General features: G+C 37.3%; 1 protein-coding gene across 2 annotated transcripts; it reads right to left on the reverse strand.

Moving 5' to 3' along the window:
- Positions 1-379: 379 nt before the first annotated feature.
- LOC145675870 (putative protein phosphatase CG10417) lies at positions 380-43,893 on the reverse strand. 2 transcript variants are annotated; one of them, XM_081746646.1, is made up of 7 exons: positions 43,574-43,893; positions 33,280-33,544; positions 22,810-23,734; positions 13,379-13,511; positions 11,661-11,895; positions 9,030-9,250; positions 380-1,686 (listed from the first exon to the last, which is right to left on the reverse strand). In XM_081746646.1, the coding sequence occupies exons 1-7, from the start codon at positions 43,682-43,684 to the stop codon at positions 1,450-1,452; spliced, it is 2,127 nt and encodes a 708-aa protein (XP_081602772.1). In that variant the 5' UTR covers positions 43,685-43,893; the 3' UTR covers positions 380-1,449. The 2 variants fall into 2 exon arrangements, with proteins under 2 accessions (XP_081602772.1, XP_081602771.1); XM_081746645.1 differs by having other exon boundaries at positions 13,379-13,514; positions 43,574-43,891.
- Between the last annotated feature and the right edge of the window lie 100,286 nt (positions 43,894-144,179).

The raw sequence follows: 144,179 nt of genomic DNA on the forward strand, positions 1-144,179 counted from the left end.
TCATACACTGATTTTTGACATTTCGGGAGCTTCTTTGACACTATTTTTTGCAGCTTAATGTTGGCGCGCGATAGACATTCTTAACACGTCCTCACTCTTCTGCCTCTAGAAGACAACATGTCACAACTAGTTCAAACTCGACACTGACCGTACCAGAGGTTTAGGCTAGCGGGCTTACTAGTTGACATGGATACGTCAATAGATGGCACTGTGCAACTATATTCACCGTACTTTTTGATCACACCTCGCATATTGCATTTACACAAAGGTTAACTACATATGATTAGCTACTTGGGCTTCACGGGAGTTACATATCAATACCTGGATTTCTAAATATTAAAAATATCAATTATTTCCTTAAGTAATGAAAAACAAACTATTGTTCATTAGTAAACTGCATTTATTAACAGCATTTTTTTTGTCACTTTATTTTTTTTCTTTATTATTAAAAAAAAATGCTGCTTTCGATGCAAGTAATAAAATAAAGAACTGGAAACAAGATCTGTGCAGCTTTCTCACATTCATATGCACGTGTCAGAAAAAAAAAAAATCCTGCTATACACAAATCATTTAACTTAGTAAAATAACAACGTATCACCAAGATGTACAAGTACGTGTACTATATATATATGTTATCACAGTATATAATAGCTAATGTCGAACTGAACCTTCTTCAATCCAATAAAACTGGACCATTGACTCAATGAAAACGGATCACTCTGAGTGTTCACTCTCTGAACACTACTTCTAGTCACAAAATTCTTCGCCTTTTGTCCAAAACAAATGCAAATGTTGCATTTCTTGTATGGACACTTAAAAAATATTTACATTACTTGTTTCTTCTGTTTTCTTCTAAATTCTTAATACAGTCAGTTATGGTTAATTTTGACCAATAGTAGTAATAATACTAGAACTGTTCTGGTTTTGTACAAAATACGAAGCAACACTGTACACTATTGTTTATATATATAAAGACCAAAAAAACTCGCAATGCAGTGTGCTCTCTCTCTCTCTATATATATATATAGATATACGAATTCATTTTTTTTTTTTTTTTTACCGTAGTACTCAAATATATATATCAGTAACCAGTCTGCAGTATCTAATTTACAAAGAAGAAAAACGTACATCACTGTTTTCATATATATTCGCATTTCCAGTTCATTTCGCAAAAAGACAAAAATCAACAACTTCAAGGAGGAAATAATAATTATGCCAAAATTCTACTTGAAGAAAATTATTATTATTTTAAAAAAAGAAATGTTTTCACTGTTCCTGAGTCACTATGTCCTCGATGCACTTTCGAAAGCCTTCTTTTCCAGCATTTACTTCCAGATATATGTAAATATATTTATATTTATGTGTGTGTGTATATGTATATTTATATGGAAGTCCAATACTTTTTCTTGAATTATTATCGACAGGTCCCATAGTAGCTTCTTCTCTTCTTCACACTGTGGTCGAAGTCGATGATGATGATGACGACTCTGGCGGGGTGTCCTCAATTTTTTGTCGTTTGCTACTCTCTTCCTCTTCATTGACAAGATTTTCACTTGAAGGATTTCGTTTCAATGAGTTTACTTTAAACTCTTTTAAACTGGGATGAAACTTAACTATGATAGCAGTCATATTATCACAACCAGTTCCATCACCTAACGTGTTAGGAGCTAAGCAGTGATCGAAAAGCTGGAAGGAAAGAAAAAAAAGTTACTGAGCAAAATATTCTAAAATCTTTTGAAAAAAATACAGGTGACTCGAAAGTAGGTATACACCCCTGCATTGATCAAGTATAACATTATAGCTTATGGGTTTATTTGCTTCGACTATTCCGGGCTTAAGGTATAAATAAAAAGGCTTTAAGAACAAATAAAGAAATTAAGTCTACCTGATGAATAACAATAGGAAATTATATAAAATACAGTGAGTTGATCAGTATGGGACTGTATACCTACTTTTGGGCCACCCTGTATTAATAAATTAACAAGTTACTGACATAAGCTCTATACAGTGCTTATTTCTGAAAATAAAATCTTACTTTGAACCTCTTACTCCGTTTATATTTAAGGTTCCATTTCGAAGATATTTTGGTCTACACTGACAAGGGGAGGGCACGCACTGTCTCTGCTGAGATCCGAATGAGACAATTGTGTTTGCATTTGATATGTTATAACTAGAAGAATCCCAAAGTTATACGTGCCACCGGTCACAATATTGTGAGTTACAGCATATTTTGTAATATACAAGCTACAAAGCTGACAGAATAGTTTGAACCGGGTCATTTATTCGGAAACGGTTGGGTACATGGAAAACTCGGCTAACACGTATCCAATCATTTTCAAGGGCACAATTTTTGCGGTAAAAAAGTTTGCAGGTCCAGCTCAAACCACTTTAGCTGGAGAAGCTAAATATTGTATTTACATTTACTGTCAACAGCAGGTATCCACAAAAACTCAAAGACCATTTGTAATCCAATATGGCTGCCAGCGTGAAAAATGAGTTTGTACAGAAATGTGCTATTTCCTGGAATAATGAACCAAACCAATAAAGTTTGATGCAGCTCAATCTACCGAAATGATTTATACGTGGGTCTGGTACTGCTCGCAAATCTTATAAATGAACGTTTTCTGTATATTAGGTATTGCTTGAAATATTGTAACCAAACCAACGAATGACACACAAATGTAACCACCCCGAATACGTTACAACAGAGTTCCCAACCTGATTGGTGGCCATGGACTTGGACTTTTTAATTAAGTTTTTGTTTACATTTTGACCCGCCGCCATTTTACGCAGAGTTGTCGTAGAGAGTAAACACTTGCTCCATCATTTTCCATTCCACAACAGCTTTCAAACGACATAATACTAACCCCCTTGCCTTCAGAACTTTTGAGTTGGATTCCATCTGGGATCCTGCGGGGGCCCTGGAACAAGACCTCTTTACTTTAAATCGTCGTACTTTAAAAATTATGACACACATGCTTTCCTATTTTCACATTTGTCTCACCATTTCCGATTACGATTACAATTTTGTTTCCATTTTGACCCGCCGCCATTTTGAACAAGTTGTTGTGGAGAGTCGAGATTTGCTCCATCTTCTTTCATTCCACAACAGCTTTCAAACGATGTGCTACGTAACCCCCCTTACCATTTTTTTAACTTTTGAGTTGTACCCCGTCTGGGACCCTGGCGCAAACTTTTTTACCGCAAAAAAGTATGTCCTTGAAAATGATGAGATACGTGTTAGCCAAGTTTTCCATCTACCCAACTGTTTCCGAACAAATGACCCGGTTCAAACTATTCTGCCAGCTTTATAGCTTTTACATTACAAAATACGCTGTTAACTCAGAATATTACAACAGGTGGTACGTATAACTTTGCATTTGACATGTTAAAACTAGACTAATCCCAAACAAAACTTGTCTCGTTCGGATCTCAGCGGAGCTAGTGTGTAGCCTTCTATTGTGAGACTATTGTCACGTGTCATACGCGATGTAACGAGAAACTATTCTTCTATTCTATTTTATAGACTGGTGCGTGATGGGATGTTACAGCCAGCAACTAATGGAATGAGTCAAAAAGTGGCTACTTAAAAAAAGAAAAGAAAAATAAATCTTTTAAGTTTTACGTCCCACGGTTATGCCGATTAGGCTAAAGGAGACGGTGATAATGAGAGATGAGTGAAATGAAGAAAGTGGAAGGAAACGGGAGAACCCCGAGAAAACCCACGAGCACGGTGTTCGTCCACCACAAAGTTCACTTGGCGGGGGCTGGGATCGAACCCGGGACCCCAAGCACCACAGGTGAACGCTCTACCACTGTGCTACCGCGCCCCCCTGCTACTTAAAAAAAAAAAAAAAAAAAAGCCTGAATATCTGAGTACGTCCGAATTCAAACAATTACTCACACGCATCGTTATGAGTTAACACTGAATTATATTTTCCCTTTAGTTTACGATCACTTTATATAAAAAAAAGATTGCATAGTAACCATATAGAAGTTTCTTGAACATTGAAAGTTACATCAAAAGAAGTACGGTGGCCTACCATTCCAGAGGATATTACGGCAATTGTAAAAAGATGTAAAGTGTGTCAGCTATTAGCTAACGTAACTCGTAAGGTGTAATACAGTAAAACCTGCCTTCAACGGACCCTTTATTAAACGGAAAACTGTCTTAAAGGGAAATATTTCATGGTCCCATGGATTTTGGAGTAAAAGACATGTAAAAGTCCCTTCATTAAGCGGAAACTGTGTTATGCGGACAACGGAAAGCAAAATAAATATTTAACGGAAAATTCTGAGTTTCAGACTACATCGTTTAGAAAATTTTTAAACATCCTGTGAGAGGATAAACATATACTGTCTGCGATAAATACTTCGTTCTTTTGTTAAATCTTTATGAGCAGTGTTGACCTTCGTCAATCACTACTCATATTCAGCTCCCACAATTTGTCGCTAGTCCTACGTAGCATGTCAGCTGTCAGTCTTCTTTGTAGGCGTACTTCTGTTCCGCTTGTGTAGCAACTAGCGACAGCCAACAAAAATGAGAAGAAAACTGACAAAACTAAGTTCTGGAAAAAAGGAATTGAGGTAAAGCAGAAGTTATATATCTCCATCACGTGTCGTGAAAACAAGGAGGAAAGAGTTCAGAGGACTTTCAAAATTCCAGAGAAAGCTTTTCTGTGTCCTGAAGTATACCGCAGCCAAGTAGTAGCAATGTATGCAAAAAAAAAAAAAAAAAAAAAAAAAAAAAAAAAAAAACCCTGCTTGACTATTGGGAAAAATAAAGGAAAGTGTGCACAGCATATTTTGTGTTTATTTTAAGTTTTTTTGGGTATTAATCCGTAGAAGGAAAAGTACTGTAATTGAACAAGTTGCGTACATCAATATATTTTCTCATTATGTCCGTTATAAGCATATATATTTTTATAACGGAAAGGTCTATCTCCATTAAGCGGAAACCTGTCTTTAACGGAAATTTTTGCGAGTCCCGCTCGATTCCGCTGAAGACAGGTTTCACTGTACAAGGAATTCCCATGACAAAGATTACACGTATATCATTTCTTTCTATTTGAATAAATTTGTATTATCTTAGTTGACCGTTTCTCTAATCAGATTAAAACTTTGAATGTAGAGCCCATTAACTCTCCCCCTCCACCCCCCCCAAAAAAAAAGCAGAAAATCTAGATGAAGTATTCAAGTTCTTAGTCTTCCAGACACTTTAATCCTTAACAACGGCCCTCCATTTCTTTCAATCAGAAACATTTCACAGATACTGCTCAAAGAGAAATTCTGGGCATTTGAGGACGCCTCCGTATAACCCTTCCAATAACGGGACAGCTGAGTACAAACAGTTAAATTATTTACGAAAAATATGGCATGAACTGGTTGAGTGTTAACTATATACTGTTCCATACTAATACTAGAGTAAGGAATTATTGTCCTATTTTTTAAACTTTTCTTCCTAACACAAGGATTTATTTACAAACTTTTGAGAGCAGATGATGATGATGCTACAAAATCCAAAAGGAGTGACGAAAGGATTAGGATTTATGACTGAATTAATTTAAAAGGGGATGAGATGGAAAAGCAATCGATTAAAGGGAGGAAGCCTAAAATTTTAGATTTGGTTCCACCGTTTGGGTAAGAAATGCGAAGTACAGTGGCATTAATCTGAAACAAAAGTGACGATGTTACTAATAATTATAGTAATTCTTTATAGCAACTGAAAATACATAAATGGACAAGTGTTGTAGGTTTATTTTCCTATAGATACAGTATTTTTTTCACAGCGACATTTTAGGGTATATGTGATGTTAATATGTTTTGGATAAACTGTCACTGTAAAAGGTTTTTTTTTTTTTTTTTTTTTTTTTTTTAAGTAAGACTGTTTTTACTAAACGAATACCTATGTTCACTTCAAAGAACTTTTTATCTTCCATACGGGTTCTCTAGTTTTCATGAGCTCCTGCATAGCTATGTGGATAGCGTACGTCTTTGACGCGGGAGACCCGGGTTCGATTCCTGGCTGGAGCTCATGTGGTTCAGATCTCACGTTAAGCTGTAGGTCCACGTCTCATATAACCTCACTGCTGAACGGGATTTCAATTCAATCTAAAATTTTCATTCCATTTCAAAGTATTATGATTGAAAACGGCTAATTGTATTTGAATGAAAAGCTTACAGTTCGGCAGAAAGAATTCATACACACATTATCTGATTTCAAAATGATACTGCCTTTACAAATCAGAATAAATTTGTTGCAAAATGCAAAATAATTGTAGCTACATCAAGTTTTCGGTTCACAAATGTTCAGCGTGGCCTCTTGAAAACGGCACGCTGGTGAGAGCACAGCTCACCAAGTCGACAGACCAAACCTTGAAACCGTAATCGTAGCCGAAAAGGTATGGATAGCATGCATCGCTCCAGCGCAAATGTGACATCTCCCGCCAAACCAACGAAGATCTCCATTGGCCATTGAACATTCCTTTCGACCTTATGGCATGTCATTGAAATGGATTAGTGATTTTCAAATTATAAGTACGAAGATTTTAGAAACAGACTGCATTTTTCTGATCCTTAGTTGCCACATTTTTATGTTACGATGGAAATATCCCCGACTGAATAACTGTTTGCTATGTAATTATGTTAATGAAAACTAAGTGTTTTTTAATAAGTCTACTGACATTAGGTTGGTGCAAGTGAAAAGTCCACTTTGGAGTCTGGTGAGAAACCTCAGCAACACAATAGGGATGGACTGAAGCGTCTCACGTCCAGCAAACAGGCTGGGGTCCCCAGACGGCCAAGAGGTAATGCATTCTTGAATAGGGTAGTATGAAATGCACCATGGAGAACACAAAACTGGCAAAGATACTTTGTACACGTCCACCAAAGAGGATGGGGTACCCAGAAAGTCAGGAGGTAGTGAGTGCGTTGTTCAAGGTAGTATAAAATTACACAATGGAGAGGAAAAAATGAAATATTTAACATAACGTCCCAATATTATGCTCTTAAGGCTAAAGGAGATGGATAATTAAGGCAAGAGAATGATGGAAGAATTGGTGGAATGAGAAAGTGGGGGGAAGGAGACCCCGAGAAAACCCATAGATACTATGTTGTCCACCACAAACTTACTTAGTCGGAGTCGAACAAGGGACACCGACGCACCATAGGTAAGCGCTCTACCACTAAGCCATCATGCTCCCCTTATGACCTTTAGGCTAAAGATGATGATAATGAATGAAACGACGGAAAGAAGAAAGTGGTAGGAAACGGGAAAATCCTGGGAAAACCTCCACACATGGTGTTTGTCCATCACAAAGCCCATCTGGAACGAGTGCACCATGGATAAAAAACAGTTGCAAGAAATTTTTTTTGCGAATTCGAACTGACATTCTGCACAGCAATCAATCAAGCGAGAAAGAAAGAAAGAAAGGAAAAGAATGAACGCACCATTCACCGTTAGTTCATCAAATTACGTTCCGGTGACACAGCATTATAAAATGAGTCTTTGGGCACCGACCAACAGATTCGGAGGAGCTCCTGAGAAACACCGTGTAAGCGAATTCTCGGAAAAGAGTTCGTCCTATTGCCGACGAGTTAGAATTACACAGAGTCAGGACAGTGGTTAGATATTGCCTAAATCTAGGACAGTTTCCTACCGTCTCTTCATCCACAAATGATACTGCTGGTAGAGACCCGGAAAAGTAGAAAAAGGTGTTATCTTCCATTAAGACAATATGCCCTGTCCCAGAGCCTATCACCTTTCTGTAAAACTACAAATCTGGCTCCGAATTGATACTGCATCCACTTTATTCAGCGGACTTGGTAACCTCTTACTACCAATTGCTCCCTACTGAATAAACTAAGGGAAAATATTTTCGTAGTGATAATGCAATCATGAAGGTTGTGCGTGTCTGGCATGAGGACCAAGAAGAATATTTTTTTCGTCAGTGGTTGGCAACACTGGAGCACCGCTCAGAGAAGTACATAATACTCTCGGGAGACTGTGCCTCGACACTCCCTTCCTAGGTAGGCTCAACACTTATCAAACGCTCCTAGTGTTTTCTTCAACCTTTTGGACACTAACTCCAAACTGCTAAGTAAGACCATTGGTACCAGGCCAACTTTTACAAACAAACAAGCAAGCAAAAAAATTTCATGATTACTTTCGAACATTCGTAGGTGATGCTCTAATTGCTCGACACACGGAAGAAGTACAAGATATGAAAAACAGAACAAAGATTTAGAAAACACAACTGGTTCACGTTCAGCGAAACGTCGCCTCGGATGGGAGGGGGGGGGGAGAGGAGTATTTTTCACGACTTGCGGCTGTCCGTACTTATAGGGAAAGACTTGAGTGGATCGTAGTCGATATACCTGGAGCTATCATGTAACAATCTATTAAATACAAAGCTACTTACTACGGAATGTCCTACCATAGAACGTTGTCATGTCCACGTGAGCTAGTGTCGTATACACAAGCTGGGAACAAACCGACTAACTCTGCATACATATTCAGGACCGCAATACAAAAGACAGGGTTATTTGCGACTTAGATTAGAAACTACTAATTACGTATCCAAAGTTTACTCTTAGAACGAGGAAGTGTTACAATGATTTTTCACCATTTCGAAACAATGCGTAACAAGTGAAACAATATGAACAAGTCATTCTACGACCCATTCCACTGATTACCTTAAATTGATGCCATCTTCGTAACCGTCGCAGGTATCCTTTTTTTCTTCTAATGAGACTGAACACAAGTGCAAAATTTGTCAATTTATTCCCGAGTTTACTGACATGATTGTTCTTCAAACGGCTTACACTATAATGATATTACAGTACCAATTGTTGCTCTTAGAAGTTTTTTATAGTATATAATTTGACTATTTAGTAAGTATGACGTCACGGTATTTCTTACTGTGATATTACCATAAACGTGAACAAGAATTTTAGGAATGATAAAAAAAAACCTTCTGCATTCATAAATTAGATCTGTGAACAGCCTCGTTATAGACATTTCTACTTACTTCTTCACAAATAGCGGACAATTTCTCTTTGCCTTCTTCGAGTCGTTGACGGACAAAATCTACTACATCCTGACTGGACATAAAATTCCAGATTCCATCACAGGCCAATACCATAAACTCATCCTGTTCTGGATCAACAGTCAGGGTTCGAACATCTGGCAAGGCCGTTATCATCTGTTCCTTCGCAGACAAACTAGTGGCTTGTTTGTAGGCATGATCACCTGAAAGAAAGGACAATGACTATGTACTCTTACGGTTTCATTTAACATGTACGGAATATATATATTATACAAAACGTATTATTTACCAATTCAGTGGTTTAAACTTGTGAAGAGTTTATTTAAGGATATGAATTCATCTTTGATTATAATAGTATATAAACGTACTCTTATTTACTGCGTCTAATATTGAATGTGCTGTTTCAATGTTCCTTAAGGTTGGTTTAAAGGGACAAGTTTTGGCGATAGATGGCACTACAATCTTTGTATCTCTCCCATATATTGTTTACTTTTCACGAAATTTCACGATTTCTCTTACAAATTTCAACCTACATACTTCAAATTTTTAGGAAAAAAAGTTCATAATCTATCGAAGGCAATAATCCGTGCCAATTTTTTATTTAGAATTTTCTTCATTATTGAAAGGCTTGATTGTTGAAATGGATATCCAAACCTTTAACAATGGAACTGTTTCAACAAAGAAGAAAATTCTAAATAAGAAATCGGCACGGATTGTTCCCTTTAATAGGTTATTAAGTTCCTTCTCTAAAAATTTGAAGTTCCTAGATTGAAATTTGTAAGAGAAATTGTAAATTTTCGTGAAAGGTAAAAAATACATGCGAGAGATACGAAGACTGTAGTGATATCTATCGGGGAAACTTGTCCCTTTACACTAACCTTAAGACCTTCTGCAGCAGACCATAGTAACTCTCTCATATCTCAGAATTTTCTCTGTCATTATTTTGTTAATATGATAATTTAAAATCCTTATAACAGAATCTTCGTTTGAAACGTTATTACTGAAAAGCCTAAGCAAAATATTTTTAAGAAGAGATGTAATTTTCTGTTTTGTAGCAGAATCAGTTTGATTTTGAAAATTTCCATCTAACTTTCATGTGTTTGGAATCCAAGCAGAGAAATTAGAGTCCCTTCCTATTCCTCCTAACACCATAACTGAACGGTCATATATTAGTATTGTCCACAAATTGAATGTCGCTTTGCTTAAAATGTGGAGCAATTTGAATTTTCCGGGCTTCATCTTAAAAAGTTTGATTCTGTAGATTTCTCCAGAATTTTTGATGTCAAACTCTCGGAAAAACTCATTACACCTACATGTCAAGAGAAGTGAGATCAATTTTCCTTCGAAGTTTTTTCAGATTTTCTTAAGATTGCTGCTGTATGCAATCAATTTGAATAATTGTCTAAGGGTATATGAATTAAGGCTTATTATAATTTGTAAACGTACTCTTTTATTTACTCTGTTTAATATTTAATATACTGTTTCGTCGTTCCCTGACACCTTCCTCAGTAAGTACTGGCAACACACGCAATCCAGGTAACTTCTCAAAATTTCCCCTTGCAATAAATTAACTTAATTGTAGTAAATGAAGAGGACGTTTACAAATTACTGTGAACAGCTTGTTTCTGTTGTTACTCCTTTTAGCCTGAATACAATTACAGCCAGGATTAAGATCGTTAAGCAGACTGTTCGAATGGAACGTGAGGACACGCAAAAATGATACAGAAAACGTTCACATTGTTGTGCGAGAAAGCCTAGAAAACCTCGAATCCGTTTCCCTACAGTACTGTACTTGCGATTAGTGGCCAAGAATGATCAGAAATATCGCATTTTATTTGTTTTAAGCTAAAGAAATTTGATTTAAATCAGATTTTTTTTTTTAAATATTAGATTTAAATTATTCAACCCTGCGTAATTCTCAAACGTCAATTTTACAGCTAAGAAAAAAACCGTTGTATCTAAACAAAGTTGGTTATCTGTCTGTCTGTGGGATTTGTAATGTTATTTCAATATTTATAGTATCAATTATGGTTGATTTTTTTTTTTTTAAATACACATTGCAATTACTATACATAAAAAATTAGCGAAATGAAATCTTTGGGCTTCACGTCCCACGTTTATGCCTTTTAGGCCAAGGGAGACGATGATTCAAGCAAGTGAATGAAGAAAGTAGGAGGAAACGGGAGTACTCTGAGAAAACCCACGTACACGATGTTGTCCACCACATACTTGACCGGGGACTGAACCAGGGACCACATGCATCACAGGTAAGCACTCTACCGCTGAGCCACCGTGCCACCCTTAAATCAAAAACTGACAATTTAAACTCATTTTGAGTTACGACAGTCTTATTCTGGAAGTGCGTCTTGCTTTCTACTGAAGTATTACGAATTAATTAAATAATAGATCTTTGATCTCCAAAAGTGACCAAAAGTATTTTTAAAACATCCCACGAATGACGTTAATTTACAGTTTAGACGAAAACCGGAACATTTGGAATTTTGAACAACTTTTGAGGGGACAGCTGATGTAAATTCGGAACTGTCTTGGCTAATCCGGGACATTTGGAAGCCCTATACTAGGATCAACACCATTCTTGAACTCAGCACTTACCAATTGCCCTGGATAAGTTTAATCCCCCATTCACTCTTCCATCGGACGTAACTTTTCCTCCTGCATTGACAATTCGCTGTAACTCTATAATATCCTCTGGTTTATGATCCAGGCTCATTTCAACTGCTTGACCTTTCCTGCAGACTACACAGCGAGAATCTCCTGCATTGGCAACATACAAGTCTCGGCCTTTCAATACTGCAACAACAGCTGTACAACCACTATCGGAACCAGGCTGAAATCAAAAACACCAACACAATAAAAACCTGTGAACTTCCAAACAAATTATATATTTTTTTTAATAGCATCCAAGTTTCTTAAGAGAGACAGTATTACATATTACTTTATAATGTTAGCTGCGTTATAACAACTTTATTCCTATAACGTTAAAAGTCAACTAAAAAACCTTTGACGTTTAAGAAATGATACTTTCATTTCCTAGAAACATTACCGTCACTTACTCTATCCATGTTATAAAAGATCAATGTGTCGGATGGGTAGCAAGTGAAGAAAAAACATATGCGAATATTAAAGTGATTACCTAGATAGGGTCGAACTACTCGCGTCAAAAATGATCAAAATTATTGACACAAGCCATTTACAAACAAGACATTTGATTATGGCAAATATGAAATACATCACTGTAGTTGTTGTATTGGTTTAAACTAACAGATATCCGTTCCTCGTACGGGAGAAAACTTTTCATTTTGGACAAAAAGGGTACCAAAACTGCCACCAATCAAAAGCTATGAATTCGACACTAATATCGGTCACTTTCGATCATAGATAGATAGATAGATAGATATGGTGTTTCAAAACAACACCGACAACGTTTGGGAGGTGATTCCTGACACCAAGATCAGACAAAAAGTATAGACCAACCTGAGTGCACAAATGCGTCCTTTCGGAGTTATAGGCTGAAAAAAGAAAGAAAGAAAAAAAATAGAGGCCTGTAACTTCAAAACTATGGGGCCTACCACAGTCGGGTGAAGACTTCACTTAAGAACTAATAAGTGCCCTATCCAAAAATCCGTAATTCAGAATCCTAACGAACTCACGCAATATTGTTTATAAAGGCTGAGAGAGAAATGAATAATAAAGAACAATTTGTAACAGAGATGAAGTATTTACGGGTATTATTTGTGAAATCTTTATATACCTAAACTTGTGAAAACTACATGTGGCATTTCTATCTTCTGTATATCAACTTGGTCTCATTATTTACTATCCTGGGTTAGGATCAATTCTTGCAAGTATAAACAAAACTTGAGATTATGTTAAAAAAATATAAGTTTTTAATTAAAATGATGCTTTTGATTCATTTCTTTTTAAAAGAAAACACAAATGTTAAATTTTAATACAATATACAACGGAAGCTTATGTGCTGAAAGGGTGAACGCGTCTTCTTACGTTCACTAGCTCTGTCTTTGACACATCCTGAAACAAACGCACGTTTCTCCCGATCAAGTAGGGTTGCTTTACGAGGTGAGTCTTTGACAAAGCGATTTCTAAACGAAGGCCACTACCAGTGTGTGGTTATTCCCGCATCACACACACATCTTCGTAACCTTGAACACAGGGATACCTGACAGTGCTGTCTGAGACTATGGAAGCAGTGTTAGCAACAAAACAACTACATTGTTCTCTGTGATACTGAAACCAAGGGGTCCAGGGACTTTTCAGGCCTGTACGGTATGATATTGATAAACTGAACTTACCTCTTCCTTTAACTTCATTGTGAAGTTATCGTCGTCATCCTCTTCTTCACAACAAAGGGAGTCGTCCTCATCCTCTTCCTCTTCATCCTCATCTATGTCCTCCTCATCGCACAATTCTTCTGTATCATCTTCGCTGCTAAAACAGAAAATAACAAAGCATTGCATTATCTTTACCAAAGTAGATTCAATAAATCTGTAAATGATTAACACTATCAGGACACAGGGACAAGGATCGTTGAGTGTGAGAAATCCACCCAAACTTTTGTGGAAGAGGTCCATGAGTTCCATTCCCTCCGATTTTACAAAATTCGTCCTAATACAGCTACGAAGTCGAATTTGGGAGTTCTATTTCTTTCCCCCAACGATTCATATACTTGAAAACCTCTTATCAACCATAAAAACATCTTTAGTAGTGGTTCTCTGTAGGATCTGAAGATAATCTATCGAGTGGTTCACGTTAAAGAAGACAGCTTAAAATTTAACGCCAGCTGAATCAGACAAATACGGTTGTAAAATTGGAAAATTTTGACTTGGAATGGTAATTCTTACTATGTGTAGGTCTGAGGACTATATCAAGACCAATGCATTATTTCTAGTAACAACGTGCTGGTGATGCAAGAGGACCATAACACATTAAAGCAGATTGAGTTCTACCTGTTCACGGATTATGTGAGATATACGGCATTTGTAGTCTATAGTGTGACTGTGAAAGGACATGTGAACTCCATTCTGGAGGACCAAATAGTGCATAAGTTTTAAAAAAAGCTGAAATCGTATACATTTTAATAAAAACCGATCAGTATTTGAAGGTGAGTGGGGTTGAATTAAGAGTGTTGGTCTTTCTCATCTTCATGTCTGCCAGTTTTACATAATATTACAAAAACCAAGGAATAACCTTCAAACTGTTCTGCGTAATTTTGTAGTACTGTACTTATAAATAATTATTCAGTCGGATAATGAATATGGCCGAGTTACTCGTTCGATCTAAGCGCACAATCTTATTTCCACACGCATTTATTGACGAGAAACATTTCTGCAATACTATTTCAATAAATAGTTACTTTTTAAGTACTAGCAAAATAGCAGAAAAGTGTAATATACCAGACCGGATAGGCTTGAGTTTCGTAATTATTCACTTCCTGCCTACTCATACCATTAATCCTTAAAAATTACATCGTATATTTTTATACGGTAGGGTAGTATCTTCATTATTCGATTAAAAAAGTACTAATAAAGCTTTTTACTTCGTTTTTTTGTTTTGTTCTTTCAAGGCTTGAGGCATTGTAGAACACGTTACGTATGGTTTCATGACTTTCTGCGTCGAGACATAGGTTGGTGACTACTTAAACTAATTTTTTGTTAGGCCTATTTTAATTATTTTTCAGTGGGCTTATTTTTGCACCTAGAAGACTGAAATTTTGCACACACATTCAGTGCATTCTTTAGTATTTTTCCGATTTGTCTGAAATCTCTGCGGTAACACAGAAAGGGTTCAGAGGAGAAAAAAAAATAAATAAATAAAAATAAAAAAATAAAAACAAAAATCCCCTTTTTTGCGATTTTCCCGCCTCAGATACATGTGAATGGTACCATTTGAAAGGCTGTTCTATTCTGAAGAGGATGCGGCACGAAACATGACCCTAGGATGTCTGAGGAAATTTTTTATTTACATCTGGCCTTTTTTTTTTGATTCATCTGGGGTATTGTGGGGATGTTCTTAGCTCATTGGTTAATATTTTTCCTGCCCTTACTATTCAAGATAGAAGCTTGAAATTTTGTACACACTACATCCGTTAGTATTTTTCAGTTGATTTTGATATCTGTATGTTAACACAAGAGGGAGGAGTCCAGAGGAGCCCGAACTTAAAACAAAAAAGGATTTTTCACCAAAAATCCTATTTTCCCTCAAAATTTCCCGCCTCAAGGACATGATAGGGAAATGTGAACGATACCATTTGAAAGGCTGTTCTATAATTTACTTTAAAAGAGCCACAATTTAAAAGGGTTAAAACATACTTATTATATCAAAAACTCGCTGTTCTGCATATTTGCTGACTTCTTAGTACAGGTCAGTACTTCAGTAAAAGTAGCCAACATTCTGATGTACTGTACTGTACGTTTGAAAAATCTATTATAGATGAAGGACGTCCAAAAATAAAAATACTCTACACGTTTTCTGATAAATATTATGTCTAACTTAATTGCTAGAAACATAAAATGTTTTACACTGTACTTACATACAATTTTAAATTAAACAAAACATTACTGTAAAACGTCTAATTCCTAACTGTATTGCCTAATTCTTAAATGATTTAAACTTGTCTTATTGTTTTTTATTATCAGGAAGTACTTTCAAAATTGAACGACCAACTAGAAAAAACGCAAAATGAAGATAAATAAGAAGAAAACCAAAGTGATAAAGTGCACAAGAGCAGGACAGGAAGAGGTAAACGTATGGCTAGATGGAGAGAAAATTGAAGACGTTAAGACGTTCTCCTATTTAGGAAGTCTAATATCCTCGGACGGAAGAAGTCAAAAAGACGTACGTTTCAGAATAGCACAGGCTAAACAAGCATTCAATAGGAAAAGAGGACTGTTAACATCAAGAAATGTGTCGTTGGACGTTCCTAAACGATTTATTAAGACCCTGGTATGGAACGTGGTGCTTTACGGATCAGAGACGTAGATACTGAGGAAAGCTGAAATATTCAAGTTAGAATTTGAAATGTGATATTGGCGCAGAATACTGCGCATATCATGGACCGAAAGAAAAAGAAATGAAGACGTACTAAAGGAAGTTAATGAAGGACGACAGATAATGAAAATAATAGGGAAAAAACAGCATGCTTGGCTATCTTATTCGGCACTTCGATTGGATCACCGTGCTGATAGAAAGAAAGGCAGAAGGAAAACCAGGAAGAGGAAGATCAAGGATAGAATATCTAGTTGCCGTTACGAAGAAGAGACCTTATCAAAGTATAAAACAGCTCAACCAAGGGAGAGAAAAGTTTTAAAATTTCCTTGTTGCCCACAAACCTATGGTTGAGGCCAAAGATGATGATTAAGGTTACACAAATATAAAAGTCAAAACTCAGTTTTTTAGTTCTTTTTTTATTAAGAAAAACTTGGTAGATAACTACTTTTACTCAGCAAAGTCGTAAAGCGTCACAATTCGAGCAGATCACTCAAGAAATTAATCCTCGTTTTATTATGGAGTTTCTTCCTTTTCTTTATGGGAACTAGGTTGGATAATGACGAATCTAATGCACAGTTTATTTACTGATAGACGCTATGAGGTGCATATTAAATGTTTAAAACAACAAAAGTACCTTATGTTACATCCTTGTTTTAATATACAGTGTGTCCATAAAAATACTACCATACTTTTAAAGTGGTATTATGTCGCTTTGGATAATCGTATTTGATCAAATTTGAAAGAAAAACTCAAATATTTTTGTGCATGTCAGCAATGTTAATAATGGACGGGATCAAACACAGGAAAAGGAAATTCACTTATGTTTACTTTGTGTTTAGTCGATATTGACTCATTGTTGGATATTTAGCAGACAATTGCTGTTTCTGCTAGAGGTCACTTGGGAACCTTTTATGAGTTTCTGTACTGTTATGCCGCAATGTGCTAACGTAAATTTATTTCCTTTCATTGTGTTGTTCGGGAACATCTGAATGAGCGGCTTCCAGGAAGATGGATCGGACCTGTCGAAAATAATGATAATGTTTTCTACAAGTGGTCACCGAGGTCGCCTGACTTTACGGGGCGGTCTGTGACTTCTTTTTATGGGACTACGTAAAAGATTGTGTCTATGTACCCCCATTGCCTCAAAACAAGAAGTGTAAGTTTGTATCGGTGCTGCCATCCAAATGGAATGAAATCTTTGGGGTTTACGTCCAAAGTTATGCCGGTTAGGCTAAAGGAGACGGTGATGATGAGTAATGAATGAAATGATGGCAGTAAGTGGGAGGAAACCGGAGAACCCCGAGGAAACCCACGCACACGATGTTTGTCCAACAGAATGCTGCCATCCAGTCCTTTTCATCAGATATGTTGGAACGTGTGCGGCGTTAATGGGAATATAGTCTTGATGTTCGCATCGCCACTCGTGGGGCCCACATTCAATGTAAATGAGGTATAGTAAAAAAATCTGTTTTCTTTCAAACGTGACCAATTTTATTTAAATACGATTATCTAAAGCAACGTAATATCACATTAAAGTATGATAGGATTTTTATGGATACGCAGTATAACACACAGTTTCAAGATTTCCTTCGTCTTATCTTCAGTGTAACCTTTTCAGCTGCGCTGTTGAACTTATGACATGTTGATTAGACTTTTCATTCTGGAAATACCCAGTAAATCCAATAAAATATCTTTTAAATAAAAACATGTACAAGTTCATTCGACACTTTTATGTTATGATAGACAAAATTCTTAATAAACGTTTCTCTTGAAAAACAGTTATAAGGCAAAAAATCCTTTTAGAAATATCTGATGTACTGAAAATACGTTCAAATTATATTGGTAATTATGTTAATAATAAGTTCAGTCTCAAACAAAATAACAAATTTAGGTGTTCTAAAAATGGCGCCCACGGACCACAGAACACTATTCTACAGCTCAAAATAAAGCGAAAATGCTATATGATGAAATACCCTCCGCGGCCTCCTTCAGCCGCCACAGAGAATTGAAAATTTACTATGTGGCAACATTGTAGATTAACTTTGAAACATAAGCAGTTACTGTACGGGTTTTCATCAAGTATTTACATCGATTGTCGTCAGATAGAGTTACAGCTGACAAGCGCAGAGTAAATGTAAATTATATGACATATTTCATAACAGTCATATTGAGGGTATCTGAGAATTTTATCGAACATGCTGATTGGCTGATGGTCTGTTTCAGTGTTCTTCATTGGCTAATTCTTTCTCAATTTCAGAATAGATTGTCATTCCCCGTATTTCCCTTTAGTCTCGAAGATACTAGCGCCATCTCAGCATCGGTAGCGTTATATCATGGTTCAAGAAAATGCAACTAGAGTAATTCATGGTATGTGTGCGTGTGTGTTATACAACTGAGGCAACGGATTGATTACTGATTTTTGCACTGTAGTTTTTATGTTATACATTCGGAAGTCGTATTCATACGTAAATCGTAAAATAATTATAATTTTTCAGCAATTACTTCTGGTGGCCCCCTTGAATTTTATCTATGCTAAGTGAGATATTTTCATGATGCCCACCGCAGATCTCTTAGGGAACAATAAGGAAATTAGTGAAAGGATGATGTTTTTTCTGCAATTATTTTCAATGGTGCGTCAAAATTAAACCTGCACGGATTAATATATTAAGAAAGGAAAATGAAATTAAATATTATAAAGTAGACGACAGCTCATAAAACTGCACGTCACGCCACTGAAGTAATGATTAAACAAAAGTGATACTTTCCTATTATTCTTGAAACTGTAAATAAATACAATTTGAAAATTTGGTGTCTGTCTCCTAGACTTAAGAATACAAATTACAAGTTATTCTACAAAAAGTACGCCACAATAAATGTTTTCTGTTTTCTTAATTCATGAGCTCGTAATTTATGGGAATTAGATTTTAGACACTAGTTATCGTAAAGTTACCGTATTTAAATAACAATTATATTCATTTATTATTGAAATTTTAAAATGTTTCATCTGCACCAACAATCATTCCACCACTTCAAATTTTGGAATTGAAATATTCTATTATTACATAAAGTATGTTTAAATTATCTTTCAAAATATTATTATCTTATTTTTGCTGACTGGGAATAAAATAATTTATGTACTTTGTTTACCAAACACAGTAATGAATAAAGAAAGCTAAAAATACGTGTATGGACTGTATAGAATATAGTGTAATAGCATCACATTTTGCAGTTGACTTGGTAGCCGAGCGTGCTGACATGTTTCTTTAACACTTATTTTGTAAATTTAAGGCATGTATCATTTTTACCTGGTTCAAATCCCACTGTGTTCTACGTTTTATTTATTTTTTATTCTCTTACTAATTGTATGATTAATGTATTAATTTTCAACGCCAGTATCTATATTACATAATTATGCCTTTTTTTTTAAAAAAAAATAAGGAATATTAAAAATTTATGTATAAGCCTGTATTTTGATACAGGGCCGTCGCGTGGGTTGTAAGCGCCCAGGATGAGAATTCCCAGGCGCCTCCCCCCCAGTGTGTCTGTATTCCTAGATTTAAATATGCAGTGTAAGATAAAAGAAGTTAGTATTATGAATTTTTTTTAAAAAAAGTGAATGGCTTTTGAAGTTAAAACATAAAAGGTAATGAAAACATGATTTTTGAATTATTGCAATCGAGTGCTTTTCTTGTTTATTTTGAACTTGATACACATCAACATTGTTATAGCATAACGATACAAATATTAAAGCTCAATGTGTAAGTGATAAACTTTATAATTTTCTGACTTTCGCTAAAAACCAACAAAATAAACTTTTCTCTCATTGCGATTAACACAAAGTTTTCAATAAATTTCTCATCAGGACACAGGAAAAGGGGGTCTGGGAATATCTCCTCGAGTACAGAGGTCCGGCAGTACCCCTCAAAACTTTTTGTAAAAATTAAAGCTTTAAAATTGCGTTGTAATGGCTTATTAAAAGCTGTTTACAGTTTAAACCAATATAGGATAGCCTAAATTGGAATTTTATTGATTTGTTTTTCCATTTTAGTTGGGAGGGGCCCTTAAGTGTCCTCCATGGCTACGTCCCTTAAAGTATCAGGTTAGTACAGAATTGAAGGACTAAAAAGATACTTATTCTGTTATTGATCGGAAAGTACGTACGAAATTGTATTTGTGATGCTAACCGGTTATTGTCAAGTGGTGTCAAAATAAGCAGATAATTGTAGTATTGCAGTTATCGTGGTATTACTTGAGCATTTCTTGGACGAAATAGGAATAAAGAAATGTTATTGAATTCTACTGACGTTTCTTCAGTTTGTACCAAACTATCATACGGATAAGAAATAAATAGTAGCAGATCTCGGTCAATTTTCCAAGATAAAACTCTTCTCACAGAAGGCTGGAGAGAATTTCAGTTGAATAATCCTAAACGATATTTTACATTACCGGTAATTTTACTTAGCCATGGCCTGATCTTTATTAAAATATCTTATTTAACATTATTAAATAAAAAAAAATTATCACCATAATCTGAATTCCTTGAATTTTGTTGATTTGTCGTCTCGGCGTCCCCCTGGTCGCGCCACCCGAGGCGATTGCCCCGGTCGCCCCACCCACGCGACGGCCGTTTTGATATCTCCCTGAGACTGCGGTGAGACATTATAAAAACATCTAAGCAATGTAACAATTTATTTGAATCTGGATGTCTTTTGCTCTTAGCCATTCTCTTTTTTTTTAAACAATTCGTTATTTGGGGTTCATTACAAATTAAAATTATACTGATTTAGCTAGAATACGTATTTTTGTAGAATAAGTATTATTTGATCTTTATTAGCAAGTGAATTGTTTTATTTTGTACCGACGCTAATAGATGGTGCTAGTATCAAAGTCTATAGACTTAACTGCCACCTGGAAAGAATCGATGCAACTATTTGATGGTAGGTCAACTGTATGCTCCTTTATCTGTAATGCGATGTTGCCACAGTGCAAATCATGTCTTCAGACGACCACCCGAAAGGTATGTAATTTTTATTTTGATCTGCAGAATAGTGCTCTGTGGTCCGTGGGCGCCATTTTTAGAACAACCGATATATGTTTTTTCAGCGTTTCCGAAATGATTGAAATTTTAAGATGATTTACTGAAAGTCATCTAAATGCTTCTAATGACGTTTCATCCGGGTGTCTACTAAAATTCCAAAGTGAAATTTAATGACCTTTTCTTTACCAAACCATAAAATTTCCTAATATTTTCAAGAGTGAATTTGGGTGTGAATTAGGCCGAATTTCCATCCATGCAATAGAAATGTACTTTGCTTGCAATTTGTTAGCGTCTAAGGCCGACGATATACATTTTTGGTGGTGAACTTTTGACGTTTTATAGAACAAAATTTTCCAATCTGTACTTACATTTGTACAGTTAAAAAAAAATCATGACCCAAAAGCTAAGTTTCGTGACTTTCATGACAGTTTCCTGATTTCGTGACCGATAGATACCCTGTTCATGCAAAAAATGAAATTGAAGATTTGTTGATCATGTGAAAACAACCAATGAAAGCAAACTATTATCACAAACTTCTCTTTACAGAAGTGTGAGCAGCTAATTTGAAGTTTTTACTCGTGTATTTACTTTCATGTCGTAATTCAGTGAATATGTGGATAAATCAGTTTTTCATTGTACAAAGGGTTATATTCATTTTTCTTTGTACATATGACTAATTTATGTGTCAATACATGTAGTTACGTTTGTTTGCAGTATTGGACCACGTTAATAATATGCTCCCATAAAAGGTACAGACAAAAACCGAACCACTTAGGCGTAACAGCCCTTTGTGGACATGAGCCACTCCAACGTCATGTATTAGCGACCGGTTGAACTACGTCTAACCTAGCGACGAACACTTTGTCAACGCATTGCGTCGCCCTGTCTCTAGCTCTCTGGATCTAGGAGCCGTCACGTCTTTTATTGACATAACTCCCCCAGTTTGCCTCACGACGCTGGGTGGACGCCGAAAATTGGGAAGCACCGGCGGGAATCGAACCCGAGACCACGTGGACATGAGTTCAATGCTCTCACCACTAAACTACCATGTCCCCGCAAGGTAAAGGCATGATCATTATTATTCTTTTCTTTCTTCACATACACTACTATTGTTAGCTCGCTTGATTTTAGGTATTTTGAAATACAACTCAGGGTGTCTACTAAAATTCCAAAATGAAATTTCGTGACCTTTTCTTTACCAAATCATAAAATTTCCTAACATTCTCAACAGCGAATTAGGTCGAATTTTCATCCATGCGATACGAACGTATTTTGCTTGCGATTTGGTAGCGTCTAAAGCCGATCATAGACGTTTTTGGTGGTGAACTTTGACGTTTTATAGAACAAAATTTTCCAATCTGTACTTACATTTGTACAGTTAAAAAAAAATCGTGACCCAAAAGCTAAATTTCGTGACTTTCATGACCGTTTTCTGATTTCGTGACTGTTTCGTAACATTCGTGACTTTCGTGACCGATATACACCCTGATGTTTTTGGATAATTTGCATTTTTTGTTGTGTCGCCGCGAACTTCGAACTAAAAAGCAGAGTCCGCTGTATTCCCACTTGATTCGGAGTCAAATATGCGGAATTGGAAATTACTCCAAGTGTGGACATCTTTGACCATTACTACACTCGTTAGTTCTTTCTGTAAATTTTATACAATAAACCAACCTAGAACCTGAAAAATCAACTCACCTCTCTATTCCTTCAAAATTCTCATCATCCTCATCACTATCACTGTCCTCTTCAGCTCCGTCCAACATGTTACGATAAAGCTGAGCGGCAGATCTTTCTCTGAGGGTTCTGCAGGTCTCATCCTTACATTCTCCTACTGTACTCGTTATGGCAGCCTTCATCTTGGACTTCCCTTTACCTTTACATTCCTTATCCCCCTCTTCAGCCACCTCCCCATTCTCCCGAACAGCTGAGGAACTAGACACTTTCTCATTGGACGTTTCCCGGTCACTCGCATTGCACGCAGTCTCATCACTACACTCGATTCCACCATTAACCTCCACTTTTGTACCAACTACGTCACTACTCTTGTAATCTGTAACCTCGTTCGAGGCCTTCTTCCCTTCCTTCGCAACTTCAGTTTTCTTTTGATCGGAATCTGTAACAGCTGTGGCGTTAACTGGTTGTTGAACACTTTCTTGTTTCACGTGCACAGCGTCCCCCGAACTGTCCGGCATAGTCTCTGTCACTGAATTCTTCGACGCCCCGTCATCACCATCTTTGACGTCACACTCATTACTAGAGTCCGTGGACTGTTTTTGAGGGGAGACGCTTTGGGCTTCGTTACTGGAAGCGTCAACGGAATTACTAGAAGAATTCGAGACGCTGTTCTCCGAATTCCCTTGGCTACTTGAACTCACTTCGGTGTCGCAGTCGGAGCACGATGGACAGACTGAGGTTGAGGACGAGGCACTCGGGGAGCTAGAGGTGTCCTTCCGTCCGCGCAGGAAGGGAGAGAGAGGCTTCTCTTTCTCTTGCAACTTCTTCACTTGTGGATTGAGGATATCATTCTGGTATTTAGCCATTACCTCCTCCAAAGGCATTTCTGCTTCCTCATATAGGTTATGGACATTCTCACATTCATCCTCCTCCTCCTCTTCCTCCTCTGAAACAAACAATTAATATTATTAGATTTCGTCCGGGATAATTAACCGTTGATTGTGCTGGCGCTCTCTATTCAGTAAAACTGAGTATGGCTCAAGTGCAACCACAAATTCCGGAAGAGAAATAATACTTGTCAACAGAATTACAAGAACTTGTACAAAGGATCATAAAAATATAAGAAACTCCAACAACTGAGAAAAAGCAGAATGATGTTCATTTTGGATGCATTCTGTTCGAAAAAACAAAGCATTTCATAACAAATACAAGAAAAGGATCTGCAAGGAATATTACTCTTATTCTTGTTCTGACTGTGTATAACCTCCAATGATCAATGCCATTTTTACTCTATTTCTGTACGGTATCACAAAAACAGAGAAACGTGACGTTTTCTACCAACACAGTAACGGGATATCCTGTAATCAATTAAGCGTAACAAGAATAGGCTACATTTTTTCAATCTTAACTTTCCATCAAAACGGAAGTGATAGAAATCCACAACTTCCGGCTTCAATATTGATCTACATAGACCAAAAACTATAAGATAGCAAGACGATTATTTTTTTGGAATCGAAACAATAGATACCATCTTTCTTAACTCTCCATTCAAACCGGAAGTTGAAGAAATCCAACACTTTTGGTTTTCACAATCGCTATACAGTAAAAGCAGCAATAGGCAATGCGAAGCAATTTTTCCAATCAATTAAGCGTCCCAAGGATATGTTTAATCTGTGATTGTCCCCCCTCTCCCCTAGAGAACTCCCTAGGTGACAACACCGAAGTGACGTTTCCCTATAAACTGGCAACGCTGCCATCCAGTTGGCTATCCTACAAAGCAGCTATACTCTACAAGCAGTAGGAGCGACTCGACCACTTGGAATTAAACGCTGGACGAAGCATGTAGTGGGCTCTCACAGAAGAAAAAAAGGGGAAACGTGTGTTTCACTGCATAATATAAGTATCATTATTTTGTAAAAACAATGGACGAATATTTATTCAATCAATTTTATACTGTAATATACTTTGTACGTATTAATGAATATTGGGCATGAGCCTAATAAATTAGGTGGTTTGAATCATCCACTTGGTTTATTGTCACATGTTATGTATTAGCGACATACATAACGTAGTAGCAACGTATTAGTTGTTACATTTCCTTGCAGGTAATTTATCTGTGATTTTGAGCAAGTCACGGAGAAGCGCATTCATGCTGTTTACTACTTTGGCGGACAACAGGTGAAATTTTCACTTGCTGTGAGGGTTTGTTGGATCACGGACAATTTAATTTCGGACGTTAATTTATGATCCTTTCAATTAAATGTGCTGGCGACAACAAATTTCTCTACTAAAACTGAAAGTATACAAGAAACCTATTGCCATTAGCGGTTTCAATATTAATTGAGAAAATATCACACCATACAAACCAAACTCCTTTACGTGGTGAACGCTTCATACTGCTACTTGCTGTTTCTAAGGATGGGTCAAGAATGTCAATGCTTCCGTCATTATTTGTTTCCATTGAGTTTCGAAGAAATGTGTTCCATATGGAACTTGCATCTTGAGTACACTATAAACATTAGAATGAACGGCGGATTTTTAATTCCTGTTTTTAAAATTTCGAAAAAAAGACACTTAACATGCGACAATCAAAAACAAAGACCTGCATAAATGTATCTGCACAAAATAAAGAAAATCTTTGGAAACAACGCTTTTATGAAACGCATCTAAAGAAGTAAAGCAGTAGTGTCACACGATAGCACACATCCACGTAAAGGAGTTTGGTTTGAATTGTGTAACGTTTTCTGAATGAAACCGAAGTGATAGTAGATTTATACTATTTCCAATTGTAATAGAGATGGAATATATTCTTGAGATGCTTAATTGATTGCAGAAAACAGCTTCTCGCTATCTATTACCGTTTATGCTCTTTAACGATCACGGGAGCTCCATCGAGGCTATATGATTAGCGAACAAATCTGGCGCAGGAGACCAGGGTTTCGATTCCCGGAAGTGCGGGTTAAGCTGCAAGTCCAAACCAATATATAGCGATCAACATTAAAACCGGAAGTGATTGGAAGAATGCTAAATCGATAAAAAAAAAAAGAAGCCTCACTATCTCTTACAGTTTTTGCTTGAAGTAGATCAATATTGAAACCGGAAGTTGTACTGGATTTCTATTACTTCCGGTTTTAGTAGAAAGTTAATGATGAAGATGCAATGTATTCTTTTCGCTATCTAGTACCTTTTTTGCTCTATTGTTAGAAATGGTTAAATTCTACCACTCCTGGTAAATTGAAGGAAAAAATGAAATCTTTAAGTTTTACGTCCCACGTTTATGCCGGTTAGGCTAAAGGAGACGGTGATGATGAGAGATGAATGAAAATGGTGGAAAGAAAATGGGAAGAAACGGGAGAACCCCGAGAAAACCCACGAACACGGTGTTTGTCCACCACAAAGTTCACACGGCGCGAGCTGGGATCGAATCAGGGACCCCAAGCACCGGAGGTGAACGCTCTACCACTGAGCCATCGCGGCCCCCTCCCTGGTAAATTGATCACTTCCATCGAAGAACACTGTTCTAACTTTTGACTTGGGTCATCGTGGTCAGAATTCATGCTGATTAATCAAGTACTTTCATTTTTGCTTTGTTTCCCTGACGAATGGACAGGGTAAATAATATTATTAAGGAAAGGAGTATTGTTAAATCAAATTCTTTAAACTTTTTCTTTTTTCTTATGGTAAAATGAAGAAATTGGAATTGATCTAAATGCGTTGGATACGATTTGATGCTCTCACAAAACTAGCTGGCAACGCTCTTTCTAAAGTTGAGGGCTAAAGTTTTATGTAAAAATTAAATCTTATGTTATATTACTCCATAGATCAGAAATACTAATAGAAGGGATTACTATTTTGCTAATAATTGTCGATTTAATCTCTCCTCATTGCAATACGCTGGTGGTAATTATAATGGTTGTAACTCTTTCAACAGTTAAAATTTTCAGCGCAAGATGTCATCTAAAATCAGCTACAGTGCTTATCAAAACTACTATGTGTAACAATCTAGTAAGAGTTGCCGGATAACTACATTTTTACAGTAAAAGGATCATGGGGTTTAAGTATCTGCACAAAATTTCAAAGTTCTAGTTAGCATGGAAATGTTCTGATATTTAAGTTACAATATTTAACTTCAACAAACAAAAACATTAATAAAAGCATCGTACCACCTATGCTTTCTATATGTAGAAACCACATTTTTAGAGCAGAAAATATAACTTTGGCATCTTATATGTTAACACCCATGTTGTTACATAAAGAAAACAGACTAACTCAATTATCCGACAAATGAAATAAGTCTTTTAGGAACCAAAAAAAGATTAAAACTTTAATTGAAACTGTATATGGACCAAAATTAAACACGACACACATGAAAAACATAAAAATACCTTATCATAAGTTGTAATAAATTATAACATATATTGTTTCAAAGCTTCTCTTCCTCAGAATAACTCTTTCAGCTGCATTGCTGAACTTGTGGCCAGCTGATACTTTTTTTTTTTTTTTTTTTTTGAAAAACCCGCAGCTCGAGCGAAACATCTTTTAAAACGAAAACCTACATTATTTCATTTTGTACTTCCATGTTAAGGTGAATAAAACTGATACACCAAAAATTGTTCCTTCCAAGACTTCGGATCGCTGTACATTATAGGTTAAAATGCTTAATTAAAAACTAATTGTTTACATGTAAAACTGACTATTAATTTAAATCCTTCAGTAGCAAGCGAAAGCGCAGCCAGCGACATCTATTAGCACGACTGTTAACTATCAGAGTTACGCTTACACTGCCTTTTTTTTCGTTTTTGAAATTAGAATATGTTTTAAAATACTAGTAATTATAAAACATTTTAATACAGTGAAACCTGTCAACTTGGCCACCTGCTTATCTTGGCCTTGTTCGTCTTGAATCTGCATTTTCCCATAAGACATTCGTTACTTACTACTCTATAAGTTGGCCACCTGTCTATCTTGGAAGTTGGCCATACTGAAGCAATGTTTACCCTATGATGATAATGATAAATTTACCTGCGTATCTTGGCCACGAAAAATACAATTTTGTTATTTTTCTTAACTCTTTCGAATTCCCATATGAGGCAGATGTTCTGTATTTGTGACTGGACACAAAGAAGTATACATTCGCACGATTTGTTCTTGGAGGTCAATGGCCAGAACACTACCCTCATAAAAGGGTGGTGAAGGAAGATGTGAATAAGAAAGAGCACGTACAGAAATTCAGGAAATGGTTGTACGTATTTGTTTACCCTGTCTGTTTTGGTAAAACCATTAGCTATATCGGCTCCTTTCATCAGTGGGAAGCTTTAGTAATTCCGGAAAATTCTCAAGGTTAAAGCTCAATTGTCATTTATTGCCACCTGACTGCATGTCAAAAGGTAGCGGAGGTTTTGAGATAGGAATTCCCTCAAGATTTTCTCAAAACATCTTTTGCCCCGAGGAAAACTTCTAGTTCATTAACAAGAAGTAGTTAACTACAATATTAGAATGTGCATATCTGCCAAAAAGAACAAAGCAAATATGTCTAGAATGAACAACCATTCAGTAACAACTGAAAAGAAGTCATAAATTGCATATGAATTTCTGAATTTATAACTTAGCTTTTCTTGTTTTCAATCTGAATAACTCAGTGTGCTATAATATCAATTTTAATAAACTGCGTACATACACTTCTATTTCATGATTGTGTTATTGTGTTTTCAATCCGAATAATCCAATGTACCAGACTACAGGAAGAGAAAGGTATGCATATATATTAAACATACTATCAAGAGCGCCGATCCTGGGGGACCGAGGGGGCCTGGGACCCCCAAAGCTCATGTGGCCCCTATTTTATGAGTATACAATATTTGGTAGAATTTGAGTGCAATTTGTCTTAAAATCTTCATATATATACCTTCTGCATCTGAATGCCCCCCCCCCCCCAATTTACAGAGAAATCGGCGCTTTTGCATACTATAGTAATATTTTCTAGTACTGTATATTTTTATGATTACTCTATATACATTATTTATAAGTAGCTGTCGTGCCACTGCTTATTAAAATTTTGCAATCAAGTAATACTAGAAATCTATTCTAAAAATACACAAATCACACTTATTTTCTGTAAGTTGGCCACTTTTCGATGGAACCGATGGTGGCCAACATAGACAGGTTTCACTGTAGCAGAAAATTTCAAAAAAACTAGCAAATGTAGCAAGGAAAATCGAAAGTCTTTGCGCCTACTGATTTATTGCCAGATTACAAACCATAAACGAAAAATAAGATACACACAACATTCCACGCGGTAAGTTAATACTTTACTTTACCGACTAGGACAGTGATTGCAACCGATTCTTGTAGATTCAGTCACTTGCTGGAACTGTCTGTGCCTCAGTCACTTATCGGAACTATTTGTGCTTTTGATGCGATGTCTGTAGTAAGATGGGTTGATGTTAGTTCACATTTGTTCCACTAGGTGTACAGTTATATTGTAGTTTGCTACTGTAATGTCAGCTCTTGCTATGCACTTGTATCAGTTTATGTGTGTCAGTTTATGCGCTGGTCAAATCCATGGAAGCGCGTACTTCAATTTTCGTTTCATGGCGAGTGTAGAGTCACGAAATGAGACTGAAAATCCGTTTAATGAATTTCATACGAAGAATTTTTTTTTTTTTAAATGTTTGTATTAGATTCGGACTGACGCATTAATTGTTATTGCTTTGCAGTATTCTGTGGTTTTAGCTGAGAATTAAATATCGTAGTTAAAAATTATTGATGGTTTGGATTAGGTTAGTTTAGAAATTGGTTTTCATTTCATTTAAAGTATGTCAGATTATATATATATAATATGCTCATTTTGGAGAACTTGTGAATTACGGTTGTTTTAAGCACTGATATCTGAGCCGGCATCCGAAGCAGTTACCAAAGATGTTTCTATTCTCGGGAATAGTCTGGGAATGAGTTCTTCGTAACAGGTTTTCTGTTTCCAGGAACTGATTCCTAGACTGCTGTGACGAATTGAATCGTTCTTGGGAAATCATACCTAAACTGCTCCGGGAACTGGGTCAGATGAATCGGTTGCAGTCACTGTCCGAGTCAAAGTAAAAATTTGCCTCCCATGCACCTCTGTTTTTCCACATGATCACCAAATCTGTTGTGGAACTTGCCTCACCGTACAAGTTTCTCACAACAACCCATGTTAGGATAGAAGCTTAGGAATCTACCGACGTGACACCTTACGATATCCCAAAGAATACCGGATAATGTCAAACACTACCACAGAAAATATCTGCCAGGGAAATGACAAGCTCACTTTTAGACGAGCACGTCCACCGGCTTTCACTATTTCACCAACATGCGAAATATTGTGCAGTATCGGAACAAGGTCGGCCAGATCCATCGTTGTCCTGGACATTTTCTCATACATTTTCAAACTCCATGTACACTCATGTCCAAAATGATTGTCGCATATCCATAACTGTCTTCTTGTAAGAAAATAATTTGATAAAGATTTCGCAGAGTACTTTTAATACTGATACTACATTATAATCGGGAAATTTGTAGCTGTGGTAAATTTCATAGGAAAAGAATTATAAATACGAAAATTAGAATGAGTAAAATAAAATGTTGCTAAATGGAAAAGAGTTTTATTTTAATTTTATTCTTGTTTTGCTAAAAGAAGCAGATTTAAAATATTTATGATACGATTCACCGTATTTTGTAATGAGAGCAGCTTTAAGGATTTTTTAAAAATATATATATATATATATCCTAATGGGAGTCCATTTACGATAATGTAAGTAAGTGGTCTGTTGTTCAAATATAATCACTAAGTCCATAATTTGTTGCTGGTCTTTTCTCCATCACATTAATAACCGTTGAACCCCATCTTTCAAATATGGCCTCTACAATGGTATAGTCAAACAAAACATCATTAGCTTTACTGGAAAAAAAAAAAAAAAAAAATCTCGGAAATCTGTTACTGCAACTTCTTTCTCAATTCAAAAAACTTTTCTTAATTTCTTGTGCTGGTTACTAAGACCTGCATAGATTTAATAAAAAGCTTGTATTCAAAAAATAATCTATCCTGATCTATAGCTATCAAAACCTGAAATGAAAATATACTCACAAACTCTTACAAGTTTGAAGAAGACAAAGTCCTTCTCTGTTTGCTCAACAGTAACATTACTTCTTGGAAAAGTTAAAAAATTCAAATTAAAAAACAATTCTGACCTAGAAACTATCTATTTCAAGAAGTTTGTGTCAGCATCAGACTCATATGTATAAACTTCAAATTGTTCCAGAAGAAAATTTGAAAACTTTGGGTATACTTCGAAAACTTGTGTTATTAAAGCAATATCAGCCTTTTCTTGCTCTGGTTTACATTTTTTTTTCTTTCTTGCCAGATATTAGAATTTTTGAACTGATGACATGGTCCATTAGTGTAATTCCATAAAAATGACCAGTTTTACATATAGTTGCGTCTAAAAAAACTGATCTGGTAGCACCTGTATTTGTGAGCCATATCTTCCATACTTACAATCGTACTAACTTCTGAAAGCTTGTTCATTTGAAGCTTTAAACCAAACAAGTTCATGAAAAAGTAAGTGTCCCAAGGTAAATTATCTGCACAAATTTTGATACTTTACTCAACAATGAATAACTATCACTTAATAACAGAATGGTACAGATATTGGATTTTCAGAAAAGTCGATCTCTTAGAGCAAAGTAATAAAGACTTTTTTCACAAGCACTGACAAAAGCTGCATAATCTGCTAAAAAGTCTTTATATATAAAGTGTCAAAATAGGCAGCAAACTTCAAAAGCATTTACCTGACCCTCTTGAAATTTCCAGAAGTAGTTCATATTTCCTGCCAGAAGAAAATTTATTGCTTCACTTATGAAATTGTGTCCCTTTTGCACGACATCAGGTGTATCAAAGTGCTTTTGCATAAGTCCTATGTGATGCATAGAATCCTAACACACAGATATTCTTGGTACAGCTAGCTCCTTACTCATATGTCCTGATACACCAAGCTTTATTGTCCATCTACAGCTAACCCAACACAGTTATTTCTTAGGTACTGATGGTCAAATCCAAATTTGTTACACGAGGCCAAAATACTCTTTGCTAACCAAATCTCGGTGAAATCTTCCACAAAATTATGTTTTAAATAAATGCAGTGATAAAGATTCTGGCATTTAATGTCAAAAATGGTAACTCGTAGGCCTACCACGTGCCGACTTCTACATTTCACAGTAATCTTACAAGCTACGATCCCAACTGGCAAATGATGCTACAGCAGTTGTAATAAATGATGCTACCTCACATTTAAGAGTTGAATGCAGAAATGGTAGAGACAAACATGGGAAAATAACATCAATCGTCAGTTTACACTTTACGCAACGTAAGATAAAAACAGTTCAAACTACATTTATGCGAGTCGTCCGTGAATTTAAGACATCTACACATACCACGCATGTTTCTATACTTTTCTGTTGGCTATTCTTTTCTCCTCTGGCAATTTTTCTGCTATCACATCGCAGATCGCGGCATGTTCTGCTATGGGGCGGAAAATAAATATGTTTTTAAGTTGTTACCATTAAACTACTCGATTTTGCGCACGGAATTTATTGTGATACTGTTTTTATTTGTAAGAAACAAGTCATAAAAAGCAGCTTAAGGTCGAGTGAGTGAATACAATACTTACAAGTACTGAATTGACAGTGTGTATTTTCGGAATATTTACGGCCAATTTTCTTTTACACGACTAGGAAATATTCAACAAATGTAAAAAACTGATATTCCAGCTTACATTCTATAGCCCGGATATATGGCCACTAGGGTCCCGACATATTGTGAAAATGAAAGGATACTGGGTTGGGTACAAAGGTAAGGTTTCAATTTTAATTATATGTACACTATAGCACATACTAGTAACTATTGTGGAATGTTAGTTGTTTTTCAATTTGAGAAATGTTTTGTGGAATAAGTGAGTAATAGTTGGTATAGCTGAAGTTTATCACCGCACCTGAAAATATTACACTGAGGAAGAGGCGAGAAAAGCTTTGAAACACTACGTTTCTTTTTTCTTTCTTTCTTTCTTTTTTTTAAATAATATTAATGATTAATAATAACGTTCAACATTATGCTCTGAGGCTAAGGAACTAAACTGGCGAACGATTACAAATATTTAGTTGAACTAATCTTGATATACGTCTGTTATTTAGAACGTAACAGGCTACACCACCAAACTTAGTCTAAGTACGTGTTGTAAGATGTTTCTGTCTTTCAAATATGAAATATGCATTCTTTAGCATCTATTTTATTCTGTAGCCCTGCACTTTTGCTCACAATGGAAGTGACATTATTTAACTCATTCATTACTAGGACCAATTCCTCGATTCAGTTTCTCGGATTGAAGGGAGTAGTAATTCGAACCGTTCCGCATGCAACTATGAACAGAATTTTTAGGAAATCATCTGTAATGTACAACTTACCTGTACAGGAATGCTGGTCTTCTCTGTTCCCGGCAATTTGCTTAAGAACTTCGATCACCTCTTCCGTTGCTAAAGTAGCATCAAATCCTAGAAACGCATCGGTTAAGGCCTGCGAAATATTTCCTTTCTTGTAGGCCTCTACATTTTTTATGTAGTCTGGTAAATTTTGGGAACAATAGGCGGCAACTTCATGCCCTCCGTGCCCATCATAAACAGCAAATAATGAAGTATCTTTGTCAAAATCCAGTTTGCAATTGTGCGCATCCTGAAAGAAAAAAACAGATCATTAAGAGGACGGAAGTAAAATATTGGGAAACCTTTTAACAAGAGTGTTCTTATATTCGGCATTGACCGAAGCGAAGTTGCGTTTTAACGTCTTCGGTATTATCAACGGAATATTTAATATCGACTCCTTTGGCAACCGTTGGGAGTTTTTATCAAAGCACACGTCTCCTAGAAATAAATATGGTGGTGGAATTATGAACACACACATACACACAGCTCGTTACCAGCAAAAAATACCGATTCCTTTATTTTGTTTAGTGATCAGCTTATTAAGACATTCCTTATTTTGAGGTTTAAAAATAATAATATAGAAGTACACAGTTAACGGATCAACTCTAAGTTTCTAGAACAATATAGCAGTGAAAACATTTTAAATAGAACTAACAACATGTTTGTAGGTAACACGGACGAATTTATAAACGTGAAAACGAACAATTCCAGTTCCGTGAAATGAAAGTACTATAAAAACCGTAGACAATTCAGTCAAGGTGTGCAGAAGAATCTATCAACCTCCTAGTTACCACTCTTGCTTCGTCGAAAAGTGACATTGGGAAGGAGTAGTGCAGTTTCGGATGGCAATGGACGCTAAGACACTGTAAGTACGCTCGCAAAGAGCTCTGATAGTGACTCTGGTAAAAAATACACATAGACAGTCCTGACATGTAAAACGAGAATGTGAACCCTTCAATTATCTTGTTAATATCATTCATTTAATAAGCTCTTTTGGTAATGGTTTATCTTATATGCTCTTTGTTATATGTAATTGTAATAAATTAGTTTTCTTCATGTAATGCCTATAAAAGTAAATTTCTAACTCTATACTACCTCTCTCAATCTCACTCAATCAAGCAATCATATTATTTTAAGATTTGTTATTATGTACCAATGTTAAACCCAATGACATTTAAATACTTGGATACTTATTTCAGGGTTTGAAGGTATTTCAATTCAATGTATGGAAGAAAAGGAACTGGAAGGAGGTGGGCATTTCATCTCTGGAGCACCAGAGGTTGCTAAAGGTGCTGAAACAATTAAGTTATTCGTGACGGCAACAAATATCCTCGTTTCTGACGCCCCCTTTCCCCCCCACATCATTAAATCATAATCATGTTTCAATGAATCACTTTTACTAGTTTACTTTGGTTAAGAAATGCGTATCTTAAAAACAGGAGGGGGGAGTTAAAATTTTTCGCGAAGATTAACTCCATAAACATTTCTCTTCCATGCGAAGAACGCGTATTTCAGCTAGTATATGATAAGTAGAAAAAGTAACTGAATTTATACCACACAAACTGCTCCATAGCTGCGAATGCACCACTGGACCCAAGCCTCCGGCTTACCGTGCCGATGCATTAACACCGCACTTCCCAGTTGCCCCTGAACTAACAGTCTTGAGGTCGGTGCTCAGTCACTTGGACCACCTTTTGCTGATGTATTTATCCCAAAGGCACTCTCAGCACAACTTACAGAAACTGCTGGTAGAACGTACGGAATCTACTTTAAATTATGGGCCTAACCAAAATGACTAACCCTTGTTAGGTACTCCTATGGTGACCAAAATTCCTGAAATGTTTTATATAAGTTCTTCGACTGCCCTTTATCATAATTGGGAAAACAAGCTTATGTAATGCATGCAACAAGTTGATCATACGCCGCTATAATTCCAGTAGAAATATTTCAATTATTTGGAGTAGGAGATACCAAATCGCAATAGCCATAACGAACGAATCCCTCAAAATTTTATCTAAGGCAGTGAAGTGCGCACTTTAACGTCGTGTCTAATTCGTATTTTTAATCCATATTAATACAAGGTCTTGCAGCATTTTACAATCTACCCACACACAATATCAAGGTCAATTGAAAGACATCTTGCAAACGTACATTGAGGTTCCACGTGGCCAAATATATATTTTATCTATGCACTTGTAATTTCGATAAGTTCATTCTTCCCAATCCTGATGAAGGGAATGGAGGAACTGGCTCGAAATATTCCCTATTTAAAGAATCTTCGTTTCCACAGGGATACTGATAAATACTCTAGGAAGCATTTTTCTAAAATAAAATTTTACCCTCCACCACGAATGCTGTCCAAGGTCCATTTTTATAGTATTTCGGTCCATCGTTATTCCTATGCTGTTAATGTTAAATTTACCTCCGTACGTTGAACACCTGAACATTTAACAGTATAGGATATCATCTTCAGTACAAACCAGAGTTTGCCCCAGTGGGCCCACCCGGTACCTAAAAAAATCCACTTAAAGCTTTTAATTCATATAGCTATTATTATTGGTATAAACGAACTATATTACATAGATTTCTTTTTAACGAGATTTTGAACTTTTATTGGGTGACTTTTTCATATATTAAGATATACTTCGTACAACGTTAAGAAAATAATATTAGATGACTTGAAGAGGAAGAAACATTCTTGCCACAAGGTTAAACCTGATAGGAGACTAAGAGATTTTTCTTCTTTGTGTGTCGCAAAATTCAAATTGTATGATATTCAACTCAATATTGTTGGGAGTGGAGGCTGAAGTAGAGGGGAAAAACCTTCTTCTGGCTCACTGTTGCGACACTCCCTTTCCCTCCTTTTATATGTCAGCGCTGCCAGGGGTAAAAAAATTGTCACATGAATGTAATTCTGAAGAGTTTGTGTGAGTTGGTTATTTGTTGGGTGCTGCATTTCAGGAAGTGCGATTTTGTTGCTTGTTATTCATTTGACAATGGCTTCAGAGCGTAAGAGGACAAACTATACAGAGCGAAGCTAGATGTAATAAGGAAAGTCATAATGCAGTGCGACGATGAATCGAGAGATCTCTGAGCGAAGTGTGACAAACATACGGAAAGAGGGACTGGAGGCTGGTGAATCATCACTCACCATTCCAGTTAAGAAACTACCCAAAGAGGAACAGTTTAGCTTTCATTGTGATGAATCTGACAGGTGAGTTATACGTGATATTATACAAGACTTCTATTTCGAGAAGAAAATTGTTCCTAGTGCGCCTAAATTATTGTCAGCCATCAAAAGAACATCGATTTCCCGTGGAAGGTTCACACTTTACGACGGTTGCTTGACAGTATGGGGTTTCAATGGAAAAGATGCAGGAGTAATAGGAAGATTCTAATCGAGCGTCAAGCTATTGTGAATTGGAGAAGGTATTTGAGGGCCATTAGAAATTACAGGTCATAAAATAGAAAGATCGTTTACATAGGCAAAAGTTGGATAGAGAACAATCTGACATTTGGGAAATATTGGGGGAATCAAACTTTACACGGTGTCTTCAAACCTAAGTTCTTCGAACAGGTTGTTTTTAGTGAATGCTGGATCAAGCAGCGGATTTATTGATGTGGCAAGTTTAACTTTTAGAGCAGGAAGGGCTTCTGGGGACTAGCATGGACAAATGAATCATCCAATTTTAACAAATGGGTCACAGAGAAACTTGTTCCGAATCTTCCTAAAGAAAGTGTCATTGTTCTTGATAATGCTCCCTACCACAACATACAAATTAATAAACTATCCTTAAAGTATGCTGTGAAACAGGAGATGAGGAACTGGCTTCAAGACAACCAAGTTCCCTTTTTTCAACAAAATAAGAAGTTTGAACTACATCAGCTGATAGAACAACATAAGCCACAGGATAAACTATATCAGATTGAGGAATTATTGCAGATCAATGATCATACGCCTACCGCTCTTACATGTGTGAACTTCATGCCATTGAACTAGCTTGGGCAAAAAACAAACGAATTGTTAGACAAAATAATCCAACAAGGTATTTGACTAGATTGGAGGTAACGACCAGAGATGCTCTGGAGTCTGCGACACTGGAGGATTGGGAGGGGTACAACAAACATGTGACCAGCGTGAAGCAGCAGTTCTGGGAGAAAGATAGAGGACACCATAGATAATTTTGTAACTGAACTTGGTGGTATTGACAGTGATTATGACGATGATGATCTAACCGAATCGGATGAGGAATTAGTGTTCGGATTTTGAACGTGGTTAGTGCATGTCCGATAGAGATAATGATTAATCGAACGTAAATATACAATCTTCATTGCACTTGTATAAACTGTTAATAGGAAATTATGTGTGTAATTTATTTATTTTAAGTGGTATATGTAAGCTGTATCTGTAAAAAGATGTAATATACAATGTTATTTTTAGAGCCATCAAAATATCTTAGAAAGAGCGGAATATTCTTAGATATAATTATTATTAACGCTCTAAACGAGCTTAGAAATTTCTAAATATAGGACCTACACTTCTTTTCACATAATGTGGGATTTGAACCATTGCATTCAACTGGCCCCAGGGAAATCGACTCCTTTATGTTGCAATCGCAGGGCTCGTAGTGGTCTAGTCTCTTGTAAATAGTTTAAAAGTGACCAAAATCTCACCATGCCCCTTTTCCTTTATCAATTTCTCCATGACCTCTCTCTGTTTTGTTTCATCTTTTCTTCTTTCCTACTTCTTTTTGAGCTTTCTCCTTTCTTAGGTTTTCTAAGTATGCTTTGTATTTACGGTAAGCAGACTTAGCAGATGTAAGAAGCTTGAGTAAGTGGAACCAGTTCTGGCCTATTTCCGAATTTCTTCATCCCAGATAAAAAAATATATTTAACTTAGCACTGAGAGTTCTCAAAGCCATGAAATATTCAAATTAATCACCTACTCTTAAGAAGAACATACAAGCATAACACAAGACGAACCTGATGAACCACACAAACACACACGTTGAGAGGAGCGTTAAGTATTACGAGAGAATACAAAAAGACTATTATACAAAGAAAGAATAGACATAGAAGGGTTCTCAACCCCACCTTGAGAGCTCAAGCATCCACCAACCATCCACTGTGCTTTAGAAAGAATAAAAGCTGATGTGAGAATAAAACTGACTGTTTCACTTTCACATGTGGCAGCAAGTATTGAAGCTTTTAGAAGAGTAATGAGTAACAAGTTTCTGCCTTTTTCCATTTATTTTTATATTTTTCTTACAAAACTGCCAATGCAAAACAAATCACACGAAAAAGTCACTTCACCTCCCCCCAAAAAGTAACTTTTAGTTAAAAAAAAAAAAAAAAAAAAAAGTGACTCGCTATGAGCCCTGCGATCGAAGACTAAAATGCACGGCTCGGCCACGAGGATAGTTATAAAATATGCAAAATGTACTCAAACATGGTAACTGCTTATGCAAATTTGTAAATGAAATTTTTTTAATGTTTCGATAGGGACTGCATAATTTGCATAAATACTTTAAATTAAGTAAATTTCTTGAGAATGCACTGGCAACTTTGTCCAGAAACGTCGAGTGACCGTTTCTTGGTGACGGGGTGGGGCACCTGTCAATCAAATCTGAATTTCTAAGCCTCACATTCAAGCTAGCTCCCAATAATACTTATTTCCACCTAGTAAAGAAGCAAGGCACGATTGAGCACAATTAAAATTAAAATTCAACATCATTCAAACACTGTTGACCGATTCTAAACACTTGTTATAAGAACAGACTTTCGGCGTGGGTAAGTTCATAGGCTTATATATTCATGTCAGCGCGGAAGTCAAAAGCGGAGCCACAGAAAAAAAGGGACATAAAATTCAAATTCAGTTTTTATGGCGTAGAACCAGCTTTGATTAAATTGTTTCTGTCACGTACCAAGCATATTCCTCACAGGAAACTTGCAATAAATGACATTTTAAAGAGATAAAAAGGGGATAACGAATAACCACAACTCTTTCTGAATCCCTGGTGGTCAAAAATTCAGAAGCAGGATGATTCTGTCTGCGAATTCAGAACTAATGGCCAGTAGAGCTTGGTGTATGGTTTTTATCTGGGGCTGACAAGTTTATCTAAATCCACTGTTACAAGTGGAACGAGAAAGAACAACGAATGAGCTGTAACATTTTCTAGATGGACCTACCCTTGTGTTCCCGGTATTTGTTCCAACAAATTATCGCATAACATAAAAACGGGTAAAGTGAACCGTACACGTTACTGCAAAATAACTGTTCAATTTTATCACATTTCCTTTTTTTCTTTCTTGCCAAAATCGAATATAACGAGAGAGATATTTCAGCATGTTGAAACTATAACATTTAGCTAAATCTTAGAGTACGAATGACAAACTTACAAATTTAATAAATGTACTTTGTATATACAGGGTGTTTCAAAACAACACAGACAACGTTTGGGAGGTGATTCCTGACACCACGATAACGCAAAAAGTATAGACCAACCTCGGTGCACAAATGCATCCTTTCGGAGTTATAGGCTGCCGAAAACATGACAAAATGAATTTTAAAGATCCATAGCTCCAATACTATGGGATCTACCGTACTCAGGTCAAGACTTCACACTTAGGAACTAGTGCCCTATCTAAATATCCAAGTTTGAAAACCTCCGGCACTCCCACAACAATTTTTATAGACGTAGTTGCTGAGTACTTCATATGATATGTCCGTAGCCAAATTACCTCTATAAAAATTGTTGCGTGAGTACCTTACGATTTTGAAACCTGTATTTTGGAATAGTTCACATGTTAGACATGAGCTACAGATTAACGTGAAATCAGAACCACTTGAGCTCTCACTCGGCTCTCCTACGCTGAATTTGCGTATGTGACATTATAGCCAAAAGGGACCCCTGATATATATAGTATTTATAAGATACAAACCGAGGCGCAGGTAATAAGTAGTTATTACATTACAAATGCGTATGTTATGATCTTTACAAGCTACTGCTTTAAAATACACTTACTCCCTGTTTGCTATGCTTGCATGGAAACACTTGAGGCTAATATAGATCTTTACATCATCCCCTTCGCGCCTTTACACCAAAGCCGATAAAGGATGAACTTGGACTTGAACTGCATCGGAAGTGTCACTATACTCGAACAATATACTAATTCCCTCATATACTTAAACCTGAATAGCTCTTTCTGTTGCTTTAATAGCTAGCACGTGCATCGCACAAGTAGTCACGGGTTCGATTCCGGTGGGAACACACCGAACTCTGAACGCATTTCAATAGTTCTGATTCTATCTTACGATGCAGTCCACGTCTCATATAGCTTGGATGGTGAAAAGAAGATAATCTTCCAACAGTTAAACAAATGGTGAGCATTAGAGAAGCATGAAATTCAATCACTAGAAAATATCACAGAAAAAAAATAAAATATTGAAGTTACCTTCATATACAATAACTTTTTAATATTTTTGCCCCAAAGAACCTTAGGATAATCCAGAAAAGAAAAAAACGAAAAAAATCCATTGTTATAGTTTGAAAAACCAACGAACTAAGAAAGAGAAGTTCCCTTAAAATACATATGATGGTACCAATGTTTACTGTTTCTTATGTCAGGTGTCGGTGAGTGTATAAACCGAAATACCCCGTTTACAGCACTCGAAGAATTTCGGGCACCAACTCACCATGGCGACTAGAAAAAGTTTGACGCCTAACTTTTTTGACGTTTTCCCATCTTTATCTGCCAGTAATTTTGACTTGGCGCTTAAAATCGGATCGAGCCATGTCCATTCGTATTCCCATTAGTCCATAAGTGTCTTGTGTTTTTATCGCATGTTCGAAGTTCGATCTTCCACTTAAGAAACTTGGGGTATTATCTAGTCTCTCCCCCAAATCACTTGGTAGCTACTGGCTCATTTAACAGTGATTACGGTTTGTTATTGTGATGAGTATAAAGACAGTGAGGACATACGGCATAAAAACTAGTGCATAAAACACTAACCAACTTGTACTCGGTGGACACAAAACCAACAATGCTATCTAACCGAGTCAGAGCAGAAGCACAGCAGGGAGGCATGATCGGTAGCAAGGGAGTTGATCCGTAGGGAGCAGGCTTGTCAGCGATGGTGCGTATACGCATTAAGGAGATCGTTTGGAACGGCTCACTAAGGTTCTAAAACATAGGTTCCTTCCCATACAGGTTGGTTCCTTTATGAGCCAAAATTTAATATTTAATTCAGATAGTATTGGCGAGGGTGCGTCAGGAAGTGGAGGCAGGTTACAGCCCCGCAAAGCATGTTCTGTCTTTATTACAGCTAAATGGGAAAGGGACCTGTGTTCTAGAACCTTGTCCACTGTAAATCACAGTACTGGCTCCGAAGCCGTCGATGGAATTGAGGGAGATACTAAATTCCATCCGAACCTTGTAACAATTGAGAGACCGGATTCATGTTGCAGCAAAATTAATAACAAACAATTGTTCCCAGTGCTCGGTGGTCCTCAAAACCTAGGACCAGGGTAAACTCAACTGTTCGTGAATCCGGAACTATGGACCGGTAGAGATGAAACTGAATTATGTTCTGTTTTTTTTCTGAAATTGCTTATTGGACCTCCACCTCTTATCATAAGTGAAAGAGAGAAAAAATAAAAATGCACCGTTGCGTCTAGTAGTTACTTATAGCAGGCCAACAAGAGATGGTCTCTGACGTTTCTTACCACATGCAGAGGGACAATGCAGCCGCTACGTTAGTACTACTGTTACCAACCATGATCACTCTGTCTTACAGCGTTAATTAAAATGCCACTATAGGGGCACCGAAAAAAGGCTTATCACGAGCTGTCACAGACCTTCTCTTGCTGGCTCCTCTATACCAAACTGAAATTACAACACTTAAGTCATACAAGGGGAATATAAACTCAGATATTTATTACATGTAATGCTTTTACTATGTATTATTTGGACGGTTGTTTTGGAGCTTAATAATGAGGCTATGATACGTGGATTTACACTTTCACGAGGAATCAGCACCATGAGCTCATACAGGAAATCGAATCCAGACTTCCCGCGCTAAAGATGCACTCTAATTATTTAGTCACGAGGTAATCACCATGTATATAACAAACACCGCTACTACCTATAACAGTCATTGCTTCTGAACACACTTATTTTCTGTAAATTGGTCACTTTTCAATGGACATAATAGTAACCAGTGTAGGCCGGTATTTACGTGTCTACTCACCGATGATTTTACAGGTCTCATTCTTGCAATGATGCGCACTAAAATTCTAATGCATTGCTGTTAAAAAAATATCCCAACTGACCAAAGGAACTTCGGAACTTATATTTTCATTACCTTCTAATTTTGGAGTCTAGTTCCAGCGTTATTCAATAATGCGCTTAAGAAAACAGTTGTACAAGGGGATAGTTAAGCAGTACATAACACGCATTTTTGTACAGTAGCGTGTCCTGAAGGTCACAGCTAAAAATAATGACTTTTAAAAATAACCTAATGAAAGAAAACTTACTAATTTACGGTACTAATTCTTTCTACATATACGAATATACAGAAGATAAGGTTTCTTCTCTTATAATGAAAAACAGTAGCCTTTGCCAATGTGAATTTCCTCATGAGATGCTACTGACATGCAATCCCTACAAAGTTCAATGGAATAATGGCAACACTTTTATCTTTTTGAAACTGTTTCACTGTTCCGGACAGTTAGTAAATTGAAACTTAACTTTACATTGTAAACTATGTAACAAGTACAAGGCCGGTTCCATTTATTAAAGTATCCCCTCTATGATGCAAGACTTCCAGCCGAAATATCAAGCTTAAGAAATTGTTTAACTCAAATCTCAATGCTGTCAGTTGAAATCCCATAGTGAATTACAAACACATTTGCAGCCTATTTGAAAATAGACCTAGCCCACGAGGATAATTCACGTGCATCTTGCGCGACCTTAATGTATATGACTTCAATGGCAGACAAAGTAAAATGTGATAGTTTAACAGTAATAAATGTTATAGTATGAAACGAATTTACTATTACACAAGTACATTTGATCGTGTCTTAGTAAAACCTTGAGTTTTAAAAATTTATCGGACAGAGAACCAGTCATAAAAACAAACATTTGCATATGCATACCTTACGAACTACTTAAAAATTCATAATTTGAATATGTAACGAAACAAACTCATTCCGGCAATATGCGCTGATTACATAACTATTGAATAATTACAAATTTCACATTTATTTACAATACTTACCTCTTGTGTTATTCGCCACCCTTGCATCGAACTGGCGCCGTAACTTACATACGTGCCTACTTCATCACTAGAGATTTTCTCAGTTATTGGTTCAGAAAGATAAGCGCCCATTTTTGCTAAGAATCACTACAAAACCTAATCAAAGTACAAATCACTGAAACTACCCCTGTTACTATTTACTTAGCAAAATTCACTATATTATACACCTTTCCTCCATTCCACCCTCTCCATGCCCTGATTTCATCCTCTGTGTAGGATGACACAGTATTGCTGGCCCGCCATTTCTTCTCAACGGCGCTTCACCAAACGTCAGTATTCTTTTCAGTGATGCAGCATGCTTCAGCCACGCATGCAATTGTAATTGCTATAGTGTCCAACAGATGGAACACTTAGTTCAAAAGTTGGAGCAGATTAGTTTTTCCTGGTGTATCCTTAGCAAAGTACAGACTACCTTCATGCTTAATTGAGGACAGGAACTCAGCAGTTAAATATTTATTGCACTTTTCAGGGGATAGTTAAAGGAAATCAACCGTCTACGAAGTATGTAAATAACAGTGTTTTTGTACAAACAAACATTACTAAAATTTAGTATTGTCTCTTCGGTACAGATTCTCCTAGATAATACGTTGTATGTTATATTGCTAAATGAATGTTAACCAGAGTTTTGGATACAAAAAACGATCACTTTCGCTTTTACTGAAAATTGGTGAAATCGTTTAATCAAAAGAAAGTAACTGCTACAGTATATCTACATACATAATAAGATTAACATTGAAATTAAAACTCGACTATCATAGAAGAATCAGAATGCTAAAACAATTGGATTGATGTGTTACCGTAATGTTGTTTAAACACACATCAATATATCTTTCTTTGCCTTTCGTTTTGTGGACTTAAATGTATTTGGTCCATTACATTTTATGTTTTCAAATGTGTTAAGCAGGGGCGGATCCAGGACCGACTTCTGGGGGACGGTGGGTTGTCATACTGCTACTTTTATGGGCTCCAAACTTTGGGATGGGTTTTATTTATCTATATAAAATAACAAAGTTTCCTCTTCTGGGGAAGCGATCGTCCCCCCTGGTGTTAAGCAATGGAACATGTTGGGCCGCGGTCGCTCAGTGATAGAGCGTTAACTTCTTGTGCATGGGGTCCTACGTTCGATCCCAGCTCGCGCCAAGTGAACTTTGTGCTGGACAAACACCGTGTGCGTGGGTTTTCTCTGGGTTCTCCTCTTTACTCCCACTTTCTTCATTCCACCATTTCCTTCATTTTTCATCATTATCGTCTCCTTTAGGCTACCCGGCATAACAGTTGGACGTAAAACTTGAAGATTTCATTTGCAATGGAGCATTCAAGGAAGCTAATGGCCTCAAGTCTATCTGTGATTGGCTTTAGAAGGCAAGGCTTCTTGCCCAGGAATTGAAATAATGTATTACCAGTTTCCAGTGATGTAATGCTAGAACTTTTGGTAGGTATACGCTCGACCGTTTTCAAACATATAGCATATACGTACCCCAATATACACTTTTATTTCATAAATTAAGGTAAGTGTACGCTGCACTCTAAACATTTTAGTTTGGTATACGCCGTGCCGTATACGTTCCATTACATCACTGACAGTTTCACTATGGCTTTTTCTCTTGACTTTGTGGCGGGAACATTGGAGCTTATCAAGATCCATTTTGTGTTTTTTTTTCAAACATAAAACAACTGCTACATCTTCTATCAGTTTTACCAGTAACATGTTCTGCAGAAAGAAGTTTTTCTACTTTAAAATTGGTAAAATCCTATTTGAGAACAACGATGGGTCAAGACAGACTTAGTAGGTTAGTCCTAATAAATATTGACAAAGATATTACAATTGATGTGTCTGAAGTAGTGGAACTCTTCGCCCAGAAACATTCTAGAAGATTGCAGTTTCTGTATGACTGAAGCAAAGATATATAAATTTTGTATTTTTTAGTTCTGTTGTGACGTAAAGTTTGTGATATGTACTCTTTGTTACAAAGTATTTTATGTATCTCCCCAAGATTTATTTTTGACCCTAGCTCATTAAGAATACAGAAAATATATTACAATGAGATACATTGAACGATGTAACAATATTAATAAAATAAACTTTTAAATAAATGAGCTAGAACATCAGGTAAAGCCACTTCTTTGGTTTCATGAACTAGCCTTGTTTTTCTAATTATTTTGTTCCAGCCTTCCACAATAAACAATTTCTGGATCCGCCACTAGTCTGTTTCATGATCTTTTATGTATGTTGAAGACGAAAGAGTATAAAACTTTCACAACTTTTCTTGGGTTAAACTCTTCCCCAAATTATCATTTTCCTCCCAATTTTATTTATTTTTGCCCCCTTAATTTTTATTATTCTATCCCCAAAGTTTACTGTTCTCCTTCCAAATTCGCCCATATCCACGTGGGGCCACCTCCCTAAATTTTTACTGCCCCCTAAAATTTTCACGGTAGACTTGCAAATTAACTATAATGCGGTGGTGAACTATAATATGGTTGGATTGCCCCCCCTAACTTCTACCGTCTCCCTACATTTTTGGGCTGGCTACGGACCTGCTTCCAAATCTATTGACTAATTTCTAATTTGATTGCGCCATTTTCAATGAAAAATTGTTCCCTTAATAATTTTTGGAAACAATCTACGCCCTAATGCCCGCCTGTGGGTACAAATGGAAAGCGGTTTACGTAAATGCAAAGCAAATTTTATTCTTTAGTTTGCGATAGTAGGCTTAATTAGTATAATTTCTTGTTGTATTATTCGCGTAGCAGTCCGCAAATCTTGCAAAGACCGTTACAGAATAAAACTGGCCGCCTTATGCAGAGTCGTTTTGACGTATGATTAGCGTCGTACTATAAACCTGACTGCTGCAGGAAACACATGTTAGTCGAACTCTTTAGTATGACATTAATCACGCGTCAGAACGACTCTGCATAAGGCCCTGGATGTCTAAATACAAAAGTAACTCAGGTCTTCATCGAACATCCATAATTTCGATACCCATGAAAGTAGTGCGATGAAAATCGATTGTGTCACTAACCGACGACGGGGGCCTATTTCACTATTAAATTTCGCAGCTTTTTGCTTCGCGCTTTGCAATTTGCAGCAAAGTTTGTGTTCCATGAAATACAGTAGAATGATGTATCAGCGTGGTAAAAAGGAAGCCGCTCTAATGGTACTGGTTTCTGAGCTGTTAACGTTGTCATCTTAATTACTACATGAGAAGAAAGTAGGTCTTGATTTGTAAAAGGTCTGAGTGTTTCCTGGAAAAGTGAATGACCCTTGCCGTCATTAGGCCCATGGTCCATGCCTTGAGAAGAGTTCTTGAAGAGTGCCCCTGTGTAGGGACCACAGGACCATGGTCCATGGCTTAAGAAGGGTTCCTGAAGAGTGCCCCTGTGTAGGGAACCTCAAAAACTCGTTTATCCCTAATTTTTCAGGTTCATTACTAGGTAGTGTACAAAAATTAGTTGTTAAAACTTGATCCCTGTAGCCCCTGTGAAAATTGTGACAGGAGTCCTCTGGGGACCCTCCACTGCTTTTAGAGTCCTGCCCCTATCTTTTTTATTTCATTCGTATCTTTTAATCCCTCATAATGTACTCGAACACTATGTGTGAGCGTAGTAAAAAGCTCGTTGTTAAAATGGTTCCATGACCTTTCCACTGCTTTAGGAATCTCCTGGGTCCTTAAGTGTAAAAAATGAGCCCCTGGCTTCCCAGGACCTCCTTATTTGACTTGTAATTTTAAATTACTCGCTGTTAAAAATTCCTATGGAAAGTCGGATTAGAAACTAAGTTTCATACTATTAAAAGAATAAGAATCAAACCCGGTACTACCAGGTTAAGGATGTGTACAGTAAACCACGAAGGAGTGGAGTAACATATTGTGAATTCTCCGTCTGAAAGACGTCGCGAACTTGTGGGGTGTAAAATCTTTATTTATTTGAACACTCAATGAGTGTGAACATACTAAAAGCGCGAACTTGTAAGGTGTGGTAGAGGAAGAGAATCGAACAGGAATTGTATACAGGATATGGAAGGAAGGAACATTTCTTTATTCATTCATTTTTTTCATATGCTTGATGCTGGTACATATGAAGAGCATGGTCTTCATACATCCTTTTTTGTTGAAGTCAGGAGAGTAACTAGAAGCTAATAGTAAGCTTGCTGCTGTGTGAAGTGAAAGGTTTTGTAACTTTGACGTCAAAGCTTTACGTCGGCTATACCCATACGTCACACTGTGATTGACCATGCTGCACTCTCTTTTAGAGGAAAATACGTATGAAGCCTCAGTAGTTGGCAATGACCTCTTATATTTAACCCAGTATGATGGGAGCTGAGAGTGAAAGGGGTAGGGGAGGAAACAATTTTGTGTTGTACAAGTGAGGACATAATCTTGCTGCTAATAGTATGCAGCCAACTACCCCCTCTTCCTCCTTTGCATACTGTATGATATGTACATGCAGACAGCTTTTTCACTGTTTCCTTGTGAACAGTTTTTCAATGACTTCAGCCATACATACTTTTGCTTCCATGTTGCAACCAACTTTCGCATTGGTACAGTGAGACAATTGATTTTCGTTACTTGACAAAATGCTTGTTCAAAATAGATGAACAGAAAGTTTGTCTTTAAATCCATTAAGAAAATTGATACTATCACCATTTGTAATCAGCACAAATTAATGGCCATACATTAGAATGAAATTTTATCATACAAGATGTACATGAAGTCCAGATGAAAATCACATTCCAATATGAATTACATGTCTGCAATATCCCAGAATCTATGTAGATCGCATCTTGAAAATTTTTGTCCAGACAAGATGTAAAATACAATTTCTTATTTGCACTGAAAAGTCTGATGTCGTCTATGAATTTTTGAAGAAAAAATGTTAACTAATTCCGGATGAATGACCTAATGTGGCAAATAAAAATTATATAAATCATGATTTCTGCCCCTTTTCCCTTATATTCTGATATTAAGCTGTGCTTACAGTGTGTTGATTTTTTGCGACTTATTGTTTGAACTTTGTTTGTCTTCTTCTTTGTCTTTGAAGATACATGTAAGTTCTTCTCTCTTTTTATGCTTTGTTATTTTATTTGTTTGAGGTTAAGAGCTAGTTTAGACTTGAAAAAATGGTATGATGTGAATCTGGGAGTAAACGGAAGAAGTCCGGGAAAACCATAGGGACAAACACATTGTGTACTATAAACCTGTTGAGAAATATTTTATTATTTTCTATGAAAAGGCGTTAAGAGGAACTTGTTACGATATGATGAATAGTAATAAGGTACTACCTTTGAAAAAATAGAATGGGAATGTGGGGAAAATGGGAGAATCCCGGGAAAAACCATAGGGAGAAACACATTGTGTATTACATTTAACGACTCCTAATAAGATTAGTCGGTATTAATCAGTAGCTACATCATTCTACTAAATACAAAATCTGTAAAGTAAAAAGTGCAAAGTGCAAGATGAAAACTTGCAAAGGTTTTGCAGAAGTTTCTGATTTACTTTCCATCATCATCTTAGAACTAAAAGGTTTCAAAATCATCTTAGAAGTGAAAACAAGAGTTTCCAAAGTTGTGTCATATTTTGCAAACAGAAGGTTGACTTTGCTTGAATCACTGACGTAAGAAGCATTGTCGTTTACGAAGTGTTTCAAATGCACTTTGCTGAGCTACTCTAGCCATCTGTCTCTCTTGCATATCCATGAGGGACTTCTCTTAGGATGTCCCGTGAATGAGAACATAGGTTTTCTTTTTCGATCTGCACTTTTAGCTTTCACTAGCTATAACATGGACTGGAAAAGTCTATGCTCATTCACCAGTATGCTATACAATTCTCGTAAATGGGAAGGTGAAAGAGATAAATGTGTCTGAAAATGAAAGGTCAAATGACGGTTTTTTTCATATCATTGGACGGATTGTTATACTTTGTTTCTCCAACCATATCAGCATTAATGCCCATGCTCTGTCAGAAGTTATCGATTTACAGTACAGAAATTCCGCATTAACGAACTCTCTAGACTTTGGGGCCGATTATATATTTACTTATGTGATTGCAAAGAATCTTTGCTATCAATTTACAACAAACAACAGGGCCAATTGAATATCGTTCTTCCGAACCTTTGCGATTACAGTGTCTCGCAAAATTTTTCTCTTCGTTTACGAGGTGTTTGCGATTGACATATCAATTTGCCTGCATGTTATCAAACTGTAGACAGATATTTGGACATCACCAAAAAAACTAACAGTTTAGAATGTATTAAAGTATGAGGGTCACTATTTATATTTTGAGCCTTGGCATCACTGATTGTAGTTAGGCTCTGTTTTTTGTTTGCATGGAAACGTTTGACATTATTGACCATAACGTACTTCAAATGTTTTGTCAATAACTTTGTGTTGTTTACGTTGACTTGAAGATTGTGTGACAATAGAAAAATAGAATTAACTCATGAAAATTTTCGTGCGATGATTTATTACGATTTTCAACGTGGATTATCAAGACAGGAGTGCATCAATCAACTTACTCCCACATTTGGTGATGACGCTCCATGCTTTGCCACTGTGAAACGCTGGTATGATGATTTTACTCGTGGCCTCCATTCACTCACTGATGAAATTCGCGGTCGTCCAAAATCAGTTGTTATTCAAGAAAACATTGATGCTGTGGAAAACCTAATATTGCAAGATCGTCACGTGACATACTGCAAGATTGAGGCAACCCTAAACATTAGTTCCATCAGCATATATAAAATATCACATGATCATTTAGCTGTCAGAAAGGTTTGTTCTCGTTGGATCCCATATAATTTGACAAAAGTTCATAAAGAAGCTGACGTCGATTGGTGCACACAAATGTTCAATAAATACAATGACAGTGTTTCAAAAGACATATATAAGAAGATTTTAACAGGTGACGAATCATACATATATGCATATGAGCCGGAACGTAAACAGGAGTCGACTGTATGGGTGTTTCAAGATGAACCTAATCCAATAAAAGTTGTTCGTGCATATCGAAACAAATGGCTGCCTGTTTTTCTGGAAAACTGTGCCTTTACAGGAACGTAAAACAATCAACTCTGAATGGTACACAATTTGTTTGCCGGAGGTCTTCGATCAAATACGGAAAACAAACAAGGGCCGTCGGACCATCCTTCATCTAGACAACGCGAGCTCTCACTCATCTCGTCTAACAACCGACTATTTAGACACTCTAAAAATCGAATTGATAGGTCATCCGCCGCACAGTCCTGATTTGGTACCCAATGACTTCTTATTCCCAAATGCCAAGAATAAATTGCGTGGACAACGATTTTCGTCGGCGGAAGAAGCCGTTGATGCGTTCAAAAACCATATTATGGAGGTGTCTCAAGAAGATTGGGAAAATGCTTTGACAAATGGTTCGAACGAATGCAATAATGCATTGATCATAAACGAGAATATTTAGAATAACAATAAATTATTTTTAAATGATGAACTACTGTTTTTTCGCTGTTAGGCTCAAAAAATAAATAGTGACCGTCGCATTATTTAAATCAAGAAAATTAACATAAAATACTTTCATGAAGTGGCCCCGATATTTATAATCTGCACGATCTCTGGAACATCCTGTTTACTTATGGAGTTCTTCATTGCATAATGCATCAGCTTTAGTTGTTTACTTGCTCTCTACAAACAAATCTCACAAAACAGATAGCACGTTTATTCAAAAAATTTGTTCTAAAATTCGGATTCAAGACTTTCAATATGATAAATTTAGCTTCAAAATCGCAAAATCTTACAACTGACGTCTACACAAATTAGAAAAAGATATATATATTTAACATTGTCGGAAATTGATTGCAAACATGTCTCGCGATCACGAAAGTCAATATTTAACCGGCACCTTTTTTTCAGATCGTAAAGATTCTACGTCACTGAGTACTTTATTGGTCTGGTTTTAGTATTTTGTGCTTCTTTTCTTAGGTCAAAGTTTTTATATAATTAACTTTTCCCTAATTTTTTATACAATACTTTTGTTCTCCGTTATGAATGATTTTCCGATTTACATTATTTACATAGCAACAAATTTACACAACTAATGATCAGATTTACATTAGTTTGCGTCAGTGCTTAAAGTGACATCAAATGAGGTGACGGTTTGGAACAAATATGACCCTTTAAAGCAGTAATTTTGACAAAACCCTAAAGAGCACCTCTGCTCCTGACATTTTTACACCATTTTTGATGTGAAAATCTATAGAAAGAAAGAGAGAGGACTAATATGTAAATGTTTTCTCCCAACTATCATCAGCATACTATTCAATCAATATTGTTTACCGTCAGGCCCGTATCCTTTTTGCTTCCCCCCTAAAATTTTCACGGTAGGCATGCAAATGAACTATAATATGGTGATCAAGTATAATATGGTTGGATCGGGCCCCCCTAACTTCAGCCACCCCCTACATTTTTGGGGTGGCTACCGGCCTGTTTACCGTTGTATTGTACTGTATTCCACGCTCTCGACTCGTCTCGTTGTCAACACCAATTTTCTTATAATTATAAAAAAAGAAATCCAGACAATGTGAAAGGAATCATTTTGAATAATAAAAAAAAGAGTCCTGTCAATGCTAGGAGCCGATCCAGGTTAAACATTTTTGCGGGTGGTACGGTAGTTAGAATTATTTGAAGGGAGTTGAATTGCTCGCCAAATGTTGAAAAAAAATAAGAGCTGAAATTCTGTTATTGAATAGGATGATAGGTTATTTACTTTCGAAGCAGCAGCAACGAAACTTTGATAGTACAGACATATTTGTTCATTCAATGCTAACATCGTACTTATTTCTATGTGTAAATTCTGTTCTTTTAACACGCAAATTACAACTTAAATGTTATTTTTACAGGTATGCCATATCGGCCGCTTTTCAAAGTTTCAGATGCATAACTGGCTCACTTTAAGCACTGGTTTGCGTTCTCTTAATTACTGTTGCTAATTACTGTTTGTTTACAGATTCATTTTCGTTATTCTCTGAATCACTATCAAAATATTCGGTTTCTTCACCTTAAGTACAAGTGAACTAAACCATACCGGATTCCATTACATTTAATTCCGATTTTTTTTTTTCTCACAGTCCATGCGTTCCATAAAAAGTTACATTTATGACACTGCATAATCCTACGAGTGAGCTTCTCGCAACATTTCAACTAAATATCTTGATGATTCTGACATTAGCATTTGCTTCTAAAGTAGCCATTTCTGTTGATCACTCTTTACACAAATGCAATAAACCATTTCGATTATACTTTTTACTCTATTTCTAATTACAAGAAATTGTGCGTGGTATCGCCAATAAGAAACAAAAGAATGTAATTTAAATGCAAGGATGTTATAAAATAGAGGATCGTGAACAAAATCGTGAAGCCATACGTCACAGCTTCGCCACACCTACTCTGCCCACTCCGCGCCACTAAGATCGCAATGTTCCGAGCCAACAATCATGGCGGAAACGAGAGTAACCAATCAGATGTGCCGGCTTAGACGATGCTCAGTTGTTTTCTAGCTTCATTGAATTCATATGATAGAGATACGTACCGGCATATTCTCTATTTTATAACATCCTTGTTTAAATGGGACAGTAAATATAGTAAATGTTTGGCTAATTGACAGTCGGATTTAGCTGGGTAATTTGGAAACGAATAATTTTAAGGTTAAAAAAACTCATGGTCTGTTAAAACTAATTGAATAATCCCCGAGAAGCGTAATGCATTATAAGCTATTGATTGTTTTCAAAATAAAATGAAATGAAATCTTTCAGTTTACCGTCCCAGCATTCTGCCCTTTAGACTAAGGGAAAGGGAATGGAAGAATTGGTGGAATGAGAATGTGGAAGAAAACGGGAGTATCCCGAGAAAACCCACAGACACGATGTTGTCCATCACAAACTTACTTAGCCGGGGATGGAACCGAGGACCCCATACATCAGAGGCAAGCGCTCAACCATTGAGCCACCGTGCCTCCTCGAATTTCTCGAAAACTACGCATGATAATTTACCTTCAAGTAAGTCATTTTGTTCTCTTCAACGATATCGGATATCTCTGGGCAATTCCTCCTTCTCCCATAAAACGCTAATAATATTTATGAAAAGAACCAACAGCATGCATGCACTGTGAGATTATAAGCAAAGTGTATATTTTTCTGGCCTTGTATCAGTGAAAACGCACTCCTTTACGTTGCTTTTTCTTTTGTTATGAACTGTGTTGATGCATACACTGATGCATGCAGATGGTAGTTCTTGGAATGAAAGTGAAAAGCAGGTTCTGTTGGAGAAAGTGTACAGCGTCTCTTTAACTATATACAAGTGTGTGAGAGAGAGAGCACACCACTTTCAGAATTAGAGGAGAGAGTGCAGAGCCTTGAGGATCGCCACAGAGAGCCCTTTGCTAATGAATAATTAATACCCATTCCTTAACGAACGTAACGTAGAAAAGATGAAGAAGAAATTGTGGCGAGGAAGGTGGTTCAGATGGCGCCACAGTTGACAAGGTAATGTGCACAAGTCTCATCAAAATGGGTACAGTTACCAGGTAAATCCGTATTGCCAAGATTGTGCAAATTCTGCCTAAATAATTCTAAGGATATTTTTATAAATTTCTAATGAAAATAAATCGGTGGTATAATGTTGCTGGATATTGCAATTTTCAAAATAGCAAGGAAACGAAGGAAAATTAAATTTTGGAGGAGGACATACGCATGAGAACACAGAATCGACTATAAGATAATTTGATAGTAGTCGATTTACAGAGATGGTCATTTTTCCTAACCCTCCCTCACCCTCACCCTCAATTGACGCCCCTCACCCTCACCCTCCATCACACTCACCCTCCATTGATGTCCTCCCCTCACCCTCCCTCACACTCACCCTCCATTGACGCCCTCCACTCACCTTCCCTCACACTCACCCTCCATTGACGCCCTCACACTCACCCTCCCTCACACTCACCCTCCATTGACGCCCTACACTCACCCTCCCTCACACTCACCCTCCATTGACGCCCTCCACTCACCCTCCCTCACACTCACCCTCCATTGACGCCCTCACACTCACCCTCCCTCACACTCACCCTCCATTGACGCCCTCACACTCACCCTCCCTCACACTCACCCTCAATTACTTTATCGCCCTCACCCTCCAACGCCCTCACCCTTAACTACTAAAATGAGGGTGAGGTGAGGGTGAGGGCGGCCCTCATGAGGGCAAAACCCTAAAGATGAACAGATCATGTGATGCTTTGTATTTACCAAGAATTCGCGGTATTTACGGTTGAAGACACAGCACAGAGGGATAAAATAATTCTTGGAAATGCTGTCTGTTATCACAAAGCAATAGAATTTTTGCACCTGTTACTGCTGTCCACATCGAAGGAAGAAGGATGAATGTACAGTTAGAAAAAAAAAACTGAAGCAATGAATATAACATTTTCGCACTTTTCTTTCTTCTTCCTGGCCGGAGTCTATATGAATAGTTAACAGAGTACAAGTAACTTTTTAAACAAAATATAACACTTGTTATTATCCTGGTGCACCTTTGGTCCACGTGGTACCGGGTTCGAATCCTGATGGGCGAAGTTTTAAACGCATTACGATAATTAAGATTCCACTTTAAACTGTAGGTGTAGGTCTGGTATAACACTGGTGGTGAAAAGGGCCGATAAACTCAAAACCTTTGTAAATCAGTAATCGAGTAAAGTTTGGCCTTTAGATTCTACAATGCTTCTATAGAATATTGTATTAATATGACCGTAGTAAGAAATGGAAAAAGAAATAGTGGCAAGCAGGAGAAAAGGCAGGCAGGTATTGAAGAAAGAAAAAGAATACTGTCTCCTAAAAGTATTTTTCAAGCAATGTTCTGTTTGGCCTACTGCATTATAACTTTCATAATGTATGTTAGCTATTTCATTTTATTTTATTATGTTCGTAAATAAATAAAATAAATAAATAAATAAATTTGTAAACATACATTATGAAAACCATAATGGACTAAGCCAAATAGAGCATTGCTTCAAAAATACTTTTAGGAGACAGTCTCCCTGTACTGACAGAAATCCATCGGTTCGGAGAAGAAATCTTACTGTTTCAACAGAGCTAGTGATGTAGTGCATGGTAAAGCGAGAGATATTATTATTATTATTATTGTTATTATTATTATTATTATTATTATTATTATTATTATTATTATTATTATTATTATTATTATTATTATTATAAAATATTTTTATCGCCTTATTCCTTATCAATTTCGATTGCAACTAGCATGAGAAATTCTCAATTTTGAAAATCAGATTTTTAAAACTAAAGTTAACCCGGATATTTTTCTTTTAAATCTGGAATGGAATAGATGAATTCACGTCTGAATTTGAACCCAAGAAATATGGCTATAAGGAAACCTAACAAAATATGCACCATACTACATCAAAATAAAATTAAAAAAAAGAAAAAAAAGCTTTTCCGATGGCAATCGTAGAACACATTTACAAACTAATAGTAGAGCCACTTGTACACCACGTGAAGTATGCGGAATCTTGCTGAGGTTTTTCGCTTCAAACTTGCTCTGTTTCAGAGATTTTAACCATACCAAAACTGTTCTTTTTCGGCTTGGGAAAGGAATATCATTCTATCTGTGTAGCTGTGTACATTTGAATTCGACATGGACAATATACCGATTGTAGATTTGGTCTTAAGTGTGATAGTAATGCATACAATTGTTTTAGGCGTATATTACTACACGCTAATGGGAGAAAGAAACGCACGTGGATGACTTACTGGATCCGGCGTCATCATGGACACGGGATTTATTCCATTCTTTTTTACAGAACTAAGACTACAAGGTTGATTATCGTACCAAATTTTGTTTTCGTTCCTTATCCATTAGTTCTTTTTCGTTTCTCACCAGTATTAAAGTTCATTGCATCCATTTCTTATATGCAAGAGTGCATAAAATTATGTTTACTAGTATAATATGTCACAAAATAATAGGAGAGGTATCAAAACGGATATCTCAGGAAAAAATAGATGTAGAAATGAGAAGTTCCCATCCTATCTTAGATTGTGGAGAGTATAAATACTAACGTGTCCATACAAAAATTTGCTGAAACTACAAAATGTTGGTACTCACGACTAAAGCAAAACCACAAGTTATCTTTTGTGAAATAAAAGAGCTTGGGCCAATGTTAGAAAAAAACCTTATCTATAGCATATGTACATATGGGAAATAGAGAACCATATAGAGCCAAAAAAAAAAAATGTGAAACTATCAACTCAGTTTACTTATTTTTTTTCACCTGTCAGTTATCCAGGACCGCAATTAGGGGTGAGTAGACGGGGTACGTGCCCCGGGCGCCGGATTGAGAGGGTGCAAAACGAAGATTTTTTTTTACTGTAGCTATATATTTACGTTTTCGTTGGGGAAGGGGGCGCCAAAACAAGATCTCGTCCCGGGCGCAAAATAGCTTAGTTACGTCTCTGAAGTTATCAACTCTCAAAGTTTAATGTCCCTTGCATTCTTCATTTACAGTTCTAGATCTGTAGTTCTATAGTAATTCATCATGCTGAATTGAAGTCTAAAATAAAAATTTCGTTATCATTGTTGCTTTTTCAGTAATACAGGGTGTTACATAAGTACAGACACATGTTCAAAAAAGTTCTCTGAGAATGAAATAGTGATTAAGAAGTTACTGGTTTATATTGTGTTTTGTAGTGGGTGTCTTTGTTGTCTCTACTGATACATAAGCAGTCGTCTAATAACATACTGATTCATGTTTTTCTTGATTTCTCATTCATGAAGACCTGAGTTTTAAGTAGGGGGCCGCGGTGGCTCAGTGGTATAGCGTTCATCTCAGGTGCTTGGGGTCGCGGGTTCGATCCCAGCCCTCGCCAAGGGAACTTTGTGGTGGACAAACACCGTGTGCGTGGGTTTTCTCGGGGTTCTCCCGTTTCCTCCCACTTTCTTCATTCCACCATTTCATTCATTACTCATCATCACCGTCTCCTTTAGCCTAACCGGCATAACCGTGGGACGTAAAACTCAAAGATTTTTTTTTTTTTTTTTTTTTTTGTTTTAGTTTTAAGTAAGTAGAAGTAACAGCTTAACCTCACAAGAATCAAAGTTAGTATTAGATTGGATTCATTGGAAGAATAAACACTGATGGAAAATCTTGTTAATCTCTGAAAATCGAAACTGATAGTGTTGCCAGATATTACATTGGAAATTTCCTTTTCTAAATATACGCCGTGTTCTGTATATATGTATACATGAACTTAGGTAATTTCGTCACCGGAAATTTCGCCACCGGAATTTTCGTCACAGTAGTTTCGTCACCGGTAATTTCGTCACCAAAATATTAGCATGTAGGTTATTTCGTCACCAAAACATTCATTGCTCTTGTACCGTTCTGTGAATCCAATCTCTTGGACCTTTCTCCACGTTTAGTGAGTCAGGTGAAAATAAAAGCAATGCTGTACACGAGTTGAGTTTCCAAAAGTTGTCTTTAAAGTGTGCATTTCTGCTATCTCGAAATCCATAACCACAGTTACAGGGTTCGGGTATTCACTAAATTCACTGCACTGATGCACCACCGCACAAAACAGTTCTTCATATGAATGTTGTGTCTTGCTCTGCATTAAGGCATACACCTAGTAAAGGAAGTCTCACCTCAAATAACATATAGGGCCTACGTTTTTTTTTTTTCCTTTTTAAGGAGCCATTGGAAAGTAGTCCATCCACCATCCATGTTTCACTTCTCAATAGCTCCATAAGGCTATATTTAAAGGAAATTGTTAGAAATATTTACAGTATATGTTTTTCTTCCTTTATATAAATTTGCTTTCTTGACATATATATCCAATAACAATTTGGCCAATGTTTAATCAGAGTTGAAATATTGAAATAAAATATTCTTCTTTCAATAACTCCTAAAAAAAGATCACTCTTTGCACATGACTCAGTTAACGTGGATGAAGGTTCAAGAGTTTGGGCTCAGAGAACGGTACAAGAACGATGCAAATTTCCGTCTAGTTTGCGGGAAAATGAACAGATTGGCATATCTTCCCATATTTGTTTGCAATTTTCTGTTCTGAAATTTTGATATTGGCGAAGCTTAATATTTGTAAATAGTGATACACCCAATAGTTCCCCACGTTGCCTTTGCTTTTAACATTTGCTGAAGCTGGCACTATTTTCTTGCACTGGTGCTTGCTCCTGCGTCGAGTACCCGAAACTTAAATTTTGCAGAGTTCAACGTCAACCGAATTGTTTTCCAAGTTTGATTAAAATAACGTAAGTTGTTTAGGTCATTTACTTTGCCTCTACTTAGTTCAAGAAAGATGAAAAAATAACCATGACAAAATTTCCTATTTGATAATATTTCTCACAGAATCACTAAAAACTTTTCTCTCTTATCTCAAATACGATATACAAAATATGTAACTATTTATTTAATAATAATAATAATAATAATAATAATAATAATAATAATAATAATAATAATAATAATAATAATAATAATAATAATAATAATAATAATAATTATTATTATTATTATTATTATTATTATTATTATTATTATTATTATTATTATTATTATTATTATTATTATATTTCGATTTGCTTCAGTTGAAGATTAAAGAAAGCAATTTCAAAAACGGTTTCTATTCATTCATTGTACTTGTATTATGTTCTAAAAGACACCGGTGACGAAATTACCCTGACAAACTTTCCGGTGACAAAATTACCGCCGTCCATGTATACATACCGTATATGCCGTCAATATTCTTAATACTTAGAAGTGTCACGTACTTATGGGACACCCTGTATTACTGAAAAACTATGCCTGGTAGCGAAATTCTAATTTCAAATTTGAATTCAGAGTAGTGAATTATTACAAAAATATGACCCTTGTGAAACTGTGTTATTAATTAAGATAGTTTTCATTCCACCAAATTTAAACCAAAAATGGTGCTTTTTTTCACCTTTCCACCTACCAATTTCATTACTTTTTTCCACCAAAAAATCCTTTCGTTTTTTTCGCTCCGTGGCTTTTTGGTGGTGTCCTAAATTCAGTATGAGGACAGATTGTATTAAAATTTGCAGAACTACTCCTAAAATTAGGCCAAACTTACAGAAAAGTCGAGATTTTGTGGAGGGGAAACCCAGTGTCCAACACAGCATACGCCCCTGACCTCAGGCAATTTTCAAGAAATGTGTTATTTTCTTCCTCAACTCCCCTCAGCTCTAACACACTAATTTTTCATGTACATCTGTAATTTTGTCACATTAATTTCGACTTGAGAGCATCAAAGATGGATTTACGAGATGCTTACATATTTCACATTAATTACTATATCATCTATGAGGTTTCCATATATATATATATATATCTGTGAATTCATGTGCCAATGTTATTTTAAATTTGTATACAAGCCTAGTATTAATACAGGGTGTCAAAAATCAACTGAAACTTCGGGAGATGAGTGTTTATATCAAATCAAAGTAAAACGTTTTAATACATATAGGTCTTAAAACGAGTTCTTTCAGTATTATAAGCTGAAAAAGAATTAAAACGCCCTAGCTTAAAAATAATGGGACTTTTTCGCAAGCGGTTGAAAAAATTAGGCAATACCTAGTATTCCCTTTTATCTAAATACCCACGTTTCACAATCCCCTGATATCAACGTAACGATTTGTAAAAAGTAACTTAGTGTACGAGGATACACTTTTAAATACTAATTGGGTACTCTTTTCGTGGATACCAGAAGACTGTTCCACACAAATAATTATTACTAGCGCATACGAGTTCCTGCGAAATCCGTCGAATCACGTGCGATAGACTCCATAACTTTTGTGCTTGAGTGTTTTTAAAACGTGATTTTCCTCATTTTTGGCGGATTATAAATTTGAAAAGAGACATTTTTTGACCCACAGTATGTTCATCAAAACTTTTTTTTTTCATTTGATATAAGAAATAACGTTCCAAACTTAGTAGGTTGATTTTTTGACACATTGTATATTAAGCTGGGTAGTATGTGGAAATAACAAATCGAATATTTTTAGGTATATTTCAAAGAACCAAACCTATTTCAAAAATACAAGGGTGGGGTGAACTGTCCCCTCTTGCTCTCTGCTGCAGGCAGTCATAGTCGAGAGTCTCATATTCCATATAAACATTATTTTTTTTTTCTAGTGAAGGGCAAGTTTTATTTTCGTAGACAGTCACAGTAGACACTGGATTAAGATTCAAGGCGGGCATTGTTTTGCTCGCAGTCTTTGTCATAAAGAGCCTTCAAAGTTCTGAAAAGAAAACTATTTTTATCTTCATACCAGAAATGAGCACGCAGTATAACGTATTGTTCCATCTGGTGGAGTATGAACCTTTGAGATCTAGAAAGAAGAACTTGAAAGTAACGTTATCGTAGTATTAATCTAACATAAATACGATGAACATTCTTTCTTTGCCGCCAGGAAGACCTGGTGATTCATTCCGGTGGCATTGAAAGAAAGAACTAAACTAAAAATACACTGATGACGAATTCCATTAGACATACAGAGGTAAAGGTTCTTTACATTGTACCTTCTCTTCCCATCCGAGGTGTTTGGGCTAACAAAGATAATGAATGAGAGTAGTACAGAAAATGGGAAAAATTGAACGTGACTCTGTTGTTAAGCCAAGTTCGTTGTTTAAAACTAGCTTTAGTCTGTGTCAGTATAGCCGTAAATCTATTTTGTAGCATGTATATAATAATAATAATAATAATAATAATAATAATAATAATAATAATAATAATAATAATAATAATAATAATAATAATAATAATAAGAAGAAGAAGAATTAGTTGTTGAATCGAACAACTCAGACACAATTGCTTTTAATAGACCCAGTGAATAGGCCTATAGGTATTGTGACAACTGCAATCAGGAGCGGATTAAAGGCGGAGCTAATGGAGCCCAGGCTCAGGGGGTTCCCTAAAATTCCCCTCTTTAATACTAAAATACATCAATCAACTTATTATAGTATAGGCTTCAGATCCATGCTAATTTCTTTTCCCGCTCGGTAGGCTTGCGGTATCGCTAGAGTTAAGTCTTCTTCCACCAGCTTGGGCTCGTGCCTGGAAACATCAGACTTTCGTGGCACCTCCGGGCGTGGATAAATAAACTGATTGATGTGATGAATAAACAAATAAATTCAAACATCATTCACACAGAAGACCTTCAAATTCGGAACTTTGATCACAGTGTAACCTTGTACAGGTTTACTATTTGTATATGATTTTTCTCCTTTTACTCTATTAGTGTTTTTAAAGGGACTGTTGACCATTTGGCTCGTATTCGGCATTTATGTGTTACACTGAAGTATATAGGCATTTAACTGTTAATAATGAATGTAATTAAACTAATTATTGTAAACTTGGAGCACATTAAAATGTTACAGCATACTCCTCGGTGTTTCGATAAGCCTATGAGGCTGTGGAAGACAGCAAAGAAAAGTTATGCGCTGAAATTATTCGTAACATAGGGTCCTTTGAAATAGTCGGCTGCAGGATCCCAAAAACCTTAATCCGCTCTCAGTGCTGTGCGCAGAGACGTACGCAAGAATTTATTTCGGGAGGGGTCCAAAGCATTTCGGGGGGGGGGGATGTCCAAACACAATTTCAGGCTAAATTATACTAAACTTTGTATCTAAAATTAGACTAAATTGACAAAAAAGTCCGGATTTCGAGGGGGGTTCCCGACCTCAAGGACCCACCCCGTGCGTACGTCCTTGGCTATGCGCACAAAATATCCACTTTTTTTTTTTTTTTTTTTTTTTAGAAATAAAGGGGACCGCGGTGGCTCAGTGGTAGAGCGTTCACCTCTGGTGCGTGGGGTCCCCGGTTCGATCCCAGCTCGCGCCAAGTGAGCTTTGTGATGAACAGACACCGTCTGCGTGGGTTTTCTCGGGGTTCTCCTGTTCCCTCCCGCTTTCTTCATTGCACAGTTTCATTCATTTCTCATCATCACCGTCTCCCTTAGCTTTGGCGCATAATCCTGGGACGTTAAACTAAATATATCATTTTATTTCATTTCGTTTCTTTAGAAATAAAGCTTGACTTTTCGTGCCTTTCTTTCAATATGTCTGATTTACAATTGGTAGAGAACATAGATTTAAAAAATCTAAAATAATGGTTGCCAAATGTTTGTTGATATTCAACTTTTGGTGAAAAAAACTTAAGAGATGCAGAAAGAAGATATTGAAGTTATGACTTTATATAACACCATATTTATAAATGAAGGACGGAACATACTTCGGATACAAGCAACTTTAAGGAGGAATGAATGAAATTACTCTTCATTACGAAATTAATTCTCAAGCAACGAATTTCAGGGAAGCTCAGGCCCCATGGGTATGGGCGTGATCTGTACGATCATTGACTGTTTGCATTCAACAAGTAGTGGCGTAACTAGGATTTTTAAAAAGGGGACTGAAAAACCATTTCGGGGCCAAGGTACCCAACACTCCAAAATTCCATTGTTTTGGTATTTTAGGTTTATCTTTAATCAAGAACATAACACAATTTGCGAGCATTTGGGGCAAAAGAATTGTGGTTACTATTTCAGTCTTGCACATTTTTAGCAACATAGTCATGTTTGTTTTATTCTTTATTAAATTAAAGCTATTGTTTCTCAAAATAACTCGACAAGATTCGAGACGAGACAGGGTTCTTCCAACAGAAAAAGATACATTTTTCGAGGCATCACTTTACACAACATATTTTCGAGGCGAGACAACCTCTAATCTTGTCTCGTGCGCATCCCTATTTGCACGTAATAATATTAGAATACAATAAAAAAAGAAAATATTAGTTACCTTATAAAGTAATCAAACCTTAAAAGCCACCTATTTAAAATTTGCCCTGTGAAATAGTTCATATTTTAAGGGGGCTATTCATATAGTAACAGAATATTAATAATCAACGATCAATTACTCTGTGAAGATGCTGAATTTTAAGGTGTGTGTGCACCTTCTGTTGCATTTGGGTGCAAATTCGGTAGATTTTCTTAGTATCCTCTTTTCTAAAAGTATGTAACATAGTGAAATTTAGCTGGGCTTGTAAGAAATTGGGGAGGCTTGAACACCCCAAATTAGACCTAGTAACGCCACTGCCAGCAAGCCACCAGTCACGAAAGACAAAGGGAAATATTTAATTTAATAATAATAAAAAAGTTGAACTGTGTAAATTTAGGACTATAATTGTATATGTAAATCATTATAAATACAATTATGTTTTATATTTAATTGAGCTTTTCTCCCTATCGCGGAACTTATGTCCGGTACGGAATCGAACCCGGATAACCCAAAGATCTCTGCTTCAGATAATCGCTGGGTAGAAATGTCCTCCTTCAAATAAAATGAAATGAAATATTCAGTCTAACGTCCCATGATTATGCTCCGAAGCTAAGAGAGACGATGATGATGAGAAATGAATCAAATGGAGGAATGAAGAAAGTGGGAGCGAACGGAAGAACCCCGAGAAAACCACCGCATACGGTGTTTGTCCACCACAAAGTTCACTTGGCGCTCCTTCAAATAAAGTACAGCTACAAATAAAACATTTTCTACCCTAGAAGAAAGAATCTCCTTTACATTGTTCCGTCCATTAAATGTACATATTAACAATTACTCTACTGAAACCATCCCTGCAACTAGTGATGTGAAGTGGAAAATTTTCCGCTTAAAACTTCCCATTTCTGAAAATTTTCCATTCTAAACAAATATTCACTATCAAGTATTAACTCCACATTAAGCCATGATATTGATTGAATCCATGAATAGAAATATGTAAAATTTGAAAAATGAAAAGAGAAAGATCCCGGTGGTGATCGCTTGTAGCGCCAGGTTTTGTAATAATAAAAAAAAAAATTGAGATGGCGGGTTTTGGGTTCATATTCCGTCTGTCCCTATTTATTCCCTGTGCACCACCGTTAAAGTCTCCGTTCCTCGAACTAAAATGGTTTGTGACTCGATGAGGATTGATCTCACGGTTAGGAAATCCTATCTCCCCGCGGTGTCCCAGGGCTTTAGGGAAACAAGATCCCTCTAAAACCGTGTAAGCAAATGAAACTTGATATTATTCGCATACGTATCCTGAATTCACGTGCTGCAACGCTGAAAGAGAATTTTGCTCTAATGTTTGGTTTGTGTGGACGAACTAGACTGACTTTCACTTTCCAAGTGGACTGAATAATAATGGTAGTAATAAGAATAAAACCAGAAAATAAACGAATATCTAGAATTTAGAATTTAGTTGAAAATTCTGAAAATCAGTCTAATCCCCACTAGAATCGAGAAATGCTTATATTGCCTAATTTGCCTAACAGATCCTTTGGAAACCAATGTTATGCTTAAGGTTAGGGATACAACTTGTTTATGAAAGAAAAAGCTTACGAATTTCAGGTTAACAATGTAATAAAAGTTTTAATGAGCAAACGAAAACAACAACAAGAATATGTTTTAAAAAAATTTAAGCAGGCCAAAAGTTAACATTGACTTTTGAGTTTTCTGACCACAAATGTTCAGAATAAGGCATAAGGCCTTAAACAAAAAGAAATCAATTTAAGTAAATTACATCTGGGCTTTCTTTCTTGAACTATGTAGTGAATGAATTGTTATCATTAACCTGACACAAATAAACAAACTGTGGAATTGATGTTTATAACCAATGCTAGATGCAATCTTACATTGTTTACATTCTATATAGAGCTTTCCTGATTTACATAGATATCATACCAAACTGGTTAAATTACAATTTTGCATTTGAAAAATACCTAATTATTTGACATCGCATGCTAAGTATATAGTTCACGTTGATCAGCTGATATGTTTTGACCATAACCTTTTTAATACTTACGAGATTAAGATATTACATAGCTGGACGGAATTTTGAATATAACAACCTATATTTTATTCGGGTGAAAACTAAGTATTGAAATGATTTAAAATAAGTTAATCTAGTTGAAGTAAGTGGAAATGAGTTGAAATAACTTGAATTGAAATAAAATAAATCGAGAAACAAGTCATGACTTTGAGTTGAGATTTGTGGGAAGTATGAAAGAAACATAGAATGATCTAAAGGAGTTAAATAAACCTACTGCCTGACTGCTAACCATTTCTAATTATTTAAATTAATAACTGAGAATGAGAATAAGTGCACTAAACATGCACTTTGACATTTACCTAACAAGCATACACTATCAAATACATAAAATCAATGAGCGTAGCATTACCATTTCGTTATGCATAAAGGCTACATATATATACTCATATTAACACCAGTAGAAAATTAATAGACACAAACATATATAGATATATATATATATATAAAATCATAAGTAAATACATGCATACATACATAAAAATCAAGTAACATATGAATATTAATAATAAATGTCAAGACGTCTCTCGAGATTTTTAATCTGAATATATTGAGTTTTTCGTGATTTTTCTCTTTATCATTAATAGGATTGGTATACGGCCGGACATTTTCATGTATTCCTCTAGTTTGTTCGTCTAGTTTATGCGCATAAACGTCTGATCGCTAGATTGTTAGAGGATCAGACTGACGTAATAATTGCGGCTTTACTTAGCCTACTTCGTATTTTTCATCTGTATTCTACCTGACTGTACTAATGTCGGTTCCGCTTTATTTATGGATTACGTATCTCCAACCAAGAAAATGATTAATTGCGAGACTAGTCGCATATACATCATAGTTACTAATTAATCCTTTAGCTCTCTTACGTAACATATTTTTGATGACTCATTACAATATTATTTATTAGAGTTTTACTAGTATATAGATCGAAATAGACTCATTTAGTACGTTCACTTCTATGCAAGATTACTTTACAAACACTATAATCTCTGGACAATTAAAACAATGTCTTGAATATATTTTCTAGGAATATCTATTATGTCTTGTTCAAAATTATCTTAAAGTTCTCATATTACATGTACATAGCGCAGATGATGCATTTTTACTTCATACAAATTTCCATATGTTAAAGTAAATACTTCTTTCATCGTTAAAGGTCTACAACCTGTCATTCGATCTACTTTTAAATTAACTTTCTTTATATGTTATCAAAAAAATCTAAGTGACAAATAGAGTAATGGCCTAAACTACTATCTCCTTAATAAAAACAACGACATATTCACTAAAGTCACAGAATATCTATATATAAGTATCATTAAAAAAAAATATCTCTATTTTAATAAGCCTTGCTCAAAAAGAAAGAAAAAAAAATCTAATTGTTTAGCAATTACAGTTCGAGTTGGAAAATCTTTTCTCCACGCGGTGTAAATACATTAACAGTTTTCAAATAGTTCCGACTTTATATCGCGAACGTCTTGCATTTTATTCAATGACGAAAATTTCCCTTTTGGAATCAACAAAAAATAATTTGGATGAGTCCTACCTTTCGCCGTACACACTGCTCTCACCACCAAGCTCACCACACACATACAGATGTCCCTGCGTTTACTGGCTTCCTTCTTTCGTGAGAAGTGTCCTGGATTCGGAGTTCCTCTCTTCGATTCCCGCTGCGTCCTCCTCTCAAACTGGAAGGGGCGTCGCTCTTGGGCGTCTCCTGATCCATCAAGGTGGGGCTTCTGTTGGTCCATTTCTGATAGAATGCACTCTCACTAAAAGCACTTTCAGACGTCACACTGCACCAACATCACTCTCGGTGTTAAAAGTGTAATGTTACACGGATAAACAGTGTTTATTGTTTTTAAGCATTGTGTATAATACTTCAAAACTGATTATGTATGATTAAAACTAGTTCAAGTGCTTTCGGTGCGTATGTAGGTTATTCTAATTGTCTGTAATAGCCCGTGATTATGTTTATAAGTACGAAACTCTGTCACTCAAAAACAATGTTTGTAGGCGTTTCGCGATCTATATATATATATATATATATATATATATATATATATATTAGCAGCGTTACAAAGTTTATATATATATGTTTATATATATAAATATATTTTGAAGAAGATCAATGTGTAGGTTACTATGCTAAGGAAAGATTGTAATTTCGTACACTCGGCTTCGGTAAGTTTAGCCGCACATTGTTATTGTGAACTTAACTTTTGATTATGAATGTAGTGTGTGTGTAAGTTCCGGGTATGTTTTTGTGCTGCGGTGGTACGCTGTTTCCCGGTGAAGAATTATTTTACGACTGACTTGGAGTTTTGAATTTTTTTAGCCGGCCGATCTTTTTGGATACGCCTCTAACGGTGTCTTCGATTTCGTCTCTGCTCTCTTATTCGTTAACTTATTTTGGTGTCCTAAATTTTGATTCTCTTGGTCTCCGCCTATTTACGGTTTTCGGGCGTCGTTTCTCTAACGTACGTGCTTCCTTCAAATTTCACATGTTATATCGAAAATTTTTATGAGAGTTGATTTGGCTCCTAGTCGTCTCGTGCATGGTTTTGGACCATTTCACAGTTCTATGTTAAAATTTTATCTTGGTTCTGAGTGGCGACATATGGTCTATGCTGTGATTTTGACAAATTCGCAGAGATTATATTTCTACTTGGATTCTATTCAACGTGTTAGGACTTTATTATTTCTTTCAATTTCACAAAAAGATGCTAAAAGCTGTTTTGTTCTTCTTTCTTGCGTTCACGCCGGGAACTCTGCTGTGTGTGGTCTACGTATGTGGCTTAGGCAGTGGTATTGAGAGACAATGGAAGGGTCTTTCAACTGTCCTCGCCGCACGGACAGGTATACAGAAAAAAAATAAAACATCTTACCTCTCGGATAGTAAGGGAAAATAAAGAGAATGTCCTTTGCCTTTTTTAAACAAACAAAAATGAAAATAAAAATTATATTCACTAATGTCCATAATTATACGCAAAATTGAATTTAAAAGATTTATTTAAAAATTAAATAAAAATGGTAATGATGCAACTGTCACAGTTATCCCCCTCCTAAGATGGAGCAGATGATGCAACTTAGTTGAAGCAGATCTCCATCCTAAGAGAAACTTTGTGATTGACATTGCATCATGAATTCTAAGTACAAATTGAGCATTGCATAAAAATCCGAACCCTAATCAGAAATTTCAAAGTTCACAAAAATATTCTAAAGTACATGAAAATTCTATCCCTAATTTTGAAGTTCATAGAAAAGTTGAAGTACATAAAAATCCGAACCCTGATTGATTTTTACCTCGTGTGCTCTGATCTGCTAGTGGACGCGTCTGGAGAGAGCTTCTTGTTCATTTGTCTGATCCATTCTTCCTTTTTCTCCTGAGAACATTGCCAAACCTTGATATTTTCTACGTGCTGTGGAACCGTCTCCTTTCCACTGCTGCAATCAATCAACACAAAGTGTTTTCCCCTGCCTTTGCTTTGACATAATACGGGCCAGAATAAAGTTCAAAAAATTTCTGGATCTTTTGATCTACCAGGGTACTGAGCTTGTGTGATTTTAGGAAAACGAGTTCTCCTGGTGTCACTGCTGGTCCTTTCTTCGCAAGTTTCTGATTGCGCATCTTCTTTAACCTAATATTTCTGCGCGTAGCATGGAACAGTTTGTCTTCCCACTCTTCGCACTCTTTTCGTGGAATTCCGAAGTGTTCCAGTATCGGATTGTTCCTGATCTTCCCCAAGAATAATTCTGCAGGCGAGTACGATGAGGATTCACTCACTGCGTGATTCAACAAGACCACTAAACAAGGCAGATGATTCGCCCATGAAGTATGATTCTTGTTGCAGAATACTCGGAACAAACGGTGGAGCTCTGCATGCATTCTCTCAACCAAATTAGATTTGGGATGATATGGAGGTGCATATAGTATCCTGATGTTATGCTTCTCCATTTGCTCCTTCCACTGCTGACATACGAACTGACGTCCTTGGTCTGTCAGGATGCTGTTTGGCACACCAATAACTGACAGTACATATCGTTGCAGGTACTTCAGGACCAAGTTCGCTGAAATATTTCTTAGTGCGAAGGCTACCAGATATCTTGTACATCCATCCATAACTGTAAGGATGTATTTTTCTCCTGTGGGTGCCCTGGGTAGAGGCCCAACCAGGTCTACATAATAGATGTCTCTGGGTCTTGTAGCGATGTAACTGGTCAATGTCTTTTCAGGAGGATGGCGATCTACTTTGGATCTTACACAGATCTCGCAGTCTGCAATCCAGCTCTTCAGATCTCTCCTCATTCCCTTCCAATAGTAAGCAGCACTAAGCGTTCTCCATGACTTGAAAAAGCCAAAATGACCATTGCCGTCATGGGCATCTTGTAGTGCTTTGTTGACAAGTGCCCTCGGTAGGCAAATCGTTAGTACGTTTGGGTTGTGGAAGTTCTTCAAACAGAGAATCTGATCTACTAGCTGGTATGCATTGATCCAGTTTCTACTGCGTTGGACAGTATCCTGTTTGCTCCCATTCATAAGGAAATCGATGATGTGTTTCCATTGGTCATCTTCCAGCTGCAGCTTAGCCAGTTCCGATCTACTGACTTCCAGAATTGAGGCTTTTGTTTGAAGTGAGTTTATATTCAGGGTGCTAGCAGGTCCTTCTTCATAATATCTGGATAAAGAATCCGCAACAGTATTGTCGCTTCCCTTACAGTACTCAACTTCAAACGAATAATCCTGAAGCTGAATACTCCATCTTGTGAGTCTACTATTCCAGTTCCTACTTCGATGTAACCATTGTAGGTTTTTGTGGTCCGTTATGACGGTAAAACGTCTTCCAAGCAGGTATATTCTAAATTTTTGGATACACCAGAGAATCGCTAAGCACTCCAGTTCATGTATGGCATAATTCTTCTCTGCTCCTCTCAAACTTCTACTGGCGTATTGAATTACGCGTTTCTCTTCACCCTGTTTCTGATATAGATAGCCTCCAATTCCAGACAGACATGCGTCGCACTGGACGTAAAATGGCTCATCGAAGTTGGGATGATACAACATAACATCCTCTGCGACTGCTTGTTTCAGTTCTTCAAAACTCTTCTGATGTTCTGGAGTCCATTTCCAACGTCTATTCTTCTTTAGGAGCTCGTACAATGGTTGCGCTTTCAGGGCATATCCTGGGATATATTGGCGATGATATCCCAAGATTCCTAAGAATCTTCTCACCTGCTTGACTGTGCGCGGCGGTGACAAACTTAGGATGGCTTCAACTTTGCTACGATCTTTGACGATTCCTGTTGAGGATATTACATGCCCAAGAAACTGGATCTGTGGTAAAGCGAATTCAGATTTCTTCAGCTTTACGGTCATTCCTGCTTGCTTGATCCGGTTCAATACAGTATCAATGTGGGTAAAGTGCTCTTCCAGTGTCCTTGAAAATATTAGCAGATCGTCCACATAGCAGATAGTGAAATCCTGAACGGCATCTCCAAGCACTAAATTCATTGCATTAGTGAAAGATTGCGTCCCATTGCAAAGGCCAAAAGGCATTACTTGAAATTCGTAGAGTTGGTTCTCGAATGGGAACGCTGTGTAGGGTTTCGAGCTTTCGGTCAACTCGAGCTGCCAGAACGAGGAATTCATGTCAATTCGGGCGAAGTATTGCACGCCATGAAACTTCTGTAAGATCTCTTGGATGTCCAAAGGTCTAGTCTGTAGCACCTTCGTGTGCTTGTTGAGAGCCCGAAAATCTATGCATAGGCGCAAGGTCTTGTCGCTCTTCATCACTACTAGCAGTGGATTTAGATGACACGATTTGGAGGATCGAATGATGTCCCATTCCAACATCTGTTGTAACTGCTTCCGCACCTCCGCCCTATGTGCCAGTGCCACTGGATAGATCTTTGAAACAATGGCGTCGTTCGTTTCTACGGCAATCTCATGTTTGTATACTCGGCAGCGTCCTGGTCTTTCAGAAAATAGCTCACTGTGTTTTCGGAGGATGTGTTCCAATTGTCTTTGTGTTTCCAGCGAGGGCAAGGCCGCTGCTCGCACTTTCTCTTTGATGCTGCCTGCAGTGTCTTCCTCCGCCACCACTGCAGCCACTTGAAAATCTCTTTCTTTGGTGCATAATTCTTCTTCTACATCAATATTCAAGAATTTGCACTGAAGTTGATTGTTTTTCTGTAACGTTCGCAGCTCAGAGCGACTGAAGTCCAGCTCGGCGCGTATTTTGTACAAGAAATCAACTCCAAGCAGAAGGGGTGCGTTGAGTCTCTTCACAATTAGTACTTCTATCGCTACCTCTACTTCTGCGAGCTCAATCGGGACAATCGTTCTTCCGAAGGCTCTGGACTGGCGCTTCCCAGTAAAATCAACTAATCGAATTTCGGTGGCGGGGCGCACAGTCGGATTGCGTACATCCGAAGCTATTCTCCTCCAAGTCTCCTCCGTCATCAGTGTTGCTTCGCTGCCTGTATCAACGATTGCTTCTAATAGATGACCATTTATTTTCACCTCTATTTTCGGCGTAGTAAAATGCTGGACTTCTTCTTCTTCTTCTTCTTCTTTCTGCTCTGCGTCATCGCAAGTGAGCCAGGTTGCGGATACGCGTACGCTGACTACGGGAGGATCAATTTCCTGTTTTTCTTCTGCTGACACTTCTCCTTGCTCCATGCAACCATTTCTTTCCACTTCACGTCTCTGTACGTGGCACTGTGAGGCGTTAATGCTTGCGCTATGCTTTGATATGGTGGACTCTACATCTTCGTTCTGGTGCAGACCGTCAACTCGAGCCCTACGTTGGCGGTCCTCCTCTAGTTTTCCGAGGACTGCTCAAGGACCTGATTTAAATCTGGTTCACTGTCGCTCTGGTTCCTGGAGGTCGTGTCCTGCGGACGGTTCTGACCCCGTCCTCTGGGATTACTGGCAGTTCCTCTTTGCGACACTTGTTGTGTCCTGATTCCTCGAATTCCATTCGCCTGTTCCCCTGTGGGACTCCCTCGTCGACTTTGATTTCCTCCTCTGGAGTTTCTTCTAAAGTGCCGCCCTGTGCTGGATCCTCTTTGCAACCCTGGTCGTGTGTCCCTATGTGCCTGACCATCTTGGACGGGTTGCTCTTCAGTTCGTGTCCTGGTGCCCCCTCGTCCATGGTAGGGGTGTGGACGTTCTCTCCTTCTTCTTTCTCCAGGGGAATTTTGTTCTCTGCTGACGGGTGTCTGCACCTGTTGGATTCTCCTGGAACCTTGAACTGCTCCACCCCGTTGACCTCGCTGAGCGTTTCGTTCTCGCTGCTGGCTCTCGATGCGATCCAACTCCTCACTGTCCCACAATATCATGGACAGCTGTTCTGTGTCCTGTAGATGGATCCCAATAAGTTGTCGCTGTACCCGAATGGGCAACATGTTCTTCACATTGGACAACACCTCGGTCTCCGACATTGTCGGACTTAGCTCCTTGAATGACTTCACCTGCTCCCAGAAGAATTCTCGGAGCGATTTTCGGGAGTCAGGGCGGTATCGGGTGTTGCGGAGTCGAGTCAGCTTTCTCTGTATGATTGCTTCACTCTGGAAGTTCCTGAGGAAAGCTACTCTGAAATCCTCAAAGGTCCTGAACTGGTGTAGATGGTTGTCAATCCACATTTTCGCGGCACCTCGGAGGATTCGTGGAAGGATTGTGAGGAGTTCGGATTCAGCAATCCCATAGAGCCTACAGTCATCCAAGAGTCGTCCTAAGAAGGTTGACGGCAAACTCGCATCTGCGTCAGGGTCGAAGGTTGGCAGTTCATCGATTTTTGGTGCTCTCAAAAAGCTTCGACCGCTGCCGTGCGTGTCCAATGATCTTTGAGACTGTGCAGTGTCCCGTCCTAAATCCTCGCCAATGACAGATGCATTCAATGGTGGAGGTGAGGCAGTTTGACTTCTTGAAGTCTCTCCTGTATCCGTAGTTGGGTGTGCGCCGGTGCCCATTGTTTGACTCTGGCTTTGCATCCTCTGGGAAATCTCTTCGGCTAATCTGTCGACGCGGTCGGCCATTTTTCTCTTTTCTTCCTCCTGCACCCGTTGCAGCATGGCCATTTGTTCGGCATGAACAGAAAGTTGCCTTTCTACATTGTGCATGCCTCGCTGCACTTCTTCTCGGTTGGCTTCTAGACGCCTCTGCAATTCCTCTTTGTCTGTTTTAGCCTGATTTTCCTGTTGGGAGTGCATTCTTCTGACATCTTCTAATATTAATTCCTGTCTCTGTTCAATTTGCTGGGCGAGCCGTTCTTCTGTCTTCTCCGTCTCCTGCTGGATCCTCTCCTCGAGCAATCGCAGCTGGATGTGATTTTCTTCTGCCTGCATATCCAACCTTTCAGCGAGTTTGGCAGCTATGGTTTCCTCCATGCGTTGGCATTGCCGTTGTTGCTCTTCTCGCAACTTCTGCATTTCCTGTCTCTGCTGTTCTTGTTGTTCTTCTTGTAGCCTTCGTTGTTCTTCAAATTTCCTTTCAAGTTCTTGTTTTTGTTCTTCTCGGAACTTTCTTTGTTCTTCTAGTAGCTTTCTTGATTCTTTTCTTCGTTCTTCTTTTTGTTCATCTAACGTCTTTTTGAGTTCTTCTTTTTGTTGATCTAACTTCTTGTTCTGCTCGTCCAACTTCTTGTTGATGTCTTCTTTTATTTCTTCTTTTTGTTCTTCGAACTTTTCCATTAGTGTCCGGAACATGGCTAACACATCGTTGTTTGCGGGAGTTCTGGTAGACTCGTCTGGCTGCACTTTTCTTGGCGTTTCTTCTGATGACTGAGATCGCCTTTCCTCAGTAGACGCCACTGTTGTGTTTAGGACGCCGCATGTAACACATTCCAGATGGGAAGATGATGGGGTTATTTCTTGCTCCCAGACATCTCTGCCGCAATCTGGACAAATCTGTTGCTCTCCCGTCAGCATCTTGGTCCTTATTTCTTCTGTCTGTGCCCGCAGTCTTGGCATCTGAAACTAAAAATATACGGCTTTTGCGCCGAATTATTTTTGCTCATACACAAAAATATATTTCTTAATTACTAAATTAATTTTGCAAATAATATTCTTGCACTCCAATATTAAAATCTGAAGTTTCGTCGCTTATTGTTATACACACACAACACGTTTACGTTATTTATTTATTATTCATGAAATAAGCCTGAGTGTACGATCTTTTGCAATAATTCCAAAGCACAGTAATTCACACCTTAAATCATCTTCTCTTAAAATTTACTAAATGCTATACTTAACCTACATTAGTATTAATACGTTTCTAGCTTAACCCTATACATACTGAAAATTCAAAAAGTAAACGAATATATGCACTCCTTAAATATAAACTAATAAAAGAAAAGTTATTTCTATGTAAATATATGAATGGATATCTTACAAATACATGAATGGTAGCAGGTTCGAGTTGATTTTAGCAACTTGTAGTTATTATCCTATTTCTATTTTCCTCACCTGGTTACCTTATTTTTCTTCTTTTTCTTCTTTTCCTTGTTCAATCACTGCTTTATTTTCAATACAAATAAATTCTGCAAACTGAATATTCTCTATTGCTAGCTCAACGTAAACATAATTTACATTCTTCTGGCTGAAAAAGAAATGAAATTGGAGGGGAAAAGAACGTTGATCGTTCCTAGAAGTACTGTTCAACTTGCGTTGAATTTAGTTCGATTCCAAGGCTCATTATGTAGCTGATAATAATCTTAGCAAGTAGTTACCTTTTTTTTTTTTTTTGTAATCGAGTTCTTAAAAATAATGGAGTTCTTTGAAGCGTATTCGTCGAGACTGTAAAGTAATTATCGAGTAATTATCGTGTCTGACGATTAATTATCGCATCTAAAAATAAATTATCGAATCTGAAAGTTAATTATCGGGTTTAAAAATTAATTATCGGGTCTGAGCGTAAATTATCGAGTTCGAAAATTTATTATCGAGTCTAAAAAAATTAACTATCGAGTTTAAAAATTAACTATCGGGTCTAAAAATTAACTATCGAGTCAAAAAATTAACTATCGAGTTCCTGTTCGGATGCGCCATATTTGTAAAATTTGAAAAATGAAAAGAGAAAGATCCCGGTGGTGATCGCTTGTAGCGCCAGGTTTTGTAATAATAAAAAAAAATTGAGATGGCGGGTTTTTTTGTTCATATTCCGTCTGTCCCTATTTATTCCCTGTGCACCACCGTTAAAGTCTCCGTTCCTCGAACTAAAATGGTTTGTGACTCGATGAGGATTGATCTCACGGTTAGGAAATCCTATCTCCCCGCGGTGTCCCAGGGCTTTAGGGAAACAAGATCCCTCTAAAACCGTGTAAGCAAATGAAACTTGATATTATTCGCATACGTATCCTGAATTCACGTGCTGCAACGCTGAAAGAGAATTTTGCTCTAATGTTTGGTTTGTGTGGACGAACTAGACTGACTTTCACTTTCCAAGTGGACTGAATAATAATGGTAGTAATAAGAATAAAACCAGAAAATAAACGAATATCTAGAATTTAGAATTTAGTTGAAAATTCTGAAAATCAGTCTAATCCCCACTAGAATCGAGAAATGCTTATATTGCCTAATTTGCCTAACAGATCCTTTGGAAACCAATGTTATGCTTAAGGTTAGGGATACAACTTGTTTATGAAAGAAAAAGCTTACGAATTTGAGGTTAACAATGTAATAAAAGTTTTAATGAGCAAACGAAAACAACAACAAGAATATGTTTAAAAAAAATTTAAGCAGGCCAAAAGTTAACATTGACTTTTGAGTTTTCTGACCACAAATGTTCAGAATAAGGCATAAGGCCTTAAACAAAAAGAAATCAATTTAAGTAAATTACATCTGGGCTTTCTTTCTTGAACTATGTAGTGAATGAATTGTTATCATTAACCTGACACAAATAAACAAACTGTGGAATTGATGTTTATAACCAATGCTAGATGCAATCTTACATTGTTTACATTCTATATAGAGCTTTCCTGATTTACATAGATATCATACCAAACTGGTTAAATTACAATTTTGCATTTGAAAAATACCTAATTATTTGACATCGCATGCTAAGTATATAGTTCACGTTGATCAGCTGATATGTTTTGACCATAACCTTTTTAATACTTACGAGATTAAGATATTACATAGCTGGACGGAATTTTGAATATAACAACCTATATTTTATTCGGGTGAAAACTAAGTATTGAAATGATTTAAAATAAGTTAATCTAGTTGAAGTAAGTGGAAATGAGTTGAAATAACTTGAATTGAAATAAAAAAAATCGAGAAACAAGTCATGACTTTGAGTTGAGATTTGTGGGAAGTATGAAAGAAACATAGAATGATCTAAAGGAGTTAAATAAACCTACTGCCTGACTGCTAACCATTTCTAATTATTTAAATTAATAACTGAGAATGAGAATAAGTGCACTAAACATGCACTTTGACATTTACCTAACAAGCATACACTATCAAATACATAAAATCAATGAGCGTAGCATTACCATTTCGTTATGCATAAAGGCTACATATATATACTCATATTAACACCAGTAGAAAATTAATAGACACAAACATATATAGATATATATATATATATAAAATCATAAGTAAATACATGCATACATACATAAAAATCAAGTAACATATGAATATTAATAATAAATGTCAAGACGTCTCTCGAGATTTTTAATCTGAATATATTGAGTTTTTCGTGATTTTTCTCTTTATCATTAATAGGATTGGTATACGGCCGGACATTTTCATGTATTCCTCTAGTTTGTTCGTCTAGTTTATGCGCATAAACGTCTGATCGCTCGATTGTTAGAGGATCAGACTGACGTAATAATTGCGGCTTTACTTAGCCTACTTCGTATTTTTCATCTGTATTCTACCTGACTGTACTAATGTCGGTTCCGCTTTATTTATGGATTACGTATCTCCAACCAAGAAAATGATTAATTGCGAGACTAGTCGCATATACATCATAGTTACTAATTAATCCTTTAGCTCTCTTACGTAACATATTTTTGATGACTCATTACAATATTATTTATTAGAGTTTTACTAGTATATAGATCGAAATAGACTCATTTAGTACGTTCACTTCTATGCAAGATTACTTTACAAACACTATAATCTCTGGACAATTAAAACAATGTCTTGAATATATTTTCTAGGAATATCTATTATGTCTTGTTCAAAATTATCTTAAAGTTCTCATATTACATGTACATAGCGCAGATGATGCATTTTTACTTCATACAAATTTCCATATGTTAAAGTAAATACTTCTTTCATCGTTAAAGGTCTACAACCTGTCATTCGATCTACTTTTAAATTAACTTTCTTTATATGTTATCAAAAAAATCTAAGTGACAAATAGAGTAATGGCCTAAACTACTATCTCCTTAATAAAAACAACGACATATTCACTAAAGTCACAGAATATCTATATATAAGTATCATTAAAAAAAAATATCTCTATTTTAATAAGCCTTGCTCAAAAAGAAAGAAAAAAAATCTAATTGTTTAGCAATTACAGTTCGAGTTGGAAAATCTTTTCTCCACGCGGTGTAAATACATTAACAGTTTTCAAATAGTTCCGACTTTATATCGCGAACGTCTTGCATTTTATTCAATGACGAAAATTTCCCTTTTGGAATCAACAAAAAATAATTTGGATGGGTCCTACCTTTCGCCGTACACACTGCTCTCACCACCAAGCTCACCACACACATACAGATGTCCCTGCGTTTACTGGCTTCCTTCTTTCGTGAGAAGTGTCCTGGATTCGGAGTTCCTCTCTTCGATTCCCGCTGCGTCCTCCTCTCAAACTGGAAGGGGCGTCGCTCTTGGGCGTCTCCTGATCCATCAAGGTGGGGCTTCTGTTGGTCCATTTCTGATAGAATGCACTCTCACTAAAAGCACTTTCAGACGTCACACTGCACCAACATCACTCTCTGTGTTAAAAGTGTAGTGTTACACGGATAAACAGTGTTTATTGTTTTTAAGCATTGTGTATAATACTTCAAAACTGATTATATATGATTAAAACTAGTTCAAGTGCTTTCGGTGCGTATGTAGGTTATTCTAATTGTCTGTAATAGCCCGTGATTATGTTTATAAGTACGAAACTCTGTCACTCAAAAACAATGTTTGTAGGCGTTTCGCGATCTATATATATATATATATATATATATATTAGCAGCGTTACAAAGTTTATATATATATGTTTATATATATAAATATATTTTGAAGAAGATCAATGTGTAGGTTACTATGCTAAGGAAAGATTGTAATTTCGTACACTCGGCTTCGGTAAGTTTAGCCGCACATTGTTATTGTGAACTTAACTTTTGATTATGAATGTAGTGTGTGTGTAAGTTCCGGGTATGTTTTTGTGCTGCGGTGGTACGCTGTTTCCCGGTGAAGAATTATTTTACGACTGACTTGGAGTTTTGAATTTTTTTAGCCGGCCGATCTTTTTGGATACGCCTCTAACGGTGTCTTCGATTTCGTCTCTGCTCTCTTATTCGTTAACTTATTTTGGTGTCCTAAATTTTGATTCTCTTGGTCTCCGCCTATTTACGGTTTTCGGGCGTCGTTTCTCTAACGTACGTGCTTCCTTCAAATTTCACATGTTATATCGAAAATTTTTATGAGAGTTGATTTGGCTCCTAGTCGTCTCGTGCATGGTTTTGGACCATTTCACAGTTCTATGTTAAAATTTTATCTTGGTTCTGAGTGGCGACATATGGTCTATGCTGTGATTTTGACAAATTCGCAGAGATTATATTTCTACTTGGATTCTATTCAACGTGTTAGGACTTTATTATTTCTTTCAATTTCACAAAAAGATGCTAAAAGCTGTTTTGTTCTTCTTTCTTGCGTTCACGCCGGGAACTCTGCTGTGTGTGGTCTACGTATGTGGCTTAGGCAGTGGTATTGAGAGACAATGGAAGGGTCTTTCAACTGTCCTCGCCGCACGGACAGGTATACAGAAAAAAAATAAAACATCTTACCTCTCGGATAGTAAGGGAAAATAAAGAGAATGTCCTTTGCCTTTTTTAAACAAACAAAAATGAAAATAAAAATTATATTCACTAATGTCCATAATTATACGCAAAATTGAATTTAAAAGATTTATTTAAAAATTAAATAAAAATGGTAATGATGCAACTGTCACAAATATGACATTACAGCAAATTATAATCTTCCAACTTTCTAGGTACTGTAGTGGGAAAATATATAAATATTACTGAGTACCTGGTAATAAACCTAGTATTTGATAACACAAGAATTATATGATAGAACAAGCGAGTATCGTTCTACAGTATGAAACTACGGTAAACTTCCAAACTAGTAGAACTGGAAATAGTAGAAACCGGAAGTAGTTGCTTTCTACCACTTACGGTTTAAATATTAGGTTGTCGAAGGAGATGGGACCTATTATTGAAACGACGAATCGTTTCCCGAAAACCGTTTCTCAATAGCTCTTACCGTTTTTGAGTTATGACCAGTATTGTTGAAACCAGAAGTGGTTCAACATAGCTTCTGGTTTAACTCGAAGATTGGTGAAAGAGATGGAACCTATTCTTGGGATGCTGAATCGATTCCCGAAAACCGCTTGTCGATAGCACTTACCGTTTTAGGTCTAGGAATATCAATATTGAAACCAGAAGTAGTAGTGAATTTATACCACTTCCGATTTTAGTGGAAATACAGGAGCACAGGTGGTTTGTCTCCTTAAGAATTAAATCGATTTCTAAAAACTCTTTATCGCTAGCTATGTTTTACATTCGTTTATGAGTTATGAATATGTTTGTTGAAACCAGATATGGTCGACTTCTACCACTTCCCGCTTAAGTAAGATTGTTGAAAGAGATGGAACCTATTCTGGCAATGCAGAATTGATTCCCGAAAACCGTTTGTCGATAGCTCTTACCCTTTTAAGTTTATGAAAATAAATATTGAAACCTGAAATAGTAGTGGATCCTACCACTTCCAGTTTTAGTAGAAATGCAGGAGTTAAGGTGGTTCCATTCTTATTCACCTATTTCCGAAAACCGTTTGCCGATCGCTATTACCGTTTTTTTACTCGTGGTCTTTAATTTGAAACCGAAAACTTCCGATTTCTACCACTTCCGGTTTAACAGATTGACTGCCAAGGTGATTTGAGGGTACCTGTTAAGTAGGAGGTTGTTGAAGGAGATGCAACCTATTATTGGGATGCTGGATCGATTCCCGAAAACCGCTTGTCAATAGCTCTTACCGATTTTGATGTGATACCTGTTGACAGACAGACACACAGACGAACAGAGCCGTTCTATAAGACTTCCCTTTCATATGCATAGCGTAGTTTGGAAATCTAAAAGTAGGTATATAGCCAAAAGCAGGAAATATCTTTTTATTTGATAATTAAATATAAAGTTATTTATTGCGGCTTGCAGCTTTGTACTTTTCTTATATATATATTTTTCTCTTAGAAGAAGAAATAAAGCTTTTTCTTAGTTACAATTTCAGAATGAATGAATATATGAATATTTATTAGTTTCTCTTCTGAACGAATATATGAAAAAAAAAAAAACATCATTTCCTGAGAACTTCTAGTATTTTTAATGAGTTACTTTCGTTAAAATTTGAAATTTTCGGTAGCCAAAAACTTGCAGTAGATATTTTTATATATTTCGTAATTATTGTTTCTATAAAGTGAAAATATATAAATATAGAAAAGTAATAAAGTTATGAGAAACATCTTGTCTTCGCGCATGAAAAGCGTATGAAACTGATAGAATATTGATATGACGATTTTCTGTGAACGACGATTAATTCTAAGAAAAAAACTACATTACATTTTCTAACATATTTTCCAGAAATGAAGAATTGCAAGATAATTAATTTTACGAACCCTTACCCTCACCCTCATCTCCCTCACACTCACCCTCCATTGACGCCCTCCACTCATCCTCCCTCACACACACCCTCCATTGACGCCCTACACTCACCCTCCCTCACACTCACCCTCCATTGACGCCCTCACACTCACTCTCCCTCACACTCACCCTCCATTGACGCCCTCCACTCACCCTCCCTCACACTCACCCTCCATTGACGCCCTCACACTCACCCTCCCTCACACTCACCCTCAATTACTTTATCGCCCTCACCCTCCAACGCCCTCACCCTCAACTAGTAAAATGAGGGTGAGGTGAGGGTGAGGGCGGCCCTCATGAGGGCAAAATGAGGGAGGGTGACCATCTCTGGTCGATTATAAGAGAATTTTGGGTATATAGAGTGCCTCAAAACTGTGTACTATTAAAATAACAGAAATGTATATGTATAGTAACTATAGGGTAATCTGTACACCTTACATACTTTGTAATGGAGGAAAAGAAAGAAAAAGATACTTATTCAGTTTAAGGAACGAACAAACGAACGTATATATGTGATTTTCAGTTTAGTGTCCCTTTCAGCAGTGAGGCTATATGAGACGTCGACCTACAGCTTAACGTGGAATCCTCCTGGAAATCGTACCCGGGTCTCCCACACCAAGGGCGCGTACGGCAAATACTTAGCCATGAGGAAGCTCTCTATCTATTTATCTATCTATCTATCTATCTATCTATCTATCTATCTATCTATCTATCTATCTATCTATCTATCTATCTATCTATCTATCTATCTATCTATCTATCTGTCTATCTATTTATATAATGTTTTAACTCTTTATAGCACTTTAATAGTTAGTGTTTTTACAGTTTGTTTCAAGTTTTTAATGTAAACTTACAACCTGATAGTTCTAACCAACTTTCTGGTTTAATCTGATGCTCTTCTTTTTCCCACTTTCTTGGTCTATCTTATTGTGGAATGCCTACTTCTACTCTATGCCAATCTGAAGATTTTATCCCAGTTTCAAATCAAAGTCGATGGTTTTTCTTATGCAAACAGTTACAGTTAAATAAATTTTTAAATATATTTTCTTGGAGATTTCCCGAACTGTGTGGAGAGATATCACTTTGGGATAGTGGTCTTATGTGTTTGATTTAGTGAATTAACTTTCGGAATACATTGACAACATGTTCTTTGAGGACATGCAATATGGCTGAAAATTTAAAAAAAAAATATTGAATTCCAACTCAGAATTGTATGCCCTTTAAAGCACTTACCGTATACCTAGAGATCAGAACTGGCATCTATTCCCTCCTTTTCTCCCATGTATACGTCTGTAGCTGAGGTCATGCAAGAATAATCATTCCATTATCTGACATGTAATTTAATAACGATACGAATGTTAAGTAGAGGAATTATCAGTAAAATTTTGTCATTATTCGAGACTGAGCTCAGTCTTCTCGTCTCAATCTCGTCTCGTATCGCAAGTGTCCATCTCAATCTGCGCCTTGTCCACAGCAACTATCCATATGTTGAGCGTCGACCTCCTCTTAACTTACGAACATCCGTCTCGATCACGATCTCACCTCGAATTTTTCCTACACACTATTCTCAATAGGACTGGAGGTTGTTACCTCTTTGGCTTATTATTCACAACGGGCCTCAAGATTTTATTCTCTCGAGCTCACTATTATAATATCCCGCACATAGCTCTGTTTACTAACAACCAACACGTGCTCATATTTATAAACATAAAGTATGTGTGTCCTACTACAAATTACCACAGTGACAGAGGGCAGGATACCAGTGACACCACTGGTCTTATGACGAAGGACCTCTAGTATCACCGTCACACTGTACCAGCCATAAAACCAGGAAGATCACAGTGACTACTATCAGTATCTGGCTGGTCAGATCCTCTTCCCCTCCTTGCAGTGGAGCTTTGGAAGAACCTTAACCAACCCAAGCCTTTAGCTTGCAGTGAAGCTCTAGGCCTCCTTTTCCACTTGGCTTGAAGTGGAGATTTATCGAGGTCTTTATCTCTCTTTCCTAGCAGTTGAGCATTGGGAGATTCCTTGTCACAATGCTTGCAGTGCAGCTTCGTGGTAGTCCTGCTCACTTAGCTTGTAGTGGAGCTTTGTCGGGGCTCTTAACTCTTCTCTGCTTGCAGTAGAGCTTTGGAAGAACCTTACCCAACCCAAGCCTTTAGCTTGCAGTGGAGCTCTAGGCCTCCTTTTCCACTTGGCTTGCAGTGGAGATTTATCGGGCTCTTTATCTCTCTTTCTTTGTAGTGGAGCATTGGGAGATTCCTTGTCACAATGCTTGCAGTGGAGTTTCGTGGTAGTCCTGCTCACTTAGCTTGTAGTGGAGCTTTGTCGGGGCTCTTAACTCTTCTCCGCTTGCAGTAGAGCTTTGGAAGAACCTTACCCAACCCAAGCCTTTAGCTTGCAGTGGAGCTCTAGGCCTCCTTTTCCACTTGGCTTGCAGTGGAGATTTATCGGGGTCTTTATCTCTCTTTCCTAGCAGTGGAGCATTGGGAGATTCCTTGTCACAATGCTTGCAGTGGAGCTTCGTGGTAGTCCTGCTCAGTTAGCTTATATATATATATGTTACCTTCGTCAGCTATATGTTATATACGTCCCTTTGTATGTAAGATCCTGACCACCTATATTCTTTCATACGGAAAGCACGTACAGATGGAACACTTATACAGAAAGTATTATAAAACATGCGATTTTTCAGTTATACGTTTGCTGTATGTTAAGTCCAAAAACTACAGGATTTACAAATCTGACATACGAATTTACATACTTTACATATAATTTTTTTTCTCAGTCCATACTCTTGTATGGTACGGTACCACTTAGATGGGAAATGTCTTACTTGCTTTTAATCTATTTCCACAAGAAAAAGAAAGATGAAGTTTTGCAGTTATTGTTATTTCAACTTTTTTCTCTGTTGACAGATGGGTCAAGCATGTCTCGTTTAAGGATGGCCACATTTTTTTTCGAAAAACACTTTTTCGAAAAGAAAAAATGAAAAACCGAAAAATTTTCTAAAAACGAAAAACAAAAAACTTTTCGAAAAGCGGAAAACAAAAACCGAATTCTTTTTCGAAAAACGAATTTTCCGAAAATCGGAAAACAGATTTTTCGAAAAAGGCCATCCCCAGTTTCGTTCTCAATGAGATCGTCCACTAAGTTTCGCAATAATGCCGTAGTATATCTGCTTACGTCATCTCACTAAACACACTTACATACACGCATATCACACAAAACTGATAAACCACACTGTATTACTTTAAAGAAACAGTAACAACGAATATAGACCTATATTTAAGTATAAATTCCCCAAATCATACACATAAACTTAATTACTTCACCCCCAACGACACACACCAGTGTATTAATACAAAGCAGTAGTGCAGCAACGCACAATCAATTGTGTTATTGTATGCTTTTCAGATGGAAATATCTTTTTTTAATATATCTTACCTCAGGCCTCATTCCGTATCGGTCCTCGCCAAACTTGATGGGATCGCAACGCAAAAAGTACAAACAATTATATTTTCTACTCGTAATTGCTATTCCGAGTGCCGCAAACTAAAATTAAAATTTTTCGATGTAATAACGCAAACCAGTACGGTACGGAATAAGATACTATTCATAATATCTTTTATTTTTCGGAAGTTCTTACTGAATGCGAGCTGCTATATTTTTCATACTCTTTCTGTTTTTTATTTCCTGACAAGACCGCGTCCGTCGCTTTTGTCTTCCGAAACACCTGAAAGGCTAGGACTAGCTCCGGAGAGTAATGCTCCCGGAAGTAGGAACGGAAAACACAGTTCTGATTGGTTGGCGTTATCTATGTGCCACGTTGCTTTCAAATAGCAGAATTCAGAGGACTTTTGGTGTTGGTTCTCGAGCGCTATATGCGAGTAATAAAAATCTCTTTTTGGCGTGAGGTCAAACCCGGCCCGAGGACAGTTTTTTTAAACATTTTTTTTTACATTTTTATAACACTTTTTAAATTAAAATAATGCGAAAATAATAGGGCCTACTCAAAAATGTGATTTACTTACTTTTGTGCAGATAAGTAGTAGTAGTAGTAGGAACGGGTTAGAAGCCCAGCAGGGCTCGTTTTGTTGCCCTTGTACTCCATGATATAAGGCTCGTTTTGTTCCCCTTGTACTAAATGATATAGATTTTGTGACCAATTAAAAACAACTGACTAGGATAGCGCGTAAAACAGCTGACTAGAGTAGCGCGCGAAAAAACGTACTTCCGGGAGTATTACTCTCCCGAGCGGGTCGTGAAAGGATAGCTAGCTTCGTCAGCATTCGTCCACTTTCGTTGCATCGTGGTAAATTTATGTATTGCTTAAATATATTTAAATATATATATATTTCGTCTGCTGAGGGCAATGGGTGAGTAGGCAGCTGTTACCGCCCACTCTACTTGATTCCATGAGCAATGCTAAAGGCTAGCGGAAAGTATCCCCCAATGTGATGTTTCAGGATTTCTACTTCAAAATCTATTAGTATTCGTTTGATGTTTAAACAGTGCATTATAAAATAAATCGATTTTAATAAAATTCATTGTATCAAGGTCTAAAAATATTATTTGAGACATATATGAATATTTGGATAGGACTTATAGCCTTAAGAGTATTCATCCCGGCGAAATTAAAATACTGCTAATTTTACAGTAATTATGTGATATCTTCAAATAGATAAAAGATAATTGAAATGTGGAACAAGAGCGCCCTAGACAATATTATTTTGCGTGAGTTACCGTTATCGCAAGTCACCTAGTGGCTTTCCGTTTTCAGCCGTTTACAAACGCGAAAATAAATGCCGATTTTCAAAATGGTTTGAAATCGAAAGCAGGTAAGTGAGTCGTGATAACGGTTTCTCATGTAAAATGATATTGTCTAGGGCGGTCTTGTTCCACATTTCGATTATCTTTTATCTATTTGAAGATATCACATAATTACTGAAATATTACAGGTATTTTAATTTCTCTGGGATAAGGCCTCTTAATGCGACTCGTCTCTCAGTTACATACCCCAAAATAGTACACCGCACTTGCTTCCTCGCGAGCTTTGGTCCAAACTCAGCATTACAGTTTATACGTATTGAACACGTATATTAGACCTACGTATAAGAAATCTAATTCTCGACTTTTTATTGGTGCATTTTATAACTTGGAACATCTTTTCAGTGAATCTGCTGAAAGAAAGTGGTAAAAAAAAAATATTGCTAAAACATCAAAGCTTGTTGTTGTTCATTTTGGAATTATTTTTTTTATTATTGTTGTTGTTTTAATCTTGCTTCCACCGCTGTCGCCGCCCCTGAGGAGACACACTACCGCCGTTGCATGGCAACCATCAACTCCCGCGGGGAATCCAACTCATCACTATGTGACTGCATGCTTATCGAGCACACAAAAACAATTGACGCGGCCGTGTGGAGACAGAGAGAGATGCGAGTTTCTTTTCAATTCGTTCTCTTCTCTTCCAGCTTCTTAAGGAATCTTTCTACCACTATCATGATCTAGCAGTCTTCAGCCCCACTTTTTCGCTTAAAATGTTCTAGAGCACGATTTGGCTGCCCTGGAGAAATAGGCAGGTTTCTTTCAACCGGTTAAACTATTTATCAAGAATAACGTCATATAAAAGGTAACATCTCCTCACTTTTCTACACAGGCCAAGAACTGATCTAGTTATTACTATGTTCTGAATAGTATTGCACATGACACGATACGCAAGGTTTTCTCACCTTGTATTGACACGATTATCGAATTCTTTTTCGTCTCGCCTCGATTTTCAAAAAAAAAAAAAAAAATCTCGTCTCATCTCAAAGCTTGTTTTGTAAATTTATGAACAAAATTTATGCCATGATTTTTGCTTAATTTCATCCAGAAGTTATCACAATCCTTTCGCGTCACGAGAGGTCCACACAGGGTGTGGTATAACAACATTAAAATCATATTTATTATTGGTGTGTACTGTGTAATGACTCAAGTATCTTTAAACTTTGATAAATAATCTTCATTGTGTTCGTACAATTCCTTTATCATTTTATAGTTTTTTAAATAATATAAATTATGTAACACTAAAATAGTGTTTGATTTGATTTGATTGTGAGTTTAACGCCCCCTTCAGCACCGAGGCTATATGAGACGTGGACCTACAGCTTAACGGGGGATCCTAACCACATGAGCTCCCACCTGGGAATCGAACCCGGGTCTCCCACGCCAAAGGTTCGTACGCTAACCGGCATATCGGCAGTGACGCGAAGTTGGTATCCGAGCAGGCCCAAAACGTGTTTAGATCAGGTGACCTTCCTGAACAAGGAAGAACTTCAACACGACGTACACTTCAATAGACACTCGTTTCGTGTGTAGCCAAGCGTTGTCTTGTTGAAAGATTGTAATAGCGTGTTCTCACAGGAGAGGTAACATATGCAGAAGTAGAATCTTACTAATCGCTGTGCTATCAAGGTTCCGTCAATCAATACTAGGATTGTTTTGTTTAAAACAAAATGTTTAAAACAAATTATTAAAACTTGTTTCAAACAATTCTATTTGTTTAAAACAAATTTTATATACGTTTTAAACATTTTGTTTTAAACACGTGTATTTTTAAAGCCTTGTTTTAAACATATTTTTATTTTATTTTATTTTTGTAAAAAAAAAAAAAAAATCTGCCAAAGAAAATTACCGAAAAGTGGTTTCGTTCAGAAGGCTAGTTTCTTCCCGTACAGTGTTGCCACACTTGGTACAATTATCAAATTCATCCCTTTTTGTCATACATCGGTCCGTTGGTACCACGCTGGCATTTTCAGCCCCCTATTGTGAAAAAAAGTTGGTACAATTCTATCCAATTCAGCATCATTTAACAGATACTTGGCACATTTTCAAAAGTTTCAGTAGGACTTTTCCTACATCTCATAGAGGAGCGTTTGATTTCCTTACAATACATATCGAAGATGATAACTGTTTTCCCTTTTAACTTGTGGCCTCTGTTATACTTCGTACGTGCGAGAAAAGTTTCATCTACTTCCACAATTGTTCGGGGTCTTCCTATTTGGATGTTTCTAAAAAGTAATTTTTAAAAAGAGCAATTTCTTGATTTGGTCTCTTGGAAAAAGGGGACGAAGTGTTCTAGAACTTTACTTCTTTTAGTTTCGTAGTGTTACACTGTGATAAAATAATGAATTCAGCTTTGTTTTAATTTGGCTATTTTTAAGCCCATTCCAGAGCTAGGACTGTGGTAACACTGTTCCCGTGTATGTCTTGATTTCTCGTGGCTACTGCAGGTCGATGTGGTGATCCACAATTTATTTCGTCTCTTTCCCCCTGGTTTTTCTTTATCATCTATTGTATTGCTTAAATGCTTATCAGTTAACTTGCGAGAAAGTGTTGTGGTCGAAGGTTGGACTACTTGTAGAAATGATATTAAACAATAAATAAAAGAATTATCATTGAAACAAATTTTTGTGTTGTATGTAGAAAACAAAGGGCTCTACTAAATTGCGGTTCTGAAATTAAAATATCGCAGGCATTCGTTAATACACGTTCTTTCTCAGTCTTCGTACAACTTGGAATCGTTTAACATGAGTTTTACGGGAAGAAAAAAGGACACCATTTCGAGTAAACCGAAGAAACTAATTTTATACGTTTCGAACAAACTTGGGTTGCAGGATAAATTTGGCTGCAACTTAGAGTTTTTTTAAAAAAATATTTTTAGATATGAATCGTTCAGAGCACAAGGATCCAAGTCCATTTTCAAAAAGGTTCATTTTTGCTCAGCAAACGTAGTATCTTCGTAACGACGAGTCCGAAATAAATGTACAAAAAAACACTTGAAAAGGCGTAGTGTGGGCTAGAGCTTCATAGGACAACCGCTAGACAAAGGCGTTTCTAGAACGAGGGAACAGGAGGGCTAATTTCCCCCTCCCTGCTCATAAATTTAAGATATTGTATACGCTGCAACATGAGAAAGATTAACAAGTCAAGTTCCAAATGTCATTGTCAATGATGCATAATTACATTAAGTAAATGCAGGGTGTGTCAAAAAGAATGCACCTACGGAAAACGTCATATATTCGCAACCCCGAATCCGAAAAGAAGAAAGAAAACTACGTGACAAGGTGCAATTTAGTTTTATATGATTACCGCTAGAGGGGCGTCCGTTTAGAGGTCATCCGCCTTCCTACCGCCTACTCTAAATTTCAAATTTTGGGACAGTAATACAGATTTAGAAATCTTTTGTTGAGCAAAGTCCAACAGAAAAAAAACATGAAGTCCTTACACCGAATAAATACGGAGTTTGATCAGCTAAAATTCATTTCCATTGGTCGCAAGGAGCTATAGGCTTATATTGCTCTTTTGTATTTTTTTCATTTTGACCCAAGGATTCCAAAGGTAGCTCTACTTTCGAGTTTCGAGTCTGCTTAAAATTCTGGAAATTGTGCCTAAGCAACTTTCCAGTTTTGATCATCTATATTTCCTCCATATTTATTCGGTGTAAGGACTTCAAACTTGTTCTGTTGGACTTTGCTTATCAAAAAGTTTCTAAATCTGCCTTACTGCCTCCCAAAATCTGACATTCAGAGTGGTAGCGGGCGCGGCTGCCCTCCTGCCCTCACTGACGCCCCTGTCTAGCGGTTGTCATATGAAACTAGCCCACGCCCTTTCATGTGGTTTTAGTTTAATTTATTTCGTACTCTTGACTGCGAAGATATTACGTTTTAAAATAGCATTAATTTGCTGAGCAAAACGGAACATTATTGAAAATGTGCTTGGATCCATTGTGCTCTGAATGTCCCAAATATTGTTTATCTTCAGTACAAGTATTGAGTTAAACAACAACCAATACACAGGCTTGCAGAAAATATTCTAAAATTAGCACAACATGAAATGGGCTTGAAACATCACTTTTGAAAAATTTATTATTTTAAAATAATTTCATTAGCATCAGTATTCCGAAATAGCAATCAAATTTTTGCAACTAAAATTTCACCCACCTGTAGGTGATCAATTGAGTAAATATTATGTACATGTGTGTACAATTCCAATAATTTGAGCTTCCTCGTGGCTAAGCGGTTAGCGTACACGCCTTTGGCGTAGGAGACCCGGGTTCGATTCCCGGCGGGAGCTCGTGTGGTTCGGATTCCACGTTAATCAGTAGGTCCACGTCTCATATAGCCTCGCTGCTGAAAGGGACTCTAAACTATATTCAACTCAACTCAACAATACAATAATTTGAGCCAAATACAGTAAAAATGTCATATTAAATCCAATGGTCATTCGAAGTCATTTTGCAAACCACTGGTGTTACACAAATTAAATTAGGTAAAAAAAAAAAAAGAAACAAAAAAGACACTCAAAAGTCATTTCCAAAACCGCTGGTGCTACAAAAACGATATTTAATATATTAAGATGCATTATCACCAGTGTAATACGAAAATAGTTAATCTTTTTTCGAAAATCATCTTGAACAAGTGGCCAATAAAAATTTATTAAAAAACTATATAAAAGCCATTTTTAGTCAAACGATATTATTTCTGTTATCAATGTTGCACTAATCAGTATATACAGGATGAATCAGTAATACTGGTTGCAAGTAAAGAGTAAAAAGTCTTAACAAATAAGTTATTACACGATTTTGAAATATGTTTTAAACTGTTCAAAATGTTTAAAACATGTTTTTCTTTCGTTAATGCTTTAAAACGAGTTTAAAACATTTTGAACATCTTTTTCATGTTTTAAACACGTGTTTTGTTCTTTTTATAAAAAAATGTATTTTTTCCAACCCTGATAAATAGCAGAGAGATCGAAGTCATACGAAAATGCTCTCGGTACGATGATGCCACGAGTAACGTCAGTGTACCGTTCCACAATGCAGTATAGACTGTATGTAACGTTTCTCCCCAGCGCTGCCACACATGCACACAATAATCTTAATCTGGAATCGAGAGTCATCACTGAACATAATTCGTTGCCATTCATGAGGATTTCATGCTACTCGAGTGCGACATCACTGCTCAAACTGTCATTTATGCATTGGTGTTAGTAGCAACCTACGCAGAGAAAGATACACGCACAATCGAGTTGATACCAGTCATCGAAACATGGAGTGGCATGACACTCTTTTCTGTGTCCAGATAGCAGACGAGGACGTCCCAGGACTACGTAATGCTTCACACATAATGCGATGATCCTCTCAAGTTGGGATCGAAATCTTCACGTCGTGCGTTGGTGCCTGCATGTATGCACTGGTTCCAACATCGGGCCACAGTGACATCGGAATTCCCCACATGTTTGGCAATCGCACGAAATGCCCAACTGTTCTCGTGCAACACCACAATGTGGCCCCTTTCGAACACCGCTAAATGCTAGTAATGCTCTTTAATGCTGTGACGAGGCATTATGCGTGTTTCTTGACCTTCCACTACTGTACTGACTCACTGGATGTCGAAACGTCCGCAAATGGTATTGGGAGTTTACAGCTGGTCGTACTGAACCTCACGACGAAGAAAGGACGTGGAAGACCGACACCGACAATCGCGAAGGTTGTGCAAACTAGCGACTAACACTTGTTTCGTAAGTTGAAAAAGCATATTTGGCCGGAACGCGCTTTAGCAACAACGATGAAATGAAATAGAAGGTTCAATGCTTCCTGAAGCCCATGGAGGCGAGCTAGTATGACATGGGCATATAAAAACTGCCACAGCGCCTACAAGAATGCATAAACCGAAATGATAATTATGTAGAAAAATAAATAAATGCATAAGCTTTAAAATGATGTAAACACTACTGAAAGTAAACGTTTCTTTGTATTTCTTAAAAATAGGAGACATTACTTTTAAGATTACCCTCGTATATTCGAAGAATTAAGATATAAACAAATTATAAACAATAGAAAAATTAAAAACAATAAAAAAAATAAGAAGATTGAAGCATTAAAAGATTGCACCAAGATTCTAGGGACAGAAGTGTCTTATGACTTTTAACCACTGGTGCAAATCCCGGAGAATGAGAGGGACATGCACCTCCAATCTTGGAACTGGGAGGACTGTCCGCCCCAATAATCCGATTTGAAATATGTTTTGGGGGAGAAATGTGATGATTTGTGCCCGATTGTCACAGAGGAAAGTGAGATGAAATTTATGTCCCCTCAAAATAAGCCTTAAATCTGCCCGCTGCCCCATGTTAAGACAACTCTGATCCTCCACACCATGGTTTTCAACTTCATAAATATTTTGAACATCTCTCTTTCTCTGTGTATATATATATATATATATATATATATATATATATATATATATATATATATATATATATATATATATATAAAGAGTTATGAGGATAGTTTTACACGTCCTCCCAATCTTAAAGATAGGTTTGTACCGCTGCTTTTAACACAGAGAATTCTACGTTCAGATTACGTGTGAAATCCTCCTTGGGATATAATACTATTTTTGAAGGAAATTTGTGTTAGCCACAACTTGCAGCCTTGAATTTTGAAATCTCTTGGATTTCAAAAGCTACTACGAGAAGCTACGCACGCAGTTACATTTGGATCACCCTGTAGCCGCAAGTCAAACACAGAAAGATGTGAAGCGTTACTTAGAGAAGATTACTCAGTTAAGTTGGATTTTCTTCGGGAGTTTGCATTATTTTGATAATCATCTGTAAATGAACGAGACGCCATACATGGACAAATTCAGAAATTCTCTAGGAAAAGTTCTCTGGATAAGCCTAGAAGAAAGTGGGAGGGATAATATAAAATAGAATTTAGGAAGGGGGAGAGAGTAGTTTTAATTGAATTTGCTTCGGTAAGAAGAGCAAGAACAGTCGGAGATTTGTTGTGGCCATAAACGACCGGATTTCTCGCGCCACAGAAAATACAATAGTTTCTCTTCTTGAAAGCATCGAAAATATTCGTCTCGACCAAGGGTGTTATAAAATAGAGGATTTGCCCTTGCAATAAAATCTTGAAGCCATACGTCACAGTTTCACCACCCCTACTCCGCCCACTCCGTCCAATAAGATCGCAATGTTTTGAGCCAACAATTATGGCGGGAACGAAAGTAGCCAATCAGACGATAGTGGAAACAAGAGTGGCCAATCAGACGTGCCGATGCTCAGTTGTTTCTTGGCTTAATTGATTTAATAGGATGGAGATATATATGGGCAGATCCTCTATTTTATAACATCCTTGGTGTCGACTTCCATAAAAATCTAATGCAATACTTCAATTGTTAATAACATTTTATCAGTCCTCAGTCCAAGTGCTTAATAGCTTATGGAGAATAATGATGCAAAATGGATGCAATTTGGATAATAAATCTTCTTAAATTGTGTTTGCCACATTTTATGTGCATACAGTAAATTTAAGTAATTAATTTTCTCCCTTTGTAATTAACGGTAAAAGTGTAGCCAAACTGGAAGAAACTTGAACGAATATATATATATATATATATATATATATATATATATATATATATATATATATATATATATATATATATATATATATATATATATATATATATATATATATATATATATATATATATATATATATATAATGCTTCGTGATTGAATTTTGGATGGTATGAATGTGGACAGTTTTGGCAAGCCTTTTCGTTCTGAAAGATCTATTTCCTGTGTCGGCCAGACATTGAAATTCGTTTTCCTGACATCAAATATACATTTCATGGTTGTAATATATGGTGAAACAGCGGTCATATATCTTGTCATATAGTACAGGACAAATAATATCTCTCTTATTCGCCTGAACAATTTTAAACTTTTTTTATTATTCTTTTAATAATAATAATAAAAAAAGCAGAATTTAAGAGCATGGAGCATATAAAGTTTGGCCTATTTTGTTTATCTAATGTGCATATAGACAGGTTATGACGCGACGTAAATCAAAATGTGCATAAGTTTTCCTATATATATGTATATATAGTTCATTGCCAATTAGATTTTGCATTAGTGTTGGAACCAATGTTCCAAAAATTTTATATTCAATCTAGGAAAGTAATGTTGGACGTTTGCCTAGCCGAACCAAACTGACCTCTCACTTTATTTTTCCGTGTGTGTAAGTCTATATGAATTCCCAGTGGCTCTTCGATGGATTTTCGAAAACAAGAAAACTTTCCAACAAGTTAACTCTTCATCCTCTGGTGGTTCTCAACCTCTCTTATGTTGTCTCTCGCCAAAGACAATTTATTTTCCCGAAAGAATACATCAATGTCCTAGTTTTATCAACTGGATATTAGTTCGACATAGTGTTTTGTTATCATATCGAATGTGAACATGACCAAATAAAACTTGAATAAAACATTCAAAGGCAGTAGCGTAGCCAGGATGTGTGTTTGGGGGTAAAGAAGTGCTGTTATAGGTACATATAGAGAAATTACAAACAAAAAGAATATATAAACATAAAAATATATTAAAAAAAATACAAAAATCAAAGTACCAAAGCACATTGTCTGATCTCTTTGGGGGGCCCTCTGGGCACCCTCTTCCCTACGGCACTGTTCAAAGGTATAAGAAAGCAGTACTGGTTTGTGGATTGTAGAAGCAGACTATATATCCTGTAAAAGTTTGTAGAGGTTAGTGGCCCGTAATAGCAGTAGGAATTAGTAACGGATACTAACGGATAGTGGTCTGTAAAAGCAGTACCGGTTGATGGTCCTTATAAGCAGTAGTAAACCGTGGTCTGTAAAATCACTAACTGGCCTATAAAAGCAGTAGTGGCCTATAAAAGCAGTAGCGGTCTTAAGAGGCCTAATCACTGCGAAATTAAAATACCATTAATTTTACTGTAATTATGTGATATCTTCAAATAGATAAGAGATAATCGGAATGTGGAACAAGAGCGAGCTAGACAATATTATTTTGCATGAGGTATCGTTACCACGAGTCACCTAGTAGCTTTCCGTTTGCAGCCATTTATAAATACAAAAGTAAATGCCGATTTTCTAGATGGCTTGAAATCGAAAGTAGATAAGTGAGTCGTGATAACGGTATCTCATGTAAAATAATATTGTCTAGGACGATCTTGTTTCCCATTTCGACTAGGCTATATTTTATCTATTTGAAGATATCACATAATTACTGTAAAATTAGCGGTATTATAATTTCACCGTGATGGGGTTTCTTAAAAGCAGTAGTGTATCGTGGCTTGTAAATGCAGCAGCACATCGTGGCCTGTAAAAGCAGTAGGAATCGTGGTCTGTAAAAGGTACCTGTGCACACGTGGGTACATACATGCTCCTGAATAGAAATTATTTCAATACGGACAGAAAAATATAATCTTCTCTATTATTTTAATAATATTTGTTAGAGTAGAGCTTGCGACTGGAAGTGCTTCGGTTGTATACATACACTTTGTTATGTATATGGGTTTGTGAGTCTATACAAACAGACAAGATTGATGTCATAGAAGAAGATATATTGGAAGAAGGAAAGAGATTGAGAATTTGAGTATCCTTCGGCGGATCTTGGGCTTTGGATAATTGTGTAAAAGCTCAATGAGAGATAGGAGAGAACAGGACACTTCTAGCCAGCATCCTTCATAGGAAGGCCAATTGGATTGGACACATCTTGCGAACAAATTGTCATCTTCATACCGCCATAGAAGAAAAAGGTGGAAGGAAAGCGAGGAATAGGAAGAAGAACACAACTGATCGATGATTTCAGAAACAGAAGAAAATATTGGGAGTTAAAAGAGGAAGCTGAGGATCGAAAATCGTGGAGCAAACGTTTCCAGGGCTAAATCTAAAATTTAAAAAAAAATCTTTAGTCCCAGGACCTGCCGAAAGGCAGAATACTTAATAATATTAATAGGCGAGACATCGTGTCCCTGTATCACGATGTGTGTGGTTGTTATTTGAGATAGATAAAGGAAAACAGAAGTACTAGTGTTTATCATCCTGCTCTATTTGTATATTTAACATTCTCTATGCACCTTTATTAATACATAGACTGTCCAAGTATTGAAACATACAATATTTTATATATGAAAGATAAAATCTCGCAAAACGTAAAAACATTTTTCGTAAAAATTAACAATATTCAGTTACTATTCACTCTCAAAGTTGCTGAATTGATAAAATAAAGTTTCCTATAAGGCATAAGGTACAGTATATTTCGTGTAGGTTTACTTTTGGAGCACCACTCGAAATAATTGTTCAAAAATTAGAATTCTTTCACTAATTTCCATCGTATTGTTTTCTAAACGATTGGTGCTGAGCGATATGAAAATATCTCACATGACATAGTTAAAATTCAAGGGAGCCATCATAAGCAATTGTTGAAAAATTACAATTATTTACGATTTCCGTATAAATACGACTTGCGGATATATGCATAAAAATTGCAGTGCAAAGAACACAAAACAACCTGTGCCAGGTGGCCACTGAAAAGCACGAATCGTATCTAACCGAGTCAGGGCAGGGCGAAGTTGAAAAGCCCGAGCGTTAGTGACTGGATGCGTCCGAAGTGAACAGGCGCGTCAGCGAAGGTGGGTATGCCCATAAACGAGGGTAGTAAAATCGAGTGGGGTTTGGCAATAATTTGAGTTTCAATAGCACTTGTCATGGTTTCATACTAGTAGCGTTCTACATGTAAACATAAGATACAATGCCTGTACCCAGTGCAGAGGTACATCCTCGGTGTAAAATAGTTTCTAATACAGTCACCTTTCATATGCACTCACTTATTTTATCCGTAGTAAAGCACTTGTAAGGTTTTTTACGACTAGTAGCCCTACACTTGTAAATATAGGTACGGTAAATACGGTAAACCAGCACCGTATATTTTAACATTTACGTATGTTCGATTTCATGTACATAATGAAAATAAAACCACTACTATTTCTTCCTGGCATATTCGCAATAGGCCGATAGCCAGGCCAAAAATGTAGGGGAGGCCGGTAGAAGTTAGGGGGGCCTACGCAACCATATTATAGTTGATTTGCAAGCCTACCGTGAAAATTTTAGGAGGGGCCTGTGAAAATTTAGGGGGGCTCACCCACCCTAGCCCCTGTGGATACAGGCCTGATTCGCAATAAAATAAGACGATAGTACATGGTACTTAACGTTTTAGCAAGATTGAAAACATATTATGATTATTTTACAGAACACTTCCTCTGCCCTTGTGGAAATAATTCTATTGTACGCACGACCACCACGCTCGTATTTCTTTCTTTTGATGCGTATTAGTGTTTTGTGCCACATTCATTCTTCTTTCTTCCCACTCAGAAGGGATAAAAAGAAGTTGAGTCACATCTGGTGAGAGACTATAGACGTGGAAAAATTATTAGCATTTTTTAAATTCATGCAGATTCGTTGATTTATTGTATTTCCTAAATTCTGTTGAAGAGAGCATTTGTGAGACTCCACATGAGAATGTTATCAGTGAGCGACATTTATAATTTGTTTACGAATTCTTACGCGACAGGTGAGTCACGATTCATCCAGTAATCTGACGCAAAATGAGGACAAGTGGTTTCCAGACGAGGAATGTATGAATGGAGAAACAACTCAGGAGCAAGTAAACTCGTCTTCGGAGATAAAATTGCCGATAATGATCAGTTAAAAGCCTTTCTTGATAGGAAAAAGACTTACTGGAACAGTTACTGGTTCATTTACGAGTGTCTTCTATGCATGTACTCTGGTTCAAGTGCTATTTTGAGGGATTTGCTTAAAGAGATTCTTTGAATTGTTATGAACTGTAGTTTTGGACAAATGGGTAAGAGAACAGGTGTATCGCCGAAGAAACTAGCGATAATATCTCTGTTGAACTTGAAAAATATGTTCAAGTTGAAGATGAGCAGAAACGTAAGGGTCAGTGTATCGTATGTTACAAGATTTGGGAATGCGTAAGCTGTGGAAATGCAGTATCACCAAAACGTGAAGGTGCTGCGGCCGAAAATCATCTCTACCAGCCGATACTGACAGACTGCTGTTAAGGAAGTCACGTCGAGCAACTTCTACGCAACTACAGCGAATGCTTGCAAATGTTGATGTCCATTTTTTTATCGTGAACTGTTCGTCGCCCATTGTTTGAGAGAGGGTTGAATTCCAAGCGTCTCAGAAAGAAACAAAAACTGTCTCCGGCTATGGTGAAGAAACGGTATCAGTGGATCAGAGATCACCAGGATTGGACTGCAGAATGTTGGGGAAATTTAGGTTGATATTTTATTTGAGTGTAATAATACATCATTTACTTCATCATTAAGTGTAATTTGATAGATTACAAATGTACAGGTTGCCTGTATTGTTGGTTACTGAACGAATTTTAACGTGATTCATGTGAACTTCAGTAGCTTTAAAGCCATTGAAACATAGTCATTTGTCCACAGGTTGCATTCAGTAATGAGGCCATAATTTCTGTAGAAAAGGAGAACTCCCAGTATGAGGAAAATCGAAGGTGGAGCCTTTAATGCAAATTGTGTAAGATAAAGTGTGAAATATCCAACACGAGTGATCATATGGAGCTGCATTAGTGTGAAAGGAACGAGACGCATGTATGCAGTAGAAGGAAACATGAACGGAGGACAATATCAAAAAGTCATCACAGATCTTTTGCCACAGTTGCGTGAATGGTTTCCATGCAGGGACCCGATTTTTATGCATGATGGTGTACCGTGCCACAAGGCAATGGTTGTTTCCAAGACTTTGGAACCGAAAGGCGTCAGAATCCTTCCGTGGCTTAAAAACATCACACATATGAACCCCATAGTGTCCCTGTGGGTCTTCCTGAAGAAAAAAGTTACAGAGTAGCATCCAACTTCAAGAAACGAGCTGATAGAAGTGGTGAATAATGTATGGCACGGTGATCCAAAAATAAAGAACTTTTGCTGTACATTAATAAACCAGATACCAAAACGAATCGAGGCACTATATAACAAGTCAAGAGTTTCCATACAAAATATTGAAACTCTGTGAACTGTAACAGTACGTAGAATGTAGTGGGATACAAAATTATTCAGGTATTAAAATGTTTACACACGTATTCTTTCTTTAATTTTTTATTTTCTTGAATTTTCACGTGAAAATCCTAAAATTGCTAATAATTTGTCCACGTCTGTTTTTGTATGGAAGTAAGTTGCTAGTAGTTGTCAGCTGATTGCAACCACTTATCGACGGTACTAGAAGATAGGAGCGATCCAGGTAAAAATGTGCTTCATCATGTTAAGAGGTATAAATTCCCTGACCTATGGTTAATATTACGGGACGTAGTTGCAGTACTCATGCAACTATAAAAGTGTACATCGCTCTATGATGTTTTAATGAGTTTGGTTCACCAAACCTTCTTTATATATTTACCATATCTCTCTGTCTGGGAGACAGAATCATATATTTCCGTGTGTCCACCCGTCTGGGAAACATCCCAAGAACTGCTCGATGTATCATCATTAGGGATGGCCAGAACCGGTTCTCGGAACCGGTTTTCGGGTCTAAACGGATCCGGTTCTAGAAGATCCGGTTCCGGAACCGGTTTTTCGGATTCAGGCCTGGAACAGGTTCTTCGGTTCCAGATCTGGAACCGGTTCCAAAGATCCAGTTCTGGAACCAGATTTTCGGATCTAGGTCTGGAACCGGTTCCGGAACCAGTTCTGAAAACCGGATCTCCAAAAACCGGTTCCTCGCGGAACCGATTCCGCTGGGACCGAAGCTTTGTGACCATCCCTACCCTAAACCCGAGCTGCTGGCAGACTGTGAACAGTCTGCTAGATGAAATGGCGGAAGCGACAGGCAGGCGCCCAGGTGGCGGCCGCTTCTCTCATTTGGCTAAATAAACTCGGTAACAGGCAAAATCATTGGCTAAACAGGCAAACTGGCCAACTCATTTGGCTAAACACCCACAGGTGGACCATTTTTTTTCTGGAGGCACAAGCGGGTCTGGGTGGGGAGGGCACAAGCGCATGGTCCTCTTTGCAGTGTTTTGAAGATGAACTTGGTGCCTCTTTTAAGGGTCTTTGGGGGCTTTCGGATCCAGATCTGGAACCGGTTCCTAAGATCCGGTTCTGGAACCGGGTTTTCGGATCCAGATCTGGAACCGGTTCTTAGGATCCGGTTCTGGAACCGGGTTTTCGGATCCAGGTCTGGAACCGGTTCCTAAGATCCGGTTCTGGAACCGGCCCTAATGATCATTAGGTTTAGCCACAGTGCAGAGGGTCAGAAGTTAGGAGCCGAGTTTGTTGATCGAGGTGATTCATCCACCGGAAGTGCTAGAAGTCAACCATTTCCGGTCTTAACGTTGATTACTATAGAGCGAAAACAGTGGAATAGGTAACGACAAGTGATTTCCTGCAATCGATTAAAAGGTCAGCACATCGAACCCCAGGACCGCTGTTTCGGGTTTTCTAGATGGCGCAGTGGCTCAGTGGTAGAGCGTTTATCTCTGGTGCGTGGAGTCTCTGATTCGGTCCCTGATCCAAGTAAATTTGTGGTGGACAACATCGTGGGTTTTCTCGGGGGTACTCCCGTTTCCTTCCACCAATTCTTGCATCATTATTCATTTGCCTTAATCATCCGTCCCTCTTAGTCTAAAAGCCATAAACGTGGGACGTTAAACTGAAAGATTTCATTTCATTTTTTTTTTGTTTTTGTTTTCTATATTCAAGTTCACTACTTCTTCATTCTCAGTGGTAGTTCTTGAAGAAAGTCGCACCGGTAAAAGAAATTAACATCTTATGGCTACAAGATACGGGAAGAAAGCTTAAAACATGTAGTAACTATGGCTGGGCGGTGTTATGCAACAACCAGTCAACCCACAAAATTAAAAAAAAAAAAAGAGTTAACCCTGCTGGAGGGTTCGAACATATGTAAAGAGCACACTGAAAAAATCCTGGTAACGCGTTTGCGATCCGTCTGCCATCTATGAGGAGAAAAGTCAACCCACATACGGTAATATCTTATAGGGTCGAGAAACCTATAACTGCGATTTTCTCAAAACTGACTCGTTGTGGGTTGAATGGTTGTTGCATCACAGCGCCCAGCTGAAATGCCAATTCTTCTCATGGGGGAATATTCTTGTAACAAGAATTTGAATCGCTTCCCCCTTCTTTGGATACGTATTTCAATGAAAGTGCTAAAATCACTATTGTCACAGTTTTCCACCTCTCCCCCTCCCTTATACCGATAATATCATATAAAAAACCTAAGTTATACCATCATTCACTGATTTAACAGAAATCATTAAATTTGGTGGTGTGTTCTAAAATAAGTTGGCCGTGAAACACTCTTACACTTCATTTTCATTAGACTTCCAAACTAGTGCTGTCGAATTTTTGTGACATTCGCGGTTTTCGGTTTTTGAGAAAACCGGTTTTCTGAAAACCGAAAATGCAGTTTTCAAAACCGAAACCGCAAATGTGGTTTTGGAAACCGAAACCGCAAAAGTGGTTTTCAAAACCGAAACCTCAAATGCGGTTTTCAAAACCGAAACCGCAAAATCGGTTTTCAATACCGACATTTCAGTTTTATGAAATTTCACTTTTTCAAAAACCGCATTCCGATTTTTTCAACAGAAGCAGATTTCGATAGCATTATTCCAAACTCTGCTATGCATGTGTTGGAAGTCTTACAAGAAAGGCTTTGTCTGTCGGTCTGTCTATAGACAGGTCAGAGATGGCATGGGTCAATGAAAACTTGACCCACAACCCACTGACTCACCACCCTTCGTGACCTATCTCCCACTGTGACCCACCACCCAGCATGAACCACTCTGATACACTGCGACCCATCAAAACCCATCGTCATTGACTTTGACCCATGATCCACACCCTCGCCTCCACTGTCTTAAAAGTTTACTCTTGTAATAAAACAAGGTCGTGAAATTATCACTAATCGGAGTTTGAATTTCTACGTCCAATCGCTCAAGTACTGCTCTGTTTCAATACCGGTGAATCTGAGCTTTACGATATAAAATGGTCAAGTGTTTGTCATGGGCGATATTACGGTGAATTTCAATTTAATTATCATATATATAATTATTTCCTGGTTAAATTACAGATACTTTTCGGTTGAAAATAGGATGAAATTTGAAAGCCTCAAATAGGGGTAAAATAGGTCAACGTAAAGAAGAAGAAAAAAACAGTGTAACATTTGACTCTCTCGAAAGCCAAGTAGTAACTCAGTAAGTGCTATTGCTATTATTACAATTACAAATATCAATATCCAAAAGTGCCTGAAGTTCTTTTCTCACTTAGATATACTCATTTCAGGTAAGTAAATAGGAACAAATGAAAAGGAAGAAAAATGGAGGCCTTGAAAGTAAAACGTAGACAAATTCACCAGTGTTCAGAAGATGCTGTCTACAATGCACTGAGCAGAGTGGGTCGGTGGGCCAGAGTGGATCATGGTGGGTCTGAATGGTTCCCCCACCAAGATCCTGCCGCCTACATTCGGACAATTTGTCCATGCCGACCAGATGCCGCGGTCGGATTGCCGGCGCCGGATACCGGCGTCTTTCCGCGCGATTTTCGACCACGACGAATACTTGCCTCGCCGAGCAGTCGGTAAACAGCCAGAAATGAGCATTAAATGCACCGGCGCCGCCGTCGAAAAGAGGCCAGCATAAGGAGTCAGCAGATTGTAGGAAAGAGGCCTTTCCGACTGTTTTGCCGACTCTGGCGGTCGGCAACAGTCGAGAAAAAACCGGCAAAGGGCATTTTATTTTACGATTTTTGACCGCTTGCCGCCTTGGCAAAAGGTCAGCAACTTTGAACAAGTAGATCGTCGTGCCGCTCGGATGGGTGCCGATTGCCTCCGGCGGCTCGCCACCATCGACGGCGGCAATCCCTTTTTCCGACCGCGACTTTCTGATGGGGTCATGGTGGATGGTGGATCACATTGGGTCACGCTTGCAAATCCACGACCCACTGAACCACTCATAAATTTGGACCCATTTGACCCGCTGATCCACTCCATCTCTGCAACAGGTATCAGAGGAAAAACGGTAAGATATATTGAGGTGCAGCTTTTAGCAATCTATTCAGCGTACCAAGAATAGATTCCGGTTTCAACGTTTAATGCCACAGAATAAAACAGGAAAGAGATAATGAGTAATAGCTAGGGATGCGCACGAGACAAGATTTGAGGCTGTCTCGTCTCGAGAATGTGCTGTAAAAGTGATGTCTCGACTCGAATTTTCTCAGGAAAATTCTGTCTCGACTCGACTCGTGCGCATCCCGAGTAATAGCTTTTTGATATGGATTCAGTGTTCGAGAAACGGATTCTTTCTTTGACCTTATTCCTCTGTTGCAACCAGTGTACAGTACTATTTCAACTTAGAGTGGTGGTGCGGTAGCTCAGTGGTAGACTGCTTATCTTTGGTGCGTGGGTCCCTGGCTCCATTGTCGGCCAAGTAAGTTTGTGGTGGGCAGCATCGTATCCGGGGATTTTCTCGGGATAATCCCGTTCTTCCATTATCATTCACTTGCCTTTAATCATCGTCTCCCTTAGCCTAAAGGACATAATTGTGGGACGTTAAACTGAAAGATTTCATTTCATTTATTGCAAGTTTGAGTATTCAATTCGCATAGTTTGAAAGTCATAGTTTCACACTGTGAAACAAAACTTACATATTTATATTGGAAATACCCCATTCCTCCCTAACTAACTCTGACCTATGGAACCCGGAGGTTCAATGCAGCGCTCACAAAAACTCTCCATTGACTTCTGTCGTTACCCCAACTGGGTCCATTTTCTACCTTGTATTCCTATTTCTGTAAGATCTACCTTTATATTGTCCTCCCATCCAAGCCCGTATCCAGGGGGGTCTAGGGGGGCCGGGCCCCCTAAATTTTCGCTGGCCTCCCCTAAAATTTTCACGGTAGGCTTGCAAATGCACTATAATACGGTGATGAACTATAAATAGTTGTATCGGGTCCCCCCTACATTTTTGGGCTGGCTACCGGCCTGCTCCCATCTGCGCCTATCTAGATCTTTTTAATGATTCCGATTGGGTTTCCAGTAAACATTTTAAAAGCGATCCTACTTTGTTTTTCTATTCTGTTATCCGGCGGTAATTAACTCTGACATGTACGTCACATTATTCGCTTGTAGGAAACTCAAGGTGAAATAATAATGGGAAATTAATCTGAAACCAAATGGGCTGAAACGTTGAGCTTCATTATTGTTGTTAGGATAGATAAAAAGGAAAGTTTTCAATGAAATCAAATCCAGTAGAACAACAACAACATTTACAAAACGAAAAAGAAAAAAGAAAAAAGAAAACAAAAAACATGTGTGTAGGAAGTTAGGCAAGCATGAAGAGAGCGACGCGTCGGTGGGCATTTGTGTAGGAGTGGACAAGGCATACAATAATAGCAGTGCGAATGACAGCTATGTTTTCAATGTATGTCAAGAAATAATATTGAAAAGAAAAATCTGACAACGGCAAATCCCTGTTCGGATATATTTCTCATTTAGCTTGTTTGAAATTTATGAATTATGAGTATTGTCACCGAATGCCAATGAAGGCAGAATAATTTCCCTTTGGTTTCTCAATATTATTGCAACTGTTTTTTTTGTTAAACACTGCAAGTGACCTGCCAGTACCCTAACAGCACAATTACATAGTAGGCATTTGCCTATTATGTTCTCTCAAATACATGGGAATGTGTCCAGTATGTGCCTTACAGTGGAAAATGGACTGAAAGTATCTTGCTAAATATTGCAGGTCTATCGTCAGAGGGATTCCAGAAGATGTCTACAAGCGTAAGCGATCGAAGAAAGTATTTTAAATGGTAAATCAACAAAATTTAATGTTAATATAACATGCATTCCCAGCCTACATTGGATAGTAAATATACGTAAATATGTACATTTCGTATAATGTGTTATGGTCTGCCCAACAAAAACGTGACGTGATGGAACATTTTGGTTTCCACCAATGAATTCAGCATCTGTCATTTAGTTTAAATCATACAATTTCATTTGAAGGACAAAAAAAAAAAAAAAAAAAAAAAAAAAAGTTTAAATTTGATGCACAGTGTTATCACAGTTTTGATATGAAAACTAGTCTTGTCTTTGTCACAAACAAGTTCCTTATAGTTGAAGGTGGATCAAGTTCTTTTTTTAAAAAAAATAACAGATGTAGAAGGAAAATTAATAAATAAAGATAAAAAATCTAGTTGCAAACTGAAATATTAAGATTGGGGCTCGATTTGAATTCTATAAAAAAGATTACTATATTTCCTCTGCAGGTATGTTAGTTTTATCTTTCACTAACATAACAGATTATTATTTAGTGAAAAAAGACACAACGAGATTGTATTTATAGTGTTTAGGTCCTTCTGAGTGCGAGTGTCTTTCCATCCTCTTCGTTGTTCATGATGTGATAGTATACATAAAATCGTAGCTTTTAAGATTTGTTCTTTCTGGAGAAAGAGGGGCGGCAAATGATGCTATTGCACGGGGCGACAAATTGTCTAGGGTCAGCCATGCATACGATGTTTGTTCATCACAAACCTCAGTTGGTTGGAGCTGGGAACAAAATAGGGACTCGATGCGCCAGAGGTGAAGCTTCTACCACTGAGCCACCACGACCCCTATATTGCAAGTAATATACGCCTCACTGTAAGGATAATTTTGTTGTTAAATTTAGCGCCTCTTTTCAGTCCCGAGGCTATATAAACCACGCAAATAAGTTCAAGTTTTTTTTGTTGCTTTTCCACCGGGAATCGAACCTGATATCGCTTAATTTGATTTGCTTTGATTTCAATTTAGCATGTTATTCAGTAGCGAGGCTATATGAGACGTAGACCTACAGCTTGACGTGGAATCCGAACCACACGAGTTCCCTCTCGGAATCGAACCCGGATCTCACACGTCAAAGGCTCGTACGCTAACCATGAGGGAGCTCCCAATACCGTTTGTGCCTGGATACTAGGCCAGTTGCGAGGACTTTGTTAGGGTAATATACTTCATAGTTAGGAAAGTGTGTGTGTATGTGTCTCACAGTTTGAACTGTAGGTGTACTTGAGCTAAAGGTTTGAAATATTATAGTGCTGCCAAAATGTCTTGAGTCGTGGCAAAAATGTGAACTAAGCTCACACCCGCTACACACCCACGCGTTGAGCCAATAAGGGTCCAGTTGTTGCTAAGCGAGAGAGCCTTAGCGAAAGGGAGTGGAATTCTTTCAGCCGATAACAGTGCTTGGAATGGAAGACTAGGTGTCAAGTCAATGCGGTATATCTTTAGGAGTTTGTGTATCAACATTAGAAGAACTGGAATGAAAATTTACCCTCAGATATGTCATTTTGTTCAGTTTGAACATGCCCTTAGTCAACAGTCGCCGTTCTATTACGTGTGCTGCCTGCCTTCCTGACGTCAGTAGATGGAGTTAGCACATCCGCAATTTTCAGATTTTAAACTACTGTGATAATTTAATTGCGATCTTGTCTCTGAACGACCTCAGCCAGCAAATGTAGCAAGTTTTCTTTCTTAAACGGTTTGCTATTTGCCAACCAAATTTGGTTCAGGTAGGGCCGATAGTTACCAAGAAAATAAAATACATTTTCAATTCGAGCCGAGCCTGACTCTGACCAAACCTGGCCACAAAACATAACGATCCCTACTCCTAAGACGACGGGCTACTTGCCAACCAAACTTGGTTCAGATTTGGCTAGTAGAAAATAAAATACGCTGTTGTCCACCACAGGTCCAGAATACACATAGTAATACACATAATTGCAATATTGTAATTATTGTAATACACATAATTGCAATAATATATTGGAAATTCGAAATTCGTACCATAAATACTGACACAACATTCGAAATTTATTATTATGAAAGTGTTAATCATACTGTAATATCCTTAATGTATAAGTTACTTACAAGTCTAATGAACATATAGCACCAATTACTTTTGAAATTTGTTGCCTTTGGCCTTCACACAGTTCTTAAGTCTCTGCGTCCACTCATCTATAGAATTACGCACTGTCTCTATAGGGAAATCAGCCACTGCCTTCACCAGGGAAAGTTTCAGAGTGTCAATATTGGCATGCATCTTCTTACAGACCATACCCTTAAGAGTCTTCATCCCGTCGAAATTAAAATACCGCTAATTTTACAGTAATTATGTGATATCTTCAAGTAGATAAAAGATAATCGAAATGTGGAACAAGAGCGCCCTAGACAATATTATTTTACATGAGAAACCGTTATCACGACTCACTTATCTGCTTCGATTTCGAGTCATTTTGATAATCGGCATTTATTTTCGCGTTTCTACACAGCTGAAAACGGAAAGCCACTAGGTGACTTGTGATAACGATACCTCACGCAAAATAATATTGTCTAGGGCGCTCTTGTTCCATACTTCATTTATCTTTTATCTATTTGAAGATATCACATAATTACTGTAAAATTAGCGGTATTTTAATTTCGCCGGGATGAAGACTCTTAAGCACTAACCACAATTTGTAGTCCAACGGGCTGAAGTCAGAGCTGATAGGAGGCCAATAATCTGAAACAATGAAGTCCGAGACAATTTCTCCTCAGCCATTCCTGGGTAGAGCGTGCACTGCGGGCTGGTGCGGTCACTCAAAGGCTTCACAACAGAGTTCAAAACAGTATTTTCGTACACTCTGGCTGACGTTTTCATCAACTTTTCACAAAAATGCTGCTTGTATTATCATCGTACGCCACTCCCCACCAAACCTTGACAAAGGCCGGATGATGACCCCTATGGATCTTCTGGGTTTTCTCCCGAGCTTGCTGGAAAGTTCAAGATTACGCTTGGTCATTTTGTCGATTGAAATCTTCCTCAATGTTGAATATCTTTTCATCTGTGAAAAGACTTCTCCTATGTCCATTGATTGCTTATTGCTGCAATAGGCATTTTGCTTTTATCACCCTTTGCTCTTTTTGACGTGCATTGAGGAAGTTACCTGTACTTCGCAGGCAATCCTTTAACTCCAAGTCACTTAACACACGAGACATTGACATTTTGGAAATGTTCAGCTCACGAGAAAGCACTGGCTGCTTTCGTACAGGATTTCTCTGAATACGGGCCGCGCCATTGGTTGCACTAAATTTTTGGTTCTTACGCTGCGTGGGCGGAATTGCCTTGGGCGATCGTCAACTGTCCCAGTCTCCGTGAATCGCTTAATGGTCCGATACACGAATGGTTTGCTAATGTTTACCTTTTCAATTGTTGTGAATTCACGAGGGCTGATTGACACAATTTATGAAGAGCTATTCCTGCCACATGATTTTTGTAATCGCTCCACTCCATAGTTACACTTTCAGGAACACACTTTCTCTATGACAGTTCAACTCACAATGACCCACTCCACTCTATTGCATAGGCTGCTTGACTGCGACCATAAAAACTGGATGTACACCTTGCCTCAAAACTTGTGTCAGTATTTATGATATGACTAGGTACATATGCAATTAGAAAAATGACATGAAATATTTCAGTTTTACGTGCCATAATTATGCCGTGGAGGCTAGAGGAGACGGCAGTGATGAGAAATGAACGAAATGGTCGCGTGGAGAAAGTGGAAGGAAACAGGTGAACTCTGAGAAAACGTAGGCCCATGGTGTTTGTCCACCACAAAGTCCACTTGGTGCGAATATGAAATTATAGTGTACGATTTAATTATAAAATAAAAGTATAATAATACAAAATTGTTCACAAAATACGAAATGAAAGAAAATAGACCCTTCCTATTTCAAGTGTGCCCCCGGAAAATATGTGAAATATACTTCGGCCCCACCCCCGTCACCTTCTTAAGGAGGAATCCATCCTTTTGCTTTGGAGAAAGAAGTGAATTATCTCGGCTGTCCTGCCAATTTGTCATTCAGTCGTGTGGTCTTGGCGAGTGAAGATCGTAGGCTACTTAGAATGGCTTACATGTCAGTGCACAGCGAAGCCTGTGAAATAACTCAATGTGGCAATCCTGTCCACATCCAACTATTGAAGGGTCTGGGCTACACTGCCGAGCTGTACACTGAGTAACTGGAACGAAACACATCTGTATAACAAAAATCTTCTTGTTCACCTCAACCATAGGTTGGTGGGCAACATGAAAATTTTAAAACTTTTCTCTCGCTTGGGAGAGCTGTTTTATACTTTGATAAGGTCTCTTCTTCGTTACTGCATCTCAATATTCTATCCTTGGTCTTCCTCTCCCTGGTTTTCCTTCTGCTTTTACACACATTTAATAACCCTCAAACGTTTGTTGGTGCAGGAGACAATACTCTCTGCCATAGATCTCGTATCATCCAAGAAAAATTCCATACCTTTTAAAGTATTAAACTGTTATCACATCTAGCACACAATCCTTATTTAGCACTTTCAGATCACCACTTGCTCCGTGCAATAGGGAACTTCCTTCACGATGGACCGTCAATGAGGATGATCTGCGGTACAGATTGCAAATGTTTTTCGGCTCAAAGTTCAAGGAATGGTATACACAGGACATTCGCAATTTGATGGCAACATGAGGACCCAGTATAGAGCACAATGGTTTGTATTTTGCAGTGTAAAGTCTCTTCTATACCATTATCTCTTGGGTTTTCATTTTCGACATAGTGTGCGGTGTGAAAGTTATGGGAGACTCTGATAATTGTGAGTTTCACAATAATCTCATATCAAAAACATTACGAAGTTGAAATTGTAGTGTATGAGAAACGCTAAATTCAAATCAAACCAAAACACCAAAAATTAATTGATTTACATTTAAGTTGTCAGCAGGGAGGCTGTAGAAACGAGACCTATAATTTAAAGAGGGATATGAACTAGAATAGTGTTTTTAATGTTCTCTGAAATCGAATATAACACCAGACCTTGTGCATCAAATGAAAAATGAAATTAAATTCTTCAATTTTACGTCCTATAATTATGCCGGCTAGGCTTAGAGGGGACAATGATGATGAGAAATGAATGAAATGGTGGAATGAAGAAAGTGGGAGAAAATGGAAGAACACCTAGAAAACCCATGCACACAGTGTTTGTCCAGCACAAAGCTCATTTGGCGCGGGATGGGATCGAACCAGGATCCCATATACCATAGATAAACGCTCTAACACTGAGCCACCGCGGCCCCCTGTATAAACCAGAGCTAGGTTTCAATTTAACCTCTTCACGGGTATGGCATCAAATGATGCCACATATTTATCGGGAAAATAATCCGAGTTTCTTTCACGAAGAAGAGTGCGAACTGAAGGTAAGTAAAAATAATATTCTGAAACGCTTGTTTTTACTTACCTTCAGTTCGCACTCTTCTTCTTGAAAAAAAAAAAAAAAAAAAAAAAAAACTGGGATTATTTTCTCCATAAATATGTGGCATCATTTGATGCCATATCCGTGAAGAGGTTAAAGGGGAATATGAACTACTATAGGGGCCACAGTGGTTCAGTGGTAGAGCGCTTATACCTCTGGCGTGTGGGGATCCTGATTCAATCCCCGGCTAAGTAAGTTTTAGTGGACAACATCGTGTCAGTTTTTTTCAGGTTACCTCCGTTTTCTCCCACATTGTCATTCCATCAATCCACCCACGATCATTCACTTGCCTTAATCTTCGTCTCCCTAAGCCCAAAGAGCATAATCGTCGGACCAAGGGCGCTGATCCTGGGGGGCCGAGGGGGCCCGGCCCCCTCCCAAAGCTCATGTGGGTCCCCTCATTGTATTTGTAAGTTTATAATATTTGGCATAATTTGAATGCAATTTGTCTAAAAATCCTCATATATGCTTTCTGTATCTGAATGCCCCCCCCCCCAAATTTGCAGAGAAATCGGTGCCCTTGCGTGGGACGTTAAACTGAAATATTTCATTTCATTTCATGAACTATTATAGTGTGTTTTTGTTCTCTCAAATCGAATATAACCCTACACTTTGTGCATCAATGATATTCACGCTAGTCATAAGACCATTCTCGCGTGAACTCATAAGAAATGTTTCATGGGCGGATCCAAGGACGGACTTCTGGGGGGGACGGTGGGTTGTAATACTCCTACTTAGAGCTGCTTTTAAGAGCTCCAAACTCTGGGATTGGTTTTATTTATATATAAAAAATAAAGTTTCCTCTCCTGGGGGGGAGGCGATCGCCCCCCCCCTCGCCCCCTCGATCCGCCACTGAAAATATTTAGGCGTTACCGTAAGATCACCTGCTGCCAGAAGATCCCATATTCCTGTCTCCATGACCTCCTCAAACCTGCGAATGGTATAAAAAGATACCAATAGTATGGGACTAGCTAATACGAAAATTAGAGATATAACGATGCATAATTTGATGCATTCAGCTGTATAAACTTGGAAGAGAAAACCATCAGACTATAGTTTATGTAGAAGAGGCATGGTTGGAAGGATGGCTTTTAGACGAAGAACCACAAGTGAGAGCGGAAGTAATTCTATTTCAATCCCAAGGGATTTTACGGAATTCAAAGATGGTTAATTTGTACGCCTACGCTTTCGAACTTTTGGCGGTGTTGTTTTGTGGGTGGAAATTAAAGGGCAAGTTGGGGTAAAAAAAATAAATAAATAGAAAAAGAATCAGGGAGGGCAGACAATTGGGTAAATAGTTTCTAATTCCAGGAATGGCTTTCACATTTGTTGAAAGGGTTTGATGTGTATGAACAGTTTCTATTATTTTCCAACATAACACACACACACTTACATGCACATACTCAGACGAGAGTCAACGCACACCCACGCACTATCGATTTTTCAAACAGTGTTGCCAATGTGTAGATATAAATTTTACTTTTAAGACAAATTAAATAACTACCTTCTCATTTGATGTCACAGCATATACACTTACAAGGAGTAACTAGCAGCAGTTTTATCAAGAAGGAAAATGAATGACATGAACTTTATAACTTCCATAAGAGCATTTAGGAGAAAATCCCATCAATATCCCTTAGTTTTTCATTTAAGATCACATGACACGACGATAATTGTATTTCTGCTTAAATATACCGTGTTCTACGTACTCATACATCCATATTTCTATATATATTCATATATTTCTATAAAGGTAACCAAGAAAGTTCTGTCGCATTTTGTGGAGGTTTGTGCTCAATTGGCCCTCACACTGTGAGTTCAATGCCAATGGAGATAAGGCGAAGGTCAGTTGTTGGTTTGGGTATGTACTACCTACGTACTTGTGGCAGTTCATTTACACCGTGAACTTGCATAAGGACAGAGTGAACATGGGACCTCAACAGAGCATCATAGGGTGTGTATGCTGTACGAGTTCAAACTGGGGTTTAACAAGTTTAAGGACCGTGACGAAACACTCGGAGATGCACCACGTGCCGGAAGACCAACACATGTACAAAATGAAGATCTTCAGGCTGCAATTGAGGCTAACAGCGGCCAGGTATTTGAGGAACTGAGACTACAATTGAGTGTGAGTGGAGAAACCATTCGGCAGCACCTCTGTCAACTTGGGAAGCACTACAAGTTGGATCAATTGGGTCCCACATGACCTGACTCCGGGCCAGAAGGCAACACGAGAAGACACTTCTGTTTCTTTGCTGTCTCGTCAGAGGAAGGAGCCATTTCTGGACAGGGTGTTGACATATGATGAGAAGTGGGTCCTGTACGAAGCTCCACGGCGCCATCATTGGTTAGCATAACAAGAACAGGTTCCAAAACAGCCGAAACCAGCACTACACCAGAAGAATGTCCTCCTGTGTGTTTGGTGGATTGCTCGCGGCATCGTGCATTAGGAACTGCTATCAGCTGGTCAGAGTATCAATGCAACTGTGTACTGTCAGTAGTTGAGCCGTGTTCAAGAAAAACTCAAAATTCTGGAGCCAGCACTTCTGAATCGCAAAGGGGTTCTCCTGTTACAGGTGAATGCTTAGCCCCACGTGGCTAGGATGACCCGGGATACGATTCTACACCTTGGATGGGAAACATTATTGCATCCACCATACTCTCCGGACAATGCACCGCCCGATTATCACCTTTTCCATTCCTTGGACAATCACCTTAGAGGACGCCAGTTGAAATCCCTAGTAGAGGTGCACTTTATACCTTCTTCGCTTCACGGCCCACCAAGTTCTACCGCGATGGAATCCATGACCTTCCAGAACGTTGGCAGAACGTCGTCGATGCTGATGGGGACTATTTTTGATCTTCCAGGTACGTCTTAGGTGACATATCGATGTTCGAAGGTGATAGGGTGAAAAAACACAGAACTTTCTTGGTAACCTTTATACAAGAGTGTACGGAAATATACTCAGCGTTGACCATACATAAAATAACTGATATCCACCTTATCGAACAAAAGTTACGAATTGCGCGTTTGTGTAATTCCTTACGAAAGGTTATATATTTATTTGTGTGTGTGTTTGTGTGTGTGGGTTGATATTCTCAAAAAAGAAAAAAAAATCATGCTAGCGTTTTCAAACTAAATATCCTGTATATTATGTATGTTTTTCCCTGCCATATTGCGTTTCCCCTCTGGCGCTCATCATACATCACCAAAGTCACCAACCACTTGCGTGAGGTTTAATGTCAGGAGTTCAAAATCATTACATTTTTCTTTCGATTTTCATCATCATAGGTTCTGCCATTACCGTACTCGCAGGTTACTTGCAGCAAACTAAGAAAAGCTCCATGCTGCACGGTTCACAGCAAATCTCTTTTTATTGACATAGCAATATTCTGTTTTAATACTGTTCCTCAATTGTAGTTTCTTTCACCCCCTTCATTTTTTCCTTTCACCCTGCCTTCTATCATGGCCAAAGGTGTCCAAACTCATGAGGTCGGCACTCACGAGTTCGGAACTCACGCTCACTCGACCTCAACCTCACGAAGTGAGCGTGAGGTCAGACTGGTTATGTGAGCGTGAGGTTGAGTGAGCGTGAGGTCAGACTGGTGAGGTGAGAATGAGGTTGAGTGAGCGTGAGACCACACCGGTGAGGTGAGCGTGAGGTCGAAATGAGTTCGTGAGCGTGAGGTCGAATAAGCGTGAGGTCGAAATGAGTTTGTGAGCGTGAGGTTGAGTGAGGTTAGATCAAAGTGGTCAAGTCTGATCATGACCACATACTACAGTTTTTCATTAGTCAATGTTTCTTCTAGTTCCTCCTTATCTTTCCAATTACATCTAATATTGCTCTTTTTTCTACTATTTTTTAACACTTTGACATTAGTTGTCTGTTCGTTTGCCCTATCCTTCGATATCAATAGCCTCGATTGATTTTGACCAATACTCATATTTCTGCCCCATACAATACGACACTCAACATTAAGTGTTCTTAGCTGTTCCTTCGGAGTACCATCAAAACATTTTAATACCACCATAAGTCGTACATACCACCATCAGCGGCCCACGTACCAGAGATAAAGTAGGTCAGTGGGCCGTGGGTCAACAGGACGCAACCCACCGTGACTCATTCTGACTCACCGTCTTACCGTGACTAACTCTTGACACACTACGACCCACCGAACCATTTTGCTTAGTGCATTGTAGATACCATCTCCTGAACACTGGTGAATTTGTCTAAGTCTTACTTACAAGACCTTCATTTTTTTTCCTTTTTCATTTGTTTCTGTTTACTTACTTAAGATGAGTATATCTAAGTAAAAAAGAAGAACTTCAGGTACTTTTGGATGTTGATATTTGTAATTGAAGTAATAGCAATAGGACTTACTACTTCGCGTGGAGACAGACTCTAATTTTACACTGGCTTTTTCCTCCTTTACATTCGCCTACTTTACATTGATATGGAACTTTCTAACTTCATCCTACTTTCCACTGTAAAGCATCTGTAATTCAACAAGGAAATAATTATATATGATGATTAATTAGATTGAAATTCATCGTAAATATAGAAGAAAATTTATTTTTCCATAAAATCACCCGCTACAGAAATACACTTTGTCTACCCATGGTTTAGAGCTATCATACTTACGAGGAAACAGTTCCAAGTGTAAACAACCGATTTGGCTGGGATCCGGGTATGTGTTACGGGAGACCAAAGTAGGAGACACGTATTTTGTCGTTTAGGTCCATACGCAGAAATTTCCGAAATACGGGGCCCCAAAGTGGCCCTACATGCTATAACTAGGAAGCGAATGACGTTACTTTTGCACAACCTATTTGGCTGGGGTCCGGATACGTGTTACGGGAGACCAAAGTAGGAGACACGTATTTTGTCGTTTGGGCCCATACGCAGAAATTTCCGAAATAAGGGGCCCCAAAGTGGCTCCACATGCTATAACTAGGAAGCGAATGACGTTACTTGCACACAACCGATTTGGCTGGGGTCCGGATATGTGTTACGGGAGACCAAGATAGGAGACATGTCTCCTGTAACACATATCCGGACCCCTGCCAAATCGGTTGTTTACACTTGGGACCGTTTCCTCGTTAGTTTTTTTTTTTAAAGGCTGTTATTAGCAAGACATTGTTCCATAACATGTTCACAGCTTTCACTGCCAGAACGGAATTCACGTAACCACATTGTTTTTTATCACTTGGTAGGAGGGGACACTATCACCCAACATACTAAACCATATTCCGTTTCCGTATGTGCATTTCCGTTGTTGTTAGTCTTTTCATGTGGAAGTATTTGAACACAGCATATACGCACTCCAGTTTCACACTCCGGACGCATTTTCTGCCTGTAAAACACAGAGAACACAACAAGACTTTGGCACACATACTTCTGAAGCTTCAAAGTAGACTATATTACAAACACACTATTTGTGTTTAAATCCTATATGAAGGATAATAATTGTTGAACACTCCTCGTAAATCAATAAGCTAAAAAACAATGATACAGGCCCGTATCCATGGGGGTCTAGGGGCACCGGCCCCCCTAAAATTTTCACGGTAGGCTTGGAAATGAATTATAATATGATGATGAACTATAGTATGGTTGGATCGCCCCCCCTAACTTCAGCCCGGCCCTCCGTGCATTTTTGGGCTAGCTACAGGCCTGCAATGATGTCGTAAATACTTATATCAGTGTTTCTCAACAGGGGGTCGCGAGAGGGTTTCATGGGAGTCGTAAAGATAAGCGGAAGAGATAAATATAATTAGAATCTAATACCGGAAAATATTTTTAAATATTATTTTGAATTTTGTTCTGATACGCACATTTTCATTTTTATACTTACTGTTAAGAACAACAACAACAAAAATAGGTCTAGAAACATTTTCAACAGGTGCAGAGTTGTTTAAAAGTCAATTTAAACGAAAGAGGTACGATATAAAACTAACGAGAACTGCATATTGAAATACCAGAAAAATACAAATGCAACAAAACCTGCACATTGAAATACAATTAAAATTGAAAGCTAATAAGATACCTGAGCATGGTGTCATTACACTAGTGCGGCAATGTCCGGTTCAATCTTCGTGACTCACAGTAAGTCATTTTCAACTGATAAGCGATTTCTGAAAGAAAAACCATGAAAGAAAAACCACTCCGGCTAATGATATTCATTTCGAAACAGTATGAAGGATCGGACTCGACATTTGTCACATGAATGAACTGACCAAATTTGGTTTTAATTCATTCGCTTTTAGGAAAGTTATAGTATACAAGAAATTGACTCTACTATTTTAGAAATAGATTAATATCGTGAAATCTCCGCAACAGGTATATTAGAAATCCCACACAAGCTTATTACAAATTAGAAATTATAAAGGGGTCGCTGGCAAGAGGATGTGATAAAATAGGGGGTCGTGATAGGAATTAGATTGAGAACCACTGCTCTACATCATCAAATCTTAATTCAAATTACAATTTTCATTTCCTTAAATTCTTCCTCTTCCTCTTCTTCTTCTTCTTCTTTTTACATTATTAAGTCTCAGTTCATTTATTGGATGATAATTTTCCCCTAGCGGAAATTTCTCTGCCAGGATTGAGAAAATTTTTCATTGGATTGGCAACATTGTGTATGAGTTCATAGCGCGTGGGCGGTATGGCAACTTGCTGTGGGCGTGCATCCGCAGTTTTGTGACGTTGCATCAACGGATGGGTGATTTTGGCGTCATCATTTGTGGGCGTGGAGATCCGTGAAGTGTGTGGGCGTTCTTTTTTTTTTTTTTTGTACGTACACACATAGATAGATAGATAGATGAACAATTCAGCTCATCATGCACACTTTACATATATGCAAAGTCTATATATGTGTGGGGGTTGGGGAAAATTACTTGCGTCTCTCTCTTTTTTTTTATTTTTAATATTTACACAAGTTCAGAACATCCTTTTTCTCTAAAATGAATGAATATTATGTGCGGAGGTGATTCTCTTTTGCAAAGTACAAGAATACACTTACAAAGTTCTAAATGTTTTACAAGCCGAAATTCTCCTAAGTTAACAAGGTAATGAGCGCAGAATATAGCAAAATGAAGTTCAAAAAAAGAGGGTTTACTTTTTTCCCTGACTTTTTCATGTGTTTTTCAAGAGGAAAGAGAGAAACTAAGATAAAAGAGGTTTAAACGGAAATAAAATATTTAATAAGAAAAGGAATTCTCTTCTAAGGCTTGTTTTCAGCATGAACAAAGATCTTCATTCGGAGAGAAGTTTGGAAAATTGATAGCGAAGTACAAGGAGTTTCGGAAGAGAAATAAATTACAGTAGAGTCCCGTTTAACCGGATTTGTTAGGACTAACGGTGAAATCGTTGCACGAAAATTCGGTTAAACGGGAATATAAAGTTTTTTTCTTTGGTATACAGTACTGTATATTTGTATACAAATCTTAATTGGCAAGTGTCTGTTGATGTTTGCAATACAGTGCGGTACAGGTGTTAAAAATAGGCCGAGATTAGGATTAGGAATTAGATGTCTGGATTTCCAGCATCTAGGGCCACGTTAACTCGTCACTAGAATTAGGATTAGGAATTAGATTTCTGGGTTTTCAGCATCTAGGACCATGTTAACCCGTCACTAGGATTAGGAATTAGATTTCTGGGTTTTCAGCATCTAGGGCCATGTTAACCCGCCACTAGGATTAGGATTAGGAATTAATTTCTGGGTTTTCAGCATCTAGGACCACGTTAACCCGTCACTTGAATTAGGATTAGGAATTAAATTATTGGGTTTTCAGCATGTAGAGCCATGGTTAACCAGTCACTAGGATTAGGATTAGGAATTAGATTTCTGGGCTGTCGGCATCTAAGGGCATTTACATGAATGATGACGTCCCTCGGCGAACACACTATCCAATGCAAGGGAATTAAAAAAGGATTCGGGAAGGAAGGAAGCAGACTGGGATCATTATGTCCCAGCATTTGTCTGGTGAATGAGGAAAGCCCAGGAAATCCTCACACAAGATGGATGGCCTGGAAAAACTGTTACTCTTTTTCGACCGAGTGGCCCCACCGGGAATCGAACCCGGGATCCCTCGCACTAAAGCCGAGAGCTTTACCGACTACACCAAGCGGGGAAAATAGGCAGTGATGTGAGAGCGTGTGAATATAGCAAACGTATTGTAACAATGAATTTCCTGTTTGATAAATAACTATTAAACGAAAACAAATGCTGTACTCATATTGTTGGTGAGCTCTTTGATGGCTAAGGAGCGTGGGAAACCCGAATTCGATTCCTGATAGGAATTCATGTGGTTCGGATCGCACGTTAAGCTGTAGGTCCACTTATCATATGTCCCCGCTGTTGAATGGGACGCTAAAGTCAAAATCAAATCATATTGTTGGTGTTATTTAAATAAAAGTCACGCATAAGTAAAAGCTTCCTTTTTTCAGTGATTCGTTTAACCCACAAATTCGGTTAATCGGGATTCAGTTAAACGAGACTATACTGTAAAAATGATTAGAGTATAATTGCCCTGCTATATATTACCTCTATTCTCTCTATGAGCATAAATAGTTTACATCTGAAATCTTTTCATCTGTTTATAGAAGAAGAAGAAGAAGAAGAAGAAGAAGAAAAGTGTTTGCTTTTACGGATCATTTCCTTTAGTTCTTGTTTGGACTGCAGTTATTCAGAGTGCGACGTTGCCAAGACTTCTTATCATCGTCTTTTCCATTCATTTGTCAGAACAACCTGCTAAAATATGAAGACCAATCAAATTCTGAATAACATTGCAGTTATGGGGAAGCATAATCTATTCTGAAGCAACTTCTAAGTTTAAAACAAGTTGTGCAGTTCAGATTTGACAACATCGCGTTACGAGCTCCAGTTTGCAGCTCCTGACAGAAAATGGGGTGCGGCACAGAAGAAAAAAAAAGGTAGTGGATTTTGACTTAAAACACAGATGTTATCTATATAAAATATTCCTTTCAATCTGCGACAAAAGACAAGAAACGCACGAACGACTAGAACAGTTTTTTTTTAATGGTAAAGTAAGGCCTGTAATACACATGAAGTAAATCCTGGGAAGTATCTTAGGATTTGTCTTAGGAAAAATGTTGCGACAAATTACGTGGGAAATCCTACCCCTTTTGTGCCATACACCTGAGGAGTTTTCCTGTCTGACCGAATTACGTGACGCATCCTACTGATATTGATACCAGACGTTATATTGTTAAATTACACTCCTCTAAAGAAAAAAACATAAGAATCAGAAGATAAATTAGCAAAACATACCTCTTCAGTCCATGCACCACTGAGTATTTTTGCTCTTTCACCCACATACGGTTGGCGGGGAGAAAACAAATTTGTTTTCACTTTCTCTCACCTGATGTCGCCTTAAATCGAAATCTTACGAGTTTTCTTTCCGAAATAGAACGTGTTTTAAACAAGAGAAATCTCATAGCATCATTCAGAACATAGGAAATGATATTTTAAGGAAAAATCATAAGAGATTTCCTACGATCCATCCTATAGTATATAGCAGGCCTTAATGTCTAAACAACCGTATGCAGTGAGTTTATATCTAGGAATATATTGATAATTGCGGGTAGTGGCGTTGCGGCGAAATTCCGGAGCAGCAACAGAGTAGCAACTACCATAATCGTAAAAGGTATCCTGGCATTACTGGCAGGTCACTTTAATAAACTGGGAAGCACCGCAGTGGTCAGCGCTAACCCTTTCGTTTTCACTTATCCATTCTCTGCTTCAATATCATTCAATAGTTGTCGTTTCTTTCGACTTATCGTTCTTTCTCCTTTCACCGTACATTTCTCAGGATAGAATTTCCCCTCAACCAAGTCTCTTACTTATCCTGACAGTTTCTTACTTGTTTTTTGTTCGACTTAGCTAGTTTTCTTCATTCTTCTTCACATCTACATTTCGAAATTCTCTAATCTTCTTTCCTCGCTTTTAAGTAGTATTAATATTTGGTTGGCTGTTTGATTTCGAATTATGCGTCCCGTTCACCACCGAGGATATATGAAACATGGACTTACAGCTGAAGGGTCTCCACTAAACTCAGCCCATTTTTTTTTTTAAGTTTAACAATGAAGAATATAAAAATGTAGAAAGTAACGTGATAGTATTTACAAAACGCTGTTATATGGACTAATAATACCAGATGAAATATGTCCATTGTGCACCACATGAAATGGACAACTTGCTCAATCTTAAACGACACATTGCAAACCTCTGCGCCTCTGTGGTCCACAGGTGCTAGACGGATTCAAGAAGACTGCAAAGATTGATGTCGAATATCGGGCAACAGAGCAGTAATACACTTAAGAACGAAGAGTATGTTGAACTTGTACTATCATAATCGATTTTTATTTAGCGTTATGTTGCACGAAAACGCAATATATCCGAGAGAGTCACTGACAGTCTACTACTGCTGATTCACGAACGAACTGACTCTTTTGAGCAGCACATTTATTTTGACTAGTAAAACAAACTAACTCCTTCATTTTGAACTGTACGTTCAAATAATCGATTGCAACTGCAGCTCCACGTATGGTTCAGACCACCGCACACGACTCCAACAAGGGTGCCGATCCTGGGGGACCGAGCTCCCCCCCCCCCAAAGCTCATGTGGGCTCCCTCATTGTATTTATAAATTTACAATATTGGCATAATTTGAACGCAATTTGTCTTAAAATCCTCATATATGCTTTCTGCATCTGAATGGGTCCCCCCCAATTAACAGAGAAATCGGCGCCCTTGGACTCCAACAACGAAATAGACCATAACCGTATAATAAATGATCATGTGATACTTATAGTACGAAGCTATAGAATGGAGCAGAATCCAAAGTAGAATTGAACTGTAAACTTACTCGTTACTGTAAATTCCAGTGCTTCACAGAAGAAATTCAAGAGTAATCACCAGCAACTGTTACACACAGAAGATTCTTTATTGTTGAAGGAATCCAAATCGCGCTGGTGCTGTTTAAGCAACTGCAAAAAAGTGGGATTTTGGAGACCGCGCATTATCAAGACAATAATATCCTCAGCTTAAATGTGTAAACATACCGAAGTTTTAACAGTGTAAAATATAACCTAATGGAATACACAAACATTTGCAGTAATTAAATGGCTCATTAAATGTGACGAAAACGATCTTCTTTGATTGATTGATAAGTGGTGATTAGAAGTTAATTGTGTACAAGAATGTGGCGCGCAAACGTTCGTGATCCCGAAGGGATGATCTGCCTCAAACGACATCGAAAGCAGACATTCATTAGCGAAAGATTATGCTTTCAGTGTAGTGGGATTTTAAAGGGGTCGTGTTTTTGACCTTATATCTAGAAACCAAACAATCAATTCCGAAGCGTACTGTCAGTAATTGAACAGTTCGAATGATGCCTTCATCCAGAAACGACCGGAACTCGTTAGTCGTAAAGGGGTTGTGTTCCCTCACGACAACGCGAAACCAGACACAATTTTGATCACCCGTCAAAAAACATTTGGAGCTTGGATGGGCTGTGTCGCAAAACCCACCATACTCGCTCAATTTTGCACCGTCAAACTTCCACTCGTTTCGATTTCTCCAACAGTCCTTGCGTTGTATAACATTCAATTCCAGTGAGACAGTAAATAAGCACACTTTCTTCAGTTTTTCTCGAATAACGACAGGCCAATTCTATAAGCGCAGAATTCTACAGCTTGCTGAAAGATGGCGCAAGGTTATTGAGCAAAATGAGCAACAGTATATCATTGATTGAAAAGTCTTTTGTGTCATGTTGTAAAACAGAGACAAAATGCGTCATGACTTTTCCGACAACCAGATATTATGACAATTCAATTCCAACTTAAGATGTTTTGCTTCAATTTAATTATTAGAAAATAGACACAATCAATAGGTAATCTATGTTAATTTGTACAGCTTATATATTCATTCTTCTAGTACCGCTATATGCAATATGCAATTTAGATTTCTCCATGTTATTTTGTTTCCTCTACTGTATATTATTTTCAATTTTTGTTTTTGAAGTGTTTAACTATTTTTTTTACTTAAGTAGTATATTCTTTTTTTATGTGGTTCAATACTTTTCTTTTGTAATTGTTAATATTTTCTATGTATTGGTGCTTTTTTTTAAAAAAAAATGTATGCACGTGGTTAAGTGCTCGGAGAAGGCTGCAGAGCCATAACTTAGCCACGTAAAATAAGTTATAAATAAATAAATAAATAATAAATAAATAAATAATTAATAAATAAATATGACTGTGCTTTTGTTGTTTTCTTTTTTATTTTATCAATGCAAGGACCGTAAGCATATTTACATTTGAACATTAATACAACAGCAGCAAGTTAATTGGTGGGTAAAAGAGTTGATAATTAAGCACTACTTTAATGTATAATGTATAACGAGTCGAAGAGTTGAAGACAGGCGCGCACCCAGAAATTTTTGTTGGGGTGGGGGTTCAATACTACAAAGCCACTACATCAGGCCGGTAACCAGCCCAAAAATGTAGGGGAGGGCGGCTGAAGTTAGGGGGCCCACCCAACCATATTATAGTTCATCACCGTATTATAGTTCATTTGCAAACCTGCCATGAAAATTTTAGGGGGGCGGCTCCCTAGACCCCCTTGGATACGGGCCTGCACTTCGTCTATATAGTATTGAACGGGTATTATTCTGTACCCAAAAAGATGATAAGTAATTGTAAAATACTTCCATCTTTATTTTCAGAAAAAAATGATAGAACTAGATTGTTTTTATAAGAGAAAGAGTACAAATGAAGTGTAAGATCAAATTTTCATGCCATTCCCCTGTTAAACGAGTATAGTTTTATTGAAACAGTGTACAAATGTATGTTGAGTAATGAAGTTTGAGGGGTCCGGACCCAGTGGACCCCCCGTGGGTACGCTCCTGATTGAAGGCAACTATCATAATTGCTGATAACTTTATATACATATTATCACAAGAGATAGGGTTATAGATTCAATTTGGGTTAATAGTTTAATTATCATTAATTTGCTTTAGTCCATAAATAAATTATTTAATTCAACTTAAATATATTTTACATCAAACATTGATACTAAGAAACGTCACAATTTAATTTTTGTATACTACAACCGAATTAAAACCAAATACTCTTACCATTAATATTTTACACTGGATTTAGCAACTTTTAAATATAGCTATCTTTTTAGCAATTATCCAGTAGGAAAAGGAAAAAAATTCGTTGTATCACAATACATCTTTTGCCTCATCTATTGACAATAATTGTAATAATATTCTAATCGTATCAGATTTTATAGCTAAAATTAATTTATACTATATATTCAAAACAAAAATGATGGATTTCTGTCACTTTCGGTAATATTAAAGAGATTAAATCCATTTGGGAGACACTAATATGTACGAGGGTTGCTGCAAAAGTCATGACAACTTTTTTATCTTTTGTAAGAAAATGGGTACGAAGCAAAAAATTCAAAGAAATGCAAATAGAAACGTAGTACATTTCTAAACGTTATATGTAAAGAGTGTTGGATTAATTAATATAGATAACTCCATCAGGAGATAACACGAGAAAAATAAAGGAATCATTCCTTTCATATGTATTTCAGCCCACACCGTAATGTGCGTGCAGGGGTAGTTTCGGCGCACCACTAGAAAGAATTGTTGAAAAATTGTAATTCTTTCACTAATTTAATTTTTATTGTCTCCTAAAAGATTTGTGCTGGGCGACATGAAAATATCTGACTTAGCATAGATAAAATTAAAGGGGGCCTCCAGAGATAATTGTTGAAAAATTACAATTCTTTTTCGATTTGCATATAAATACGGTTTCCGGATGTACGGCATAAGAACTACAGTGCAAAAGCACAAATCAACCTGTGCTAAGTGGCCACTAAAAAGTACGAATGGTATCTAACCCAGTAAGGGTAGGCGCAGGTGCGTCCGAAGGGAGCAGGCGCGTCAGCGATGGTGGGTATACGGGTAAACGAAGACAGTGAGAAAGAAGTGGATTTTTGGCAAATGTGCGAGTTTCAACAGCACTTGGCATGGTTTTACACTAGTAACGTTTCACTTGTAAACATAAAATACAGCTTCTGTACACTGTGCAGATATACACCGGCGGTAGAAAATAATATATACAGTAATAGAGTCATCTTTCATATGCACTTACTTATTTTATCCACCGTAAAGCACTTGTAATGATTTTACACTAATAACTCTACACCTGTGAAAGTGAAATACAGTTATAATATTTTGTATAAATTGTTGTCGCCTACAGAAATGTTTCCTTATGAATATATCTTGTCATACAAAGTATTCGATTTCACTTGTAAATCTTCCAAAATGTGGTGCGCCAAAACTACACTAGCACCGTAGTGTGTATGCTGGATCTTTTCGCGTGGTGGAGGATGGGAAGTACTAAAGCATTCATTATATTCGCCCAGGGTTATCACCTTGCGATTTCGATTTTATTCCAAAAGTAAAGGATCCACTGCGTAAAACATGCTTTCGAACACGTGAAGACATTTGGTACAGCAGTGAGTCGTGAAATCAGAAAATTCGCTCATGGTGATGCCACGGATAATCGGCGCCTTCCACATCGTTTACTGTGTGTAGTGGGTTCTTTGGGAGACTCTTTTGAAGGATTCTAGATACCATCGGTGTGTGTTTCTGGGTATTACACATAATATTGTATTTGTACTTATGTAATGATGTAATTTGAGGTAAAACACACATGAAACGAGCAATTTGTTGTACTTATTTTTCTTATGTTGTTGGGGATATATGTATGTTCACCAAACTCCCTCATCCATTTCCATATTTTGAATTTCTTGCTTCGTTCTCATTTTCGTAAATAAAAAAGAAAAGTTGGCATAATTTTCACGGTAACCCTCGTACTTACTACTGATGTTGCTCTATGACAATCAATGTTGAAACCAGAAGTTGCAATCAATTTAAACAATTTCGGCTGCCAGTAGAGCGATAGAGAAAACAGGTCTATTCTTGAATCAAGAAACATGTTTTTCTCTATCTTTTATCGATTTTTCCTCTGTTGTGATGAACATTGACACCGGAAATTCTAGACTTCTACTACTTCCGGTTGGAATGAAGGAATAAAAAAGGAAATGAAACCAAATCTAGGGACGTTGAATCCATATCAGAAACCGTTTCTCACGTTCTAACACTATTTTAGCTCTGATATCTGTCAACTAACGGTGAACGGATAAAAGAATTTCGTACGACTTCCGTTATTTACGTAGAATACATATTGGGAGTATAGTAGTAGTAATAATAGTAATAATAGCAGAAACAATTGAACACATAACAGGCTCATACCGTATAATGCAAGGATGTTATAAATAGAGGATCTGCCCATATGTATCTTCATCCTATTAAACCGATGAAGCCAAAAAACAACCGAGCATCGGCGCGTCTGATTAGCTACTCTTGTTTTTGCCATCGTCTGATTGGCTACTTTCGTTTCCGCCATAATTGTTGGCTCAAAACATTGCGATCCTATTGGGCGGGATGAGCAAAGTAGGTGTGGCGAAACTGTGACGTATAACTTTCAAGATTTTGTTGTAAGGGCAGATCCTCTATTTTATAAGTTCCTTGGTATAATGACTCCCACAGACTATCTAAAAAGACATAACAATGTTGCAAAAAGCATTCACCAGTTTTTGCCACTTAACATGGGACTAATCACTGATACCAAGCCATACTACAAATACTAGCCAAGTCTAGTACTTGAAAATGATAAATACAAAGTCTACTGGGATCGAGAAATCTGAACAGATGTAACGGTAGCTACAAACAGACCCGGCATCACTATTATCTATAAAATGGACGAAGAAGTAACCCTTATAGATGTAGCAGTGTCATTGACTCATAACGTACGTACAACATTCAGTATGAGTACAAGCAAATATAAAGACCTGGCTGACGAAATCAGAAAATTATGGAATTGCCAGAAAGTCACAGTAAGACCAATTATTATCTCTGCAACAGCAATTGTCCCTAATAGTAATGTGACGCAACTTGGGCAGATAAATGCAAAACATCCTCCTAACAAATCTACAAAAATCAGTAATACTAGACACCTGTCATATGGTCAGAAAGTTATTTGGAGAAGAAGTCTTTAAATAATCTGCACTTGCCAGAGATTATTAAGCTGAAACAGGTTTAAACCGAGATACAGCAGTAATAATAATAATAATAATACCTACAGATCCTTCATGTATTTTTACTGTATTTAATTCTTTAGCTAAAGCAGTTAACACACAGCTCTTGTCTACAGAACCTCCTTTAAACTTTGTAACTTGTTTGAGAAGCAATTAAAATTATCTCTCTTAAGATTAGTATGATTCTCTTATCTAGAATTCTTGAATCATATCAAAAGTTTTCTTGTATTACTGTGCATGTATGTATGTCACCTGGAAAATGGTAGATTCTAAAATCTCAGCCCAACGTCTTCCTTCCTCGGCTCCAACTCCAACCCTCGTTCATTGCTCCTGAGGGACGCATCACTAAAGGAGCTGGTTATTGTGGTGAGGCGCTGTTTCTTTCTCTCCAGCAGCCCTGCCGAAGGGCTGATATAGTCCCCAAGCACACAACCCTTCCTAGTTGTGAGGCCTTCATGTTCTGATGTGGAAAGAAACGCAGTCACTGTTGGACTGAATATCATTAAGCTGTTCCAGTTCCAAACGAACGAGAACCTTTTTTTAAAACATACATCAGGTTTCTTGTAAAACGCGTCAAGCACAGAAGACCGAACTGGTTTGTGCGACTTTACTCAATATATTTCCTTCAGTACTAGTAAATTTTAGTAAATACATCAAAGTACTGATAGGTAATCAGCGTTAGTGAAATCTTTCCGCCTTATGCAGAGTCGTTTTGACTTATGATTAGCGTCATACTAAGGGCTTGACTACTGCAAGAAACATATGTTAGTCGAGCTCTCTAGTATTGCACAAATCACTTGTCAGAACGACTCTGCATAAGGCCCTTTCTGTTTAAAGGCCGTTCCATCAATTTCAGTTGTAGGGCCTCATTCTGTATCGGTCTACTCACAATTACAACACAACAAGGTTTCATTAACGCGTTAGAACGCACGCAGCGCACTTAGCGTGTTGAATGTTCTTCGTTTCATAGTGGCGTACGTGTATTGAGCCAGACAGTGTTGCCACACTTGGTACAATTGTACCAAATTCAGCTCTTTTTGTCATTCATCGGCCCGTTGGTACCACGCTGGCATTTTCAGCCCCTTTTGTGAAAAAGTTGGTACAATTCTACCCAATTCAGTACCATTTAACAAATACTTGTGACATTTACAAAAGTGTCAGTAAGACTTTTCCTACATCTCACGTTACTCATATTGTGTGTTGGACTCTTAAAATGCTCTTGAACATTCATACTGTGACGTTGCACCGCATAACGCTACTAACTTTGTGTGGAAAATTCTTAATTCGAACTATGACTAGAAACAAATTATGCTAGATGGGCGCATCCGCACCGCGCATGAAGGAGACGAGAAAGAAGTAGTGTGATAGAAATTTTAGCTTGAAATCTCAAATAAAAAAAAAGAAAGAAAGAAAAAAGAAAAAGAAAAGAACGCACATACACACGTTGTAACAAGTGTTGAATATTCTGAAAAAGAACAGTGTGCGCTCAATTAAGTCTGTAATTTATGTATCGTTGCAAATATTCTACACCAAAACGATAATAGTACGAAAAGATGCATTCCTCTATTCCTAAATAAATAAATAAATTTGTGTATTTTTCAAAGTAATTTTTGAGAAAGCAATTTCTTAATTTGGACTCTTGGAAGGAGTGAGCAGTGTTCCAGAAATTTATCTCTTTTAGTTTCGTGTTATAGAACCATGTATTACACTGGTATAATATAATGAATTCAGCCCTTTTTGTTTCAATTTGGTACTATTTTTCAGCCCACTCCAGAGCTAGGACTGTGGCAACACTGGAGCCAGATTGCTTAGAACTGCCTGATGCACATGTGTAAGTAAAGATATTTCGTGTCATTCTGTTAATAAGCAATCATGAACATATGTCTTGAAGTTATACTTTTTTCTATGCAATGTGTGTTATTTGAAGGGTATGAGGCAAGAACATGGTAACCCACAATTTTGCAATTGCTGCGTTTTGCAGTACCCGATAGACAGCAACGCGTATAGCTTCGTTTAACCTTGTCCGTTGAATCTTTCATGTATAGTCTTATATGAAAAATCACCTTTCCGACTTTGAAAATGAATTATGCAACAAAAAACCTCTAATTTCTTAAGAATCTTCATTCCGGTGAAATTAAAATATCGCTAATTTTACAGTAATTATGTGATATCTTCAAATAGATAAAAGATAATCGAAATGTGGAACAAGAGCGCCCTAGACAATATCATTTTACATGAGAAACCGTTATCACGACTCATTTATCTGCTTTCGATTTCGAGCCATTTTGAAATTCGGCATTTATTTTCGCGTTTCTAAACAGCTGAAAACGGAAAGCCACTAAGTGACTTGTGATAACGGTACCTCACGCAAAATAATATTGTCTAGGGCGCTTTTGTTCCATATTTCAATTATCTTTTATCTATTTGAAGATATCACATAATTACTGTAAAATTAGCGGTATTTTAATTTCGCCGGGATGAAGACTCTCAAAGTAGTAAAGTTGTGGATTACTATGTTCTTGCGTCACACTCTTCATTTCAAACCGCCGGAAGTCTATCAGTTCAGTTTTGTGATAATGGCTCTTTCTTCACAGAACATAAAAATGAGCTTCTCGTACAGCCTGATTGGCTTTCGTTTCTACATATTTTCCTATTTAATAATATTTAGCTGCTTGTTTTGCTAAACAGATTACCTCGTAGAGCATCAAAACGAAGGAGAGAGATGCGCTAGATGGGCCGGGGTGGCTCAGTGATAGAGCGTTCACCTCTGGTGCTAGGGGTCTCGGGTTAGACCCCAGCCCCTGCAAAGTGAACTTTGGGGTGGACAAACACCGTGTGCGTGGGTTTTCTCGGGGTTCTCCCGTTTCCTCTCACTTTCTTCATTTTACCATTTCATTCATTACTCATCATCACCGTCTCCTTTAGCCTAACCGGCATAACCGTGGGACGTAAAACTCAAAGATTTCTTTTCATTTTTTAGATGCGCTAGATGCGTCTAAGTTGAACATTTTTCTACTCTGACGCGAGTGTCTACGTCATTTACTCTACTTACGATGTGCAATTTCATTGGTTACTTAGTAAAATCTCTCGCGTCTGGCGGAAGTAAAGAGCGGATGAAAACAATGCAAGCTGTCATTCTAGCTGCTATGCTGATTACCTCAAACTCAAACTCAAATTATGCGTTGCGTTGACGCAAACTTGTACGGAATAAACCCCCCCGAGGTAAATATGAATTTCTGGGCTAATAAGGTCGGTAAGAATTTCATATCCAGCATGAATTAGTTATTTTGAACCAACATTAGCCCTTCTAGGAATGCGACAAGTGGTGTTTAGTCACAAAGATATCTTACAAAATTGAGGTTCATCATCTCTGAACATGGCGCGTTCAGAATTAGGATTTGGAATTAGAATTCTGGGCTTTCGGCATCAATGGTCATGTTGATCCGTCACGTATAAAGGATGACGTCTCTCGGTGATCACACTATAAAAGGAAAGGGAAGGGAAAAAAGCGGCCTGGGACCTGTGTGTTAGGTACCATCCCGACATTTGTCTGGTGAGAATGCGGAAAACCTCGCTTAAAATTGCTAGCCTTAAAAAAAAAGCTTTTTACTTTTTGGACCGAGTGTCCCCACCGGGAATCGAATCTGGGACCGCTCGCACCAAAGGCGAGAGCGTTGGCGACTACATGCCGCTGTCAGTACGCAAGGGAATCAAGTATACTGTTGGTCATTTTGGATATATTTAGAGTTTAAAAGATTCATGTCCAGATCTTATATGTAAATCTTATAAATCTTATATGTAAATCTTATAAATCTTATAAATCTTATATGTCAATCTTATAAATCTTATATGTAAATCTTATAAATCTTATATTATGTAAAAAAAATAGTTTTAATTTTTTCCATATATTTAAGCGTGCGGTACAATTTAAGCCTTTTCACTCACAACTTTGCTTAACATTTCTAATTTCTTTGTGCATTGAATGCTCGATATTTTGAATCAAGAGAATTATTTAGAAATAATACACTTGTTTCTATTATTAAAGGGGTTAACTCTTGTCTGAGGTTGTCTAAAAATATTGAGCCTTTGAATGTCGAAATTGGGAATATAAACGTAAGTACGTAAAGTATTTTTAATGCTATTTTTGTGTGTTCCAGTGGATCCCAAAGTGCATATAAATCTTATATTATGTAAAAAAAAATAGTTTTAATTTTTTCCATATATTTAAGCGTGCGGTACAATTTAAGCCTTTTCACTCACAACTTTGCTTAACATTTCTAATTTCTTTGTGCATTGAATGCTCGATATTTTGAATCAAGAGAATTATTTAGAAATAATACACTTGTTTCTATTATTAAAGGGGTTAACTCTTGTCTGAGGTTGTCAAAAAATATTGAGCTTTTGAATGTCAAAATTGGGAATACAAACGTAAGTACGTAAATTATTTTTAATGTTATTTTTGTGTGTCCTAGTAGATCCCAAAGTGCAGATATCTCAACGAGTGTAGATATCTTTTTTAAAAAATAACACATTTCATTGCCTCGAGACTTTTTCGAAGTACTGAAATACAGGTAATAAATACGAAGATAGAAAAGTTGAATTGAGTTGATTTTTGAGTTTAACGAACCGTTCAGCAGAGAGGCTACATGAGACGTGGACCTACTGATTAAAGTGGAATCCGAACCACATGAGCTCCCGCCGGGAATCGAACCCCGGTCTCCCACGCCAAAGGTGCGTACGCTTACCGTTTAGCCACGAAGGAACTCATGAAGATAGAAAAGTTTGAACCAGGTACGTAATGGAAAATAGGTTTAAAAAAAAGAAAAGAAAAGAAACAAAAGCACACAGGAAGCTGCTGCTCGTGTCCAAATTATATTAGATTCATGATTCGTAGTTTGTTGTCTACAGAATGATTCAAGGATTCGATTATACTTACTAAACACATGTTTTACATATGCAAAATTCTAGGAATAGGAAAATTAAGAAATTTTTTTGAAAATATGTAATTTTAATCTTGAGCACACATAGCAATGATCTATAAACTGATACCTGTACAGAAGAAACCTAAAAATATTACCTGCTCTGCGCTTTTTTTTTTTTTTTTTTTTTTTTGTTAAGTTTCATTGTCGTACAGTTAGTAGGTATAAAGACAATATTTTTCGTAAGAGTTTTTAAAGAACTAACTTAGGAATAATTATCCTATGGTTATGATTTCTACATCATTGTTTTCAGAATGAAGATTTTCGAATAATACCATATGCATGTGTTACGATTCATAAATCGGAGAAAATATCCCGGAAAATTCATTTTTTTTTAAATATTGTCCTATCTTAGCAGGGACTAGGGCCAGGTACTTGCACGAAAGGTACTCTGAGAACTTTTACATACCGTAGGGTAAATTTTTGCCAAGTTTCATTGAGACACAGTTAACAGGTTTGATGATACAGATAGGTTTTCGATTGAAGAACAATATTTTTAGCAAATATGACTTTTGAAAGAGAGTCGGAGAGAGCATGTGTCATCATATATGTAAATATAGCTCTTGACGCATTGCACGTACTTATATTATGTAATTAAACATGTGCAAATCCCAATCAGATGACAATACCTGGTAAGAAGGCTGATCTCGAGTTGTCCTTTTTCGAATAATGCGAAACTTCCTTTAACTGTGCATATTATATATACTAGGCAACCCACAATAACTCAGTGAGAAGCAGGGTTACATAATGCTGCAGGATAAGAAGTTTTATAAGCTATGTATAGTCTGTTTCAAAACATAAAATCCTCATTACATGCTCCCTTCTGAAGAAATATTCTCCTTAGCAATGCAACCCTAAGACGGTAGCAAATCCCCAACTAAGAGTCGCTTTTTGAATTTTCGTACTTCACTCATTGTTAAGGAAACGTATTCTGGTGAGTTTAAGAATGTCTCCTGGTGCCGGGGACGTCATGTTTTGAAAGTCATCACGAGGAAGAAAAATTTTAAAGTTCTTGCAATTTCTAAAGAAGAAATGAAATGTTTCAGCTTAAGTCCCTAGATTAACGTCCCGAGAGAACCCTCGGACACGATTTTGTAAACCAAAAACTTACTTCACCGGGAACCGAACCACGGACTCCACGCACCAGAGATAAGTGCTCTACCACTTAGCCACCGATCTGCCCTTGTAATTTCTTAATGTTCTCGTTGTATGGTCCTGAAAATTGACCTATTAGCCTTCTCTGCCCACTACATAATATGGAAACTGATATTTTCTCTGAAATCCGCTGTTACAAAAAAAAAAAAAAAAAAAAAAAAAAGAACTGGGCGACAGTTTTCGGCCAGAATACGGGGTGAGTATAAAAAGATGACCTTTTCTGTTACTTGAATAAGGAAGGAAACAGGGGCGGATCCAGGACCGACTTCTGAAGGGGCGGTGGGTTGTCATACTGCTACTTTTAAGGGCTCCAAACTTTGGGATGGGCTTTATTTATATATATAAAATAAGAAAGTTTCCTCTTCTGGAGAGGGGGGGGGGGACGATCGCCCCCTGGATCCGCCCCTGGAAGGAAATATCTTAAATGTTTTGACGAAGGAAAAAAAGTAGCCAGGAAACTCTAAATACTTTGTGTTGTCCGAATACACCGAAAAGAAGAAAATATATTTAGTTAGGTAAAATGAAGAAATTGGACTAAAACTAAAAACATTCCTCATAAGTGAATGTTAAAATAATGTTTTAATACATTATTAACTATAGTAAAACACTTCCCCGATATCAATGGAAACTTGAGCTGTCAATCTTACGAAAAGTGTCCAATGATTATAATCTTAGTCCCGTTTATTCATTACCAGGACTAAAACCGTTGAAAGTGATTCAATATTTAAGTGACGTTTTCATTATCGACATCAATTCTAATGACCAAACCTTAATCCTCAATCTTAAGAAGAGGCCCCAATTCTTTTAGTCTGATAATATTTCTTCATTAGTAAGACTAAAGCTATTGAGCGAGTCTTAATATTTAATTGACGTTTCTATTATCGACCATAATCCCTAATATCCATGGAAACTTGAACCCTTAACCTTAGGAACAACTCCCAATGATTTTAGCCTTAGAGCCATTTCTTCATTAGTAAGACTAAAAGCATTGGGCAAGTTTTAATATTTAAGTGATTTTCTATTATCGACCATAATCCCTAATATCTATGGAAACTTGATTCCTTAACCTTAGGAACAACTCCCAATGCTTTTAGTCTTAGAGCCATTTCTTCATTAGTAAGACTAAAAGCATTGGGAGAGTTTTAATATTTAAGAGACGTTTCTATTATCTACTATAATCCCTAATATCCGTGGAAACTTGAACCCTTAACCTTAGGAACAACTCCTAATGCTTTTAGTCTTAGAGCCATTTCTTCACTAGTAAGACTAAAAGCATTGGGCGAATTTTAATATTTAAGTGACGTTTCTATTATTGACCATAATCCCTAATATCAATGGAAACTTGAACTCTTAACCTTAGGAACAGCTCCCAATGCTTTTAGTCTTAGAGCCATTTCTTCATTAGTAAGACTAAAAGCTTTGGGCGTCTTTCAATATTTAAGTGATGTTTCTATTATCAACCATCATCCCTAATATCCATAAAATGTATTAGCTCTCAACCTTAGGAATAGCGCCCAATGCGTTTAGTCTCAGTCCCATTTCTTCAATTTATCCAACAAAAATTGTTTTCTCCCTTTTTAGAGCGTTTTATAAACCATTCGTATAAATTTATTTATAACAGTTGCTAGTTGTTGTGCCCACTATAAAATGAAGATTATGCTAGTAATTAACTGAAAGACCTAATTGTTTTCATTTACCAATTAATTTGTTAGTTTATCAAAGAATGAATATGAGTTTATACAATGTCAATTCTCAAAATCTGAATATAGTTCACTGCTCATTTCCAATTTTTAAATAATTAAAAATCAATTATATCGACACAATTATTTTATACCTTCAGCCTATGTATATGATGTTTGAGTGACTGTAGTGTGTTTGTAATTGTGGACAAAAAGCTTCGATAATGCAATACTATATAACCTGAGTATGGGGATAACGGTCACTGGACTTAAAAAACCGTCAGTGCGAAAGTGGCTGAACGAAACATTCCCGAACCTCTGGATTGACCGAATTGAGTATGTGGAATATGCCAGCTTGATCTCCCGATTTAACACCAGCTGACTTTCTCCTATGGGGTGTTTTACAGGGCAAAATGTGTTAACATCACATATACACAATTTGACCGAAGTACAGGAAACGATCACACAAGAGTTCCACAAGGTACCAGTATGGGTCTGTCAAGCTGTTTGTGACATGGCTGTTCTTCGTCTCTAGGCATGTATCGATTTGGTGCATTGGTGGACCATGTCATGAAGAACAGAGATTAAAATATTTTATCAGGAAAGGTATCAGAGGTAATGTGGTTACGTTCAAGTTATGTTGCTAGTTTTATTACCGCAGTTTTTGAAACATTATATACGTAATTATCTGGCACCCTGTACATATCATGTAATGCATTTACATACATAATCAAAGGTCTTGTCTTTTGTTTCCAACATCATCTTGCTACCAATGTAGTAAGAAAGACTGCAAATAGTTCTGTGACGACGTGAAAACAACGTTCGGAGGTGACGAGCCTATCAGAAGAGAATCTAGTTCTCTCGCTCTTTCTCTCTCTCTTACTACCTATAAAATGGAGGAATACGAGGGTTGTTGCAGAGGGAGTAAGACCATAAGCGTGTCCTCAGAGAAACAAAGAGCGAAACTTTATATCCCAGTTGCGAACGAGGGACAGACACCAACAGTGTGGGGAAATAACCAAAACAAAAACAAAATAGAAAAAAAAAAGAATTCAACTGAGATTTGTTATTATAGGCGAGAAGGAACGTGAATACACGGAGGACCTTGGCTCTTGTGTAACGAAGGAGGAAGGGGGCTTATACTGTTATCCCCCCAATGTCTTTCAGCAAATAACATCATTTACTACATTTACTGGAAGTTGACATATTCAGAGTTTCCATTTGTTTGGGTTTCAAAACCAAATTTCATATATATATATATATATATATATATATATATATATATATATATATATATATATATATATATATATATATATATATATATATATATATATATATATATATCAAAACGGTTTGTCCTCTTCATATTCCATTAAATTCCGTTGTTCACTCGCCTCCAACAGCAAACCTTTTATTGTAATCCGATCCCCAATTCTATTCGTTGTCTGTGGTTTCGATCCCCAACACACCCGTTTTAAGCAAATATTGAGAAACGGAAAATAGTTAGAGAGTGGACAAATACGAGAAACTGAAAACCTTTTGGACAAAATGGATTTCGACGAAAGAAAAATAGAAACAGAAAAAATTACCTATTAGTGACGAGTTCTTTATTAGATTTACAGATTAGATCCTTTCCGTTACTTATTTGAACTATGACCTCCTCTTTGTGTCGTTTAGCCATTCTGTTGTTGTGTTATCATATTCATCTATGACACCATGAATAGGAAATAGAATCCTACGACACCATCATTTTAAATAGCCGCCCACACGGTTACTTTCTCCAATAGAGTGGCTCTTTCTGTGCAATCATCGAACCCATCGTAGAAAGTGCATGTTTTATATGTTTACGTGATCGCTGAGAATATGTTTAGTTTGTTTACGTAACTATTGAGGAGAAGATAACGCTCATGAGAAAACTATCAAAATTCTATCCTCGTATTTAGAATCTGTATACACATTTGCAAAAACACGCCCACAGGGCTCCAAGTGAGCACTTTGAAGCACCTGTATTCGGTAACAATAAGCACTATTCAAACAAGTAACTTTAATAAAAGAATTTAACATTAAACATTCAAAACTCACTTAAGCATTTTAGAAACAGTAACAAATAAAAAAATCTGAGAAGAAATCTTTAAGGTTTACGTTCCATGGTTATGCCATCTAGGTTAAAAGAGACGGCGATGATGAAAAATAAATGAAATGGTGGAATGAAGAAAATGGGAGGAAACGGGAGAGCCCGAAGAAACCATGCATCCGGTTTTTGTTCACCACAAAGTTCACTTGGCGCAAACTGGGATCGAACTCAATGCACCAGAGGTGAATGCTCTACCATTGAGCCACCTTGGCCCCAAAATAAATAATATATTCATTTTATTTTGTAGCGTTGGATTTTTTTTCATTGTTACTTTCTTCTTTTTGACTCCACTTTGCGAAAACAAGGTTTTTGTTCAGCAACGAACTAAACATACGAATATGCCTTCTATTCAAGGGTTGAAATTACAGATTCGATCATCAAATGCAACTCGTGTATTGCGAGAGCAAGCAACTTTCTACCATTCAACACAACGTATCAATATGTCTTTGTGGGTTCGTTTGTCTGTTTCATGGGATACTTTTCGCAAATAAATAAATAAAAAAAAAAGGTTTTTGATGAAACTTGGTATGTATTTCGTTTGAGGTTTCCGAATTACTCTTCATTCCAACGAACCTCGTAGAAGGTCGAAACATTCGTGTCATCACTCTCTTACTAGGAACCTACGTATCTCAAGTTCCACGCGCTAATCAACATTCGGTTACGAGCACAGTCTTTTACATTGTGATCATCGTTGGTCTAATGACCAGAGTGTGTGGGTGCATTTTATGCATAAAGTTGCGGGTTTGATTCCCGTTGAGAGAGCATAAAAGGCACTACAAAAGTTCAGATCTTGCTTTTAATAATAGGTTTCGTCGCTATATGGTCTCGCTACTGATGAAGAACGAAAATGCAAACTAATGAACTAATGATCGTGAATATAAAAATCTTAGAGAGTTACACATAACTTTTGCGTGCTCCTGTGTGTACGTCCATAATTACAAAAAATGAAAAGCAAACTTAAGTTCAGTGAAAACTTTTAGATTCTAGAAGGGTCGCTCCATTCATTTACAAATTAAAGAGAGAAAACAGAGTTCTAATAAATCTTTGAATGAGAATATACCACCGTTCAAGTTCATTGCCTGCAAGTGTTCCACGTGTCACGGTATTATTGCGACAGTAATTTATTCCCTCAATCCATCATCTTCTGGACGGGAAAGAGCAAGAGAGGGACGGTAGAGAATATTGACACAGTGACCTGTTTTTAATAATCATGTTCTTCACGCTGTTTTCAAGCACTTAACTCAACCGAACATGCGTTCAAGAAAGAAGAAAAAAAAGCATAAAGAAATTTTGTTTGCATATTTGCAGATTCTAGGCAACCCGCTATAATTTACTAAGGAGCTGGGTTGTATAATATTGTAGGATAACTACTACACATTAAAACTATCTTTTAATCTAAGGAAGAGAATCATTAAAGCAAGTGAATGATGATAGAAAAAATGGTAGAATAAGAAAGTTGGAGAAAACGGGAGAATCCCGAGAAAACCCATGGACACGATGTTGTCCACCACAAACTTACTTAGACCGCATCTGTCTCCCCAATTTTTCAGAGACTGGTTAAACCATTGAGTCGCATTCGAACAAGGGTAGAACGAAAAATAAAAGTCCCATACCCACCGGGAATCGAACCTGCGGAAAGAGATAGGTAAGCAAATGCCTTATAGATAACACCAATTATCATTATCATCATCATCATAAGTATTATGTTATTATTGGCTGGTCATTGCCGCCACTGAGAAGCTTCTATACTCCAGACACTTCAGCTAACGTCTCCGTCTTCATGTACGAGTTTTCTGTATTAATATCGTCTACCAACTGAGACCCTTCTTTGCCCCCTCCCTCTCTTTCCTGCCACCATACAATCTAGCACATTCCTCATGATACAGTTCCTTCTTAGTCAATGTCCCAACCAGTGTCTCTTCCTCTTTTCAATTACTTTAAAAAATTTTCTTTTCTCCCTTGCTACTCATAACACTTCTTTCTTTGTTTTCCTAACCTCTTTCTCCCACGTAATTCCCTCAATTCTTCTTCACACATATTTTGAAAGTTTCCAGTTTTTCCATCGTTCTTGTGTAGTGTCCATGTTTCTGTGCCATACAATACAATACTCCACACGAAGCATTTTATGATTCTTTTTCTCAACTCTTTATTCATTAATTCACATGTCTTCTTTACTTAGACAAATTACATTACGTTTGCATTGCTTCAACTTTTTTGTCTTGTAAATTTACTACTATGTTATACAGTTACATTACAAATAACTAAAAAAAAATGTGTCAATTATCATTGTAGATGTCGAATTGGATCCCGAATATGAAGCTGGGGATGAAGATGAAGAAGATCAGGAACCAATCTGGCTGGAGAGTTCTGCTTGATCCGCAAGAAGATACAAGACCTGATCCTTTTGGCTCAGTTTTCCTGTGATTTTGAAGGATTTACGCCAGCTTTGGATCTCGATAGTTGTAAGTCAGATATGCAACTAGTGAGATATGCAAGTGGACAAATGAGAAGAGAAGTATATATTTCGTTGAATCACACAATAAGAATACGGTTAGTGAGTTCTACACATTTCTATCTCTCGTGTTCATTATGGATATTGTATAGAAGCCTAGAATTGAAGATTATTGGGCTCAAGACATTTTGCTAAATGGTCCTAGTGTGTTTCACAGAAACAGGTTTGTTTCCATCTTAAAATCTTTATGCTTCTCAGATCCAAACATGGGAAACGCGGAAGCTCAGTGGTAGAGAATTTACTTCCGGTTGCAGTGTATCATACATGCCCCACATGCTTGGGGTCCCTGATTCGATCCCACCTCGCGCCGTGTGGACTTTGTGGTGGACAAACACCGTGCTCGTGGGTTTTGTCGGGGTTCTCTCGTTTCCTCCCACTTTCTTCATTCCACCTTTTTATTCATTTTTCATCATCACCATCTCCTGTAGCCTAACAGGCATAACCGTGGGACGTAAAACTTAAATATTTCATTTTTTTTTCCAGATCCAAACATATACCGACCTGACTCTCCGTTGACAAGACTTGCAGAATTCTTTGCCAAACTCAGAGAAAATTGTCAAGTTCTTGCAGATTCTGAAATGGTGTTTGCAGTTGATGAGTGTCTTCTTCTCTTGAAAGGGCACCTATATTTCCGACAGTATATGAAATCTAAAAGATCAAAATTTGATATAAAATTGATGTCAGTAATCTACAAGATACTGAACCCTTGTCGATTTCAGAAAGAGTTGTGGTTTCTCTGGCACAGAGTTTGTTGAACCAAGATTGGGAAATAATTTTGGACAATTGGTATATGTCTGATAGGATTAATGATTATTTACTGAGTGTGAGTACATATGTCACAGGAACAATAAGACCTGGCAAAGGAGTTTCTGATGAACTTCCCAATGTACCTTTGGAAGAACATCAATAGCGTTTCGTGAGGCAAAACAACAAGTTACTTATAAGGTATAAAGATAAACGTGATGTTTATGCACGAAGTACGAAACATACGGTTTTGTAAGTAAGAAACAAAACCTCAAAGGTGGAAGAAGAATGGATTTCAGGAAGCTAGAACGTGAATACTATAATACTCATATGGGTTCGGTAGATCTCACAGATCAGAATATTGAGCCGTATGACTGCACACGGAAAAGCTACACGTGCTTCAAAAAGCTTGGACTTCACATGTTGCAAAGAATGGCACTACATGCACTTGTGTTGTATGAACATGCAACCAGAAGGAATGTTCCCTTCTGACAAAATATTCCTCACAGTACACAGTTTTTGTGACGAACACAGAAGCTCAAGAGAGGTATCCGAAAATTACTCACTACTATGTGAGACTTGGTACTGTGACGTCAGCAACAGAAAAGGTTACAAGGGCAAGAAATGAGTGATGACGACTTTGTGTGTGGTGAATGTAAGGATCTCCCAGGACTTTGTTCACTTCCATGTTTCAAAAAGTTTCATTGCATGTCCAAATGACTTTGGATAAAAGAACTGTGTTGTGTGTACTATGAAGTGAATCTTGTGTTTTGTGAAGCCTAAAGTGATACACATTGTAAAAGTGCAAATGTATTCTTATATTGAGGTGACATTTCCATACTATTCATAAAAAAACAAAAGTTTACATTTTTGTGTCAAGCATTCTTTAAAATTTTGCATTCAGTGTAATGTACTTAAGTTTAGGCAATTTATTTACGAAAATAAACGTTTGAACAATCGGAAGTAAAAAACATTGAAACTATGAATGAACATAGTAATACGAGACGAGTGGTAACTTTTCAATGTGCATATTTTCTTTACTGTTTACATGATTTTGCATTATTGCCCAATGGCAATGACAAATAAAACAGGTTGAAAATATCAAGAAAAATAGGCAAAACACCAAGAATGTTGAAATACAATATGGCTGTCGCCGACAATTTTGTTTATTATGTGCACTACTTTGTATTACCACCCACTAGCAATGCAATGTATAAGGGCTTGAAAATATCTAGGGAAATAGGTGAAATAATATGAAACCTGAAAATCCAATATGGCTGCCGGGGGACCATTTTGTTTATTATGTGCATGTACGCTGGCGTGAAATCTTGTATTATCGCTCAATATCAGTGTAAAGTAAAAAAGCTTAAAAATATCTATTCAAATAGGTGAAATAATACATGTCTACAAATCCAATATTTCTGCCATTGACCATTTTGTTTGTTTTGTCCACCTATACTGGTGTACCACTTTGTATTACTGCCCAATAGCAAAGTAAAGTATAAGAACTTGAAAATATCGAGAAAAATAGGTGAAATAATACGTAGACTAAAATCCAATCTGGCTGCCGATAGCCCATTTTGTTTATTATATGCATGTACACTGGCATGCAATTTTGTATTGTCGCTCAATGTAAATGTAAAGTACAAAAGCTTGAAAACATAGAGGAAAATAGGTTAAATAATACTATGTCTAAAAATTCAATATGGCTGCCAGTGGCCATTTTATTTATTATGTGCATGCACACTGGTGTGTAATTTTGTATTATCGCTCAATATCAATGTAAAGTAAAAAAAGCTTGAAAATATCTAACGAAATATGTGAAATGATACGAACTCTTAAAATCCAATATGGCTCCCGTTCGCCATGTTGAATTTCTAGAAAAAATGGTAGAGCATGTTGTAGGCATCTTGTGTTGCCTGCATCACTTACTATGAATCTAGTGTCAACCTAGCTTGCATAAATGATCAGTAATACACTTGCAATTTCACATTATTCTTCAAGAAATTCTGGCTCCTCACAACAAGTGGGTGAATTTTTGCTGGTGGAGAAGGGGTTAAGTGATTTACAGTTTCTCTATGTTGTTCCAGTCACTGCAAAGTACATACATAACAGAACACATACATCGTGACATTTTTCTATTGTCTACTTAGAAATGTAAGTTTTCTTTTTCCAAAAGAAAATATGCGGTAGACGTCTACATTGCAAATTTAAAGTTAAACAAAAAAAGTTGGAATTTTTGTTACGACGAGAGAAAAATATTATTAGTTTCGTGATGACGTTTTTTTTTAAAAGGAAAAGAAATAAATCTGCTTGCATGTAAAATGTAATATTTCTTTCTTTTTTTTTTAAAAAAAAAGCATTACACTAGTGAAAAAATCTGCTTTTTTAAAAAATAAAAAATTACGTTTTTAGTTATTTTCATTTTCATGATAATCGATGTAATTTTTCTTTTTTAAAGAAATAAAACCTCTAAATCCTCTTTTTGATATAATAAAACTAACAAGAACTGTTGATCTTGACTTTCCGTGTTTTATTCGTGGCGCACGCAAGGCATCCAACGCTGGTTGAGAAGGGCAACTGGAAGAAACCAGGACAAAGATAGGGTCTGGGATAGAAGAGAGACAGATACTATCTTGCGCATCAAAACGAAGGATTTTTTTTTATCAGTTCAGGAGCAGCACGGAATCAGAGAATCCTTGATAAAAATTTAGGAAGTATAACGTTGAGGTAACGTTTGAATTTTTTTAAACAATGTAAAAAAAATATCTGCTTAGAGTTTCGAAATGATTATTATTAAATTACAATAGACTTTTAACCTGTGAGGACTCATTATTGAAACCAGAACTATCATTTCCTGTTTCGGTACAAATATAAAATCAGAGATTCAACTTGTCTTTGAGATACTGAATCCATTTAAAAGTAATGTAATGTATGGTAGAGTAACGTACACGGATTTTCCCCTCGCCTTTTTATTATTAAAATTTCTGTACAAGATTTGTACACTGAGTTACAAATAATTCATTGTCTAAAAGTTGGACTTCCTGATCGGAGCAGCACTAATGTCTTATGGTTGATGGTTAGGAACCTCCTGCTCAGTGCACTACTGAGGTCGGTAAGGAATCTTTTGCCCATACCAGTCAGAGGTGGGTTGAATTTCCTGCCCAGTGCCGCGCGGAGATTGATTAGTAAGGTACCTCTTGCCCGTAGCAGCTCAGAGATGCGTTGTATCTCGTGTCCAGTGGAGCTCGGAGATTGGAAAGGTTAGAGAGTCTCTCCCGCCCAGACCAGCTTAGAGAGAAAGGTAGGGTATGATCAGCTGGAACTTATGTCTTTTGGCCTTTGACTTCCTCTTTTATAGCTTGTTTTGGTGGCGGAGCCTGTGGAGGGGTTGTAGGGGTCCTCTTCGGGACTCTTCGTGTCTTTCTCGTATTTCTTCGGAGAGAGTATCCATCGGCTGCTTACAAGGGAACCTTCCGAAAATGATAGTTGCAGTGAAAGATGTGACCTATGCCAATTGAAAGAGCTGTAACAGAGATGAGCATTCCCAAAATATTAGCTGCCCATAGCAATAGGTTCAAGAAATATAAGGAGTGGAAGTTCGGGAAACAGCAAGGTTGGACAAGGGGAGGAAAGTGCAAATTCCGCAAAAAAAAAAAAAAAAAAAAAAAAAGGGGGGGGAGGAGCACAGCAAAATACAATGCTGACAAATGATGTATAGAAAGAGACTTGCCACAATAGGGAACAAATGAAGGCCACCAGTGGGGTTAACAGTGTTGCCAACTGCAATGAAAAGTACATGTTTTGCAAAGAGCACTATATGAAGTGAGTGCAATATTCAGTGTCAACCTGTCATGTAGAACATAAGATATGACGTGTATAATCAGTGGCACAATCTAACAAAAGAAAATAGAAAAAAAACAGAAGTACGAAAAATACAGAAAAGACGGAGCTGGCCATAATGCGCAACATTTGATCACGAGCGGTACATATTAGAATGAACAACGTAAGAAAGCACCAACTATGCAGGAAACCGACGTACCTAGAATCGAAAAGAAAAAGAGTTC

The sequence above is a fragment of the Thermobia domestica genome, chromosome 18 (genome assembly GCF_964235325.1).
Source record: "Thermobia domestica chromosome 18, izTheDome1.hap1.1, whole genome shotgun sequence".
In the NCBI taxonomy this organism is placed as follows: Eukaryota; Metazoa; Arthropoda; class Insecta; order Zygentoma; family Lepismatidae; genus Thermobia; species Thermobia domestica.

Bases quoted from the DNA above. Each gene is read 5' to 3' on its own strand.
- LOC145675870 (XM_081746645.1), bottom strand. From the start codon at position 43,684: ATGGGCGCTTATCTTTCTGAACCAATAACTGAGAAAATCTCTAGTGAT. The intron at 33,545-43,573 runs GTAAGTATTGTA...TTTTTCTTTCAG, and splicing joins GGTGGCGAATAACACAAGAG to GATGCGCACAATTGCAAACT. The intron at 23,735-33,279 runs GTAAGTTGTACA...TGTTTGTTTCAG, and splicing joins AGACCAGCATTCCTGTACAG to AGGAGGAAGAGGAGGAGGAG.